This window comes from Balearica regulorum, chromosome 2 (assembly GCF_011004875.1).
Source record: "Balearica regulorum gibbericeps isolate bBalReg1 chromosome 2, bBalReg1.pri, whole genome shotgun sequence".
Taxonomy (NCBI): Eukaryota; Metazoa; Chordata; class Aves; order Gruiformes; family Gruidae; genus Balearica; species Balearica regulorum.
This window is the reverse complement of record NC_046185.1, coordinates 83,689,709-83,833,887: the sequence shown is the minus strand read 5'-3', so window position 1 is coordinate 83,833,887 and position 144,179 is coordinate 83,689,709.

The window sequence follows — 144,179 nt, the reverse complement described above, 5'->3', positions numbered from 1 at the left end:
CACCAAGTTTGTCAGGCACAATTTGCCCTTAGTGAAGCTGTGTTGGCTGTCACCAGTCACCTCCTTATTTTCCATGTGCCTGAGCATAGTCTCCAGGAGGGTCTGCTCCATAATCTTGCCAGGCACGGAGGTGAGACTGACCAGCCTGTAGTTCCCTGGGTCTTCCTTTTTACCCTTCTTAAAAATGGGGGTTATGTTTCCCCTCTTCCAGTTGGTGGGAACTTTGCCGGATTGCCAGAACTTCTGAAATATGATGGAGAGTGGCCTGGCCGCTTTATCCGCCAGTTCCCTCAAGACCCACAGATGCATCTCATCAGGTCACATGGACTTGTGCACTGTCAGGTTCCTTAGATATTCTCGAACCTGATCTTCTCCTACAGTGGGCGGTTCTGCATTCTCCCAGTCCCTGCCTTCTGCGACCTGGGCAGTGCGGCTCAAGTGCTTGCCGGGGAAGACTGAGGGAATGACTAATCAGAATGCATTAATACAGCAATGCAGTATGTTTCCATAAGGAGAATATGCTTGAAATGACCAGACACCTGTATTTGGGCTCACATTGAGAATTTTTCCAAACACTGCTTTACCAGTTCCACTTGCACAGTCTGTTTTTAACTGCAAAGTCACAGGCGGCAGGTTAGGTGGCACAAAGAAAAAAATGAAGCTGACAAAATAAATCACACAACACTTTCTAATATAATTTTCTATCTGTACTTTGCTTCTATGCGAAAGCCAGTAGGACTGACTGTCATGAGTCCGTGAGACTAGCAACTTAGACTAGCTAATGGGATGGTCAATGTAATCATGCAAGCTGCTGTAATAGCAGCTACTGCATGTCTTGTTTATCCAACCGGTACTCTGAAGCCCTCTGCAGTCATTGATAAGAATAAGGCATAAATTTATCTTGCGTCAGAAAGATACTGTGAGTACACATTACTGTTGGAAAGCACTGCACACCTGCACACGTACATGCACACAAAAAACTGTCCTAGTTTGCCTTTTAATGGGAATAACAAACAATTAAAACACATTCCTGTAATAGCACAGAGGTTATTTTAGGGAGGTAATTCTACTTTTTTAGCTAAATGTAGAATTTACAGAGAAAAAAATTATAAATTATTTACAAAGCTGTGCTAATGAGACTGCAATATCTAATCTCTGTTTAAGAGGGTCAGACATTTACTGACATTTATTTTGGCATCTGAATAAATACAAGAGATTAGTCTCTCAGTGAGCTGAGAACCAGAGCAGACAGGTTTCTGTTCACTGATATTATTTTAAGAAAGCCTGATGTTAGACTTGAGGTTTCATAGGGTATTCATTTGTATTATGTTGTTAAAATTTAACACACTAAAAATAGTTTCTGGCCTTTAGTAGAACACAATATAATTTTTACCTCTGCTTCATCTCTATTTCCTCAATAACTGAACTCAGACTTCAGTTATAAGTTATGCAAATACCTGAAAGAATTACGTGATTTACATTGCAAGCTTCCTTGTAAAATTCCTGAACTGTGGCCTCTGAGGTGATCAGGTTGGCTAGGAAAAGACATGTTCACCTTCTGGATTATATTAACATAATCTCAAACTTTTAAAAAATCTAACCCTATGTAGCTGCATAAGCATTTCCCCTATTCAGATGGAGATTTTCTGCTTAAAACTGACTTAACCCAAGCCACTGAGAGATAAACATACAGAGCGTTAACTGAACAGCTCCAGGCTGCAATGGGGAGGAATCACAAGGGGCTGTTTGTCTTGGATGACATTTAATTATAATGAGTGGAATCCAGGTTACTAGCAGAATATTACTACTAGAATATTTCTGCACATGTGTTATTGAATGAAATGCATTGAACAGGGAAAAATTATTACAGAACGTTCAGAATTTTGTATTATATCATAGAAACAAAAGTCTTGAACTGACACTTTAATTTCTCCTCTTACAACTAGTTACTCATGTAACATCTTCAGACAGCAAATTAGGATATAATTCATAAACCCTGTTCCTCTTCCTCCACCGGTACAATTCTGGAGGTTTCAAAGGAATTGATATTGATTGCCAACAACAGAATCAGAAATTCTGAAGTGAAGCACAGACTCTAAAGCATTTAGATCTTCTGCTTCTTTGTGTTCATCCATTATGTATAACACGAAGTGACACTGTGAGCCAGAAAAGAAGCTTCTTTTACCTTCTGCCCCACCACGATTATATCCCCAGGCACCCTGCTGAGTCACTGTGCTTCAAAATCTCTGTAGGCAGCAAAGCCTCTGACGGTGCCCCAGGGCAGGCAGCATCCTCCTCCTTTGATTCCAGTCCTCTCTGTTTCCCTCTCCTTTGCATTTGAAGTTTCTTTCTACAGCCCCATCCTGAAACTCAGGCCCAATACTTTGATATCACAGTTTATAAATCTTTTGAGAGACTTTCCTCAATCCCTCTCAGAAATGTGTTAGATTGCTCACATTTCTCAAGTGCCAGCAAGAACCATGCTTTTTGTTTCAACAGCGGCTGTAAAACTAGAAAAGAGCATGTTCCTTAACATGATAACTCACATGACATATAACATGACAGTCAATGGCTATTGAAGCAAAAGCATAGGAAAGTAATCAACTTCCTATGTTCAGAGATAGATATTATAAAACAAATATAAACTCTTCCATGAAGGGAGGGGGAGGAGCCACCCATTTTGAAGTAAATGCAGACTATACAATATTAATTACCTCTAATAATTGTCAAGGATTAGTAACATTAGTGAAAAGTAATTTTACAGAATTGTATTACTGAGTACAGTTGTTGATTTCTTTTTAATAATTGATGTCTGAAAACACAATCTTGCAGTTGAGAGCTATGATTTTCTCACATTGCCTAGCAACCTGTGCAAATATAGAACTGCAGATGCAAAACTACTGACCTTTCTTTCATGCCTGCTTTCCAGTGCTTATTATTTCGATCCTACACAGCAAAAAATAAAAAAAGAAAAGAGATTTCAAACATTGAAATCTTCAGTATATACTTAGCATTTCAGATAACAAGATCATGACAATGCATTTGCTTAACAGAAAAGGAGAAACTGTTTTATTTCCCTAAGCTTAAAACATTGCATACTGAGTACTGTCTCACTGATCTTTCAACACATACAGAATAGTTACTCACCCTACAATACCTGCAGCCCTTAGGAGTCGTCGTCCATGCAGATTCTGTTCCTAGTACACACGAGCAGCATGTGGGGGGATTTTTTTTTAGACCAACAATATCGACTGAATCTATTCCTGCACTTAAGCATACCTGTATTCAGCCTAAGGGGGTGGGCTGAGCTACTAATTTCTTGGTAAAGAAGGATTATTCAGCAAATGGGAAGAAGAGCACATTCAAAACATAAGAGCATGTTGAAGGAAGCCAAGGTAATAGCCTACACAGTTTCTCCCCATAGTGCCAAAATATGAGTTCCTTGACTACATGACAGTAAGTATAAGGCAGGCACATACAGAGACGCTGTTGAGAGAGAGACCTTTGACCTCTTTAGTTGTGATTGGAAGGCTGAATTATAACAATTGTCATAGAAGACTAAACAAATAGCAATTAACAGCACTGCAGTAGGCCTCAGAGAACTGGGAGAAGAAAGACGAAAAGAGAGAAAGAGTGGATGGTAGCCACAAAATACTGAAGCCCTAGGTTCCAAATCTGGAATTGGTAGCGAGGTTACACCCAATCTCCTTACTTTCAAGGCATACCACCTTGTTTGTTCAGGTTGAAAGGGCTGTCCAGCAGGCCTTACAGACAACTCTAACCACTACTGGCCACAGAGTACAGTATTCTCAGCCAGGACTGAGAACACCATATTTCTCAGGTTTCTCTCTCTAGGAAGGTAAGGCCATTCAAACAAACCCCAAAGGCCTTGGACAATTTGTACTCAAACATTTGGTGCCTTCCCAACTTGGGGTTCTCTAGTCCTTTTTCATTGTGTTTAGAAGTTTATCTTACCTATCTTGTGGGAATACGGGCCCATGAATTCGTCTGGTCCCATGAGAGATTCCCAATGTCAGACAGCTAGCATTTGCTTTGCACAGATCCCTGCTGTTTCCCCAGGCCGGTCCTTTTTCTGGCTCTTTGTTTCCTGTCTCTGAAGAAGATCTTCTGATTTGATTTCCCACATGGTGTCCAGATTGCACACATTAATATATAAGATTCCCAATGGGCAACGGGGTTTCTCGCTTTGCAGAAATATGTTACCCATGAGGTATATTGAGAAGTTAACACCTCAGGAATGGAAGGGAAGAGTAAAGTGGGAAATGAGAGAATGAATACATAGGCCCCAACTATGGCTATACATAAAACATACATACATATAACTGCTAAACATAAATTCCCCTTAATGTCAGCAAATAGTCAATATGCATATTCTTCTAAAGCATAGACATATCTAGAAATACCACTACATCACTTCTGCCAGGTGTTGATTTATTCTGTGGATGAAGATCTAAACCTCAGAGAAGTATTGTGAAGATTAGTTGGTTTTTATAGTAGCTTTTGAGCAATATCCTTACTTTGCTGGTATTTGTTTAGTACTTTGTAGCTTTCAGTTACCATGGCTATTAATGCTATTTTTAATATGAACTAATGAAAATTTTTAATAAGGAAGACAGGGGATAAATTTCTTTTGCCTTGATAGTGGGGGCCTGGTACATGCATGCAGAAGGAGCTAGACTGCAATCAATCTAGGAGGTGGAAATACCTCTTTAAGCTAAAACATAAGAACACATATACAATGAGATACTTCACTTCTTCTTGTCACAGATAGAAGCAGATAGCCATAGAAAAATAGATCAAATCTCAAAACATTTAAAAAAATCAATGCAGTGCTTGTAAATATCTCAGAATGTAAACACACACACAAAGCTTAGGTCAACACATTCCCTCTGAAATTATCCCAATCCAATTTTCTTAGCCATGTCCCTCCAAAAAGTCATGTACGTAGCAGTCTAACACCATATTGAAACTACATGATGGTTTGGGTTAGGAGCCAGTCCTATAAAAATTCTCAAAATCCTTATAATAATTTAGCTCAAGTTTTAGACGTTCTTTTAACCCTAAAATGGATTTAACAATTCATAGCAGGAGATAGTACACATTACTACTATTTGGTGCAGGCTCAGACTCGTATTTCTCACAACTCGTTCGGTTGCCCTTGCCAGCAACCCCTATATTTGTGATATTGGTTTCATGCCAATTTCCAGTGTGTAGAGTTTTAGGAGCAGAGGTTTTCAGAATCACATAGAGATTAAACCTGTCATTCCGCTATCCTACTGATTAGGGGAACTATTTTTAACTTTTGTTTTATTTCCCTCCTAGAAAACATTTATATATTTTGCATAAGTACAGTGTAAATTAAGTGAAACTAACAAAACATTTCATACTTATAATTAGTTTGCAAAGAACACATTTTACTTTGTAAATATGGAAGGTCACTATAAGTTTCTGCTGTCCTTGCTGTCATAAAACTTATAATTAGTTTGCAAAGAACACATTTTACTTTGTAAATATGGAAGGTCACTATAAGTTTCTGCTGTCCTTGCTGTCATAAACCAAGAAAGCTCTTCAAGAGACTAGAGAGAGCAATTGATTTTTTTGTCATAATTGGCACTATTTGTGTAAAAATATCAATTCTTAGAAGTCCTAAACTGCAGGATGCTCATTTTTTGTCTCATGTATTTTGTCTCCTGATAAGCTGACATGTCTTTTCAAGGCACACTTTTTTGAAGAGGACAGTACAAGAGGTAAATTGTCTTAAGGATAGAGGTCAGAATTTAGGTAGACAGCATGTTGTACTTATCCTCTGTGAAGTATACCTGTTCTGTTACATTTTCCTACTCAATTTGATTTGTTCTTGAAAGTTTTAGGCAAAAATCTGCCAAGGCTTCAGAATGATCAGGAGTGAAATAACTAAGCACTAGAGTGTAATCTGAAGAGTGTAAAAGAACAAGAAAAAAATAAAATTATTTATGTTTATTTATTTTATTATCTTATGCTTGTAAATTCATAGATCAGTCCATAAAATACAAAGGGGATGTCTTACATAAAATGTATTAATATTTTAATGAATACTTGCACTGTCTAGAAAGCAGTAAGATTTTCTTCAGGAAGCATGATGACAGAAAACTGAGGAAAAACAGAACATACTGTATTATAAAAGTAAGATTTGTCAAGATACAGAAATCAATAAATTAGTTTGCTCTCTGTTTTGCTCAATTTAAAGATCCATCTTTCAAAATTCCATGTTATGAAGGTTTTTTGATTGTTTGTTTTCTTAAAAACGCAACACATGATTTAAGTCAAGTAAAAGATGTTTTACATAATTTTGGGCGTTATATGAGTCACTGCTTCCTTTAGACAAATTGTGACCCTATCTCAGCTCATTCGTTCCCATTAGTTTCATATTTTAGATGTTCTTTCAAGTCACAGTAATGACTGTCTTCATCACCACAGTATGAAACAGAATGGAGTTTAGTCTTCTCTACTTATTTTCTTTTTAGGCAACTGGAGATGTTCAGCATCTCAGAAAGTCAAGGCATTTGTATCTAAAAACATCACTAAAAGAAGTAATAGAGAATAAAAATGAGTAGGAGGAGAGAGAAAAAGAATTCCAATTTTGTCGATGTTTCTTTCTTTTAAATTAAGTACTTTAAAACATTTTGACAGCTAGGTATTAATAGTTCTATTATTTTGTAGAACAAATTTTATTAATATTCTTCTGTTTTATTTTATGCATACAATTTCAAGCTTATTAGCTAAGTACAGTTCATTATAATTAGCTAAACACAGTTAATACTTGAATTCTTAAATTAAAGGTGTCTGAGTTTCTGAAGATTGGACCGTAGTTTTGAAAATAACTTCTTTAAAGTGTAAATGCATCCAGACTCTCTGAGCAAGGTAGCTTCAACCTTCACATCCTCATTCATACTCCAACACTGCAATATAGCAGCATATGATACGAGCATTACCATGCAAGTTAAAAGCAAGTATGTTGAATTTTTTTGCACAGAAGTGCAGCTGCCACATTATTTCATGCAAAATGTCAGTTCCTTGCTGTTTGAATAATTATTTAACTCATAATTTCTAAAAGCACTTACTTACAAGAAGTTTGAATCGATACATAGAAAGCAAGGCAAAGATGCCTCTTATAGATCAACAATAATATCATCACATTTTAAAAATATATTTTTCCTATGCTGTTTCATAAACAAACTTCATAAATCATACTGGGTAATTTTCACACCTTAGCTTTGTTTTAAACATGCTTATTGAAAATAAGCAAGTAAAAATTCTACAAAGTTTTGTATGCAACCAATGCAATCATTAAGTTTTTCATGCTGAAGTCTATGTGATTTTCCAAAGATCAGAAATTTAGAAAAGTTCCTATTTCTGGACTATGTGTTGGGGTTTTTCCATAACTACTGATCTATACTTCTTACATACATATGTAATGCCAAACATTACAGGTCACCTTTTTGTAGTGCCTGTGGTCCCTAGTCAATAAAAGATTGTTATAGATATGCATGTATGCAGGATTACTGCTACCACCGTTTCAGCTATTTTGAGTATATGATAACTCTTTAACAATATCTAGCCTACAGTTACATAAAATAGGAACCACTTCAATCATGTCTCCTGGAAAAATACACATTCAGCTAAAACCCAAAGAGAAAGGATACAGAGAACAGCAAACTTGCTTTGCTGAAATGTAAAGAGTAAGGTGTACAGCCTAATACTTCACCACAAGGGCAAAACATATGTACTGAGTGCTACTTCTAGATTATGTTTTATGGATCTTCTGAACAGCAGAATACCTACCCTTGATCCGTCACAGAGTGCTAATGAACAAATGACTGATACTACTTCCTCAGGAAGCAAACACTTCCCTTGTACATCTCTGCATTGCCTATGGGCATTTGACAGATTCAAAAGGCCAGGAAAGAGGTGATAACATGGGCAGTGATAGCATGTCTTTTAAATGTTGTTTCTTTCCTACTTCTGCTAACTTTATGGGCATCCAAAGCAGTGTAGGGGGTTAATATTAATTTTCTATAAGGAAGGTCCAAGTACCTCCTTTTTGCCATTAACATTTCATGAAAGCTACCAGGAATATTTCAAACAAACAAACAAACAAACAAAAAACCCAAGTGATTGCATTTAGGAAAAATCCTTTATTAACAGAAAATGTTCAGGAGCTAGCCACCAAATAGTCTGGAAAAGGAGATGAAAAAACCTTATGTTTTATCTGCCAGTAGAGCTCTTGGTAATTAACTATATTATGGAAGCATTTGCCAATACATGTCAAACAACCTCATTCCAATCTTGCCTTGTTAGTCACAGACATAACAGATTACCATGTCTGTTAGACATCTCTCAAGAATCCATTTTCTTGATAAACAGAATAGTAACAATGCTGCCAGTCACCTGTCTTTCAGCAAACATATGCTTGCTTTTCATGGTTAGTGATACAACATAACACTATGGAAAGAAAAGTTGGTTTATATTTGTTTGTTTTATATCAAGAACAAAATTCAATGTCCTGTACGTCAAGACAGCTAGCTTTAGTCTCTCCCCACAGTTTGCTGCTGCTCTGAGATATTGCATACATCAATTTATGCACAGCAAGCAATTAAATATGGAAAACCACAAAATATTGGCCAAATCTTAAAGGAATTTAATAGCAATCCTAGTTTTAATTTAATCTGGAGTTTCTTTTACTCTGGAAAAATATGTAAGCATCTACAAATCTTAAAAGCAATTTTTTTCTTCCTGAATAGCCACTTTATACATATCACTAAAATTTTTCAGGAGCAACCAATGAAACTGGTTAGAAAGTGATAAAATTTTTGAAGATCTGCTCTTTTAAAAGTACAGAAGCACTGATTTTCCAAAAGTTAGATTTCTTTAAGAATTCCAAACTTTTTGAAATGCTAAAGAAGTCCATTACAGATTATCAAATCCAAGAATTAGGCCAGTTCATATTTTACCACACTTTTTTTTTTTAAATAACAAAACATAATTCTTATTTCTTATTCCTTATTTATTTCTTATTTCTTGCTTAACTTACATTATAAGACTTATTCATTGGCTCTAAAAAACTTTTTTTTTAAATCAAAACATTTAAAATAGTATTTTATTATCATTGATATCTCATAATATGATAATAAATGTTAGCAATCAAAATCTGGACATCCACATTGTTTTGCTATTTTCAGTGATATTCTGCATCGTAAACATACTATAGACAAAATAGTTAGATGATCTCTCATCTAGAATTTTTCAGCTGAATAAGGAATCCCATTTTTATGAAAGCTTTCCTGAAAATTTCATCTCTTCTGTCAGTATTTTCACTCTAGATATAGATTCATTTGGCTTTTGGAGAAAATTGAGTTAGATCTACCTCTCAAGTCAAAACACTACTGCACACATACTGCCTCATTTCCTCTCCTGGGAAACACATACATTAAAGATATTAGTCATACTTTTAATGCATTATTGGAAAAATCTCAAGTATTTTAGCGATAAAGATACTAGAATTTATGCAAAACTTCTATATTACTGAGATACCACAAACTATTAAGCAACCTTTTAGTCTGGCTGTTGAAGTGTGTCAGAGTCCAAGTCCAATATGGAAATCTCAAACATTAAAAATGGTTTCAGATCTGCATCTCCAGATGTGTCCACATGAAATTACTCCAATGACATATTATGTACAAATTTTGCCCAGTCTTTCCAAGTTTCTAGGCATGTTTGTGCTTTGAAATTCCTGAATAACATATTTCTTAACATACTCCCAAGGAACAACAGTAGAGGCTCTGCTGCAGACCCCACCAAGAAAATTTTTGTGCAGCAGGTGGTTAGAACTGCTTCCTGGTAAGCTAAATTAAGTAAAAAAAAGCCCACAACCTAACCCCACCCAAAAAAAAACCCACACAAAAAACCAAACAGTAATCTGTTTCTAATCTTCACACAATTGTATAGTTATGCAAGCTCACTCTCTCCATTATCTGAGATGGAAGTAAGAAAATCTTGTCTACAGCTTGCATAGCTGGAACGTTAAAAAAAAGTCATATAGACTTCAACTCACCCCATCCTGTAATACAGGGCACCATGACTGCAGTGTGGAACAAAAAACCAGAAAACAGAAAAGCACATTTGCAGGATTATTCATGTTCAGCCATTTTGTGGGAAGATTCCACCTCTTTACTAAGGTCTGAGAGCCCAGAGAAAGCTCAGAGAGCTCTCCCTTTCTTTCTTCACTTTGGTGACCATGAGTGCTTTGCCACAAATGTCTGGGTACCAGTCGCTGGTGCCCGCCAGCTTAAGGTAATCCTCATCTTTCGCTGATACAGGTCTTCAAGTCTCTAGCAGAGGTGACTTAGAAATGTGAGGTTTATAACATGTTTCACATAACATCTCCCTTGAGCCAGAACAGAGTGACAAAAAAAAAAAGAGAAGTCTTTGTCTTAGGAGATTTTTTTTTAAGACCTGCTGTTCATTGCAATAAACCACATTTTAGTTAAAAAATTGCAAAAAATATGAAAATATTTTTGGGACAAAGATGTCTCTTTTTTTGTAGCCCTATTCTGGATAAGGTGGCAAGGGTGTTGAAAAATGAATAATAAAAATAATGCTAATATTGAACTTAACTTTCAAAGAAAGAAGAATGAAGAAGAGTGAAAAAATAAATATCTAGTTCAGAGCATCTATCTGTTAAAATGTATTATTCTAACAAAGAATACTGGACTCAAAACACCAATTATATGGTTAAAATATGCACAGCATGAGTGTGTACGCATGCATGTATATGTGTATACACTCCATTTTATGAAGACATCATTTTTAAAAGTACGGGTGATATGGATATACAAGAAAGTTAGCAACATTTCATACTTAATAAATCATAAATATACTACTGTTTTTTTAATGTGTAAAAGTTTTATTGCTTATGATGGCTATAGTTTTGAATATTGTGCTTATATAAGTCCTCTGTGATAAAATGTCTCATATTTCACCTACTTTATTAAATTCTTTTCTTAGCTACAGTACTGAAAAGAATGACATTTTATTAAGTTTCAGGTTCTTAACACTAAATTTGTAAAGCTTGAGTGGATAAAATCCTAATGGAATAGTTAATGTCATCTGCATATTCATGCATGCAACGTATTTAGGTAATTTCCAGTTTTTCCTATCTTATATATTTAATCTCTACTCCCTTTATGATAGTATTTCACTTTCTTACTCCTACTGGCTTTTCACCCACAATTACCCACAAAGACTTCAATGCTGTTTTAAAGTCCACAGCAAATAAACAGCATTTTATAATGCTTCACAGTATAATGAAAGAGCTTTGTTTATTGTATTCACTTTCAGTTTAAGGATGCTTACAAATCACTTCTTGAAACTTTAGTACTTCCCTATTGTGGCAAATTTTGCTACAAGACACCTGAACTCTACATTTATAAATGTTAAGATTTACAATTAAAATCCAAAACATGGGCTAAATGTAAAAACAAAAATACAAGATCACAGCTTCTATCCTACACCAATATGCTGGATAGTGAAATATACTACCTGCTTTTTCTAGATCTATTTAAGTAAATAAAAGTTGTAGAAGTAACGAAAAGGGATTCTGGGGGCTCTAGCACCATGTTAGCTTAAGGGGGCTACAAAGAACCAGGCAGTCTCTTATCCTTTGCTATTAAAGGGGTGGTGGCTTTTTGGGAGAGGTAAAATACTTGAGTTTCAGATGAAGAGTGCCAGAGAGTCCAGCCCCAAGTCACACCTACAGGGAGAACAAACAGGAGCTTGTACAATTTTTAAAGTTTTATAAGAAGGAAAAAAAGATTTCTTGAGATCTTTGTGTCCATATCACAGAAGTAGAAATGAGGGTAAAAAACTCTCTGCATAAATGAAAGTTAACTTTACTGATACAAAAAATGTATAGCTAACTACTTTTGCTTAAATTATTAAAAAAAAAAAAAGAATAGCTGAAGCAAGCTAAAAATACTGTTTAAGCTATTTCTTCGGTACAAGTGAACGTGCTAAACAGCACAAACATATAGGCTTGTGGTCCACCGAGGAAGAAAGGGTAAAGTGCTCTCCTTAACTTTTAATTTGTACTTCTGTGAAAACGTTGAGACTATTTCTTTGAGTCTGGGTGCCTTAGGCATGAGTCTAGATAGATGTACATTGTGATCGGAAGGACAGAAGAAAAGTACAAAAAGCGATGTTTACTTTTGGTTAAAAAATAAAAACATTTCATTAAGACAATGAAATCAAAACAAAGACATATTCACAGTTGTGAATATTTTCCCCCTTTCCATGCCAAGCTTCTATCCTGGCAATGCTACTCTGGAAGGAGTCGGCAACAGTTACATATGGTGTTAGTGACATGAATAGGGCACAAGGCAATATTATATAGTTAATCCAGCCAAAGAGAAAGGCAGAATTTGAGTGATATGTCAGATATTACCACAGTTGATAGCGCAAAGAAATTCACCTAAAAGGTGAACATGTTTTTTATGTATTTAGGGTTTTCTGTGCTTACATGTTGCAGTCTAAAAGAAAAATATTATTTTGACTACACTATCAAGTTTCACAAAGCAAGTAATTGCACTTTAGGTATTTAGATTTGAAGAGTTCATCTTAATGTTTCACTTCAGCCACCTCATGCATCACAAGATGCCCTGGTGGTACTGCTTCCCAATAATCTGTAAACTAGCTAAAGACATGAAAAGAAAGCCAAAAAGCTGGTGAGAAAAAAAGAAATGTGGCAGTATAAGAGGGGGGAATAATCAAGAATAGCAATAAACTGAGAGCTTTCAGCATTTGGGGAATGATATAGAAAAACTTCAGAAGGAAGAAAAAAAAAAAGAAATAGACATGAAACATTTAACATTGACTGAAATTCTTCCCTCACAAGCAATGGAATAAAAAATTCTGTTCAAGCAGCAGAGAATACAAACTCATTGATTCTAACTCAGTAAGAAATATGTCAAGACTTTCCATATTTCTTCAAAGAAATTCAGATGAGGTCTTAAAAATTACCGATGGAGCCCTGCAAAACCATAACTGTATTAGCATAGCATGAAGACAATGAGGCAGGAGCTGTCTCCTGTAAACTCCTTCCAGCTGCTTTGGGCTTGTTCCACCTAAGCAGCGTACAGACTTCATTAAAGACTAAGTTGAGAGCATTGAGATAAAAATTAGAAAAAATAGTTTAGAAAAAAAGATGTAGTACTAATTTCCAATCAGCTATGCACACATTCTTAATTTTCTGGGTATTTATCCTCATCTCTGAAAATCACGAAAACAGATTCCTATATCGTGTTTTGTGTCCTTGTTCTGACTCCTGTGACCTTTTCAACATCCCATCCTCATTTCTCAAGGTAGGAAGGTTGTAAAAGGGAAACAACAAAAATGTCCAGACAGTCCAGTGTGGGTTTTTTTCAGCACACTGAAAAAGTCAAAACAGTAACAGCAGTATACAATATATTAATTTCATGAAGTTACTGATAATTGTATTTTGTGAGTTTATACCCACTTAATGCTGTCATCAGAAGAAAGCTGATATATAGTTAAGTTACTGTAATTTAATTTCTGTTGTTATTCTACTATTAAGGAATGTATTTTTGGAACAAAATATAGCTGGTTTTGAGATCAAAGCAATTGTTTATTTCTCACTTCACTATAACTTATCATATTGCAGTATACGTTTTCCTTCCGGTTACTGTACATGTATTGTCACACATACTAAATACAATACAATGTTTTTCCAAAAGCAACCCCAGCTGTGACAATTGTTTTCAACTTACTCACTGGAAACTATCAACTACTAACTTTAAAGGATACTTTGTATGCTCACCTCCAGGATGAAACCCTGTATTTTTTTGTGGTTTATATTTTCTTTTTAACTCTATGACTTCTATATATAAGCCACAAGCCATTATATCTTGTAAAACTTTTGATGTGTATTTGCAAATCTCACCAGACATGTGGTCCAAAGCTTGAGCACACACAAAGCTAGCAGCACAATGATGACTGCACATCAAAATCAGAAGATTAACTTCCAGCTCCCACAGAATTAGAGAATATTGATATTTTAATTTAACATTAGATTATTTATAAAGCTCTATGAATAGTATTTTTCCTGTTTAAAAAAAAAAAAAAGTTTTAAATCTTGTTTTTACAACGAAAAATCAAAATGTTCTTCCTTTTTTTCTTGGAAATGCATGAGAGATTTGTAATCATTCCTTTCAGCTAAAAATACCATTTAACTTGCTCGTATATCATTTCTGCCCTTAGCTCAAAAGTTGATGACATTTACAAGCAGTCTCTATTATGTTTATACATTTGAGGCACACGTATTCTGTGCTTTTGCTTTCTGCACACAAAGCTTCTCTGGGGTTCCAATGATAAATGGTTTGCACAGGATTTCCATTTTAGAATTCATTTCAAAACCTTCAGGAATCTTCAATAAAGAGTTTATGACCAAGAAGAGATGTAATGTAAAGCCAGACTTCTGTGTGTTTGGTACAAATGAACACTAATCAAGAACATTAAAAATCATTAAAGTATATATAGTTCAATAAATTAATCTGCTGTTAAAAACAAAATACTTAAAGACTAGCTAATGTGTGTTTGTTCATATTATCACCTTCTGGTTAAACTGTACATTAACTTTTTAGAGCTTATAAGTTCTTCTCTAGGTTTACTTGGCATATATGTGACTTTATGGTACAAGATTATGATTTCATAGTAAAGTGATCAGACACCCAATTTGGGAAACCTGAGACCTAGTTTCTAAATCATAGAATCACGGAATCATAAAATGGTTTGGGTGGGAAGGGACCTCAAAGATCATCTAGTGCCAACCCCCCCTGCCATGGACAGGGACACCCTGCACTAGACCACGTTGCCCAAAGCCCCATCCGAACTGGTCTTAAACACTTCCAGGGAGGGGGCATCCACAACCTCTCTGAGCAACCTGTTCCAGTACCTCACCACCCTCACAGTAAAGAATTTCTTTCTAACATCTAATCTAAATCGACCCTCCTTCAGCTTAAACCCATTACCCCTTGTCCTATCACTACACTCCCTCATAAACAGTCCCTCACCAGCTTTCCTGTAGGCCTCTTCAGGTACTGGAAGGCTGCAATTAGATCTCCCTGGAGCCTTCTCTTCTCCAGGCTGAACAATCCCAATTGTCTCAGCCTGTCCTCATGGGAGAGGTGCTCCAGCCCTCCAGTCAGCTTCGTGGCCCTCCTCTGGACTCGCTCCAACACCTCCATGTCTCTCCTGTACTGGGGCCCCCAGAGCTGGACGCAGTACTCCAGGTGGGGTCTCACAAGAGCGGAGTAGAGGGGCAGGATCACCTCCCTGGCCCTGCTGGTCACGCTTCTTTTGATGCAGCCCAGGACACGGTTGGCTTTCTGGGCTGCAAGTGCACACTGCTGGCTCATGTTGAGCTTCTCATCAATCAACACCCCCAAGTCCTTCTCCTCAGGGCTGCTGTCAATCCATTCCCCGCCCAGCCTATAGTCGTGCTTGGGATTGCCCTGACCCATGTGCAGGACCTTGCGCTTGGCCTTGTTGAAATTCATGCAGTTCGCACGGGCCCACCTCTCCAGCCTGTCAAGGTCCCTCTGGATGGCATCCCTTCCCTCCAGTGTGTCGACCACACCACACAGCTTGGTGTCATCAGCAAACTTGCTGACGGTTCACTCGGTCCCACTGTCCATGTCGCCGACAAAGATGTTGAACAGTGCCAGTCCCAGTACCGACCCCTGAGGAACGCCGCTCGTCACCGTTCTCCACTTGGACATTGAGCCGTTGACCACAACTCTTTCAGTGCGACCATCCAGCCAATTCCTTATCCACCGAGTGGTCCATCCATCGAATCCATGTCTCTCCAATTTAGAGACAAGGATGTTATGCGGGACAGCGTCAAATGCCTTGCACAAGTCCAGGGTAGATGATGTCAGTTGCCCTTCCCTTACCCACCAACACTGTAACCCCACCATAGAAGGCCACCAAGTTTGTCAGGCACGATTTGCCCTTAGTGAAGCTGTGTTGGCTGTCACCAGTCACCTCCTTATTTTCCATGTGCCTGAGCATAGTCTCCAGGAGGGTCTGCTCCATAATCTTGTCAGGCACAGAGGTGAGACTGACCAGCCTGTAGTTCCCTGGGTCTTCCTTTTTACCCTTCTTAAAAATGGGGGTTATGTTTCCCATTTTCCAGTTGGTGGAAACTTCGCCAGACTGCCAGGACTTGTCAAATATGATGGCGAGTGGCCTGGCCGCTTTATCCGCCAGTTCCCTCAAGACCCAGAGATGCAACTCATCAGGTCCCATGGACTTGTGCACCTTCAGGTTCCTTAGATATTCTCGAACCTGATCTTCTCCTACAGTGGGCGGTTCAGCAATCTCCCAGTCCCTGCCTTCTGCGACCTGGGCAGTGTGGCTCAAGCATTTTGCCAGTGAAGACTGAGGCAAAGAAGTTGTTGAGAACCTCAGCCTTCTCCATATCCTGGGTAACCAGGTCACCCATTTCATTCTGGAGGGGACCCACATTTTCCCTTGTCCTCCTCTTATCACTGACATACCTATAGAAGCTTTTCTTGTTGTCCTTAACATCCCTGGCCAGACTAATTTCTATCATCAGGACTTTGGCTTTCCTAACCTGGCTCCCTGGCTGCTCGGACAGTTTCTCTGTATTCCTCCCAGGCTACCTGCCCTTGCTTCCACCCTCTGTAGGCTTCCTTTTTGTGTTTGACTTTGCCCAGGAGCTCCTTGTTCATCCATGGGGGCCTCTTGGTGTTTTTGCTTGACTTCCTCTTTGTTGGGATGGATCGCCACTGAGATTGGAGGAGGTGACCCTTGAATATTAGCCAGCTGTCTTGGGCCCTTCTTCCTTCCAGGGCTTTGTCCCATGGTATTCTACCAAGCAGATCCCTAAAGAGGTCAAAGTGTGCTCTCAGGCTCCATAAATCCTGGTAAGTAATTTCAACTCCCCTTTACTTCTTTTGTTCCTTTTTTCCTTACAGAATGATCTCCAAAAGACAGTAACTGAGTTGTTATAGCCCCTATTACAACGGACACCTTCAGTTTCTCCTGTATTCTCAAGTTACCAGTGAAATTTTCAGGAAACGATCAAGTTTTGGATAGTATTTTGATTGACAGCAGTTCCACAGATGTGAATTGGGGCTTACAAAAATATTCAACTCTCTGTGTAGGTTCCTGTGAAACCCCACCTAGCCATGACAAATCTTCATGTTTTATAAACCATAACTCCTTTTCTCTCCATCTGTACCTTCCTTCAACATGCAAAATTCTTCCTTACTGTTACACCACAGGACCTGTTCTCCCCATAATGATGTATGAGTAAGATACAAACCCAAAGGCCAAATTTCTCTTTCTATATGAGCTTTCAGAATAGCAGCTGACCTGGCAGGCATACTTTGCATATATACCATGAAGATTGCGGAGAACAAAGAGAAGAAGAAAGAGACAGAAAGGGAAGTGAAACCATCTATTGATGTCTATAGATTCACTTCTGATTAAAATCAGTGCAAACACTTTCTAAAATAAGTTATTAAGGAATAATTCCTGTAATTTCATTGTTGTTTCCTCATCTTTTTCAGTTTCCTCAAGGGCTATAAGTGGTCCCAGAATTCATAAAAAATACAGAAGTCTTGCTGCAGAATTACAACTTTAGTTCTCTTTCCTATATTTCCTACAGTGAAACAAGTCAAACCATGGTACGTTATATAGTTTTACAAGTTTCAGCTTGGTATTTTAACTATATAAAGCTGAAAGCAGTAAGCTCCTTGAGCAGGGTGGCTTGAAGGACAGCAAGTGAGAAATATATGCATTTGAAAGACCCAGGGCACACGCATTTTGGAATGGGGTTACAACCTTCACACCAAACCACACATTGAATTACTTTGCTTGTAGTTTAGCTGGATGCAACTCTGTTAATAGCACAACAATGACAACATGAATCAGCTGAAAGAAGCTTAAGAATTTAACACCTTTCTCCACCTCAGAAGGGTTACGTACTCAAGTCCTAGGGATCTAATATCTTCCTTCTGCCTGAGAAAATAAAAAGTCTTTTGTTGTCCTTATCGTGCATCATCCGTAGAGATGAAAGACAAAGTTGGCACGTAGTCATACCTAAGTCAAACTTTAGAACCCACAGTCCTTCAAGAAACATGGAAGGAACTTCAGTATGTTACAATATTTTAATAAAGCTATTATCTTACACTAGATTTTAAAACTGAAGTTCAGAGAATAATATACAGGATTAAAATTCAATTCAAATGAGTTAAAAGACTATATAGAACCATTAAAGTTTTGTATTGTACAGTAGAAATCTTCAACTTAAATAGCCTTTTGCTGTGGCCTGCGTTGGCCCTGATGTCTGCAGAATGGAATGCATATTAGAGAAAATGAGAGCAAACAATTGTGTTCTCTATAACATAGGCGCTACACAAGCTAAAAGGACTAAGCAGAATAGTAACAACATGAAGTAAAGAAATCTCACGTTAAGGATTTCTTTTTACATTAGAATCCCAGTTGCACCTTTGTGTGACACACAGTGATATTAAAGTTTAATAAAAGCTAAAAAGGAGATTGACTACAGCCTATATATTTTGTTTTAACACCAGTAAGCTTTCTGTCAGCACTTGCCATCTCTAATACATTGAGATTCATATTACATAATAGCATATTCTGCTTTGTTCCTATTGTTGAAACAGAATGAAATCACTAAGTTGATGTTATTTTGCATTCAGCAGTGTTTTAGAACAGAATTAATAAGCTAACTTCCTAATTCATCAAAAAAGGGGAAGGAAGGGAGAGAGGAGGAAGGGAGCAGGGACAAGGAAAACAAAACAGTTCTGTGGTTTGAGCCTGAAGGCTTACATGCCTCGTCACTCAAGGGAGCTATCTTGAGTGAGCAGCCAAAAATTGCTGCCCTCTACATTATGCAGTTCTGACGCAGGGATCTGAAGACACCATGCCTGAGTAGCACAGATATCAGCCATTTCTGCCATCTGCCCCACAGTGGGAATACCAGATGAAATCAAAACAGTTTGCTAAGTGAGCATAGTGAAAGGCAGCTCCCTGCAGCTGATGAACTGTGGAAAGATTTCTGAAGCTGAGTATTAGCCATAAACTGAAAGGCAAATACATTGCACTCTAAAGCAAGGCAGACTTAAAAATTAAGAAATACAGTGACAGTAGTGCCACAAAGAAGTAAACTTCTTCCCTCCCATCATTCAATGGAAATAAGGAAAAAATAAGAGTGATTACAGGAGACTTAGAAATAATCCTGGGAGTCATTAGTAGTTGTTAACGAAAAATTATATACAATTTGTGATGACACTTCATTTCTTTGATGGAAAATAACTTATCACTGCCATCTCTAGCTACTTGGGTACTCCTGAGGCTCAGGCCAGCTGCTGATTCAAGCTTTGGCTGATGAACATCAGTAGAGGTAATCTAGTTAGAAGAGTAAAGTTTTTCAAACATGGGTGAGGAAGCTAGAAGATCAGTATCACACATAATTCTGGAGATTCTTCCAACCCCAGGAGAACTGATGGGCAGGGAGCAGTGTAGTTTGTGGCCATTATCTACCAAATACCAAAACCAGTCAGCACATCCAATTTTAGTAGTTAAGATCTTGGCATCTCTGGCCTCTAGCACATTATACAAGACCTATATGGATAGTGAAAGGGAATATTTAGGATCATTAATGACTCAAAAGTCAGTTAAGATTTTCAATTTCTAGTATGAAATGTCTAAGTTCTAATCTAAAGCTGAAAGCCTGAATACTAAAAATGACATTTTTAGCAGCAGCTTCTGAGTTTAAGAGGAAGGATGGGACAAACTCTTCATAGGACTCCAAATTGACACCTCTACTGAATAAATTTATGAGGTGCCTTTGCCTGGACCTAAGACTTCATCAGCACTACAAGACCCAAAGTCTGCAAATTGCAAACTTGCAAAGCTGCAAGTTATATTCACAGAAATTAACATGACTAAATGTTGTTCTAAGCGTCTTTGGGATGCCCTCATATCTCTTACAGAAGTTACTTGTGATCCATATTAGCTTTTCCAGCAGAGGCTATAAATTCCTTATCTATAAGGAGCACAACTACAGAGACAAAACCCATTAGTTTTTTGAAAAAGTAATAATATTTCATTATGAGACTTAACTGATTCAGCATAAAAGCATGCTGTTGATAACATACAGTTTCCATTTCAGGTTTAAAAAACTACCCACAAAAATTTTCATTAATGCTTAACATTTTGTATTTAATAATCTCAAAATTCAGCATTTAGGCCTAATGAAAACAATCCTGCTGTTTTCACAAACACAGATCAAGTTTTTCTAAAGCTTTGACCAAATAAAGCTTTAAGCCAGCCCTAGGGTTTATTCCAACTATGAGAAATCAAATGACAGAAACTTCCCAAAAAGCAATATAATCCCCATGAATTCTAAACTTGACATTGAGAAGACCACCGCTGATTAACAAGAAATTAAAAAAATAAATAAATAAAATAACATCTAGAACTCATTCTTCAGCCAGGGGATGTATTTTCCCTTATGCAGATGGGGCAGCTTGCATAACCACACAGGTCCCATTGACTCATATGATAGACCCTTAGAATCACAGAATGATTTGGGTTGGAAGGGACCTTTAAAGACCATAGAGTCCACACACACCCCCTTGCCATGGGCAGGAATATCTTCCACTAGATCAGGCTGCTCAAAGCCCCATCCAACCTGACGTTGAACACTTCCAGGGATGGGGCCTCCACAACTTCTCTGAACAATCTATTCCAGTGCCTCACCACTCTCACAGTAAAGAACCTCTTACTTACATCCAACCTAAATCTATCCTCTTTCTGTTTAAAACAGTTACCCCTTGTCCTGTCGATACCGCTTCTGGTAAAGAGCCTCTCTCCATCTTTCTTATAAGCCCCCTTTAAGTATTGAAAGACCACAAGAAGGTCTCCATGAGCCTTACCTTCTCCAGGCTGAACAACCCCAACTCTCTCAGTCTGTCTTCATAGGAGAGGTTTTCCATCTCTCTGATCATTTTTGTGGCCCTCCTCTGGACATGCTCCAACAGGTCCATGTCTGTCTTGTGCTGGGCACCCCAGAGCTGCACGCAGTACTCCAGGTGGGATCTTGTGAGAATGGAGTAGAGGGGGAGAATCACCTCCCTCAACCTGCTGGTCATGTTTCTTTTGATGCAGCCCAGCTTTCTGGGCTGCAAGCACACACAGCTGGAACATACTCGGTTTTGCATCCATCAGTATTCCCAAGTCCTCTGCAGAGCTGCTCTTAATCCATTCATCACCCAGTCTGTTCTGATACTGGTGATTGCCCCAACCCAAGTGCAGGATCTTGCACTTGGTTTTGCTGAACTTCACGATGTTCACACGGGCCCACTTCTCAAACCAGTCAAGGTCCCTCTGGATGGCATCCCTTCCCGCAAATGTATTAACTTTACCACTCAGTTTGCGTCGTTTGTAAGCTTGCTGAGGGTGCACATACTCACTATGTCATTAATAAAGATATTGAACAGTACAAGTCCCAGGACAGACCCTTGAAGGACACCGTTTGTTACTGAGTATGGGAATTTATGAGAAAATACTGAATACTGTTACTTGTTACCGAAATGGGAGCCTGTGCTTCTCCTGCCAGTGCTTGCACACCGGGTCACATCTGCTACCTCACAGCAAATCTGCACTCAGTTTCAACCATAACCCAGATATTTCAACTCAAAAAAAAAATTAAAAAATGGAATGGGTTAAAGTTTTACTTATGCTGAAAATGCTGGTAGTCATAACATTCTTTTTTATTATTGTTCTCAGACACAAAAAATCCACAGACATACTTGCCTTCCTTGTAACTTCTGCAAGACTTCAAATGGAGCTTGTAATATTCACTGAGACATTGCAAGAGCTCCCTGAAGTTCAAGCTTTCACATCTAATAACTCCAAAACACATAAAACTATTCATAGTAAAGCTGTCTTGTTCTCCTGTTTTAATCAATTAGTGTCTCTTCTATCATATGCATTTGTGAGGAGCATTATGGGGAACTGGTCAGCTTCTACTTTGACCAGCTCACTTCCTACACAAAAGAATGTCATGGACCACTACTCAAGTGGCTCAGAAATTACTTTTGGGAGACATGAATGGTTCAAAATCCTGGGCAAGAAACATCCAATCTCCACAGATTTCTCCCTTTGGTGCATTTTAATACCTAGGCTAAAGAATTAATGAAGGACTAAGCAAAATGTATTCTTCTCCTAACAAGTACATACAAGCTTAAAAACCCTACTAGTTTCCACTTGATAATTTTAAACTATTTTCACTATAATTGACTTCTATCTAAAACCAAAATTATTTCAAAACCTGAAGCAGAAACAGAACTTTTCCCATTTCTGTGAGAAGACAGCTCATCCAGAGATTCTAATTATGTCTACAAATACATTTTCCTACACAGCATGATACTAGGAGTAGCTGCAAATGCTGACACAAAAACATCTTTTTTTCCTAGTAAAGAGTGGAGTGGGGAACAAAAACTGGATACTTAACACAGGATGACTATCACTGTTATGGCTTCATTCATCTGCAGGAAGACTTAGCAGAAACTATAACCTAGTGGTCCTTTTGGTTCTGAAGTTTAGAGTCAATACATTTGTTGGTTTATGAGAAGCTAGTTGCTTGTAGATGTTGAAAAATAGATGTCATAGTATTCAGGCTTTCTACAACTCTAGTAGGAAAACAAGAGGATAATGACAGCACAATCTTCTTTGTCAGACAAGAGAATAATATTTAGCCAGAAACTAACAGTAAAAGCTACTGCAGACAAATAAGAAAGAGAAAAATGACAGAGCAGTCAGCAAATGACATACTTTCTGTAAGGCTCAGGTTTTTAACCATGTCTTAGAAACCTCAGAAATCCGCAGCTGAACCAGAACAAGGTATCCGACTTCTAAAATCAAAACCTCCAAATGTTTCATTTGGGCCACTTTCATCTAAAGAACCTCCACTTCACCTTCTTTACTCTATAAAGGGAAAAAGTATATCTAGTTAGCAGAGATAAACTAGTCGTAACATTAGAACAGCTAGGTATTGCTGTAGCAGATCTGAAGATGTGCTGTCTCCAAAAGCTTACCTGTTTCTTCTCCCCATATCAGTTAGTTTAACCTGTATGGTTAAACCTACAAACCTTGACAAGGTATTTTGAGGCTTTTTATACAGTTTGTGTAAAAGTCCTACTTCCACCATCCAAATGAGATAATAATAATTTTAAGTGTAATGATCTCTGAAGTTTGGACTGAAATCCTCAGAACTAGCCATATGTCCACTCAGCCACGCTCAAATGGGATAGTTGCTATCTTACAGACAATTGCTTTGGTCATCTTACAATTTGGGATCTTTCTTGGTTTTGCTGTTCCTATTAGTCATTTCAAAATATTAGATTTTAATAAAAATAATCCCTTATGTTTAATTTCCACCACCTCCACACACAATTTTGGGATGACATTTTCACATGCATTGCCTCCTACATTGTTCATGTCTAGGCAATAATTTCAGAACTAGGGTAGGACTTTAGCTTTTTCCATTCATTTCCATTTAGTTGTGCAGGTGTTCATCCTGCAAAACTGTTTCACATCCTGTGACAGAAAAATAAGACACCAAAAAAAAATCTCTATGAGACCAATTTTCCTGATCATTGGAAGTTCATTTGAAGCACTCCGCAAGACATCGGAACCTTTCCTAGAAGAGGTTTAAAGAATATATAGTCTTAGTATGTATATCTTCTGGTCTTTAAAAATCAGAACCATTTTTCTGTAGATATAAAGCAATAAGTAAACAGCACCGAACTAAGCCATAATTTTGTTCTGTTTCAAGGACAGATTAAAAAAATGAAACTTGTTCTTCTTCTGCCAAGTCTTCTGCTTATCAAACACAGCAGATCATATGACAGTAGCTCTGATATGACATAACAGAATTGAGGATTACACTATTTGAAAAGTGCGTACGACGTCTCCCTTAACCAAACAAGCAAACATGAACCTGTTGTTGTTTATGGAGCACCTAACAATTTCACATGTCTGGTCATTTGAAAGATTTACCATTTCCTGAATACATTTCCTTTCAACAGCAGGACAACTGATAACCTCACCCGTGCTAACAGGAGAAGGCAAGGAAAAAGGTGGGTAGAGAACAACCCATCCAGAGAAGAATCATAATATAGGTGGCAGTGATAGCACTGCAATGTCTCCTTAATAACCCACAATAGTTGCACTGACACATGGAATGTGACTGCTCAATCCCACCAAGTTTCAGTAAAAAGAAAGAACACAAAAATCCCATAACAAGCCTTTGAGCACTGTCAGTAAGGAAGGAATTGAATCTGCATAGTAGAATAAGGTCTTTTAATTGACTGTACTTACACTTAACAGAATCTGAATTTTCATATCAAAATATCTGCTAGCTTTGACAAAATAAAAGTTGAATTTTTTTTTAAGAAAAGAAGAATCCTTTGGGATAAATTTGGGAATGGAAGATTAAAGAAACCTTCAGCAGTCCTGAAAACTCTTCGTAACTTGGTATGGCATAAAGACTTCACAGTCTGTCTCAAGCACAAAACACACAAGAAATACCGAAAAAGGAATAAAACATGGTTGCTTTCATGTATTACCAAGATCAATACTTTTCACCATTATTCCATGCAGTGGAGGTAGACACTAGAATGTTACAAGCTTGATTTTTTCCAATCTTAACAATTTAAAGAAAAGAAAATCCACAAGTCAGTTCCCAAAAAAATCATTTTGAATAACAAATACACATTAAGTTCTTTTGTATTTCTCATCTGGCTTTTGACAATTAGGTTGTATTAAAATTATTTGTAAAGCTTTTGTTTTACAGCCACGAGAAGTGTAAAAGTTACTTTAAAGCAAAAGCATGCATGATCCTGAGTCAAAGCTTTAGAAAAACAAATCACCAAGAAAATCTCAAAAGTTCAGTTAAGGTTATGGGAATTTGCAGTACTAAGAAATGCAGAATAAACTTCAGTACAGACTACAACTTGCTTTGCAAAACAGCCCTTCATTTCCTCGAAGTTGGCCTCAGGCAGTGGGATCCATTCCTCTACAAAACTGCTGTTGCAATCCAATTTCAGTTTCTATTCACCCCCAAAGACTCCATGGAATAACCCACAGCAGTTTTCCAGCAACAAGCATACATGCAGTATCATGTATGCATGTGTCCACAAATATATACACTAGCACTGAAATATGGCTCTGCTAAATAACGGTATGCAAGCACAGCAAAAAGGTAAAAAAAATCTATGTCCCTTACACTTGAATTCAGTCCATGCTGAAGTTAGTGAAGTGGCATCAATTATGGGGAAAGTTTTCAGTTTTTCTTGCCATGAATTAAAAGGATTTTGATTTGTTTGTCAGCTGGGGGGGGGAGGGGGGGAGAAAATGAGAGATCAGGCAATAAGAGGTCCTGGCACTGATAGTAATATTTCCATTTTTCCCTTAACTATCTTGTACATTCAGAAAGCACATAAAGCAATTTCATTTGAGAGGCCAAGGTAAAAGTTTTCTTCACTTCTCTGTCACAAAACCTTTGAGTTATAAACATATGCACAAACAAAGTGCTACCTAGGAAGGTCATATAATTCTGTAACAAGAATAATAATTAGTCTTGTAGTACTTTGAGAAGTCTGCAAACAAAGGAAAACAGATGTTTTATTATTATGAAGTGCCCATATATGATATGAATTCCTCAATATTTGTACAGTTTGCTGACATGACACTATGAATCTGATCATGATAGGGTAGGACTGTCATATTAATCAATGTAATAAGATATATTAGGACATGTTTACATGAACATTTTGGTTCAGATGAGGAGTAATTTTTTGAACAAATTTCATTATCCCTTTTTAGTGTACTTTGGTTCATGTTGCAAGAGTGGTCTGAAAGTGCTTTTGGATTAAGTTAAATGGAAAGATGCTATCCAGGGCTGTCCCATCCCAACTATTAATGATCGTTTAAGTCCACAGGAGTACAAGGGCTTTACACAGTAGCTCCGTATTGAAATGCTTATAGTATAGTCCTCAGAAACAAGTGTTTTTCTAGCCTATCTATCTAATCCGTTCGAGCTGCACCACTTACTTGTCTTAAATGTCTTGTCAATTACCGTAACAAAATATGATGTTTAATAGATAACGTAAGCATCAAATAGCTCAGAGAGAAAGAAAAAAAAGATAGAGGAGAGAGAGAAACTACCTTCCTGGGAAGAAATGCTTCTCTATGCCAACATAGAGAAAGTTCTGGCTTTGCTAAAAGGGCTTATTTTGATGTGTATACTTCTAAACGAGCCTTTGCGGAAAACGTCCGGTGCCTGATAATGTTCCTGTTCAGAGAGTTTTGGTAGTGCGTAACCAGTTACGGTTGCTACCTTCAACTACACCTAGCAAGTGCTATGACCAGCCGTACAGAGAGGTGCTGCTATTACATTTCAGGGCAGGAAAAGGTATATATGAATATTGCCTTCTCCCAAAAAGCCTAATTCTGATTAGAAGTATGTTTATGCTGCAGTCACTTCAGAAGTAATTGCAGTGTACTGCAATTGCCTAATTTGTACTCTTTTGCAGTAGACAGAAATACAAACTAGCATGAAGGAGCTTCAACATGGCAGCACAGCGTGTAGTATAGTCATACGTTCCCTACCAGGAAGCCAGAAATGCAATGTAAACTGTTACTACTGTAAAAAAATGAAAAAATTAGTTTCTTCACTATTTCCTTGTATTTTTCCATCCTCCATGAGGACTAAGGAATAGAAACCACAAAATACATAACCCAACCTAAAAGATGCCCAGAACTCTAACAACCTCTGTCTTACCCCTTCCTGGTTTTGCAGGTATTTGTTGTCACCGACACTGTACCTGTCTTTAAATATTATCATCAGAAGAAAAGAACGGTTTTGTATTCTGCTAAATAATCACAGTCCTCAATCTCTCCCTTTCTTTATTTTACACTCTTTAAGTTTATTTTCTTTCAAAGTCTTTACCATTCCAAGCACATCATTTATTCAAGCATGACTGAAGTGGTAAAAACAAGTTCCTGAAAAGACTTTAAAAAACAAAAGTAAACAAAACTTTTCCTTCTATGCTGTACTTTGCATAGTTTCAGTATAAGATTCTTTGCCCAAAAGTATTCATCCCTTCTAAAAAATGGTTAATAAAAATAGAAAATCTTTTGTGACATTGTACAGTGGTTGCTTCTTGATGTATGCATTTGCAGCACAAGATAAATCTGGCTAATTAAATAATTCCTTTAAATTACTTCTTCATGATTTGTGAAAAGACTCTTTATTAGTACTTGAACCAAGAATCTCAACCCCAAAGACAGATTCTTCTACACCGGCATATAGCAAGATGAATATTTTACCTTCCCAGCCCGTCAGCCCTAAACAGGCTAAGCTATAAAATCACTGACACAATTTCAGAACGCTACATCATAATGGGTTGTTTTTTTAAGCATGCCTTGGAATTAAGGCAGACACTACAACAGCACTATAGCAGTCCTGGGATTTGGGAAGTAGCATTTTAACAGCATGTTGCCCGTATTCTCATGCTGTGAACATATTCAAAGCAGTTCCATGAAAGTCCCAGGACTGCTGGTGTAGCATCTGTTCACTACCAACAAAGACTTGGATATTACACAAGAGTCTGTTTTCTATTCATCAGCTGCCTTTTTATAAACACAGGACTTCTTTTGCAACAGGAGAATTTTTTATCTGGGTTTTCTCATGTGAGCACACAAGCACACTCATGTTAAATATATATCTTTATGATATTATCGGAAATCTATCAGGCTAGAGCTACTCTCAGGATAAATAAGGACTGTTAGGCTTAGATGTTACCCATATCCAAAAACATATACACATTTCCAAAGATGTTAACAAGAAATCCTAATCTTAGAACAAAACGTCTTTCATTCAGTGTAAATCAGTTACTAATGCCCGCCTTCTCAAAGTGGTAATTACATGTCAGTTCACAATTCAAAATACTTGTCCTGACCTTGACATTTACCATCTCAGACCTTGCCCAATGCAGAAGAGTGTGTATGTATCGGTTCCATATACGCATTCAGATCTTGGTTTCCGCTATTATCAGACAGCCATGTAAACCCACCAGTTTCCGTGGGGTATTCCCAACAAACAACTTTAACAAGAATCGTCCCATGGTGCTACTTGACCTGAGTGCATCATTTGCTCCAAATCATTTAGTTTTATTTGTGTTTGGATGTGCTTACATTACCAATTAGGCTCACTTCATGGGCTGGTTCAGGCAGAATCACAGTCTGCTGATTGCATTCCAAACCCTCTAGTCTCTTCCAAGGTCTCTTCTGAGTGAGCAATCTGGAACAATACGATCAGTCTCCTCCAAACATGTGACTTGAGCACAGTTGACATGGCAGTGTATGCCAGGATCACCTCCAGACAGGATGCAGATGGGACAAGTATGGCTTCCTCTTCTTGAGGCAGCCTCACAACACTTTTTTTAATAGATCTCAAACTATTTTTAATGAAATGAAAAGAAAGTGGGTGACTGGTCATCTTTTTTTCCCCCACTATATACCTATAGAAGAAAAAAGCTTCAGAGGTAAAAAAAATTAAACATCTGCACACCCATACACACATGATGCACACAAGCGCACGCATACACATACTCTGCACTTCCAGAGTCAGATGTCTTCTCTCCAGTATTGTAAATACCAGGATAGTGGAGTAACAATGAATAGGTAGTGTGAATTGTTTAATTTTCTTTCTTATTCACATAAATTCTGGTCGACGCACACTTCAGTGGAAGAGAGCAAGGAAGCAAAGCTAGGTATATTTGTCATGGACAACCTGCCTGAATGTTCTCAGACTGGGAGGCAATCAGGGTAGAGGATCCTTTACATTCATACTGAGGATGTTGAGAATAATTCTTCATGGTTTTCAAGAAATCAGATTACCCCATAATCCAATAGTAACATTTAGCATGCTACACACTATTAAGAAGTCACTGTAAAATTGTTATGCAAATTAGATATTCACAAGCAAGAGTGCAAAGAATAGAATAACCAGAGAATTGCACGGTGGTATGAAGTAGCTGAGCAGTATCTTGATCATTGCCAATTACATACAGTCTGTTTTTTTAATGGGATTATATTTCTGAATAGAATACCTTTGCAGTAGCTCCGCTGGACTTTATTAAACCAGTGGCAGATTCCATGTACAATCCTTTGTAAAAAGTCCAAAAGCCCACTGCTTCACTCTTTTACATGAAAGACATCTACCAGCCATTTTGTGTAGTACTGCAGAGAATATTTACATGGAAGAGAAAAAAAAATAATGCATTCTAGGACATACACTGAGAATGTGGATAGTTTCAGAACAATAATATTGCTAGGTAATTGTCAGACAGCTAATCAGTTTAATGTCATCACTTAATTTTCACATGCTTCCCCTCATCTTGCTCACCCTCTGGTATTGCTCAAATAAAAAGATTTTCCAATATTAAATTGCTATCATACCATATTCTGCCCTTCCCTTCAAGTTCCATACTGACAGAAAATGTTTTGTGAAAAGATTAGAACACTACATTTTACGAAATGCGTGTAGAGATTGATTCTTCTTGTAAAAACCAAACCTGAAAAATCCTCAGTAAACCATTTGCTTGTATTATTGCTGTGACAATCTATTTTGGCTCAATCACATGTCGAGAAGCAGTCTAAAAATGTAATTTAATTTTTAAACTAAATGTATTCATTGATATTTAACTGCAGGCATCACCTTTTTTTTCAGTGCTGAAGCATAATGAGAAGGAAGCAATTTCGGGACGTGGGGCTGCTGGGAAGCAGAGCAGGTTGCTGTAGCAACGGCCACACCACCCTCCATCCTTTCCCAGCAAATGGCACATCCCGGTGCAGCTGCAGGATCGGCGGAGCCTGTTCCTGCTAACGCACAACACAGCTACACACCTCAGCTGCTATCGTTGACACGTGGACTGGAAATCGATGCATAAAAAGAAAAAAACCAACACACCTTCAAATATGCTTCATTCAAATATTAAAAACCAGAGTATATAAAGTCACAGTTTCATTTTCTGCAAGGCACATGTTGTCTGCCATGATGACCTTGACATTCAGTTTTGTAACTTACCCTTGGGTAAGAGAATTTGCAAGGGCATATTCTCTTTGGGTTCAACATCTTCCATTGCAAATGAGTTTTGTCTTACCAAAGCAGCAGCAAATCAAATTCTGTGTTTCATCAGAGAGGCTTGCATGCATTTACCGGATTATTGACTTGGAAATCTAACATCTGCAAAATTCAAAAGCAGTCAATTAAGCTTAGGAAAGGCTTTATACATCAGCTGATCTCCCCTGTTGTATGCAGGCTAATGGTACTTACCACATGACTGTGAACTAGTCTGGAAAAATGAGAAATCTCTGAGCTTTTATAAATGTCATTATCAAACATTAAAAACCCCCCAGTTTTTCTAACTTGACCAGGCTTCTACAGGTACCACTGGTCATCTTAGAATTTATTTCCATGGTACAAAGGTGGATATCATCTCTTCTCCTTTTTCAGTCCAACTATTCTTAAAATCAGTATGTAGAAACAGATACTACTTTTTATTAGAGCAAATGGTGCAGTCAGAAAAAAGGAAAGATCAAGCTTTAGGGCACACAAGCCCTTTCTCAAGCCTAACGGGAGCCAAGCATGCACTGGAAAGAATTACTCTGGCTGCAATCTAGCTAAGGGGAAAAAAAATAAATTCCAAAACTCAAAACTAAATTTTCAGGAGATTAGTTTGTTTACTAATATGTATAATACTACAGGATAATTGAAATTCTGGCCTAAAGCATGCCTTTTTTGATAGTCCACTGGAATTTCCTTCATATCTTATATGGCTCAAATTCCTCACCATTTTTGTACACTATATATAGCTCAAATGTGCCGGAAGTAGCACTCATCTTTCCACCTACTAACACATTTTTAGAATAAGCATGCACATAGGCACTCTTTCCCTCTCTGTCTCCCTAGTTTCTATTAGACCCAAAATTTCCTAGCTTATTAATATAATTCAATGATATCCAGAGCAATTACTACCCACTTAGTTTAATGTTTGCTCTGTCTTCATCAGGCATGAAAAAAGGCTTGAGAGCTTCAACCTTCTGCTCTTTTCAAACTACATCAGGTTGCCTGTCGTATAACCTTGGCTATCACAGCTACATAATGCTGCTATTAATTTTGGTATGTTCTTTACAATAAATAAACATATTCAGTGTGTAGCAGACAAGCCATTATTCAATCAAAATGGGAGAGTATCATCCCACTATTTACAACCTGCTAACAGTTAATAGAAGGAGAAAAGGAAAAGAAGAATCATTCAGAGCTAAACAAATACAAATTATTTTTATTGCTGTGCATCATTTCAGATCCTTCCTCTATGATTTTCAATATAATGTTAGAAAGTATTTTTGAAATTCAAACGTTTTCTATTCAGTTAGGATCATAAATACACTACAAATCAGCATAATGTGCAAAATAATGCCATTTATACACACACAAAATCAAGCTTATTTTGAAAAATCATTCTTAATTAGTATGTTTAATAAGACAATTCTTAGCAAATATGGTCAATTACTTATTACTAGTAGCTTTTTCCAAGGCAGAATCAACTAGAAAGGTGCCATACTGCCTATCTGTTCCATATTAGATACAAACTCAGTTACTTATTTCCAGCTTGCGTGGTTCTGAGGACATTTGAGAGCAAGAAAATCATCAGTGGGTCCAAATTTACGTGACAGTCTTTTATTGACATCAGGATCAGTAAAACTAGTAGCAAAGAAAGGTACAGCAGACTGATCATACAGAGGCTGTCATCCAATAAGTAGTATAGCTACAGATAGTTAATTATTGAAAATTCTATCCTTTTTGCAGTGCTTGAAATGTAAATGACTATGTCTTTAGAAAGATTTTACTCCTGTGCACTAAATTGAAACTGAAAAGAATAAATTAAAATATGGACATCCTACAGCTCTGTATAAGTTAAAGTTTAGAAACTTCCCCAAGCCAGACTGTTATTTCAAAATACTGGAACCCTGGGTGCAAAATAAAATTCATCAGATTAAACAGCATTCTGAATTTCATCTCTGGAACATCCATGGGATGTCAGCAAAACCCATGGAGTTTGGCAGAGAGCAGCATAAAACATCACGTCTTCCTCTGAAACCTCTTTATGTATTGTTGTGTATTGGCAACTAAAAACCACATAAAATAAAAGCTTATCATCCAGATGTGCTGCAAGATTTTCCCTTTAGTCTTAAGCTTCTCTGCCTTAAGCTGACTCATTCTCTAAAAGCTTTATCAAATCTTGTTAATGTCATTAGAATGTGGTTTCAGAAGGAAAGGAGATCACATTTCAACAATATTTGCAAAAAAACCCTGTTTTGGCAATTTCAGAACAGAACACTTCAGTCCTTTCTTCTGATAAGATTAAAAATCTATTACACAAAAATAAACGCCCCCACCTTTTTATTGGGAAAAAACAATCAAATAAAACCCTCGCATAAACCAGACAGAAAAGCAAAAATGCATTTTGACTGATGTGGAAGATTTTCTGGTTCTATTCTGATCTATGTTCCTATGCAGAGAGTCTACAGCATTTTCTATTTTTTGTGGTGTCATGTTGAGAAATAGTTAGAAATCCAGACCTTACTTGGCTGAATTACTGTATTAAGATTTATAAAGGCCTGTCTGAATTCAGCCATCTAAATAGAACGTGTTGGAGTTTTAGCTAAGGGGCAAGCTACCAGATCAAACTATTATTTCACAGAGTTCAATCCCAGAGAAATTCCATTTGTGGCATGGTAATATGGGACAACACAGCCATGAAAAGCTGGGTTGGGGCCATAATATTACCCATTAAAAAATTGTCCCTATTTTCTGTAAAACCCACGGCTTAAGAATACATAGTCAGCTTCTCTGTGTGGGTCACGTTTGTCCTTCTGCCTCACTATCATCATGATCTCAGCAGCTTCCAGTATAATTTTCTGCCTTGTCTACAACTGCCTACTTCTTTCCGGATTTTGGGGCTCCTTAGTCTCTTAGGTTTGTTTTGAAACCTACTTGCAATAAAAAAAAAAAAAAAAGAAAAAAAGAATCAGATGCATCTTGCTCTTTCCAAATAGCATAGTATAACTTCAAATTTCATTATGTGAGGAATGGGGTGGGGGGAAGCGCCAAAATGCACACATTTGCAGAGCTGCGCTCTTGACAGACTCACAACCTGCAACCTGTGGAAAAGCCAAAGAGAACTGCAGGACTTCTGCAACTTTATTATCAAAGCATGTGCCTTAAGACACTGCAAGCCCAAATTGCATATCTTGGAGTTGCACAAATCTGTCTTAGCTTCCCTCTCGTTTTTAGCCACATTTTGTTTGAGTTTTATTTTCACATGCTGTAGTTTCCTCTCCCCCTGTTGCTTCCAAATTCTTCTTGCTCTTAAGAACAGACACCACAGAGCTTGCAAAACGACAACTGGGCACATGAGCAACTTATTTTTTGCTTAAAAAATCAGTCATCTTGGATATTTTGCTATGAATGAAAAAAAAAATCATGCTTTGAAGGCTGTCATCATGTTCATACAAAGCAGAGCTCACCTCTAAGTATGGAGAGCTATTTGATACGCAGCAAAAAGTTTGAGAAAAAAATGAGAGACTAACTAATGAACTAATGTGGGGTTGTGTTAGATTACAAAAATGAGGCATTACCTTGAGCAAAAACTACAAAAATTTAGCTTACCTTTATAGAATCCTCTGTAAGGAGGGTTGTATTTAGCATTCTGAATCTCTCCCACATTTCTCCAAAAGGTATTACCACCAGGACTGTTTTCAGAGACATGCAATAGCGAGGAAGTGGTCACAGGGTTGACAAACTTGTGTATCAGGAAAGAGATAACTAAAATCAGATCCCACTGAGGATCAAGAGCTTTGGATGGAGACTGAAGACGACTGCAGAAACGGACAGGTATAGTAAATAGTCTGCATACATTTCCATTTGAAAAAATGGGCTCAGAGAACTTACTGAAAGGGCAGATTTGTGTCCAAGAATTAAGTAAGAAAAATGGGATTTGCTTGATTCTGGGGAGCATTACAAACCACCTCCATTTCTTTCAGTAAATCAGACCAGGTAGCATCTTCCCTGCTCTTACCAAAGGTATGTCTTCCTGGGGTATCACAGCTATACGGCAGTCCTGAGGGTCACCTGGCACACCCTAGCAGCGGACGCAGGTTATGCAAGTTTGAGTGAGGAATCTAGTCGCTCTGCATGGAGAACAGATGTGGTAAGACTGGTACTGTGCTGGGTCTGATCATAAAGATTCAGGAAAAATCCAGAAACAAAAGGTTCTTAAGCAGGAAACTTACCGAAATCTATCTTGTTTTGCCTTTACAAGTGAACTTCAATATGAGAGAAAGTGTGAGGTATATGACTGTGATTGTGAGAAATGAACAATAAAAAGGAATGATCGCTCAGGTCCCAGGATGCTGACATGTACTTTTATTTCTTCAAAGTCCAGAGGTCTCGGTCTGTGTCCTCCTTTGAACTTACACTCCTAATAAGAAAAGACGTGTCTGAAGCCACCTTTTGGAAGAGGACTGAAGGAATTTATAAATTTGTCCAGTAATGTTGGATTGACGGAAAGGATTCAAGGTACAGAAATGGAAAGAGAGGTCTACCAGTGTGTGCGGCTGTTCTGAGGAACGGGAATCTCAACGTGGCCACTGTTCATCGCAAGAGCTCCTCAATGACACTGAATCATCCTATGTTCAGACTGGGGTGTCACACAGGTCATGTTCTTAACAAACACATTTGGAGAAACAACTTGATTTATTTCAATATTTACTTCTAATTGATATATGGATTAGAACTTGTTTTTAGCACAAGCCTGTAATGACAGTCTTACTACTTTACGAAGAGATTAAAAGAAACTGCACCTGGAGAACTTGAAATTCATTAAGAAATATTTGAAACCTTAATATTTTCCTGTCCATTTTTCTTCAAAACAGGGCTATCAAAGAGTCCAGTTTAAAAACTCATGAATTGTTAACTGCCCCTATATGTGAAGTTCTTATGAACAAAGTAATACTGTTATCAGAAAAAAATGCTTAAATTATAAATGACGTTAAACACACATCTTCTGTAAATCTGGATATTCTTATCAGGATCATTATTTTTTATTAAAGAATAATTAAATAAACAAAAATTGATGCTATGTTAATTATCTGCACTAAAATTTTTCCGTTTGTTTTCACCCAAAGGTTTCCTAACTGTATGTGGGCCACCTAAAATAAACCCAAAGTATAATTCTGAAATGCTGTCAACAAATAGAATTTTCTTATTTATTGACATGTATAAAATCATGTTTATAACAGAAAAACATGCACCTTCTAAAACTATCCGTAAATACTGCTCAGAGACAACTTAGTATAAAAAATTAGCATTGCATTTGATAGGTGAGTTCATAATTCTGTTTTCTTTGAATCTTTCCACGCCACTCTTCATCCATTTTCTTATTTGGTGAAACATGTAGGCAAAATATATCAGGAAGGAGAAAGCAACATTCTTAGGAAATTAAAATGGAACATCAATAATTTACTAATAGTTAGGCTGAAAGTACTCACCTTCCCTGGCATAAGGCTGCTAATTTCAATTCAAGTCTTAAAACCAAGTTCTACAATCAATACGGTGGTGGAAGTCAAGGACGTTCTTTTTTCCATATTTTAGCAACTCAGTGGCCTCCTATTAGAAGTTTTGAAACTGTGGTGTGGATTCAATAATACCTTTCTTTGCAACCTGTTAGCATATGACAAGCCACACTCTCATCTCAGGAAAAAACACAAGCTAAAAGGTGCTGATAACAGTTAATGGCTCAGTGGCTTCAAATCAAGTATCTCAAATGAAAGCCTTTTGGCATGTTCAGGAATTAAAGGTATTTTCCAAGTTTGCCTTTTGAGAGGTGTGGAAAAGGGGCTGTTACAGAATGCCCATTAGCACGTAATATAATGGGTGTTTTGCTAGGCTTACTTTTAATGAAGTTCACAACTTTCATAGCCTTAAATATTTTTTTTTTTATTTCCCTGGTAAACATTAACACATTTGTTCAGAGGTTGGTGTCCAGTAATACATGCTTTTATCACAGAGCCATGTGGTTTTCTTCCATAATTAACACGTTACCAGTACAGGCCTACCCTGTGTTAGTCCTACCTAGCTTAAAGACTTGATTATTGGAAACCTTTAACATGTTTCCTCTTGGAGGACAGCAAGAGCAATAGACAACAATTTCTCGATGTCTAGATCATGCTAACCCACCCTCACCCTATGAGTAGAAACTGTCGAGAGACATCAATTTATTTCCAACATCAGTTCCCCACACTACCAAAATTTACCCAGTTATACCAAGATTTAACAGCTTTCCTAGGACCGTAGAAATTTTTTATGTTTGCAATGGCATAGTCCTAACAGATGGAGGATTTCCATCCTTCCAGATTGGACATTTTATTTGCAATATTTGTGTCTTGTTACAAGCCGTAGAACCAGCTATTCTTGAAAGTGCAAAGCACAAGAGAAAGGGATTTGCTTGATTCTGCGATTACGACCTCTCTAAAACTTTCTCGGATTCCACAAGGACACAGAATCTCCGACGTAAGGACAGCAAGCAGCACTACTATTATTTCTTTGAGCAGACCATAAAATACCCATCCCTGAAGATCCTTACAAATAGATTACACTGACATTTCATCAGGAATGACATAGGTATATTTGATATTTCCTTGAGGCAGCAAAATTGACTAGGTTATTTCCTCAGGTGCCTTTCAGCCCTATGATTCGACCCAATATGCTCCACAGAGATTTAAAAACATATTCTGTAATTATGGAAACTTGTAGAATATACTTGAAACTCATAGAATGCAAAATACATGGTCTTGTAAAAAATACTCAGTTGTTAAAAAATTCTTTTTATTGATATACATTTTTTAAGGAAAAAAAGACCTAAAAAAAGTTGAGCTTTTTAAAATGATGGAGTAACTACATGGGAACCTATTCATACCTATTGAAATTATTAGTATTAAAGGCAATTGTTTGATTTTCAGGAATTTGGTCAATGAGAATGAACAAATAACTTTTTTGTTAGCATTTTCTGTATGTTTCAGTAGGTGAAGTTAGTATTTCACATGTGCTTTGCATGGCTAAGCATGATTTGTGTATGATCTGAATTTATCAATTCTGCCCTGCAAGCACAGAAACACCAACAGTATCACCTCATTTGGACTAAGGTGCCTTCCAAGGACTGCTCCCGTTCCACTTCCATGTACTATTCAACCAACATCACTGAATACCGAAACATAAAATCGGATACAGGAAGAACAGCAAACATTTTGGACTGCGCAAGTTAATGTAAATCAGAAAATAAAGCCCTGCATAGCTCAACTTCAAAAAGAGAAAATGTTACGACAAACTTCAAAAGAGTAAGTTTGGTTTGCTTAGCATATAAATCCTGCTCCGTTTTATTCAGTAGCACTATGTGGTCATTCCCTGATTTTTTCTTCAGAATGCGGCACTTTGGGATTGCGCCTGTGTATTTTCTGTCCCTCTGCTTCTTGCGCACGATGCCTAAAAAAGATTCAGGTCAATTTAAAAAAAAAAGACGACGACAGACGAGCCCGGTGCATTTCCACCCGCCACTGCCGTGTCGGGGGGCCGGGCCGGGCACCCCGAGAGGCGGCCGCCCCCGCCTGCGGCAGCCTATGGCCGGGCCGGCAGATCACCCGACGCCGGCTCCCCGCCCCCGCGCCCCGCCGCCCCGGCACCCGCCCTGCGCCATCGGCCGCTCCTGCCTCCGCCCAGATGCTGCGGTGTCCGTCCGTCCCCCCCACAAACCCACCCCCCCACACCCCACCCCGGAGTTTTGTCAGCGCCTGCCGACAGGTTTCCTGCCGCGGCCCCTTTACGTCTTTCTGCAATGACGGGTATGTGCGCGTGGCTTTGGGCGGCCGCTGCGGTAACGTGTGAGGAGAGGTTGGCTATAAAAGGAAACAGGTATGCAGGGCAAAGGGCAGCCGCGGCAACACGTAGGGGAAAAAAAGAAGAAAAAGAAGAAAAGAAAAAAAAGCTGGAAGCTTAAAAGATGTTTCTAATAATTAGAGGAATTTCATTCTTTAGCAGCCTGCTGGTAGGAGTCATGTGGGAAAGCAACTGAAACGATTTCACAACGAAGGCTGTGGAGTTTCTTCAGCTTTTTCATGATGTGGCTGTACAAAATCAGTCGTGTAGAAGGTCCCTTCCAATCCTAAATTGCTAAAGCAATTGCTAAAGTCAAAAAACTGAATTGTTTTCCAAAATGAGGCATATTTGTGCAGCGTATACAGAAAGTGTCTCTCAGTCCTTTGCTTTTTGTACTTGATGAAGCAATTAGCCTTATATTATAGAATGGTCCTTTTTTTCTTGAAATAGCAGTAGTCATCTTCCCTAATATTTTCCATAAAGCCCAACAAAAGCATTTCGGTCAAATGTACTTCAGAAATCACTCCATCTTACAGTTTCATAAGGCTTCCACAAGATTTAAAACTGCTTTTAAGCTTTTTGATGCCATAAATGGCCAAGCATTTAACGTGAAAACTCTAATGCAATTTTCAACAGGAAACCAAGAATATTGTTTTGGCTTGACCAAGCAAGAATGTATGGACATACATATATATATGCCCCAAATGCATTAAAATTACAGTGACTACTTAAAAAGCGAGATGTGTAGAAAAAATTACATGTCCTATGCTGCATTCTTAACGTACATATAAAGACAACATCTTTATTTTAATAGAGTGCTTTAAGGAGAAAAAATACTAATATTTTTGTAAGGAAGTGATAAAAATGGGAAGTAGGGCTTCATAAAGAAATGGCAATTTAACTTGAAAAAGGAAGAAAAACGACTATGCATGGTAGCAAGCAAGCAGTAAAAGGGGAACAGGAAAGACAAATTCTGAAATTTTATTCACTAGAATTGTGTACAAGATATATTTTTCTAGTGTTTTTTATTCCATAACATTATATAATTTTGTTAAGAGTCAAAATACAGGACCTGCACTCTATTTGTGGAGAAGCTGTGGCAACACAGCTCAGTTGCTAAGCACTGCTCAAGAAAAACTGATTTACTGAAATGCCCAGTGGCCGTTTTAAAGTAGAAATGAAATGCTGGAGGCACACCAGCACACACACACACACACACACATATAAAGGGTGTTTATCTTAATATACACGTGGGAAATTAAGTTTCTGCAAACAGAAATAAAACCAAGCTCCCTGCCTCACTTAAAAAATGAGATATAATTTGGGGGGTGGGGGGGGTGGGGGGGAGGGTATGGGAAGCAGAGCCTGGAGGAGAAGGGACCACTACTGATGAGCTAGGCAGTTCTGGTTACATCAGTAGACTTACGTGCCTCACTCCAGCTAAGTGGAGTACCCCACACAGTCAGCTCCAGAGGAAAAATGGTTGTACATAGACCACAGTCAGAACAAAATAAAAATCTGATCTGCAAAACTTTCACTGAGAAGAATACCATGCAAGGACTCCTGCTGACTGTCACCACTCCGTCTGGTTTGCAGCAACAGGAAACAAGCAATACTTTTATTCCCTCCGGTGCAACTTGTTCCCCACCAAAGAGTTGTATTTCTTTTATTACAAAGAATGTTCATTAATATTGTGTAGCAAGCAAAACCATTGAAGGTTTGAGACACATTAAATATGGCAAGCTCAAAATACTTCATTACCCAGTACACTATGTTAATTTTTAAAATACCACACGCTAGAGAACTTCCAAGTATTGAGACCTTCCGTATTCAGGAACATTGAGACTTAGCACATTGTAGTCTCTGTATTTAATGTAGTGCAGTTACGAGAAACTTAATTAACACAGTTTTACCATTTAATTCATCTTGGTGTTAAAGAGAATGACTTAGAAGATTTTTTGGCCCAGCCATGAAAATCAAAGACATTCCTCCAATTAATTATTGCACCTAGGTCCTCTAACCACTAACTATTAGCTAAAAAAGGAAATTATTATTAGAATTAATAAGTTTAAATGCATTTTGTCTACATTGGCAATAAAAATGGACTTCTTTAAAGAGTAGCTGAAAAAAATCTGGCTTCAATCTTTCATTGTTCTTTTTGGCAGTACTAATCATGGCAGAAGGGTAAAAGGAATGCAGAATTAGCATTTCTTCGCTCTCACACAAATTTCAGGCTTTAGTCTCCTTTCTTCCACCACTTTCTCCTGCTCAGTCTAGATCAGGGCTCTGTCCATGTTTGGGTTTTGGTAGGGGAGGGGTTTTGCAGGGTGGTGGAGAAAGGAGACGACAGGACAGGACAAGAAAGCAGGAAGGAGGACGTTGTTACCAGAGCAAAAGTTGAACGTCCTCGCCTGACAACGTTTTTGATAAAAGGATATATAAGGAAATTCCAAAGTGGCAATATTTTACCACACAGATGATATTAAGTGTATTTTTCCTGTGGGTCTCCATGCACATTCATCTACATACAAGCCCTATATCATAGGTAGTAAGCATTGAGATTGACAGGAAACACACAAAGTTGAGATATAGGAGTATTTTGGCAGTGGAACTTGTTTAGTGATTAAGTAACAATTTTACTCAAGCGTATACCGAGGGCAAGAGGATTTCCATGGGCTAGATACTCTTTTTATAAAGTTTCTGACTTCTGAGCCACTTCTTAAACTATTAGGCCTCGCCTGCCCACACAGCAATTCCAACTTGGCCTCATTTACGCAGCAGAACTCCTTGCTAAGGGCATTTCAGCTATCCGCCAGAGGAAAACGTAGTCTGTTATTTCTCAGTGTTTTAGACAGTAAAGATTAAGAGGAAAGCATGAAATATAGATCTGGCGAGTTCAGTTATTAATTTAATGCAGAGAGCAACTGGGAGAAAATAAAGCCCAGAGTTATGAAGTAATTGTCTGATTTTTAACTCGTGTGCTTCCTGTGTGTTCCCCTCCTTAGCATGGAGTTAGAATGACAGCTTACATTTCCAAAAAGAGAGGTACGGAGAGATGCCAGGAACTCATTCCTGGAGAGCTTCCACACCAGTATCTGCTTACACTAGGGACATCTATCTCCTAACCTCTGCTGAATTAAACAAAAGCATTTTTATAAATTGTTAAGCAATTGATATATATGATTATTTCCACCGTGTACTTTTATAACCCGTTTAGAGATACTTGGTTCAATTTTCACTGTTTTTTGCTCTTACAACAAATCAAGCCTAATTCCTATTAAAAAAACCCAAAAAGCTTTCAGACGAAATAGTAAATCCAAGGCAAGCAAAACAAAACAAAATTCAGATAATTTTAATCGTGCAACATTGAATTACTAAAATAAAAACAGAACCAAATGTGGGCCCATGAGCCTGTACGAATGAATCTGTCCAAATTCTCAAATGGACCCAACCACTTTCCTTTCTGAAAATTATTAAAATAGTTCTCATTTCTTTTTACTGACCTGAAGAAGATTTTCCACATGATTCTTTTCAATAAAGTTCAATTTAATTAAATTAAAAATAAAGCAAAGGAGACACTGTGGCCCAGAGTAGCAGAATTTATTAACTTTTTTTCAGTAATTCATCCATTGTGCTTTGTGGAGTTCATCAGTTTTCAAGGGTAGGTGTTCATTTCAGGTGCCACTGTGAATATATTACCCATAAAGCAGTACGCCAAGAAAGGAAATATCACAGAAAGCCCCCTAACCCTCTGATGAAACATCAAAGAGACGTGTTAATCTGGGCTGGTAAACCACCTGGTTTCTTTCACATATCGAGATTTGTGCAAACCCTAACGTCAGTTTCCCTTCACCTGTGCAGATTACTCCTACATAATGATTTGTTTTCCTTTTTGTATACCAGAACCTGTGAAAGAACTGGAGCGTGAACCTCTTTTGCTCTGCTGATCATTAGAGCTATCGACTTTTCAGCTATTTTTTTTCCAACAGAAATTTGCGGAGTTTATTAGTTATTGGGGATGAGGTTTTCCCATTTATTTTCTAGAAGCAGCCTCACTATTGCAAGATGCTTCAGGACATGAGCAGCTCTACTTATAACACTGTTGCATAGCTCTAGGCCACAAGTGTATTAGCTTACAATAGCTAGTAAGTCTTGCAGGTATTTATTACCCTTTTGAAAAAACACCCTTCTCTTCCCTAAAGAGACTAAAGAAATGAGGAGAGGCTATTGCACAGTACTGATTACACTAAATGAGGACAGAGCCTTTGGATCTTCTTTTGAATCCTGTATTATTATTAGATACCTTTTCTACAATGAAGCCAATGTATTCTTAAGAGCACATCCAAGATTCCATGCCAGCCTCAGTTTAGATTTAAACATCTTGGCTTGAAATGCTATTCACATGCACAAGCTTGAATTTCAAGGATATGAGCAGATGGGTAGAAACAGGAAGATGGTATGAGCTCCGGGCCAGGTTTTCAGAAACAGAGGGCCTATAGCTACACCTGAAGACGCGTAGACTTTTCAAAAAGAGCAACAGCACCATCAGCATAACTGTTTCGTAAGTGTATTATGCACCTTTGTTACCTAGCATGTTTTGTAAAAGCCTGAAGTAAATACCGTAATTTCTCAATTTTTGTTGATAAGCAAAAAAATGAGGTTCCCAACTTCATCTCTTTAAAGAAAAAGGTAGAAGTGTGCAATAGACTGTGTTGGTTTTGCGTGGCAAGGTTTTGGTAGCGGGGGGGCTACAGGGGTGGCTTCTGTGAGAAGCTGCTAGAAGCTTCCCCTGTGTCTGACAGAGCCAATGCCAGCCGGCTCCAAGACGGACCCACCGCTGGCCAAGGCCAAGCCAATCAGCGCCTCTGTGATAACATATTTAAGAAAGACAAAAACAGTTAGAGCTTTTTGCAGCCAGAGAGAGGAGTGAGAAGATGTAAGAACATCTGCAGACACCAAGGTCAGTGAAGAAGGAGGGGGAGGAGGTGCTCCAGGCGCCGGAGCAAGATTCCCCTGCAGCCCGTGGTGAAGACCATGGTGAAGCAGGCTGTCCCCCTGCAGCCCATGGAGGGAGGATGAGGGGGTGTAGAGATTCCACCTGCAGCCCGTGGAGGACCCCACGCCGGAGCAGGTGGAGACACCTGAAGGAGGCTGTGGCCCCGTGGGAAGCCCGCGCTGGAGCAAGCTCCTGGCAGGACCTGTGGATCCGTGGAGAGAGGAGCCCACGCCAGAGCAGGTTTGCTGACAGGACTTGTGACCCCGTGGGGGACCCACGCTGGAGCAGTCTGTTCCTGAAGGTCTGCACCCCGTGGAGGAGACTCACGTTGGAGAAGGCCGTGAAGGACTGTCTCCCGTGAGAGGGACCCCACGCTGGAGCGGGGGAACAATGAGTCCTCCCCCTGAGGATGAAGAAGCGGCAGAAACACCGTGTGATGAACTGACCGTAACCCCCACTCCCCGTCCCCCTGTGCCGCTGGGGGGGGCGGAGGTTGAAGCCGGGAGTGAAGTTGAGCCCGGGAAGATGGGAGGGGTGGGGGGAGGTGTTTTTAAGATTTGGTTTTATTTCTCATTCCTCTACTCTGTTTTGCTTAGTAATAAATAAGATGAATTCCCTCTCTAAGTTCGGTCTGTTTTGCTCGTGATGATAATTAGAGAATGATCTCTCCCTGTCCTTATCTCGACCCGTAACTTTTTTTTTCATTGTACCTTTTCTCCCGTCTAATGAAAGAGGGGAGTGATAGAGCGGCTCTGGTGGGCACCTGGCCCTCAGCCAGGGTCAACCCACCACATAGACAAGGACAAATCACTACAAATTAACTGAGAAGTTGGCTAGTCCTTTCATCCAAGCTACTAATTTTGACCTGCAAGTTTCCCATTATGCACTAACTCATTAATGCCCACATTGACTTCTACTGTTTCTTGGCTTCTTCTCAAGGTAAAGGGATAAGCTGGAATTTCTTCAGTCAAAAACTGTTCTGTGTCTGGATTATGGGGCAGAATGTACCCTGAGGAAGTTTGCTGACAACACAAAACTGGGAGGAGTGGCTGACACACCAGAGGTTGTGCATTCAGCAAGACCTGGACAGGCTGGAGAAATGGGCTGATGGGAACCTCATGAAGTTCAACGAGAGGAAGTGCACAGTCCTGCACTGGGAGGAACAACCCCATGCACCAGTATATGTTGGGGGATGCCCACCTGAAAAGCAGCTTTGCAGGAAAAGGGTCCTGCTGGGCACCAACATGAGCAAGCAATGTGCCCTTGCCACAAAGAAAGCTAGTGGTACCCTGGGCTGTATCAGGCACAGTGTTGCCAGCAGGTTGAGGGAAGTCATCCTTCCCCTCTGCTCATCACTGGTGAGGCCACACCTGGAGTGCTGTGTCCAGTTCTGGGCTCCCCAGTACAAGAGAGACATGGACATACTGGATAAGGACCAGAGAAGTAGCCACAAAGTTGATGAAGGGACTGGAGCATCTCACATATGAGGAAAAGCTGAGATAGTTGGGACTGTTCAGCCTGGAGAAGAGAAGGCTCAGGGGGATCTCGTCTCTCTCTCTATATATATAAATAGCTGAAGGGAGGTTGCAAAGAGCGGGGGAGCCAGCCTCTTCTCAGTGATGCCCAGTGACAGGACCAGAGGCAATGGGCACAAACTGAGATACAGGAGTTTTCCTGCGAACATCAGGATACACTTTTTTACTGTGAGGGTGACCAAGTACAGGCACAGTTTGCCCAGAGAGGTTGTGGAGTCTCCATCCTTGGAGATACCCAAAAGCTGTCTGGACATGGTCCTGAGCAGGCAGGTCTAAGTGGCTCTGCTTGAGCAGGGGGTTTGGATCAGATGACCTCCAGAGCTCCCTTCCAACCTAAATCATTCTGTGACTCTGTGATCTACCACAGATGCATTTCAAGGATGTTTTACTCCATTCTGTTCACCTTGATTTTTATTTAATGGATTCACAACTCTTTATCAAAGCAAGTAATAATGCCCACGTAGGACAGATCAGCTGCAGGTTAGACATCCGAGGACTTAATTCCATATCCTCTTCATATTATTTAGTCAGAGAGGGTGAATTACTACATAACTGAAATCCTGGCATTTCACATTGCTGAAGCCAACTTCCCTATATGCAAATTCCATATAAGCAAGATAGTAATACTTATATTACCAGCGTTCTGGATATTGGGTACTCAGTAACATAGGAAAAAATTGTTTTTCTGTCAGCAAACTTTGGCTACTTGGCTGAGGCTCAGCTACTCCTACCATGAAAAGGGAAAGGAGGTGGGTAAACTTAATCCATCTGTTTCTAGGGGATGGTATTGAATGAATGGCAATTCCTAGGGCCATGGTCATTAGCACCATTTCTTTATATGTCAGACCATCTAAGAACACAAATTTGATCAATATTGAGTTATGAACAACCTATTGCATTTCTGATGAAATACAGCATGTTTTGCAGAGACTATGTTGATTCTAGAAGGATAGCCAATACCAAATCCAGTATAAATTTACTGACATAAACAGCCATTACCTCAGTCATTCAACTTGCCAGTGCAAATTTTAACTAGCAAGATGAATGTATACATACTAGGGTGGTGATTTGTTGTGCGGCCATCGCATTTTCCTTACAGGTGGCTGCTGTAGGCAACTGTTGACTTTACCTACAGCTAGAGCTCGCATTAAACACGAGTTTTAGAGGCAGTTTGCAAGGCAAACTTTAGAGGCACGTTCTTGCTCACACTTCTCTAAGTACTGTCACAACAAGAGGAAAGCCAAGCGCATTGCCAGCCTTTGTTCCATGTGCCCTTACCCTCCCCCCATCTTAAAACAAAAGCATTGAAAACCAATTGCAAGCACTGAAATAAGGTAAACAGTGCTTGTTCTAGCCTGCTAATTCTGACACCTCTATATTACATGGAAGCCACAAACCATACAAATATAATTTCTTCACAGCTTTGCCCCTGAAGGCCTCAAAATGTTTATCTTAAGGTTTATACAGGGAGTTTCTCACAAAGATGTATACAGGTGTATGCATGCCCAACATTTAAGGTCATTACTTTTTTTCCCCCCCCCCCAAAGGCTGAAACATTAAGGATAGTGTCTTTCGTAGTAAGAGACTCCATTTCTAGTTACAGGTCTGTTATAAAGAATTGGAAAGAAATGTCGTTATCTTCAGGATTAGACTGATCCAGACTAGTTTTTGTCAGAAATAGCAGTAGACTTTCAAAGGGAGTTCCCTTTCCATCCCTTACAAGTTCTTTCCCCTAAAGTTTGTTAATCTACGTGTAGTATGAAATATTCATCATAGTTTTAGTCTCAAACACTGGCTTTCTCTTCCCAGACCATCCAAGAACAGGGGCACGTGCTTATTGTGTTCATTTTGATATGGAGTACACCGAGCCTGCTTTCAAAACATTTGTTGCTCAGGGTACACGAGCATCTGTGGTCTCTGACTGTGTTTAAGCAGGTGATGGCAAAACTCTCTACCTTTCTACAGTTCCCTGTTCTTACAATCTTACCATTTTCACAACCAATATCAGTTCTTACCACCCATCAGAAGATCTATCTAGGACTCCAACATTAATCTCTAATTCAGATTTCTATCTAATTTGCCAAGGCACTGGGCTGCTCATGAAAGAAGAATGCATCCAACAAAAACAGTGAATTTTGTCCCTCCTCCCAGAACTTTTACTCAAGACTGTACATGAAATTCCCTCTTCAGGCATGAATATTTTTTACCTTTGAGTCTTCAGGAGATAATAGCAATAGAAACTTGGAAAAATTGGAAACTTGGAAAAGAATTAGGAGCCACGTTGAGAATTAACTTCCTCTTGTCAGTTGTTCAGACAATTAGGCAAATAAACTATTGAACGGAGGAAAGGTATCTGTGACTTCAGCTGGGTGTCTGAATGATGGGTGTCTACTTGCCTTTTGATGAGTACAAATCAAAGAGAGATAAGGACCTTCTTTTGACACAAAATGGTATTTACTTTGGGTGGTTATAGCATCAGAATAGGAATTGTTATTCATTCTATATAATTTTGCTTTTATAGATGTAAACTTTTTTCTAGACAAAATGTAACAAACTGCTTTTGATTAACCAGTATTCTTTGCTATTTTTAATATTTCAAATGTCATGGGAATTTTTATTTATTAAGATTTGTTTATTAACGTTTATTTTAAAAGGCTTGCTGTTGAAATCATTTTTATTGGAAAATATCAGAAAAGAACATTTTTGAACTGCTTTGAGAAGGGCAAGAGTAGGCATGTGCCTAGCCTTGGGCCACTCTTGTGTAATACCCACTGTGGCTGTACAAAATGAGCAAAGACAGGGAAGTTGCGTTCCGAAGTACAAAGAATACAAAGCCCCCAAATGCAGTTTGACCCCTCCTGGTGCACCAGGCACACATGGTAGGAGAAAAAAGACTGTGCACACATTCCCCCCTATGTCTCTCCACGCTGAAGGCAGAATTACACAGATAGGAGACAATGCAACAACTCGCTAATAATAAATCAGATGCGCTGTGTGGGGAAGGGAAGGGAATTGGTGGAGAAGGAAATAACCAAAACCAAATGGGAGTAGACAGTGATTTAGGAAGGAAACTTGAGTGCTCCAGAACTGTTTCTCACAATGTAAGTCTGCCATTTGACAAGCTCAGTGCCTTGGCATGTAAGGTCAACAACAAAAATTGAGGAGGAATTTGTATTATTAATGCTTAATCTACCCCTCAAGAGCACATCCAACGGTGTATTTCATAGCTCTAGTAAGGTAAAAGCAGGCTTCTGGGACCTCTGATCCTGACCAGTAGCTGGAACTGGATGCTGCTGTTCAGATACATTGCTTTAAAACCAGTCCCTGTTAATGTTTGAAGCCTCACCTGTATGTTTCAGAGATCAGAGAGGGCTCAGGTTTAGAGTAGCCGTAAGCATTGTGAAGAAACATAAGTTAATCTTACAAATATTACAGACTTAACCTGTAGACATTTTACAGTAAATTTGTCTCTATAGTTATACCTGCAATCGGAGTGTCATGGCAACTGAGTGATACTTCCTGCATGTGCCACAATGCTATCTGTTCAGATTAAAGCCTTTATTAGCTGCTTACTAAAGATTATCCTTAAGCAATATCAAATTTCTACTGACCTTTTGAAGGGCATCTATTACAAATAGCAGTTACAATATTTAAAGCACCTTCTGCATAAAAATTGAGAGAAAATCCAAATGGATTGGATTTGGTTCTGCCACCAAAACTGATGGTCTCACCATCCTCAGTGTACCACACTGAATAATACAAAATTCTGAGCTTTCAACTCTTCCATTAGAAAAAAAATCTTTTTGGAGCAGCACAGGACTGTTCACTGGAGGTCGGACGTTGCCTGTGGAAGACAGTTGCGCAGAAGCCAACAGGACTGCTCAGACCACCCGATGCTCTGCCAGGTAAACACAGAAGGGACGGAACAACAGAGCTGGCGTGCTCCTTGAGGCTTGCTACCACTTCATGGCCCTGCTCTGTGCCTGTGGGCCACGGGGAGGCGGAGAAACTACTGCAGTGTCTTCGTATCAGGGGCAGAAGGACTTCTGAGAAGCAGACAGGAAGGAGGAGAGTTTCACTGACAACCCCTGAACAGTCAAAGATTAGTTATGTGAAGCAGCAGCAACGGAAAAGTGCTAACACCCAGTAGAGCAGCAAGCTGATGTTTAGACACAGGTGTCTAACCTCTGACTTGGTACACCTTCCTCAGTTGTTGCCCCAGAATTACCTTTTAGGCCTCTTCTCTAGTTCAATATCTAAAATTCTAAAAAGAAAAACATAAAAATTTATACTCAACAACTGCCACATCCGTCTACTTCCAATTATAAAAGCACATAACAAAACATCTTCCCCAAAATTTTAAGCAGCAGTGACTAAGGCTTGGGAATGAGGGATGATGGAAAATCAAGGAACACATTATTAGAATTGATGGATAAACATTAAATTAGCAAAAATTACTGTGAACATTTGCAAATTTTAATACATGTATCCCAAGAGAAACAAATAGAACAGATGCTTAATTGAAAATAAAATTAATGAAAAATAATTCCCTTTTCCCCAAAAGCACAAGACCCTATCGTTAGCATTGTTAGTGTGTTATTATGAATCATTATTTTGATAAAAAGCAGAGCTGAAATGGATTTTTTTTGTTTATTATAAACCACTTGTACTTTATCACATCAGTGTAACACATTAGGTGTGTCATTATTTATCTTGTTCTACAATAAGCAAGCTCCATATATTTTCAGGCTTCGGTGAGTTTTGCTGGCATGCTGTATCAAGAAGATATTTCAAAAAAATCATTCTGGCTTTTCTCCATTCCTTAAATGCTCCTTGCAAATCATTTTTTGTGCTCACAGTTAAGTCGGGCTTCATGGATGCTTGGAACATTTTAAGGGCAAATGCTGCTAAGGGCAGACTAACTACATAGTAAGAGTAAAGGAACACAAATCAGATGCAAACAAATAAAGCTGGCTAACAAATTGCTGCCTGTCAGGTAGCCACAGTAGCAGTCAGCTTGTATTGCTTTTTGCCAGCTTTTTGCAAAGTAAGGCATGTTAATGCAAACTCTTTCACTGAAGCGTTCTCCCTCTCAACTGCAAGTAGGCTAAGTTCACACATGCAAACAGACAGTGTTAGTTTAGCCCTGGGGAGGCAAAATCTCAAAACTTTTCTCACTCCATCATGGTCAGCTGTGAGCTGAGAACCGAAGGCAATGCTTTCCAAACTGTTTCCAACTCCCTTCCCAAACACACACTACCATATAGCCCTCCTGTCTCCCCTTCCCCCAGCCACCACATGATTATTGTGTTCCAACTCTGCCTGCAGAAGTAACATACTCAATAATTTCTGCACTTCCTTTCCATTGTTTTCCTTTCTCAGGAGGTAGAGGCCCCCTGACATTTTGGGAGATACTTTGGGTTTGCCTACATCACGCAATGAACCATACTGCCAAGACCTTGTGCTAGTACCAAGCGAACTAACACTGAGAATAGTAGTAGTATTCCAAAACTGTCATACTGCACAAGGCATTTAACCTTGCTGGAAAGACAGGGCTTGAGTTAATCTATCACTTTGAAAATGAGCTCTTTGTGTCCTATGTTGCTTTGGCAACATGATGCTCAACTAAACCATATAGATCTTCTAGCTTTCTATAACCTAGAAAACCATAGCTGTCTATGGTTAGCACTGAGGAGATATGTCCTGTGTGTTGATGGTCTGAGAAGAGTGTCATGACATACTAAATGTATAGCTTCTGGACCCATTCTGTATTTGCAAAAATGAATAGAGATGCAACCTGTTTGTTAAGAGTAGAAACTTGGCTGGAAAGTCTCTCAGAGCAGCTAATAATTTCACCTTTACAGCCATTCATGAGACATCTAGACGAGTGCAGTGTATTATCTCTCTGAGGAAAGAGGCTAAACGGGAGATTGTTTCCTTTACAGTGATTAATTCCTATGAATGAGCTGTTAAGATTTTCTGTAGGATTAGTTTGTAGTGCTTAAACAAGAAGAATAAGAGAGGAACTGCTAGTAATCTCAAAAAGGGGAAAAGGAATGCGAACACTGCCTGTATGCATCATACTAGCTATATAGCTTATAAATTTCATGTTGTAGCGCTAATGCTCTTTCATGAAATTCCAGAAATAATCACAGGTGTAATCTGGATGGCTCTGAGCCCTCCTAGGTAGGACTGCAAAATTACAGGAGCTCACTTTGTATCCTTGCCCCTCTGTTTACTGGCCACAATCACCATCTGCCACAGGATGTATCAAAAGGAAGACTAGAGTCATGTCCCAGGGATTGGCTCACAGTCTATTCTGCTTTTGTCTTTTTAGGGCTCGTTTCCAGGTGGCCTTACTATACTGGAGACAGTGCCAAACGAGCCCTCTTTCTTACTGCAACATCTGTTTGTCAGGCAGCCAGTATCCGAATTCAATATTTCCTGAAGAACGATGCTTTGGGGCTTATCAACAAGTCTGCAGGTGCTGCTTTTTCTCAAGAAATGTATCTGGCCAGACGAGGCTCACAGCCAGTTCTCCTTGCTTCCCGTTGCTTATCAACCAAATTTAAGCATCAACCTCTGCAATCAATACAAATGTTTCCTTGTTAGATGAAATAGGGGGGCAGAGAGGACTGCGCATCTTACCCATCAGGCAAGTCCTGAGGCAGCAGCACGCAGCTCTGTGACCCTGTGCTGTCTGACCTCTCAATGCAATGGCCTGGGATGCAAGCCCAAATTCACACAGCCCAGGTTCCGCATCAGCTTCAGTGCCCGGTGTTTGCCCTTAGCCAGATGCTTCTGAGTATCTACAGCCAGACCATGGGGAACATGAGCCGCAGGAACACAGGGGTAGTATCAGCAATATTTGCAGCCTCTGACCCTACTGTAACCATCTTTTCTCAAAGCATTTTGATCTACCGATTCATCTTAGAAGCTGCTTCTTTACTACTTGCACATTTAATAATCTCTTTTTTGTCATCACCCTAAGTCCAGCAATGATGTACACAAGTTCATCTTTTGGGGCCTGTCTTCTGCACATAGTGTCTCATACTAAGCAATCTGGAGGCACCTTCAACCTCTGAGCCCAACAGGAAAAGATTGCCCCTACTCTGCTCTGACTAATTTTCAGTAAAATCATAAAATGGAAGATTGTTAAAACACCTACTTTCCTAGATAAATACTGCCAAAATACTATTAGTCTTTCAGTCAGCTTCCTGTCATGTCTCCTTTTGAAACCAAAGCGGAACATACATTGTCCAGATTGAAGAAAAAACATTTGCTGAAGTTGCTCTGGAGGGCTGGGCAGGGCATGGAACAGGGCACATTTCCTGAGGTGTGTGCATGCAGCCATCTTGTCACTTCCAAGGCTCAGGCCTAGGGTAAGCTGCTTGATGGCAACCTTTAGCAGTGAATTGTAGAAGAAATCTTTTCAGGCAAACACGACCAAGCAGGTTTACAGATTCCTCTTTGCCCACTAAGTGAAGTACTTTCTAGAAGAGATCCAAAGGAAAGCATTAAAAACCCTACCTGTTTGTTTGTTTGGATTGTTTTTAAGAGGGTAGGGCCCCGACTTGTCAGTGATGCAGCCTTGGCCATTTGGCTGTAAACGCATGATGTGGCAGAAGCATCTACCACTGTATGAGGGAGACAAGATCTTCTAGACACGCTAGTAAAACTTACCGTGTGCCACAGAAATTTTATTCTGAGTAGCTGTGGATCTGAGGACTTTGTTGGTGCAGCTAGTCAAATCCTTTTGTACAGATTCTGGTACCAAAGCGCTGTTAAAACTCTGGAATATCTCTTCAAAGATAAGCTAAGCTAATCAGATAAAAAAATGAGTGGGAAGCTTACTCAGCATGTGCTGAGAGGATTGGAAGTAGTATCATAGAATCACAGAATGGATGACTTTGAAAGACACCTCTGGAGATTAATCCTACCCCTTCCTCAAAGCAGTTTGTTCAGGATGATGTCTAGTCAGGCTTCGAATATTTCCAAGGATGGAGACTTCACAACCTCTCTGGACAATCTGTTCCAGTGTATGACCATGCTCACAGTAAAATATTTTTTCTTATGTTTAAATGCAACTTACTGGATTTCAGTTTCTGTCTCTTGCCTCTGGTCCTGTCACTGGGCACCACTGAAAAGAGACTGGTTTCAGGATATTGTTGGCGTGCTTTGCCACAAGGATGTGCTGCTAGCTTACGGTCAACTTCATGTCCACCAGGACCCCCAGGCCCTTGCCTGCAATGCTGCTTTCAAGCCAGGCAGTCCCCAGCAGGCAGGCACTGGAGCATGGGGTTATCCAGCACCAGCTGTGGGACTTGGCATTTCCCTTGGTTGAACTTCGTGAGGTTCCTGTCAGCCCGTTTCTCCAGCCTGTCAAGGTCTCTCTGAATGGCAGTATGACCCTCTGGTGTGTGAGTCGCTCCTCCTGGTTTTGTATCATATACGAACTTGAAGAAGGTACACTCTGTCCCTTCATCCAGGTCATTAATGAAGATATTAAACAGTATTGAATTCAGTATTGATCTGTGTGGTACGCTGCCAGTGACTGGCTTCCAGCTGGACTTTGTGCCACTGATCACAACTCTGTCAGCCCCAAAGTTCACCCACTTTCAGTCCGCTCACCATGTATCTAGCCCATACTTAATCGGTTTGTCAGTGAGGATATTGTGGGAGACAGTGTTGAAAGCCTTCCTGAAGTCACGATAAACAATATCCACTGCTTTCTCCTCATCCACTGAGCCAGTCATTTCATTGTAGAATGCCATCAATTTGTTCAGACATGATTTCTCTTTAGTAAATCCATGCTGACTACTCCAAATCACTTTCTTGTCCTTAGTATTTTGGAAATGGCTTCCAGAATTATTTTCTCCATCATTTTCCCAGGGACTGAGGTAAAATAAAGCTTCGAAACTCAATTTGCAAGCATCCTTGCTTCTTACAGACATCTCACTCAGCTTCTGTTGGAAGCTATTTTAATTAAACAAAGTTTGTATATCTTTTTTTTATAGAAATACCACAGATAATTGTTTCACCACACTATTTATCAAATAACTCCTTATAATTTACAGAAATATCACATCTATCTACCATTTAACAGGGGAGTCTGTGATTCTAAGTTTGTTTCCTACTATCTGTATGTGATGTACACATCTCCTCAAGCAGTTGAACTCTACTAGTGTTTTCATTAAACATAAAAATATTGTGTTCAAAGGCAATTTAACTTCTCATGGAAGTCTATGATTAACATTATATATTAGACTTTAAAAGAAAGGATTTGGCAGCAGAAAATGTTTTTTATGACAGTGTGGAAGTTTTCACTAAGTAGCAATTGTTTGTACTGAATTCTCAAATTTACTACACCTTCCATCCCATATATTACTAAACATAGAGAATGTCTTTTCTATCAGATTTTCCAATGAAAGAGACAATCAACTATCTTGTTCATAACTGTATTCTTACAGAGTAACTGTAAAAGACTGTAAAGCCATTTTTTCAGACAGCCTTGTAAATTGTGCCCACCTGCACTTGCAGGTTTCAGAAAAGTGCATTTATACATTTGAAATGGACAGTTAAATGCATGCATGCATATTTGATTCATATAATATATAATATGTGCATTTCAGTGAATCACTACATATATAATCATGTATATTGAATACCAATTGCAATATACAGATAGCTAAGAAATAAATGTAGAAACCAATGAAAGATTTCATGTGGGATTTCATAGACTTAAATAGTTGCAGATTACGGAACAGGTTGTTTGCTCCCTTATTCAGAATGCCAAGAGCATAGTTAGCAAAAGACATCAACATCATTCTGGAAGAACTTAATCTAAGAAAAGTATATTGAGGGGCATTCTTGTGTGGCTTCACATCAAACTAAGCAAACTACCATCTCAAATACAATTATGAGAACTAGATTTCTCTGTACTGGTAACTGACTCAGAAGATTAAGACACTGTTTCCTCACTGATAAGGAAATTAATTAAAATAATAAAAGCAATCCTGTTAGCTCAAGTGCTTGCAGTCTTTGAATCTGGACCAGAAAGGCATCAGCTCTTGTCTTGATTTTCTAGCTCTAAGATTGTACACAGTGTTTCTGAGCATCCCCAAATTAATTATAGCCAGGTTTCTAAACAAAGAGTACTGAGATTAATATACCCATAATATTTTTATTGCTATATACATTTAAAAGAAAAAAAAAAAGTGAAAAATGGATGTTGTGATCTCATGTTTGTGTAATTCACAAACTGTTTCAAAGGTCCATGATGATTTTATGTTGTTCTGGAGTAATGTATAATAAATTACAGTGTAAAAACTGAATACCAATTCCTGCAATAATCGGTGTAATACTTAGTCTCATGCTGATTGCTGATTTCATAATCTTATTTTTCTGGGCTTCTAGCTGCATTGGATTCATTTGAATATCACTGAGAATTAGTGCCCATGACAGATGAGGACCAGTTCCACTGGACATTGATCAGCTGCATCGTGAGCATGAATTTGGCTGCTTTCAGTTATTTTCTGACATGGCATGCAACTCCTTCCCCAGGAAAATTAAGCTGAAAACTACTGTGGGAAGTGGCGCACAGCCCAACAAATACCACTGAAACACTGTAGATGAATTGCATATTGCAGTTTATGAGACTTCAGCCCTTAAGTAAAGCTATTCCAAAATCCTGCAGAAATTATTCGAAGGCATCAGTGGTTACTGGTCCAGGGAGAGGCTGGAGAAAGAATTAAAAATGCTCAGGAATGCAAAGCTGAGAGTGGTTGAGGTCATGTCCTCTGCAATCATATAAACTCCAGCTTGGGGAAAAAGTTAAAAAAAACCCCAAATTGCTACACTTGAAATGGTTCTGGCCCTGTAGTTAGAGGCATGAAACACATAATCCTACACATGCAGCTCAACATGGTCAGCACACCTGTTCAGCACCTCTGAAAATCAGTTCCCTCCAGTGTTTCTGAAATTTAGTATGGTTTTTTAGTCCTTGTCTGGTCATTCTAAAGAAAATTTTGAAGAAGAGTTATCATATTTCTATCTGTTTCAAACATGTCTTCCCTGATTTCCTTAAATTGTCTGAATAAATACGATAAAAATGAACAAACTTTAAAGAAAAAAAAAATATTATAATAATATAAGAAATTAGTAAAACCTCTAGTCCTTAAGTCATTTGACTGAGCATTGTAGGAAATCCCACTTAAGAGACATTTCTGAATGCTTCTGAATGTATTTATTGCCAGACAGGTTATTTTTTTTCTGAGGCAAAACTGATTATTTATTTTGCTCCTATTCTTTAGAGTATTTGCTAGGTAAAAGTTGCACTTGAAGTATTATGCTCATCGTAGTGCTTTGGACTGGAGGATACACCAAACATTATCGAGATGATAGAAAAAAACAAGAAAGAGACTCGATAAGAAAATAGCAGAAGAAGGAGGAAGTTTTTACAGTACACACTACCCAATGTAGTACTAGAACTTTGATAACCAGGCTAAAATCAAATAACAACTACAGCTGCAAAATAAAACAGAATCTCCAGGGGCAGGGGGAAGATGAACACAGCTCAGAGCAGAGCCCATCTGAAAGTAAATGTCAAGCAACCCTACAGAGCAAACCCCTGGTTAAGCTAATAGCACAAGAACGTGGCTGCGATCAAATTTTAAATTAAACAGCTCAAGTTGTTAGGGAGGGTGGAAGACCGCTTAAGAGCTTTTCCCACTCCCTCAGAAAAATACAGTGAAGGAGCATCAGTGAAAGGGCTTGTTCAGGAGAATGAAATAATCTGCCATAACTTGCATTCAAGGTACGGAAATTTAGACAATTAACAGCCACATCATCTGCAAGGAGGAGAGAAACAGTACAGAGGCAGTGAGATCACTGCTGTGTCCATAATGACTGCATCACCTAAAGAAGAGTTTCTGAGGAATCTGAGATGTGACAGTGTATGCTGCTCCCAGCAGATTGTATATAAGGCACACAAATATCAACAGACTTAAAATGCTGTTTTCCTTACTGAGATGGTGTTGATCCCAGAATTATTGCCTGATAGTTCTACCTTACCGCAGCTAGCCAGGGTGTTGACTTTAACTAGAGCTCAGCTATGGGATTATCTGTTAGTGAAAAAAAATATTGGTGGAATGAGAATTCCCATTTTTGACTTCTAAAGGATACCTTTCAAAGTTTAAGCCAGACAAAAAAATGGTTGAAAACTGAACCAAGCAGTTAAACTACTCTCAATTTAATTAGAGAGACATTGAGATGTTTGGTATGCAGAAGCTTTTAAATTTATCATCTTGATTTACAACAGCACAGGAAATACAATTTTTAAAAAAAGTAATATTTTAATGGAGGACAAGAACTAGTTTTTCCTTGAGTGTTGTGAGAAAGTCCCAGAGACTGAAATAATGTTGGAACTATACCACCAAAGAGTGGACCAAGACTGTCTTGATAACAGGCAAGTATACCTTGTGTAGCTCTTAATTTTATCTATAGCTCATGCATTATATTTGTGCAGTATTTTAATTTTTTTTATTAAATTTGCAATAAGTACAAGTAATTCTTTTATATAAAGAAACATCTATACTTCAGGTATACAATTTTGTTTGTTACTTTCACGATTGTTGGCAGAATCCTGCCAAGCCCTCAACGCTGCCCACCATGCCTGCAGCATCAAAGCAGGTAGTACCAAGAAAGGAGCCGATGGGCTGCCCCATGGGCTGCTGTTCGACAGTATTCATAGCCAGACCAGTGACATGGCGTTGGCTGGTAGAAGTCCTTCTCAGGCTGATGTTCTGCTTGTGATGACAAGAGACCCACTGTCACGTGTGCTGCACATGTTGGATATTTTTATTTCTCTCAACCTCCCAGAGCTGGAGATCTCTCCTCTACTCCTGTTCTCGGCTGTGGAAAGGGGAACCTGCAGAGCCCCATGATGCCTAAGAAGGTAAGCACATGAGCTGTCAGGGTGTGCCTAAATAGGATTGGTTGCTCCAGGCATGCAAAATCCCAACAGGAGCTTGTACGGAGCACGATGGAGCACCACACGGGGCGCTGCCTGTATGGGCTTTTGCAGAACCGTTACGGATACGTTCATTGCCTGGGTACTGCAGCATCCCTGAGAGGATGTCAGGGACCGGGCAGTGCGCCCGGCCAAGGGCTTTGGTCAGTCTGGGCTGTTGAAGCACGGAAGGGATCCAAAAAACAAAAGGGAGCATTTTGATGATTCCTTCTCACACATTTCCTATTTTAACAAAGTAATAAGACTTTCTCTTTTAGTTTTGATCTCTTTTCCCACTGGTTCTCTCTTGTTCTCTAACTCCCTAGTTTTAGACAGCACATCTGTCCACCATGTTCTCAGGATAATGCAATTTACAGGTAATTACTGATGCCTGCAGGTTCTGCACATTCCTGCAAGTTCTACATGTGTGACCTAGCAAGTCGTTTATGATTACACCAGAGTAAATAACATGCATTCTTGTACTGCAGTATTACATACGAATAAATGAAAAATAGTAAAAAATGGCCCATACTGATTAAAAATGATAGGGGGAAGCATGGAGAGGGATGTATTAGCTCGCTTACGTCACAGTCAGCCTAGGCAGGTCTCGTCCTACTTGTGTGATAAATATTTTCCATTATAGTTACACAATCAAATAAAAAATTATAATTAATTATGAGTGCACTTCTGGATCTACTTGGAAAAAAGGAAGCAAAGGACTTCCGGTGCTAGGCAACACAGATAGGCTTCTTAAAGAAGCCATCCCTTTGATTTCACCGTCACAGTGGTTGCACCATATTCCAATGTGAAGGCCAGAAAAATCAGCTCCCTCTGGGGTACAGAAGGGACAGTGAGCACACAGCATCTACTGATATCAAAGCAGCAGCTCAGGTACTATTTACATTAACCATGGCCAGTGGCCCTGCACGGTTGCAGGACAGCCACATGCGAAGGTGCCGCCTGCCTTTCCTTCCTCAAGTGAAGGACTCCAGTAGGGTTCTGCAATGTTAAAGACAATAATTCTGACAAGATATTTCTAGCTTCAACATTCAAGCTGTCAAGGCTGTTGTCAGTTCAAAGCAGGCTCTCTTTCCTCTCAAGGCATTACATAAGCACCAGTTTTGTTTTCCACATTTACCAGAAGCTGCCAGCAAGAAAACAATTCACTGGAGGATATAGCAGTTAAAATACCAAGGTCTGGCTTTTCTCTCTCCTCTTTTTTACCTCTTCTCTTTATTTTCTTCCCTATGTATCAGTGAGCAGGAAGGACATTTATCATTAGATTTGTGATTACACATCTCACATTTAACTTCCAGTACGGTAATAAAATTGTCATTCATAACCAAGGAGAAGGAAGAGAACCATAATTGGGAAAAAGAGTGAAATCTGTTGATTAAAATATGCAAAAGCAGCAATTTGTTCAAAGGTCTGTATCACTTAACAGTACACCAGATTCACAAGAAACACACTGATGTTTATTTAACATTGTCACTTAATTTGTGATCATCTGGGAATATATTTGGTGCTTCACAAAACACATTGCAAAGTAAAACCCTGCTCAAAAATCGAAGGCTTTTTTATCATGCAGTTGAGATGGTGGTGTACATAGCACTCCTATGCAGAGCTCCACTGAACATTTTGAAAGATGAGAGTTTGTAATGAGGAAAAGGGAAGAGGAGGGAAGAGCTGCAGTTTTGCGTTATAATAGCTGATACCTGCCTTAGCCCTGCAAGCTCTCCATATATCAGGGTTCACACAAGCCCACACTAAAGGTTTGGAAGTGGAAGGGTTCAAAATGATTCAGATCAATACAAGCCAAAAGAGCTGTATGAGAAGTGTTTTCAGTTCAGAGTTGGTGTTACTGCCAATAAAAAAAAAAAGGATACTAGATGCCTTCAACCTTCAGCCAATTTTAAGCTTTTTTAGGTCCATGTGCAGGCCTCTTGTATATTACCTACAAGCAACTGCAGACCTTTCACAGTCGGGGAACCCCAGTCTCCTTAACAGAACAATAGAGATTTTATGTCAGGTTCTCTTGTGTTACAGTTTCCCAGGACAGAATGTATATACAGAATTGAATAATACGGGGCTCTGTAAGATACTACAGTAAGTACAACTCATCTTAAATGAGGGGCAAGAAAACTTCTCACTGGGCTCCACGGCAGAGTCTGATAATACCAAAGCACATGGATTATCTTCCTAGCTGGGAACTGCAGCACAGAGCACAGCACGTCTTACACCAGATGTCACTATATCATGCATGATGAATATCACGTCTTCATTACAGTCTTGCCCTGCTAAAATCTGTATATATGATGTTGCAGCAAAAAGCATCACCTAACATTCAGTAAATGCATTTCCCCATGTTTATGATTTGCAAAGTAAATTTTCTTAGACCTAAAGAAGCTGCTACCGTCCTTCTCTCCTCCCAGCTGTGCAAGAGAGTACTGCTTTTTAAAACAGAATGCAAATTAAAAATGAGATGATTGTGTCAGGGTTGTTTCTATTTCTACTTAGAGAAATAAAATGTTGCATCCTCTTTTCTCTTTTCCTCTCCCTTTCACACAGGGAAAGCCATACACTTACAGACATGAAAATGGACACGCATTCTCCATTTACAAAGGGCTTAATTTAGTCCTTGAGTATGCACAGAAATCCTCCCTGCAGCAAAGTGATGTCAGACTCTGTGTACCCCTGCAGTATATGGAAATCCTGGTTACCATGAGAACCAGACTGCTTCTTCACTGAGGCTTCCGCACTGCTATGAAGACGTGCCTCCATTTTGCCACGTTGAAGCAGCTCGGCTGCAGGATGCCCTGTGCCGGGCTGGGTGGCCCTGACACTCCTGCCCTTCGGCCAGTGGTCCTCAATTAACTCCAGCTCTGTCACTGAAAGGAGTGTGTAAAAGTGTCAGATAATCAGGATTGCATTTCTGAAGCAACATCCTTCCCAACTATATTTCTTCCCCTCTTCTGCCCTCCGTCCCTGAAAATAAAATAAACTAGGAAGCTGCCTGGACTTGGGACAATATTAGAACACACAATATTTTATTGTACTAAGGAAGAAACCAAAGCTATACCACCACAGTGAGCTCTCAGGGGACATTTATGTCTCCAAGCAGCCATTTTTCCAAATGCTGCTGCATACACGTACAGCCTTTCTGAACACAATTAGAGCAAATACTGCTGTGATAAACCAACTTTGTGCTCCTGTGCTAAAGGAAAAGGTCAGTTTCCCTTTTCACTTCTTTGCTAGGGATACAAACCCAGCTTCTTTGGATATAGAAGTGCTTAGAGCTGATCAATGAAAAAGGAAAATGCTGTATTTTTTCCTCTTGAACTATGATCTCAAAAAATCCTTGGGGTAAGACACTGAACTACATCATATGCTTAGGCTGCAATGAATGAAAAGCCTTCATCATATTCTATAATTAGGAGAAGTATAATATAGCAACAGGTAAGCTAACATTCATTAGAGGAAAGTGCTATGAGGGAAACAGCTAATACGGAACAAATGGACTGGACAATCAAAATTAAATCAAAGCATAATGCCCCAAAAGCACTGTATATCAATGTAAGCCATAAAAGAACAGGTTTAAATGGCCTAATTTCAGCATCTATTTTTTTCCTTAGTGCTCTGGAGAGCATTTGGGAGCCACAGAGACTCTTTCGCAGTTTCACAAAGAGGTGGGACCTCACATGTCTGCCTGTACAGCCCTGAAGGTATCAGCTCTCTCTTTTCTCTGAGGAAGCCAATCAATTAGCAACTAGGTTAAACGCAGGTCACCAGTTTTTAATATTTGCTTTCCTTGCATGTTTTGGCTTCCTTGTCAGATGCAATGTAGGCTTCTGTGCCTGAAATCTTGTCCGTTTTTTTCTAACTGTGTCAGCTAGCTCAGAAAAAAATATTAGCTCACTCTTACAAAGCTGACAACTGATTGGAAAAAAAAAAAAAAAAAGTCTTTCATTTTAACATAATGGGAGAATGAATGCAAAGCAGCCGTGAGCATGGTTGGCTCAGGACTAGTTTTCAAATCTGAATGAATGGCACAGCAATTTTTTTTCCTATTTGCCCAGTGCTACTCAACATAGAGCTGCACACTTCTAAATTCAACCAGTAGAGGACAGTGGTGAATGTACACACAATCAAACCTGTCACTCATATTTTATATATATGAAGCAACTCCTCTGTATGAAGTGCTGTGTTTCTTGCCATCTCAAAAGTCAGTTCACGCTTATGAAATCTGTACATGTCAAAGGAATACAGATTACAAAGAATCCACAGAACAAATGTAAATAATTATGCTCCATGTATGTGGAGTGTATTTCTTATTTATGCAGAACACCACTTGGGTCTCACTCAAAGATCTTGACTTGGTCCTTGTTCAACAGGCTTCAAAGCTTTTCCTAAACAAAAGACAGACCTACACTGCAAATCCAATAAGCATTTTGCTTATGTTAGGAATGCAGGACAGGCCCCTCAGTGTAATTATTTCTGTTCTTTAATATAATCCAGAGTCCAAGAAGGCAGTGAAGTTGCACAAAAGTTCACAGAGCTTTAGCCTGCATCAGGAGAAGTTGTACTACCCACCTTTAAAGGAACAAGTTATAGAAGAATACAGAATACAGTGCTCCTTTTCAGCTTTTCAGAAAAAAATCTATAGTTCCTTTATCTTTTTACTCGATCCAGACTCTGTATACTTCTGGTGAAAGTCATTGTGATTTCTTGTGCAAGTGCACTTGTATCCAAAGCCCCTGGACTGTGAGTTCACTAAGCTAAATACTATGGCTTATTTTGACATGTAGAAAACATTCCTACTTTAAAAAAAAACCAAAAACACAAAACAAACAAAAAAAACCCCCAAAAACCCCAAACCCCCAAAAAATCAAACTTAGCTGCATCTTCCATGAACAGTGACAGAGCTGTAACATTTTATTGGTACTTGCAATGTATCTATCTTGGCCTTGTGGCCTGCAGTTTTTTGTTGTGGGGTTTTTCTGGCCACTTCAATGCCGAGCTAAGTAATGTACAACTGAGATAACAACTTTATATGATTTCACAACACAGAGCACACAGGCAAAATATTTTGCGTTTTTCTTCCCTTATTTAAAGAATAGTAGCTTTAGGACAATGCTTATAGAAGCTACAGGCTATATCAACCAGAACAACATTTCAATGTTTATGCAAACTCTGTTGCATGAGAGCACAGCTCACCAATTTCCATCATGTTACATTTTCAAAGTGACATTCTACAAAGCCCTGAAGAGACTAGCACATAACAAAGAGTGTCTCCCAGGCTCCAGTCTCTTCAGATTCATCTGCAGCAATACAAAACACCTATTAATGGAATACGTAAAGATGCTTGTTTACAAGTGGAGATGATCAGGAAACAATTTCTAAAGGCCTTGAAATAAAGAGACAAGACTTCACTCGTGGGAGTATTTAATCAACAAATATGTTCGAGTGCTTCTCCATGCAAATATCTAACTCATATTCTCATCTTTTAGAGCATTGAAAAAATATCTCTATTCAATTAACACATGGCATATCAAGAGTTGTGATTCAGTTTCTTTTCAGGAAATAGAATATTTACCAGGAACAGAAATAAATGACCCTCTGGTTTGCTTCAGTATATATTTGGATTTTGAGTTTTGCATTAGGTTGCTATTTGAATCTTTCCTAAAGTGGGACAGTAAGAGGTATAGATCAACTATAATCACAGGAATAGGGGCCTGACAGCAAACATGGATCAAAGCCGATGCATTACAGCGTCTACAGAGTGTCTAAAGTCCCACAGGTCTAGGAATTATGTCAGAATCTGAAATTGCCTTTTAAAAAATGCATGCACCTCCAGACTTCACAACTGCAAAGGTAAAGAGAGTGCAGCCAACTCAGTGGCACTAAGTGAGCCTGCAGACAGTCTGAATGAATCAGTCGCGGCGTGGTGACCTACCACCAGCATCTCCCATCCCAGTCTAGTTGCTCCAGGCGCTCCTGTCAGCAGCGGACTCTGAATGGCTGGGTAGACTCCTCTTACAAAAGAGCAGAGCACCTAGCCATGTTAATTTGGTCCCAGTGGAGTTTGCCATAACAGTGAGTTTAAAAGTGTCCATATGACCTCCAAATTAATTTGTATTCTTGGCAGGTGTGAATCATTGCATGATTTTCAATAACTTGATTTGTGCATCTAAATTGCAGGGAAACCATGTAATAGGTGAAATCTGTTTCTTATTCATGTTTTTTCCTCATTTAGCAATACTTAACAGACAACAGGCACTAAATATATGCTGTGCAGAGGTTTTGCTTGTATCTGTATAAATGATCCATATTTATATCTATAAGCATTTATGTTTTCAGATTATTGATACAAAAGGAAAAACCTCTGGCATTGATGTAGAAGTCGAGGAATGGCTACACTAGTTCTTCCCTCGTTTGAATTCTACTATCCTATTGCTTCTCTGTACAGCAAAGCAACTATCAGATGCTGTTAAGATTGTCTAGATATGAACCCACAGGAACAGAAAACAAATCTTAAAAGCTCGTGTCTTTTTTCAGTTAACTGACCCCACCCAGGAGGGAGTGGGGGAAAGAAAAATTAGCACTTTAGATTTTACCCTTTTTCTTCTTTTTACTCCTCAAAGAGCAAGGGTCATCGTTTCCTGGAGTGAAAAGAAAAGGTTTAGTATTTTTATACCATGAAGAAAATTCACTGAGGCTGTTTGTGAGAAGCAGGAGGAGGAGAGAAGGGGAAAGAAAGAGACACTTGCTCTGCCATCTGTTCCTGTGCACTGTCACCAGGCTGCTCTGCAGTGTAAGAGGCAGCTGCTCCCTTTTCCAAGAGTTAACATGAGATATTGGAAAGACAACACCCACCCTCCAATTCTGACCATGCCCACAAAGGATCACAGCGAGTAAGTTTATGGTACCCATTTATTTGTGATGCAGCCCCTGGTGCAACTCCTCTGACTGTGCTCTGCTGCCTTTCATGATGGTGGCAGGCTGCGTGATCCTCACAGGAACAAATGCGAGTGGATTAGCACTATCGTAGTCTACTCAGTAGTCTTTGCTTTGCATACATTACCCTCGCTGTGTTTTATGTCAAAGATGATTCAGCAACTTGGTCCTAAGTTCAGGAACAAAGAAAGATTACTGAAGGGACTGTTTGAAGGAAGGAAATGAACAAAAGCCCCATTTGTTAAAAGGGAAAATAAATAACAGTCTGGCTGTTAAATGAAAGGAAGCGAGACCAATGAGGGATACAAAACTTAGGATACCAGCTGCTCGAGTATGAACTGGGACTAAGGTTTGCCTTTGCCATCTGCACTGTGCATTTCCTCAGCCTATGAACTGGATCTTTGCTTTGCCAACATCACGGCATCGAAGTGTAAACACACCTTTTTGTTTCTTTGGGGTTTTTAAAGCATGTAAAGAAAGTCCATTTAATGCTATTCATTTAGAAGTCTTTGTCCCTGTCACTTTCTACCAGCTTTCTTGTCTCTTTGTTTCTAATAGCTCAGACTAAGTTTCTTCCAGGAGTAACCAAGATTAAGAAGAATCACAAGCCAAGACTTTAGTGTCCTGTAACTGGGATATTTCTGTCTTGCATTATTTTATTTCTGCTCATAATTATGTTCAGTTTCTCTGAGAAGACTGGATGAGATGACACTTCTTAAAGAAAAGGGGCAATTCCTTCTTCTGGAGATCAGCTGAGCTTGCCCAGAAAAAAGACAGCTTCCGAAACAATGTGCTGCAGGAGGCAAGAAAATATTGCTAGTAGTCAGGAACCTTGTATTTGCTTTACGTGGCAATGTTTTGGTAGCCAGTCCGGGGGGTGGCTTCTGTGAGAAGACACCAGAAGCTGCCCTCATGTCAGACAGAGCCAGTTCTAGCTGTTTCCAAGATGGACCCGCTGCTGATCAAAGCTGAGTCCATCAGCAATTTCATGCCGGAGAAGGTGGATGTGCCCTGAAGGTAGATGCAGCCAGTGGAGAGGCTACACTGGAGCAGGCTCCTGGCAGGCACTGTGCCCCATGGAGACGAGCCCATACAGGAGCCCATGACAGATCCATCTCAACACTTGGAGCACCTAGACCCGTGACATCCCTCCAGCTCTGCCACACCAGTCAGTTGTGGGCATCATATGATGTTGTTGTGTGGCTCTGCTCATGAACTGGAGCTGTGCTCCCCCACCCCATCTCTTAACACTTTAAATATTGCCTGAGACACCTGAATATTTGTGTTTTGACAGTTTACTCTTCTAATCATTTGACAGAAACGGAAGGTTCATAGAAATTTACAGCTAATTTAAAACCTTCTTCCCTAACACCTAGCAACACATCAACTTCACTAATTTCACCGACAATAAAACTACCTGTAAGGCACTTCTCAAATAATCATACCTGGGACGTACATCCTCCTGCTTTACACCATTCCATGCCTTCACCAAGACTCCTCGTAGGAGTCTTCTCTGCAGTGGAAGTCCTAGCCCATGTGCTTCTATAAAAATATTCACGGCTGAAAACGAGTTCTTTTAAATGGATCCCAGAAACCCCTTCTCCCTTCATGTGGAAATCCCTGTGTCTTAGAGACATCAAATAGCAGTGCCTTCCTTTCTCACCCAGCAAAGCACATAAGCATATGATTAAATATGCACACGATCTCATATGAATGACTGGAGAGGCTTTCTCTCACAAAAGACGAGAAAAGGATTAATTTATTACATTCACTTAGATCAGGATGCTGTCCATGTAGCCAAGATGGGAACCATGAAGGCTTTTTCCTTTTTCTAACAAGAAGGAAATGTTCATGGTTCATTTGCACAACACTGATTGCAAAAGGCAATAATATCTATACTTATGTTTACCTATGCATTGTGCTACAGATTGCAGCGGGAAAGGCACGTATAGAAAAATAATCTTTCCGTGTAGATATTAAATTCTGGATGGTGATGTCTGGGGCTAGGAGTTCTATGGAAATGCAGAAAGGAACCATTTATACTAACACAGACCTATGACAATAATTAATGGTAACTCTGTTCCCATTTTCAGTCCATAAGAAGACACGTTTTAGTGAATTCAGGGATGACAAGGCTTGGCTTCTAATGCAAACCTTACAAATATATGTAGATGCAGATAGCTTGTCACCATGTGGAATTTGCCAACCAACATTCAGAATAGCCCAGTCTATTTCTGATATATCTGAAATCTGAATTTGTTTTGCTTCCATGTTATTTCAAGTGAATAGGAATTTATTTTGCAATTGTTTCTGGAACGTTGTGTATCCAAAAGCCTTGTCTAATTTATATAATTACATATAAAGATGTGTGTGCATGTGTACACATATGCATTATTTCTCCATGCAAATCTTATCTCTCTTCTAATGTCAAATCACTAGCCTACAATACTGAGCGACATGTCCTTATCTGGTTTGGGCTGGGTTTTTTTTGTTTCTTTGTTGTTGTTGGGATTTTTGGTTTTGTTTATTTGGGGGGGGGTGGAGGGGTGTTGGTCAGGTTTTTTTCATGTTAAAACCTAATTTGAATGGTTATTTGTTTCCAGAAGCGTATTGCCTTCCTTTGGCAGTTGTCCTGTACTGCTGCAGTTTCTGGTAGTCTGTTTGAGACACACATTGGCAGTAACATTTGAACTGATCTCTTAGAGTGCTTGTCTCAGCAACAGCCATTAACTTGCACCTATAAATAAGGTTTCTTTTTAGAAATCTGGCCTGGTTTACATCCCCATTTCTGTCAAAGTGAAAGCATAAGGGAAACGGAGCACTTTGGTGCGGAATCACTGATACCCTGTAATTTATTGACATATTATAGGACTGAAAACGATGTAGAAATGTAATGAGATGTTTGGTTGGTTATTAAAATTGTTTCATTAAGCAACAAACCTCGGGTTTTTTCCCTGCATCTGAGACATACTGTAGATATCCAAGTAATTCAAAACCTCATTTTGTGACTGTCATTATGTGAAGATGCTTAAATGTATTTCATGAAAATATTAATATTACTCTGTGAACTGTAGCCAACCCTACCCTGAAATTTTGGTCTTTTGTACAAATGTCATTACTTTATCCAGGCTATTACAACAACAACATTTTTTCTGTGTGGTCCATACCTGAAAAATTGTATCATCTCATGTTTTTTCTCTCTAGCTGTGTTAATGTCCCACAGCACACAATCAGGAGTGCGCTTTTTCATTTTTAGTTATGTCCTGGTTTCGGCTGGGATAGAGTTAATTTTCTTCCTAGTATCTGGTATGCTGCTATGTTTTGGATTTAGGATGAGAATAATGTTGATAACACAGGGATGTTTCAGTTGCTGCTGAGCAGTGCTGACACGAAGTCAAGGACTTTTCAGCTTCTCATACTGCCAGGCCAGCGAGGAGGGTGGGGGTGCACAAGAAGCTGGGAAGGGACACAGCCATGGACAGCTGACCCAAAGGGATATTCCATACCACATGACATCATGCTGAACAAAAAAAACAACCAAAAAAGTGGAGGGAGTTGGCCGGCAAGGACGGCAGCTACTGCTTGGGAGCTGGCCTGGCATCGGTCAGTGTCAGGGGAGCAATTGCATTGTGCATCACCTGTTTTGTATATTCTATTATTATTATTATTATTATTATTATTATTATCCATTCCTTTCTGTCTTATTAACCTGTCTTTATCTCAGCCCATGAGTTTTACCTTTTTTTCCTCCCAGTTCTCTCACCCATCCCACTGGTGTGGGGGCTGAGTGAACAGCTGTGCGGTGTTTAGCTGCCTGCTGTGTTAAGCCACAACTGACTCCATGGATGCTTTACCCTTACTGACTAACATTAATACCATTATATACTTCTGCTTTACATATGACTTTTGGCTCCCATCTGTACTGTTCCTATTGTATTTGGGTACGTCTTACGTCCACTTTATCTTAATTTTTTTCTGCTGCTTCTTCCCCCTTCCTCTTCCCCCACTCCTGTCTCCCATTCACCTGTTTTAGAAACCTTCATATTATCTTTTCTCTGAGCATCTTTTGCTATCTGGCTATCTAATCATAGACTATCTGCCTACCCTAGTCCACCCAGAAAGTTTCCCTTTTCACTCCTTATTCTTTTATGAAAGATGTTTTACGTTGCTTTTACCAAGGGCAGGATCGAGCTTTTCAAAACAGGCGTTCAGGCTCTTCTGATGAAACTTAAGGTAAAATTCAACTGCAATAGATAATATCTCATCTCAAAGGGAAGAATTTGTTCACAAATACTTTTAAGAAAGAAAAAAAAAAAAAGCATGTGAAGAAAAGCATCTCTAGGTCAGCAACTTCCCTTTATCATTTTTTTATTAAAAAGAATACGGGTCTGAAAGACTACGAAACAAACTAAAGACTACGACATGGTGCAGTAGGCAGTGATGATGTTACTTTTAAAAGATCATGCTTATGGGCTTTTTTTAAGGATGCATCGGAATGAAATTTAGATAAGAAAAGAAAATATTGTATTAATAAATAAAGTGCTTACCTTTTCCAGGTATGTACAGGTACAATTAAAGGAGAGTATTTCCTTCCCCAGGGATAACAGATGACTGAGAGACCAAAAGATACTGCTTCAGCTACATGGTATCTCCATTGCTGCTTTACAATCTGTGAGGGTCATTCGAAAAAGACAGCCAGATTTTGAATTATTTTAAACATTTTCCAGGGAATAGCACCTAGAAAACTACCAGAAGCATGTGGAAGAGGAAAAAAAAAAAAACCAAAAAAAAGTGAAATCCCTTCTTCTTGCATAAGTCCTTGCAGTTTAGCTCTACTTGAGAATTATAGTTCTGCTTTTTTTTTTTTTTTTTTTCCAGTGCAAGCTGGTAGAGCATTTATTTGATTTTTCACTGTTTCATCTGAGAAAGCTTGTATTGTCTCATAAAACTATTGAAGGAAAGTAATTAAGGCAGGATGATAGAAAGTAACTTCCTCCATCCAGTTTCCCCACATTTCTGAAAAATGGGACATTGAGGACTGGACACAATCCAACCTTTGTAGATCAATGCCCTCTTTAATTTAAAACACCATATTCCCATCAGCTGCTATTGATAAATTAAGACATAACTCTACTGTATATTCCTGGGCCATTAGAAGACTGAGGAAAGAAAAAACAAACCCTCAAACAGCAATGGCATTCATTCAAATTATTAAACTATCCTTTCTCAACTGCGTAAAGTCTGAAGTAGGATAATGCACAATGGTGTTGATTAAGCTATTGTACAACTCTTTTCTATACTACTATACAACTGTAGATTGATGATGTACCACTCAGAGAGAATGTCTGATCTTTAAACTATTTCACTTTATCAAATATGAATAGAGAAAGTGTTTAATTTTATTCCTTTCAAAGCCTGCAGCATAATTAAGGGCACTAAATCTTGAAATCCAGTTTTCACTTCAAATTTAACTTAGCAATATATATGCTGTGCCTGTAATATCTGCCAGCTGAGGTTCTAAGATGTCCCACATAGCATCTAGAACATTAAATAAGTGTTTCTACAATATCAGGAACACGTTTTCATAATAATCTTGATCAGGAGTCCAGTGAAGTCTAATGTCAACTGCAGTGATCTTTTAGCCAGTTCTATATAGAGCAAGTCCTGAGAGAATACATATTAAATAAATTAATTACACTTTAGATATATTAATTACATATTAATCTCACTATCTTTACCCTCCACCATCTGTCACATGATATGGCACAGTTAGTCAAGTCACAACCAGTAAACAGGATTATAAAAATGGGATTTGTAAGGATTATAAAATAACCGGATAATTTCATCACCAGTGGCATTTACTGTACAAAACCATTTTTTTCCTCACACAAATTTGTATCACATCAACTGCTTATCATAAAGGTGAGGTAGGAATTTCCCCTGTATATCCAAATAAAGAAATGACAGATTTGACATCCAAGAAAACTGTTCTCCTAGCAGAATATAAAACAGCCTAAGGCAAGGGAGTACAAATTAAACATATAATGCCATTCATTTCTTGGGACTGCTGTGTATTGATGAAAAATAGTTGGTTTTCTTGTTCATGACACTCTTCCTGTAAATTTTATGCCTATAAACAGTCTCTTTGAGCTTCATATTTGGAATAACACAAAAATTGTAGAGATAGGTAAGTCAAAATCTTGTTCAGACAGGTTCCACTTACAAGTCATGATTCCAGATGGTTTTGGAGCCTGTACAGCCTCTAAGCCTGTGCACATCTGAAGCTGCAACTGGCTTTCTGGTTGTTGTTTATGACTATAAATGGTGAAGACTAAGAAGTAGAAGTCTCCAAATAGCCATCTTGTTAAAAAAAAAACTAGGCAACTATAAAACATCTCCATCCTTATAAAGTCTGATTCTCTTCTAAATAAATAAATAAATAGATGCCCATCACAGCCTGCATAATGCCTGAATTTTGCAGCATAAAGTCAGTAGATAATTCAATGGGATAATTCACTTTTAAAATCAGAAACTCCATCCCTCTTGACTCTGCTATAATTATATACCTAGTAGTGCTGCACAGAGTAGAGCAAACAAAATCAAAGAATGAGTCAGCATAGACCTCAAGGACTAGTGACAAGGGCAGCAACAGACAGATGCTGCAGAGGAGTGCCCAGTGCACCTTGCAACTATATAGTAATGTCAAGGAGGTGTACTGGTGGGCTGCACACGAAGCATGACAGTAAACCATGGTGATTTCATCTTGTACGTGTTACTGGCCTTTATGTCCAAACCTCTTCTGGTAATCTAAGCAATGCCAGGGTAGGGGTTCAGGCAGAACAATTGCTTATACGTACATATAAATGTAATATGACTGCGTAATGTTCATTTTTTAGCACTGTCCCTGGCATGATTTAGGACCGTGACAACTAGCATTATCTCAAACTTCTAGAATCATAGAATCATAGAATGGTTTGGGTTGGAAGGGACCTCAAAGATCATCTAGTTCCAACCCCCTGCCACGGCCAGGGACACCCTCCACTAGACCAGGTTGCCCAAAGCCCCATCCAACCTGGCCTTGAACACTTCCAGGGATGGGGCATCCACAACCTCTCTGGGCAACCTGTTCCAGTGCCTCACCACCCTCACAGTAAAGAATTTCTTTCTCACATCTAATCTAAATCGACCCTCCTTCAGCTTAAACCAAACTTCCAAGTATGGTTTTGAGGACGATACAGGCTAGAGACTTTTACACCATTTCTAGTCAGTATTACGTAAGGGAAGAATTGTTCTATTTATTTAGCACAGAAATAAAAGGTTTTGTTATAAGCAGACCCCTTGACATGGCTTTTCCCCATATCAATTAGTATTTTCTCAGGCTATGCTCAGACAGATGATCTTCGACCTTTATTTCTACTCACTTATATGTAATATACGTGTGACAAACTATGATGAGTTTAAAAAAACCCAAGGTCACCTGCATGAACTTTAATCTTTACCAAATGTATATGGTCTTTATAAACAGAATTTCACAGGTTGGAATGACGATTTAACACCCTTAAAAAACCTGACCTATTAAAAGCATATACGGCAGCGTTTGATTACTGCAATATGCTGCATTTGAAATTCATGCATTTTCTGTTAATAGAAGGACCAATTCTTCACCTGTTACTTATTTGTATGGACACTAGTGCATGCTAAATGGAGCAATGTGAATCAGCTTTGCTTTTTTGCATAAAGAAGTACTATTGATGTGACTGGAGGACAATGGTTTGTATCCACAGATCTCGTTTTTGTGCCTTTGATTCCTTAAAATCACCCGCAGTTATGGAAATGCTACAGATTCGCCTCTGTCTTGATGTAAAGGTTAAAATTGCAAGTGGTTTATTCAATCAAGTAAAATTTTACATTTGTTTGCATTATCAGTTCAGTTTTGAAGGATTAAATGCTCTCTTCTAGGTATTCTAATAAAGAGTTTAAAAATCCAAATCAACTTAAAATAGCTTTGCCATAAATATTTCTTCAGTTTGAAACTACAAACAGAATCAAGTGTAATCATGGCTACAGTATGGCTATTTAGTTGAAGGCCTGTTTGAGAAAGAACAGCACAATCTAACTAAAATAAATTGGATTTCCTGTTTTTACTAAATTCTTACATTTCTACCATCTATGCAGCACAGTTTTTTGTGTGTTACCCACATGTGTACACACACATTTGGACAACATTTTTAAACTGTTGATAGATGAGCAAAGTTAAGAAGAATGACTGCTTCCCTAACACACTTGGAAACATACTGAATTAAAAAATTTCAATTGGAAAAATACTTTTGTTGGAAGAGACAGCTCTGTCTACTACTAAAGTATCTGGTGGGAAAGTGCTCTGAATTTTTCTGTGAGAAGAATTTTTTTTTCTGTTAAAGACAGACATTGAGCTGTAATAATTTTAAGATAAATCTTGACTATTATGACATTCAATTAAACATGATGAAAATGGATGAGGTTTAATAATAAAATGTTACTGTGTAATTAAAATGTTTAGTAGTGCTAATTCAAGATTTTTTTAATGAGAAATTTTTAATTTGTAATTTACTTCACATTTCAACATTTTCAAATAATCAGTAAAGCAGAAAATAGATGTATAAAAAGGAAACATGTATTTACAGCTTAATAAAACAAACAACTTGTATCAGCAAAACCCAGACTATTAATAGTTTATGTATGTGGTGGGTTGACCCTGGCTGAGGGCCAGGTGCCCACCAGAGCCGCTCTATCACTCCCCTCTTTCATTAGACAGGGGAGAAAAGGTACAATGAAAGAAAACTTACGGGTCGAGATAAGGACAGGGAGAGATCATTCTCTAATTATCATCACGAGCAAAACAGACCGAACTTAGAGAGGGAATTCATCTTATTTATTACCAGGCAAAACAGAATAGAGGAATGAGAAATAAAACCAAATCTTAAAAACACCTCCCCCCACCCCTCCCATCTTCCCGGGCTCAACTTCACTCCCGGCTTCAACCTCCGCCCCCCTCAGCAGCACAGGGGGACGGGGAGTGGGGGTTACGGTCAGTTCATCACACGGTGTTTCTGCCGCTTCTTCATCCTCAGGGGGAGGACTCATTGTTCCCCCGCTCCAGCGTGGGGTCCCTCTCACAGGAGACAGTCCTTCACGAACTGCTCCAGCGTGGGTCTCTCCCATGGGGTGCAGACCTTCAGGAGCAAACTGCTCCAGCGTGGGTCCCCCATGGCATCACAAGTCCTGTCAGCAAACCTGCTCTGGCGTGGGCTCCTCTCTCCACGGATCCACAGGTCCTGCCAGGAGCTTGCTCCAGTGCGGGCTTCCCACGGGGCCACAGCCTCCTTCAGGTGCCTCCACCTGCTCCGGCGTGGGGTCCTCCACGGGCTGCAGGTGGAATCTCTACACCCCCTCATCCTCCCTCCATGGGCTGCAGGGGGACAGCCTGCTTCACCATGGTCTTCACCACGGGCTGCAGGGGAATCTTGCTCCGGCGCCTGGAGCACCTCCTTCCCCTCCTTCTTCACTGACCTTGGTGTCTGCAGATGTTCTTACATCTTCTCACTCCTCTCTCTGGCTGCAAAAGCGCTCTCTAACTGTTTTTCTTTTTCTTAAATATGTTATCACAGAGGGGCTGATTGGCTTGGCCTTGGCCAGCGGTGGGTCTGACTTGGAGCCGGCTGGCACTGGCTCTGTCAGACACAGGGGAAGCTTCTGGCAGCTTCTCACAGAAGCCACCCCTGTAGCCCCCCCACTACCAAAACCTTGCCACGCAAAACCAACACAGTTTATTACTACCTGAAACTTTCTGCATAAAATGTATTTCTTGGTCTTCCGTACAACTGAGACCACGTGAACTTCAGTCTTAATATTTTAAAAATCCAGATGCATGCCCTGCTTGCAAATCCCTAGTGACTTAATCATTATCAGAAACTGATAAAGTATATTTGTAAAACAGAAACATAGAAAAGATATTGCATGCAAAATTATGTATTTCGAATGTACAGACATCCTCTATTACTCACAACTTTGCATCTTTATCAGAAAGGCTCCACAGAGTATAAGAACATAATCAAGCAATCTCTGCTGGCTTTCCCTAAGTATGTATTCAACTTGTGTGTCACTGGGAACAGTGTTCAAAGACATACTGTATGTGTTCATCCAAGATCATATATTTTTTCTAATACATGCTTATTTTATCTTAAAATATTTGCCTTTATTTAAAAGGTTATTTGTTCTCTTGTACTTAAACATTTACATTTCTCATTGTGGTTTGGCTGGCAGAGAAACTGGGATTATGTACACGTTGCCATTTGTCAAAATACTGATGTATTATGAAAAATCTGCATTTACTGCTTCTGCCTGTCAGACTTCTTTCAAGAGCCTTGTAACCTATGTCTTTTTGAAGACAAAGCTAAAAGAGCAGAAAATTTTAAAATCAATTTTGAAGAAAACTTAGTTTTGTTTAGAACTGTGATTATAGCTGCGACTTGAAACATATGCAACAGCTTAACAAACACAACAGAAACCGGATACTCATATGCTTACATATATACACATAGCTGTGCCTGTGCGTGTGTTTGTGTGTATATCTATACAACATATACACATAGAATGCTGAGAACAAGAAGACATTAGGTCTATTGATCTATCTTTTTGCTAGTACTCTATTGAAGTCTTATGGCTTGCTTATTGTGCATCAGGCATTCCTCAGCAATTATTCATAGGATGTCACAAGATCAACTCTAAAGTCCAGACGATGAAAGACAGTACATATAAGTCTACTCTTAAAAAAAAAAAATAAAAAAAATAAAAAATAGTCATTCTCTTTGCAGGTAAGTCAGTCCACAGATAGTTTATTTATAAAATAATTGTAGATGGCCAGTAGCTACTGACAGGCAGTGGAGGTGTTCTTTCAAAATATTTGGCATAGCTCAAGTTTTGCTGGACATGAATATGTTTTACCGGATTTTAAAGAAACTGATGAAACTCGTATTAACAGGTGTCCAAATTGTTATAACTGTGGTGCCATCACTTGTAAATTGGTGTATTTTCTTGTCAAGTGGTGGTAGCAACATGATAGGAAGTACCAGAATTTCTTAGCTCTGGATTCTGAATTGTCATTTATAATCAAAACTAACTCAGCAAGAACCACTAAAACCTTCTTTCTAGCTAACCTGCAGTAATTTCTACTACATTTTCTCATCAGGATGTATTACCTTCCACTCCTCCTTTAGAAGAAAGGAAGCAGCAGCAGTTTGGATAAAGTAAAATGATTGTTCAGAAATCCTTAAGATGAAAAATATCTCCAGTTGGTTTCCTTCAAAAACAACAAAATTTTTTGATGAATACCTATATAGATCTAGATTTGATACCATTTGTTTTCACAGGAAGCTCAAGGAAGAGGCTTATATTCTTATAATGCTAAGGAAATAAATTTGCAGATATGCTGGAAGATCCTTCATAATGAGTAGAATTGCCATCGAAAAACATGAGAATTTTAATTCTCTAGATGTTCACACAGGGGCAAGGATTATGTTTTAGTTTAAACCTGGTGAATTCTGCAGGAACCATTAATCATGACCATAACCACCCCAAGTATTAGCTCTCTCACGTGGAAATTCCAGAAGCTACAACGTGACACTTGTTCATCTGCTGTTTTCTGTGCATTCATTCAGTTGCAAAGAGAACACAATGTTCATCACCATTTGAAAAGCAGAAAACATGAAACAATTTCTGCCTTACGGAGGCAAAATTTTGTTAAAATAACTTGTGTGATTTCTACGGGGGGTTATTTTTAGATCTGACTGAAAGATGATAACTAACACATTTTTCCCAGTTCTACCACTTCAATAAAAATGACACAGTAGTTTCCTGACAAAGAGTTGTAATTATGCAGTAGTGCAGAATTTATTGGTGAAGTTCTTTCCTCCTTGTTTATCTTCAGCAGAATTTGTGCCTCCTGTGTAAGGTCTCACTATGCGTGGTCAGTTGAGTAACAAGATGATTATCACAGCTTATAACATTAAACTGCTACTTCTTTAAGTCCCATGACAGCTGAAAAAGGAGCAAAATAAATAGTTTCCACGCCCTACAGACATTTAAAAAATATATTCACTCCATTTGATCTTACATAAAAATTATTAAGTTTCAAACATTTATGATTATTTTTATAGAAGTTAAAATTTGAAGAGAAGAAATTTTAAAGATAATTGCTTATTTCAGAACACCTAAATAATTGTTGTGGGGGTTTTTGTTTTGTTTTGTTTTGTTTTTAAATTAACAATGTGTTGCATTGCACCCAGTTCCAAGATATTTGGACAAAAAAGATGATCTAGTGGTTTTGGATAGAAAACATTATTGCCTTTTTTTTTTTTTTTTTGGGGGGGGGGGTGGTGGTGTTTGTTTTTTTAAGATCAGTTTCACAGAAGTTTCTAAACAAAATATGCTAAAAATACTGCTTATTGAATTTTTCCAAATGTTTATTCTTTCTATAGCCTGGGGGACAGTAAGAAAGTAAGGCCAGGGCCCATTCTTAGCCTAATAAAAATTGCATAGATTCAAAGTAACTCAATATGAGCAAATGGTTTCTGTTGCTTTCAGTGAAATTAGTCTGCACAGACATTTTTGTAACAATATCTACAAGTCTATTGTCTCTTCAAGGGATTGATCCTTTCAGCTGACTCTGGTTCTTCTAAACAATGGGTTAAGACACTCGGGACTCCACAGGGGGATAGGATAACATACCCGTAACAGAAAAGTTAAATAGTAAAAGAATTAAATCTATCTATCATATGTTTGAACAGAAATTAAAGTGTACATAATTTTTAGCATGATGATTCTCTGCTATTCATTAAAATGGAACACAAATACATAATAATCCTTTCTAGAGCTGTGGTAAATTTCAAACTTTGTGCGGTGAACTTCTGCTCTGGAAAAATTCATCATAAGAAAAATAAACATTCTCACCTGTCCACAGCGCTCACAGAAAGCTCTGCAGCATCTACGTAAGTCATCCGTGTGGCTTTTGGAGCAGAATTTACCTTCCTGCCTTACAGGAGTTTAGGCTCTGGAGTACTCTCCTAGATTTTACTTTGTGGCTTGCAATGACAAACCTTAACTTTCTGCTTAACTGTAACTTCATTTACACACACACACAAAATAAAATTAAATACTCACAACAATATCAATAAGAAATAAAATAAAAGAAAAGAAAACAAAAAGGCTTGTTTGGAGGTTGTGGTTTTTTAAGAGTCCTTGGTTGGCACCAGCCCCTGAGTAATGAGGAAATGTCCAACTCAATAACTATAAAATGGATTGAATCAGCTCACAGAGATGCAACATTGGAAGAAGTGCTGACTTTGGTTATTTCACAACTGCTAGACATGTCAGTATAAACTGGAAGTTAATCAATTCTGAAAGTAATTGTGGAGCACAGTTGGGAAAGAAAAGCTGACCTGAGGGGTAAAAAAGCATGTTCGCAAGTGTTGAAAGAGGGATTCAACACATTATATATTTTTTTATTTATTTTAATAAAGCAGATGTTCATATAATATTTGATACAAAATAATAATTCCTGGTGTACTGATAAACTAATTAGAAATACACATCCTGAAGTTGGTGAAGGTAGTGGCAAACCATAATCCAGATACGAAAAAAAAAAATAAAAAATTCTGTAACTTTTAAAAGGTGCACTGAGCAGATTAAAAAAAAAAAGATAAATTTTTAATATCCTAGAAGTATTTCCTTGGAACTGAAAGTACAAAAGCAGCTGCTCATTTACTGTATAGCATTTCTCTCACTTCAGACCAAGGGTGAGTTCTTCTTTAAAAAGGTACATGTCACAAAAAAAGCCCAGGAACTATTTAGCCACAACATCCAAGTACTCCTAAGGCCAATTCCCATTCTTGCAAGTGTCTTAAAATATTCCATCTATCTACTTGCATAGGACATCTGCAACTCATTTTCCCACTTGGAAAACAGAGGCATGTTGCAAAAAGCACGATATGCAAAGTTACACAACTATAACTATAGGCAGTAATGAAAAGTCAAAGAGCCAAAACTCTGCTTCTATGTGTAAACACACAGTAGCAGTGTCCACTACTTCTTTCAGTGATGCTACTCACAAATGCAAGTTAGGATTCCCAAACCTGGTGGGCAATGCCTCTCATCAAAAGCCAGAGAGAGGTACCATTTCTAACTCTTCTCTTGCCAGGCCCTGTCACAAATGTTGCATTGATTTTAACGGAAGTGCGGAGGTGTAAAGTGCCACACGGTGTGACTGAGCCCATCAGAAGGCGTTAGTGTACTCTGCGCGCAAGCAGCGTCTCATCAGAGGGATGCAGTAGGCAGGATGCACTTGTTTGTCCCTACGCAGAGTGTAGTCCTACTTTTTAGGCTGAATTCTTTGACTTGCTCTTCTTCATGACAGAACTGGCTAGCACCTCATAAGCTGCTGGCTGAAAAATTACCTCTCTCATTAGAGGAAAAAAAGCACATTTTAGCACTAATACAGAGACTTTTGTGGTTTCGGATAAAGGCTTGACTTTTCCTTTGTCTTCCCTCCCAAATCTGCCATCCATGTGTTATTTATTATCCTGGGAAGAACTTGTGTGTCACATGTCATTTATCACTTCTGTTCAAATGAAAGAAAAAATTGTGAAAGGATAAGCAAAAGAAAAAAGTCTTCCTTACTTTCTACACAAGGTAGATTCATGTTTGTCAGTTTGGCACTATTATTTCAGTTAAAAAGGACAGATGAATTTCCCAGGCTTGTTCTACATTTGAAGGTTTTATGCGATATAATGCATTAGTTAAGGACTTGAAAAAAATCATACCCTAGCTAAAACAGATATACTTGCAAAGGAGCTTTTGGCAGTGCAGCTTACTCTATGTGGCAACTTGTTTAACTTATTCAACAGAGTTAATTTACTAGTATAAGCTATATATTTACCTAGACCTGGGAAAGGTAGGAATACCTCAAGGCGCAAACTTTTTTTTTTAAATGTAGAAAACCTTACTCATGGTCTGAACTTTCCCCTAAAAGCTCAAAATCTCTTCTATGAAAGAGAGGAATTTCTTTTACTTGACCGAGGTGTTGGAACATAGTGAGGAAAATTACAAAATGTTGTAAGCAAAATAACTGTAACAGTTCAGTCATTCATGTGTAATCTCTAACAACTGAGTCGAGAGTTTGTTAATTACAATGCAGAGGATCTTCTCATTAAAGGCTAAACTATAAATAGAGCTGTTCATAATTTTCTGAATTGATTCTCTCTTTTAACATCTGACAAAAAAGTATACTTGTGGGAATCGTCATTTTTTGACATCTCTCATTCTAACAAACTCCCAAAAGCAGAGTAATGAACTAAAGGGAAGGATCCTCGTCCATGAGAACCTTTTCACCGTCTGTTCACACTTTTCATAAATAGTAACATCTTTTTGATCCAATGATAGAAATGGGCATCAACTCAACCAGGAGAGGAAAGTTTCTCAAAAACTGTCTCAGACACTTATTTGAAAGGGTCCCATGGCGATGCTAGCAGCTGATTCACAAATGAAACATCAAAAGGTCCACCATGAATTTTAGTGGTTTTCAACTGCGTATCAACTGGATTTCATTTAGTTGAATGTTATAGACAAATTACTTGCCACTTTTTAAAGAACTGTTTTCCACTTACAGTCCTGTAAAGAGTATTAAGATCATTTTCTTTAATAGTCTTAGAAGTTAAAACAATCATCTTGTTTGCTTGGGTAACCTTAAAAAAACCCCAAAATGTTATGTGCCACTTTTCCACTTACATTTTTTACTAACTGCGTCACACCTTCAAGCAGGTTTATAATGGAAACCATAACAATGGTGCCCGCTCTGCATCAATGGATGCTCATAAAACATGAAAGTGTGTCAGAAATACTAAGAAAAGCAAAGTCAGGATACTAGTGTTTGGGGTACTTTCCAGGGAAACAGGATTTGAGAGCTTAAATTTCTTCAGGCAAAGAAATTTGATTCCCCACACTCTAGGTAAGTTGTCTACCCATTGGCAAAACAGTAAGTCTTCTCATGCCACTTTACTAAAAGCATCTACAAACCTCCTGAATTTTGTAAATTCAGCCAGTGAAGGTCTGAAGGTCAGTACTGAATAACAATAGTTGGCCACCTGAAGTTTCCTGTTGTCTACTATCTCTTACCTTGAGTACCCAATTAAAAAAAAAAAAATTCTATCTCTCACTTTGTGTTTTACTTACTGAATTTTCTGCCTCAGTATGGTAAACAAGTAGCCAAACAATCATTGTCCCAATTTTGAAGCTGACATTTTTTTGGACTTGTAAAACAATAGTCAAAATAGAGCTTTCAAATGAAAATTCCATAGTAAAATCCATAATTGTGTTACGTAGAATAGATGCCAGGGCTCACAGTAGAACAGACACTGCTAAAGTTTTCTTCACAAAAATTATGCAGTTTTACTGAATCAGTGGAACTAAAAAGGATGATATATGCAATAGGCAGTGTGTAGGACTTCTTATGGTAGCAATAATAGAAAGCAGTACTAGAAAATAATGAAAAAGTTTTATGAAATATAAAACTTTATTTTCTGTTTAATTCTTTTCATATGCTGTCTTCCTGATCTCCCTTTATCAAACTGTTTGGGGTTTTCTTATATTTTTCACTTTATTCTTCTGCGTCACCTGACTTTCATTCCCATGGTTCTGTCCAAACTTTCCTTTTTTTTCTTTTACAGTAAAGAGAGAAAATAAGTTTCTGATTCAAAATAAATAAGTCAAAACTAGACCTTCAAAATATGGGATCTGCAAGTTTGCACCTTCTTTGCAAGTATTCATTTAGTTTTCCTCATTCCTGTAATGATCTTTTACTTAGTCCACACAGCACAAGTGCATATGTCAGTTCAAACAGAACACCAGAGAGAGAGAAAATTAAACTAATCTAAAATTTGGATTTGCCAAATGCTTTCTTCTAGGGTGTGAATACAAACAGCATTTTTTGGTATTGAACTTTTTGAGGAGATCAACATCTGTTGGCAAGTATTCTATGTTCTGACGAACTCATCTGCTTAAAATTTAAGTCACATGCATCTGTTTCCTTCTAACGTGTTACAAGAATAACCAAATGAAATTTGACCTTGCCCAAGTAGCCCTTATTTTGAGTGATGATACTCTTTTAGTTTTAACTGGACTATGCTCTTAAATTAATATCTTCATTTATTGTTGTCTGTATCGGTCCTAGAGAAATGTTCACAGTAAATTAAATAGTTTACATTAAAACAGCTCTGCAGTTTCAAGCTTACTGCAGAGATGGATTATGTATGCCACTGGTTTGGGGCATTTGTCTGAATCGCCTTTTAGTTTAACTAAAAGCACAAATACTCTTTCAGTTTCTGCATTGACTTAAAAAGTACCGGAGATTTTTAGTACTGTTACCAAATTTCAGCATAAAATTCCGGAGAAGCGCTGGGAGAAGAGTGAAGTGAGGCGTTTGCCATTTTACCAACGCTTCCCTCTTTTTTTGGAAATGTCAGACGTTACAGGTAGTGAGTGCTCTGCTGCTTTTCCTTGCAAAGTACCTCCCAAACTTTTCGTTACATGCTCTGGTTAAACAGGCTGGCTGGTGCTGAGCACCGTCTCTGCTCCCTTGGACAAAAGCAAAATCCATGGGGTAGGACAGGTAGTTTCTGTTATAGGAAATATGTTATTCGTGCCATTCTGTCATAAAGCATACAAATGGTAAGATTAATGACTTGAGAATATTAGCTATGGTAGTGCTATTAGTCATAGGACACCCATGGAAAAACTACTGTCTGCCAGTGCCTTTTTGAAGCAGTTAGGTAAGCCACATTTATGACTGTTTTCTCATAGTTAACTTCATTCATTTCTTGCAATTGTTCTCCTTTTTTTAATTTGCATTTTAACAAAATGCTGAGAATCCAAACAGGTATTTCCTCATTGCACTCATCCAGTTATTCTGCATATGGTTCTTACACTATTAATATTTACATGCATTTTTCTTTAAATACATGTTAATGTACCTAGTGACAACATTTGACAGCAAGCTCAGACCATTATAGCAATACTCCTCCAAAGCTGAACAAACCTGGAAGGAGAGGTCTATTCTTAAAGGAATTAGAAGGTAGGAAATCAACTCCAATCCTGCACACACTTAAGCATATGGAGAACTTAATGATGTGAATACTCAGTTGGAGATCAATAACAAGCATTTAGCATACAGTTAATGCATTCTTCAGTGATTGCAAGGTCAAACTCATGTCTCCTTATTTGGATAGCAGCAACACCTTAAAGATATGAGATTTAATGCACTTTAAGACATAATTTTAGCATGCACGGTCATTTGTGAGTACTACCAATACTACAACTGAGGAGAAGATTTGACACTTTTTCAGCCTGGAGAAGAGAAGGCTCCGGGGAAACCTTATAGCAGCCTTCCAGTCCCTGAAGGGGCCTACAGGAAAGATGGTGAGGGACTGGTTACAAGGGCATGGAGTGATAGGACAAGGGGTAATGGCCTTAAGCTGAAGGCTTAGATTAGATATTAGGAAAAAATTATTCTCTATGAGGGCGGTGAGGCACTGGAACAGGTTGCCCAGAGAGGTTGTGGCTGCCCCCTCCCTGGAAGTGTTCAAGGCCAGGTTGGATGGGGCTTTGGGCAACCTGGTCTAGTGGAGGGTGTCCCTGCCCTGCCCCCCTGCAGGGGTTTGGAACAAGATGATCTTTAAGGTCCCTTCCAACCCAAACCATTCCATGATTATATGATTCTATGATAGGCCAAATATCACAATAATAATCAAATCTGCAAAGTAGTTAACATCAGCAGAAGGCATTTTGAAATCCTATTCTGGGATGTACATGTATTTCACTGTGTGACTGTAAATCAATCTCTGACTAGTGTAAACTAGCTGTATTCCTAAAGAAAAAACAAAACAAAACAAAACAAACAACAAACAGCCAACAAATAAACAAACCCCCAATTTTTGCTGCTTTTCTTTTCACCTGCAAAATACTTTTGTAACACTCCCTATAATACATATGTAATAATCACTTTCTGACATTTCACAGTTTTCTTGTCCCAGGGCATAAGCCACTCACACAGCCAGCAGCCACACTGGAAGACAATTCATAGAGCATGGAGCATTCTATCTGCTTCTATTATAAGCTTGTACAGTTGCATAAAATCTGAGTATTGGAGGGAATATTTAGAGAAAAATGTTAATACCTCATTTACTGTTGCTCATACCCCTACAGGCACCATGACAGTTCAGAACACAGACCACACTTTCTCATTCTGTGCAAAAGATAAGAAAGGAAGTAACTAAAGTTTGTCTCTGGATGATGCGAGGAATCAGATGAAACAGAAAACATCCAAGAACCAAGCAGGAAGTTGAGCTGACAATGACATCTTGGTAGAGAAGAAAAATGGCAACATGCTGATTTTTGTTCTAGGGAGGTTGAGAGTTGGCTAACTTTTCTTGCACTCAGCAGGATATAATTGCAACATAGCAGAGCAAAATGAACAGCCCACCCACAAGTGACTTCAAGAACATATCGTATTATTTGGTTTAGTGTAAGCATTCTTTTACTTGGCAGTTCTATACTTGGATTAAATATATTCAGCTCTTTCACTCTTGTTTCCTTTTTCTGTTGTAGAACTTGAATTAAGACATCAGCTCCTCCTTCATTGTTTGCCAATATTCAAAGCAGAAATATTGCACTAGAGGCATGATGGAAAAGTGGATTCATTAGCAAGAAACAGCAATATACTTTTGTGACCTTAAAAATCCAATCATAAAGCCAAAAGTGGGCTGTATTAATGGCATAAACAAATAAATACTTAGCAGAGGAACACATCTAATTGTGTATAGTTTTAGATATATATATACACTATATTTCTTAATTTAAAAATCTTCAAAAGATTCATTATGAAATCACAAAAAATGAAGGCAGAGTAAAATACAATACAGAGTTTAACAGTGTACACAAGACTTAAGACTGGACTGATTTAAAAAACTAGGGCTGCAAGAATAGCTGGAAGACATACTCACATAACCATGGTATGATAAAAATCCACATAACATTATCAGAATTGGAAACAGTTGTGTGCTGATAGGACCTAATACTGTCCTTGATATATTATCAAATAAAAATACTACTATAAGGTTGTATCATTCAAATGACAGAAATAATCAGAATTCAGAGAAGTGTTGCACAGGGCAGCAGCAGAACTGAATCTTTACTTACCTACTGATCTAAGAAGTACAGTTTTAAAGACTGTGTAGAGGGTTGACCTCGGCTGGCTGCCAGACCCAGCCGCTCTCTCACTCCTCTTCAACAGCACATGGGGAGAGAGTAAGATGGAAAAGCTTGTGTTGAGATAGAGGCAATTTAATAAGAAAAGCAAAAGCTGCACACAGAAGCAAAGTAAAAAGGAGAATTTACTCACTACTTCCCATCTGCAGGCAGATGTCCAGCCATTTCCAGGAAAGCAGGGCCTCGCTACATGTAGTGTACACGTGCTTGGGAAGACAAATGCCATAACCAAGAATAGCCTCCCATCCTCTTCCTCTCCCTCAGCTTTAATTGCTGAGCACAACATCACATGGTATGGAATATCCTTTTGGTCAGTTTGTGTCGGCTGTGTGGGCTGTGTCCCCTCCCAGCCTCTTGCCCACCCCCAGACTACTGGCCTTTGGGTGGAAAGGGGTTGGGAAGAAAGCCTTGACGCTGTGCAATCACTGCTCGGCAGTAGCCAAAGCACTGGTGTGTTACCAGCACCGTTGTAGCTGCAAATGCAAAGCACAGCACTATATGGGGTGCTGTGAGGAAAAGTAACTCCATTGCAGCCAGCTGGATAATGTTAATTCTAAGAGAAAATATGTTGACAGAGAAACAACATGATCCAAGGGTTTAAACAAGACAGATGTAATTGGTATTGCATAGCATTGTGCTAATAGTTGCTTCAGATGCATATACATAAACGGATAATGTAGTTGTCAGGAAGCAGCCGGCAAAGGTACCTCTCCATCCTCCCCCTTTCTGCCTCTTCACCAAGAACTTGCTTGGACTGGAGAGACAGTAGGAGATTAAGAGCCATCTCACTGCTTCTCCTCTTTTCCACAGAAGTCATGGCTGTGACAGCCTAGCTCAAGGTAATCAAAATGAAAATGATCCTTTTTCAGCAAATCATGTCCCATGCAAAGCCATAGAAAAACATTCAGCACAAAATCTTTTTTTTCTAGATGTACCTGCAGCCTGAAGAAATATAGTGAAGATCAAAAGATACAAGCAACAAAGATGTCCAAACTGAACATGCTCCAAAAGATAATGTTGTAGCTTGAGTATTTTGATTTTTTTCCCCTCTTGCTTTCAAAGAAAGCTGCCTTCAGGCTTAATCCTTATGTATCAAAGGGAACAAACATAATATAAAATGTTTTAAAGAGAATTTTCACACTAGGAGATGTTATAAGGTGCTTGTTTCAAGCTCTGATTGGAAGTTTGTTTCAAGCCAAGCTTATTTCAGGCTTGAAGCAAACATGGAAATGTTCACCACACTGGTCTATCTCCTTGAGGAAATGGAGATAGCTGTCTTGTCCCCCATCTTCAGAGCTTTGTGGTCTGAGGACTGTGTATAAGTCTGGGCTATTCTTGCACCTCTGCATCTCAAGAGCTCTTTTGGTCTTTGATAATCACTTTTTTTGGGAGATAAATAGGAGAAACCCAACTCATTCACTACTTTCATAATTAGCAGAGGGACACCTGTGAAGCCAATTACTCAACTTTTTCTTATTAATTCCCAGGACCATTCCTACATCTTCTCTGTTCTTGTAGAAGACTTTTTCTCTGCTTTTCAGAGTTTCTTTCCCACATCTGTACAAGCCATTGCTTTAAAATCAATTATTTATGAGATGCTTTTCAATAGTTCCCCAGCCTTTGATCTCAAGTCCTCCTCTGGAAGTCGACACCTACAATTCAGCTGGTTCATTGCCAGATCCTGGGTTCCAGCCTCTTCCAGAGGGTACCCTCTGTCAGGACTGGCTATGAAGATGCCAAATTTCCCTGCTCCCCTAAGGAACTGCATAAATGAGCCTCCCCTGTCTCCAACTACTCTGTCCCTCTTATATTTGTCAGAGATCAGATAGGGTAGCTAAACAGGGCTGTCTCTTCTTCTGGATCACAACAGGTAATTCTACCCCATTATGAGTTGTTTCCAGGCCTATGTCCTCCCAGAGGAATGGGGGAAGTTATCCCCCGCTCCCTGTTTTTTCAGGAGTCCAGCTGTCATTGCGAGCTAGATCCAAATGAACAACGTAGTACATTCTTCCAGCCGCACCTCAAACTTGAGATGACTTCCCATTAATATCTGCATAGTTAACTTATTATTTCCCTTCAGAAATCCACCTATTCTCTTATCCAGGAGATTAAAAAAAATAGAAAAAGGCAATAACAAGGTAACTTAAGCATTTTTTAGGCATCACGGTCTGGCTTATCTCACCACTGTAACCTTAATGTCTTCTTTTCTTTTCCATCAGTTCTTCGTTCTTTTACTTTACAAACCAGTAGAGAAGAATCTGCATCTTTGTTCTTGTGTTCATACAGTACACAGTATAATGGCATCTTGGCCTACACAAAGGATTTGCAGGGGACACAGAAATAGAAAAGTCTTATGGAATAATTTGCTAGAAAGGCTGCAGAGGCATCATTGCTCAGTTGTGGGAACAAAGCAGTAGTGGAGGAAGAGTTACAGTGGAAGATCTTGTATTTCACCCTGGCTGCCAAAAGTGTTCCTAGAGAGTTAATGACAAATGGTACTAAGGATATACTCTAGTTTAAAAAAAAAAACAAAAAACCAATATTTTTCAAGCAGACTGCAAGTCAAATTATACTCTAAAACCTCTGACTCTACTGTTCATTACAATGTGTACTCCCCTCAGAAATTATAAAGCAACAGTGTCAATAAAGAGAAATCAAGTAAGGCTACAACCTCCCCCATTTCTCAGTTAATTCTGTTGTGTGCTTCAGCTTTCAAAGGTGTATTAATTTCTAATTCTAGTAACAGTTTGGCATTTATCACTTTTTTTTACAAACACTCTGCTCTGTTACTTTTGATCTTGTCTAACTTAAGCACGTGTAATTCTGAGTCTATTTTCCCACCTTCAGTTCCCCTAAGTTGTGTCTTTTCTAATGTTTCCAGCCTTCCAAGCATGGCAAATCATGGTGTTTTCTGTGTTTGCATAGCAGGGGGAAAGAAAGATGACCAGTATGGCATAAACTAGAAGAATTCAAAGCATCGTATTAGCTAGGGTGCAAACACATAGGGGTTGCTGGTGACTATACTGACAGAATGGACTGGAAAATGAAGAAGCCTGGACTGACAAAATCTGTCTCTTCTTTTTACATTTTACTTTGTGTAAAAGGAAAAGTGAACAGGGAATTATTGAATAGATAAGTGGAGTGAACGAAGCAATTGTAGCATTTCATAAAAATGAACTGTGTTTTTCCTTGCTGTGCGTTGGAGTCTGAGAATTATTTCCCACTAAGCTGCTACCTTACATTAAGGTCATAACCTTTAACCAACACCAATGTGCGCAGGGTTTTGTGCCACGGGTGCATACACTATTGCAACTCTCAGTTTTTCTCTGTTTCCTGGCATGTCAGAGCTCTTGTTTTGCATTTTGGGGGGAAGGGAGGTGCACACAGGATTACTTCACAGAACACCATTGCCGGCAAAGGTCTCTTCCAATAGCAGGCTATCTCTGTTTAACACATCTCTGTCTCCCACATTGACGTAGCAAATAGGTAATAGACCTTCTAAATCTACCACACCTGCTTGCAGACTACCAGCTATCCCAGTGCCTTGGGCTCCTTTACCCCCTTTTCCCTGAAGATCAGCTCCTTTGAGCTCCAGTCTCTCTGATCTCAGTTTGGATGAAGTGATCTGTTTTCTTCTTCAGTATTTTTGCACGCCACAGCTGAGCCTGTTTCCATTTGCTTTCTTAATGCTGCCTGGTTTAACACTATATTTTCCAAATCTGTTATAAATCCTAACATAGGTATAGGAAGAAACAGAAGTTGTTAAAAATTCCAGCTCTCTTTACAATTCTCCCCCTTCACCCTGTCAAATCCCTCTTTTTTTTTTTTTTTATAACTAAAGTTATGTTACTGCTTCCAGCTGAGTTTCCAAGCTGTCCTCTCTGACATTGCGCTGATATCTATGGCCCTAGATCCCTGAAATCAGTCTCTCTGCTCTCCTGTTCTGTTAGTTTTTTCAAATACCATCTCCTTCACATCTCTACTTGTCTGTGGGTGCTCGAGATTACTCATTAGTCAGCTGCTTTAATTAGACATCCTGAATTTGTTTCTCTCATTAACACTGTAATGTTAGGATAGCTACAAGACTAGTCACATTTCTTTCTCTATAATTTTGATGAAATAATTTAGAAAAAATGAAAGCAATATTTATTTTTATTCATTTGAGCAAGTCAAAAAATCTCAGATGGTTTTACTAAGCTGAGAACAATTGGGTAGTCCATAACAAAAGCAGCAAAAATCAGTTTAAACAATAATTTCTTCTCTGTTCCCAGTTTATAGGTAAACAATTTTTCATTAGCATGGCTCGGTCACTTCCAACACTTTTATAATCCACCTTCTAGCCCAGATACTGGCTTCTATACTCCTGAGAAAAGCACAGCCCCCTAATCCAGCATGCCCCACTGTTTTTCTTTTTAGGTGTTTCATAAATCTCCACACCATACCAGCACATAGACTCATGCTTAAATAATTGTCTTTCTGCAAACACCACAGAAATGATCAGATGCATCCAATTGGATCTGGGTTTACCAGAGGCGTAGGGCAGCTCACACCCTCTTCATGATGCTGGGTGCAGAAAACACAGGTCGCGTGTCCCACCCGCTCCTTTATCATAAGGCTGGCTGTGTCCACTTCATCTGATATGCATTACAGTTGGACATGTTCAGTGAAGTTAAAACTTTGGTTTTCCTTTGGAAATATGTACAAGTTGGATAATGAGAAAAAAAGTTGTTAAAGCTGCATTCTTTCTCGGTTTTTTGCTCCCTCTCATATTGGGGCAGCTTATGTCTGTTCTCTGTAGCCTCATTTTTCCACTGGGGTGCCTGGCTTCAGCTGTCATTTAGCAAAGTATTTAGATTGCTACGTCCATTTAATTATGATATTGTTTTGGTCAATAGAAATGAACTTCACCATGTACTCAAAGATAAGCCTCATACTTAGGAGATAATACTACAGTAGGAAAGTTAACTTTGTGGTTGAGCAGCTCATCCACGTTTTAAAAGATCTCGATTCGGTTTCTAGCTCTGCCACAGCCTTAATTTATAATGGTGTATTCTGTGACTCTATGCCAGATATCTATGCTTCAGTTGTACACACATTTAACTTGTAGTTTGGATAATTTCCCTAAGTTTTTGGAAGTGTATACATCTGTAACACTACACAAATGCAAGTTGGAGAGATTTGGGTAAGATTTTGCTTGGTGTATAGCCGATGTGGATGAAGATCCCATTGCCGTTTGTATGTACTAACAACTTTTTAAATATGTGTACTACTTTGATCTCAATGCTGTGTTAATCAATGTTAGTTCTTTGCTTAATATCAATGCTAAAAGCACACATTTAATATTTTGTTTTAAACATGATACCATATTAAAAAGAAAAAAATCTGAAGACTCCGCATCTCTCCAGTGCCTCGCTATCCTTATGGTGAAAATGCTTTTCTTCGTGATTGTCTTAATGCCATTTCAGTACCCTACGTTTTGTCCTGACAGTCCTGTGTACAGAGAACTTTTTATTCTTTTCTTCTCTACCACACACTTTCAGATTCCTCTTCCTTCAAACCTTAAGCATGCTTAAGTTTTATCCACCTTGTAAACAACTAGCTAGCTGGGCATACATTTAATTCTTTACAATATTTGGATTTTTAAACCAAAAAACCCAAGAACCCCCCTCAAAAAAAACCCAAAACAAAACAAAACAAAAAAAAAAACAACCAAAAAAAGAAAGAGCTCTGCAGACCTATTCATCTGTTTCTGCTCATTATCAAAATAAATTTATATGTAATGAAGTATTGCTACTGTCAAAAGCAGTTACATTTTGGAGAGATTTGTAATCTTGAAAAAGCTCCACACAATGCTGATCTAAAGTGTATCATCTCCATTCTCATTTTGGACTTACTATCATCAACTTTCTTAGTTGGTTTCTTAGTTTTCTATCTTGACACTTATCTTCAAAAATCAGTTATTTTAGAGAATTCCTCTCAGTTACACTGTGTTCACACAAACACAATACACAATCTTAAATACAACTCAGTGACCCTTCAAAAATAAACATGTGAGGTTCCTCATTCAGTTAACACAATTACCCAAATAATTTTTTATTCTATCAAGTTCCACTTCTGTTTGATAAAAAACATGATGAATGCATTTATCAGTTTAACTTTCTGTAAATTAAAAGTTTCACAATATACATGTTTAAAGTTATAGGTATATAGATGGATCTGTATGATCAAGCCTTACAAGCTTAAAAGCTTTATTTTGTTCATAAAGAGATTTTAATATCTTTATTATATTAATAATATAGTCTTTATTATGGCAGTAATATACTTACTGTATGTGTATTCTATATATTATTATATGAGCGGGGGAGATGATACTGCAACACAAGCATATCATTAAACAAAATGTAACTAATGAAAGTAGTACGTGTAAATCCCTCAGCCAACATACCTCTGCAATGTTTATGTCACAGGAAACGTTCTGATTTGGAAAGTTAAGTGCTCAAAAAGAATCTAAATTCATCTTCTGTCTGACACAGAAAAGAAACACAAGGGCAATTGAAGGACTAAATATGGTATTGAGCTATCGTTGCTGGAGTTGGAACAAAAGTCTCTATGGGCCTTCCCTAAAGTATTGCAAAATGGTGTAATTATGAAAATGGAGCAAGTGATCAATAGTGAGGACTGAAGTCAATTTATGCAAGAAGTTATTCAGTTTTGATTCAACGTACAATTATGAAGTGCCAAACCTCAAATATTTATCCACAAATTGTGATCAATCGAATAATTATTCCTACTGAATTGTATGCAACTCTGTCTAATACAGGCCAATTTTGCCCATCATCTGCCAGTTTTTCCCACTAGCTTATTTATGTGATTAAATTGCAGTGTTTAAGGGGACATCATTCCACTTCTGCTGTAGCTGTTCCAGCATCAAGTGATCCAGTTAGGGGGTGAGAGACAGATATCATACAGCCAGTCACTTCCTCAGCAAAACAAATTAGTGTTAAAACTTGGTTGTCTACAGTTAGACTCATAGAGCTGTGTGATACACAACAAGGTACAGCCTGAATTTCAAGTGTAATGGAAAGTAGCTGTTTCTGCAGATTTCAACAGGATGTACAGAGAAAGTCGTGCTGAACCTGTAGCAATCTGTGAGTTTTAAAAGGCAGAAAAGAAAAAGCCTAACAGAAAGGCTGGTAGCCTGATTTGAAATACATAAACATAGATTCAGAAGCTTACCTTGGACACAAAACTGGTTTAACTTGGACGCTGAGGACAAAGGCAGGCCAGGATATGTTTTGAAAAATATCTGTGCGCCAACAACAACAAGAGGAATATATGCAGAAAAAATACATGCAGGAGGAAAAAGAACAAAACCTTTTTGTTGTTGTTCTTTTGCTTTAATTTTCTTTCCTACTGAAAGAAGAACAAGATCCACAATCAACATACTGTGCCTGCTGTTTTAATTGCGGGACAACACAAAACACTGTTAACAAAATGGAGCCAAATTTAGGTGTTAATAAGGCACAGTATGTTACATATGCCTTATATTTTTTGCTGTCCTGAACTTTATTTGCTTACACTTAAGATTTGTAGAGATACAGAGATGTTCACTGAGGGAAGTCACCACAGTCTGGCAATTTTGCTTGCATAGATTTATTTGTGTATCAGTGTGTGTTATCCTGGTCTCAGTTTTCCAAGCATTTCTCTTTATTCCAATGAATTCCTTCAAGAATTGGCCAGGATGGCCAAATCGTATCTGAGCTTGACACAGCGACATGCCTGAGATCACATTGTAACTGTGTGTCACCAGAACAAAGGAAAAAGAGCCATAAAAAAGAAGTAAAATATTAACATGCTCAGGATTTAAAAGAAAGGAAAACAAAAGCAGAAAAAGATGACATTCTGCACAATGGTCAAGCTTCCTTAGAAGAGTCTCAGGACAGGCAAGATTTGCTCCTTGCAAATCCAAGAAAATAGAGGAAAGACACTAGCAACAGTTTTTGCCATGTTTTGAGGACAGGTAGAGGGAGAGGAGGAGAAGACAATGTCATTTTACCTACTGCTTCCAAAGCACACACCGGTGGCCGTGTAGAAGCCATGCTGCCACGCCGCTTCCCCCCCCCCCGCCTCATCCACAGCATGGCTGTATCTGCCCTGTCCATTCCCTCCTATTCTTAGCGAAACAGATCACTTTATGGGTTTGGGTTTTTTTCTTTTTTGTTATCAACTTGACATACCTCTCTCACAATTGATACCAAAGACGTGATTTTTAGAGGAACTGTTGAGTCCAACTTCTAGAGTTTCAGTGATTGTAGGTCTTGTTATAGCTTTGTCAAGTCTATCTGAATTCAAGGATTCATCTTTTAACTGATCTAACAAAATTCTGGTACACTATCTTCATGATGTTCTGACTTTTTATCAGTAAATAGATAAATTCCTTATAAGGAATATCAAATGTCATAATAAAAAAAGACAGCAGGAGTCAAGCTGCTGTCTGCTTTTAGAAACAGCATCAGTCTGATGGTTGTACCAGTTTTGCTCCTTAAGTATGGAGACTACTAGCTTGTGCTCCTAGCCTCTATGAATAAGCTATTTCTGATGCCCTTAAGTCTTGTCAAACTTCAGGAGATAAAAATACCTCTACAACTAAGAGTTAGAGAGTAAGTCCTATTGTTATTTGGCTGATAAATAAGGGCAAATATTCTTTCTGTATGCTGTCTTTAACAGGAACATACACTTACTCAGGTTTCCAGGTTCTAATGTCTATAAACAAAGCTCTCTATGCTTATAAAAGAAAAAAAATGCAGAAACCAGGTCCAGTAATTCCAGTCAATAGACAGGATATTGTTAATTTGCTAAATATTTAGTATTAGCTCACATTTGGCAGAAAAAACATTAACTAAATTTAAAAAAAAGCGGTTCAGTTTTCACAGTGTTTTGTGTTGCACCTCATTTCGCACATTTATTTGTGACATGCCTGGTGTTCTGTCTCAGTAAAAAGAGCGTCCTGAAAGTAATATTTTGACTTATGCTTGGATCAGAAAAGCAGAATCATGGTGCATATATTACTAATGTAATGTGTCCTACTGATGTAACATGTTGAGTTTGGCTCTGTTTGATACAACTTTTGTCAAAATGTCATTTTCACAAAACTTCTCCTGCTGATAAAGAATATTCCACTGTCTTGGTTTCAGATAAAGACATCTTAGTGTCAAATGTTTATTATAAACAATAGAGCCAAGATGAAAATATAAATAACCTGCCAGCTTCTGATACCTCACTCTTAATACTAACGTCACGTATCTGCAGGTAATGCCAACTTATGCTATGCATTAACTGAAGTCCTATTTGAATATTATGAGGGAATTATCTCTTCTTAGACACTTTATATATATTAATCTATGTAGATATAAAAATAATGAGTTATATGATGAAACGAGGGATCCAGTGCTGAGCATCAGCACTGTAGACAGCCACAAGCTCAGGTAATCAGACTTGCTGGGCAACTGAGGGAGAGAAAAAACAGCTGTAGTCATTTAGTCACAACATGCGGTCTAAAAAGTTCACGTCTATATTTCTGTGTTCAACACCACTCTTTAAGGTTTTTCTCACAAAATCACAGAATAGTTGAGGTTGGAAGGGATCTCATGAGATCATGTAGTCCAACCCCTGCCCTGCTCAAAGCAGGGTCAACTAGAGCAGGTTGCCCAGGACTGTGGCCAGTCAGCTTTTGAATATCTCTAAGGATGGAGACTTCACAGCCTCCCTGAGAAACCTGTTCCAGCATTTGACTACCCTCACAGTAATTTTTTGGTTTTGTTTAAGTCAAATTTTCTGTATTTCAGTTTGTGCCCATTGCCTCTTGTCCTGTCAGTGGATACCACTGACAAGCACCTGGCTCTGTCTTCTTTATTTCCCCCATCAGGTATTTATACATATTGTTAAGGTCCCCGTCCCCTCCGGAGCCTTCTCTTCCCCAGGCTGAACAGTCCCTGCTCTATCAGCCTTTCCTTATAGGAGAGATACTCCAGTCCCTTCATCGTCTTCATTGCTCTTCACCATTTCTGAAAAATTCCTCCTCAACTCAGCTCAAGAAAGCAAGCTAGCTCATGAAACAGATTGATCAGAAGTTGTGAGACAGAGGATCCCCCTTGACTGCGCTGTATCATCTCAGACTGCAGTAAAGTGGCTGCTAGTGACACTGCCGAGCCATTGGCAGATAATCCAGCTTTATTCAGGGTTCAGAAAGTATTTGGAAAATGTAGACACACCTCAGCTTTAAAAGAAGTTTGCCTTTTTTCAGAGACACACTTGAGGTTTTGTCAATAATTTGCACATCTTTTTTGTAGCATTTTTCCTGGGAGGAGAGCGTGGGAGAGGAAGGAGAACTTGTCTCCAGCATGGGCAGAAGTTTCAGAAAGCACGAAAACATCTATTGTGGTTTTTAATAAATTTCAGCTAGCACAGAAGTTTAAAAAGTGCAATGAAGTCAAACAAATTCTGCTGAAAGAGAAGAATCCTGGCATCACTGGACTCTATGGGAACTTATTTGCTCACTACCCAATGTAGTCATGGAACAGACTTTTTGAATGTGACAAGCAAAACCATGACATCTGGGTATTTAGGGCCAAGGAGAGCCAAAAATACACTTTTTGAACAAATTCATGTCCCCACTGTCATGGTTCAGCCCCAGCCCCAGCCGAGCCCCAGGCGGCCGCTGGCTCAGCCCTCCCCGGCAGGATGGGGGGCAGAACGGGGAGACAAAGGCGAAGCCCCGGGGCTGGGGTAAGGGCAGCGCACTGGGACGGCAACGGAGAGGGAAACAGCAACAACAACGGTACTGAGAACGGAATATACACAATGGGTGACACACAGTGCAGTTTCTCACCCGATGACTGAACGCTCAGACCCGTCCCGAAGCTGGACTGTCCCCGAGCCACGTGTCCTGGAGCCGCGCTCCCCCTCCCCGACGAGCCCCCCTTTTATGCTGAGCATGGCATCACATGGTATGGAATACCCCCTTTGGCTAGTTTGGGTCACCTGTCCTGGCTGTGTCCCATCCCAGCTTCTGGTAAAAATTAACTCTATCCTAGCTGAACCCAGGACACCCACTTAAACCCATCCCCTATTTTTAAACAAATGGACCACTCAGAGCTTTGTTTTTCCTTTTTACTAAGCCAGGTGGCTTTGCTCCGGTCACTGGTTATAAATCTGACATTTCACAGTTGCCCTCACCTTCAGCTCCTCCTACGTGGAGATGGAGGCTATAGGAAAGCTCGTTTTCTCTAATGTACCAGAGGAATCCATACTATTTTAATTCCCTTGAAGGTAGCTTGGTTGCCTGGTTCTGTTACTAGAACTTTTTGATCTTGCATATTAACACATGAATATTGAATTACTACACCTTTATATGGGGAGGAAAAATTTTCTGTAATTCAAATGAATATTTTTAATCCATAACAGTAAATTTAAATTCACCCATGGCAAAAAGCTTCCATATTTTATATTAAACTAAGGGATTTGGTACTTCTGTTTGTGATTCGTGTAGAGAATTTTGCTCTTTCAGCAATCAGAGGAACCTTTATTTCAATAACATTTCCCTCAATTCAATAGATGATGCATCAATAAATGATGCTTTGGTGTCAATTTGATTACAATGACTCAAAAAGAAGTAGCTAAGAGTAATTGTGGCTCTAGATCTTTTGAAATGGCTAGAGTAAAAAATTATTCCCCATGTTAAATTAAATAATATTAAATTACTGTGTCATTATTGCCTATAATTTATGCAGTAAAACAATGAATAATTTCACCATAATCACACAATTTTTCATACTATGCCTATGCAAATAGTTGCAAACAAAGCTTATTAGTTTGAACTCCTCGTTCCATTACTGTCGTGAAGTTTGCAGACTAAAGTTGGCCCTAGTGAGCTCAGTCTGGAAGGACTGGACATGGTATTATCTATACCCACACACCTATCGAGGCTGAGCTACCCAGCAGTTAATTTACTCATACACATTCCAGTTAATATCTTCTTCAGGGCAGTTTGTCAGAAGCATTCAGTATTTGACACCTGCACTGCTTCCTTCACTGGCACAAGGCACATTTCAGTTCCTTCAGTACAAACTTTGGCTGGGGTCTTTACACACCCAGAATCTCAGAGTAACCATAAGCCTCAGCTGTATTTTATATCCACATCAGAAATTTTCATGGCCACAAGAATTAGTCCTAAATAGGCAATTACGGTTGGGTATATAAGGGTAAATATTTCAGCCAGCATAGCTTACTGTGCTGATGAAAATACTGTATTATGATAGATTGAAATATATTTTAATTCTAAAATTACCATTTCAGATTCCTAATTTTTAAACAATTATTTCATTCTTGCTTAATGGTCACTATATGAGGATCAACAAATACTGCCATTAATAATAATTTAGTGTAAGTATCATGGCAGACAAACATAAGATGATGAGGTGAAATAACCTAAAAGGGAAGTTAAATAGCCAAAGCAGATTTGTTCCAGTATAATTTTACTTAGCCACTTCTGTACTATAGCTTTCACCCCTGGTGACTACTGAAAGCTGGATTTGCTTGAGTTTATGCATTTGGGAACAGCGCTGTAACTTCCCTGGCAGGCATTCTTTATCCTTTCTTCACGTGGCATAAACCTGTAGATTATTTGCATGGATTCCCTTTTTTTTTAGCAATTTTTTTGGCCTCATCTGCAAATTTTATTCACATTCTCTCTCATGCTAGCATGGTTTCTTCAAGGCCAGTCAGATGGAAGCTGCGCTTCAGAATATAGTGATTCTTAAATCATCATGATCTCGTCCTATGTACCTAGCACTGGACATACATCACACCTCTTCCTGCTAGCCTTCACAAAGGAGTATAAAACTCACATCAGGCTTAACAAACAACAAAAAGCAACATATCTTGAATCCACTTAAAAGAACCATACAAAAATTTGAAGACGAAGTGGGATTAGAACCAAGAATTTTTTTGAAACCTTTTTTGACTGCTGACTGCCTCATTTTCCCATTGCTGCAACGAATCAAGAATACTCAGTTTCTTCCAGGTCTGGATCTTCATATGTCAAAATATCTTGAATCTTTCTCGGAATTTATTCCTGTGGGTTTTACTGGGTTTGTCAAGTTCGCATTACACAATTGTTTGTTGCATTTTTATTGGCAATATATGTGGGACTCTGTCCTCATTATTCCAGTTTCAGAGAGTCAGACATAAAACAGATAATGCTCAGCACTCATCTTAATTCTGTACTTCAAAATTCCCTGTAAAGCTTGTTCAAGACTGAAAGCATTAAATAAATCTGCATTTTAGTCAGTTAGATTTTTGCCACATAAAGTACATCCTTTAAAATTATTGACCAATTTAAAGTGTTGCTCCCTCGGTGGGAGGAGGGTGGCATGAGAAATATCGGCAGCAACTAGCCGTTAGATATTTCATTCTTATGTCCAAGGGCTAACAATCCGTATGTTAGCTACAGGAAATTTAAAAGTAGATGACTACGCCTGTCAAAACCTTGCTTGATTACTATTTGTGTATATATATGGTTGCAAAAAGCTCAGTAAGAATGAATTTTGTATTCAACAGATTTTAACATATCATACATTATGATTTAAATCTTTTCATGTAATTATATTTGTATATCTGAAATATGTATCAGATTGGATTTTAATAATTAACATTATTGTCGCGATAGGTCACCACAAACATTTAAGTGGGAAAAATATGTAGTTTTTCATTTCCACAACATGAGTATTTTGAAACATAAAAAAGAAAGCTACATCACCTGATTTTCAGTGCCTGAACATTTTCACCTTTGAGAAGTTTCTTTAAATTTGTATGCCTACGTTTATAGTTAGAAGCCTAACTTCACAATACCATATGTGAAAACATTAGTAAAAAAATCTGTTTCTGTGTTTTACCAGAGAAGTGAAGTCTAATTCTTATTCAAGAAAATAACCATTGGATGATTCTCAGAAAATTATATTACATCCAATATTTTAAAAAGTACTTTTCTCTTAATTAAAAGCAACTGTAGGAACTAGAAAGCATTGATACTTCTGAATAGATCTTGTTGCCAAAACATCCTTTAAGTTGTTAATCAGTTTGAATCCAGCCAAAGTCGGTACAAATCCGAAGTTGGTTGATGGCATTTCAGCATCCTTCCCACAATCGGTAACAGCAGTCACATTCCTCAGGGTGAGAGCCGATTGTCCGTGAACACGCTGCTCCGCACGCTTGGTCTCTGGCCTCTTTCTGCAGGCTTCAAATGATGTAGCTCACTAGTGCCGTTAAATAGACCATCTAAAGCAACAGTGACTGATGAGCCCTGTCGTAGATACAGAAATTAACTCTAGTGTCTATCTTGGAGATTAGAATACTATGAACATGTGTATCTGCAAATGGCAATTTATTAATTAATCTTGATTCTCTTACTATTGGCACGTATAGACCAGGATTACTTCTATTTCTCAGTGCTTAACATGAGTTTACCTTTGAGCATTAAACTGGTACTGATACAAATGTTAAGCACTAGATAACTAACAAAGATTTTATATGTGCAAGTGCCAACACTCAATTAAAAGTCTGGCAGGTTTTTTTTTAATCAGTTCTTAAATCATGTTAAAAGTAAAATGACTTACGCAAATGTGACTGCTTTGCAATGTATCATACGCTACTTAAGACAGCAACAAAACCCAGCAGATCATGCACATCATTTTATTATTTACATAGATGTAGTAGAATTGATGTTCCTTATCTCCACCAATGCCTTGTCTCAAGACAAATGTCTAAATTACAAACACTATAATTGCTCAAGAACAAAGAGCAAAGAAGGAACTTGAAAATGGCAACTGCTGAACAATATACATTTCAAATGCTTGGCTGGCTCCAAAACAGTGGAATAGATCTATTTCAAGCTTTCCAAGATATTGGACAATATCTTGGGACAATGAGGCAATTAGAGAAATTTTCACACAAAAAGAAATTTTAGGGAAATCATTTATAACGGACGCTGTAAGGGAGAACTGAACCATCATCTCAGCTGTGAACTACAGTATTGCTGAAACCAGTATACTTGAAAAGTCTCCTAATCAATGATAAAACCAGCACAGCATGGGGGCACAGATACCTTGTATAGCTTAACTTGCCATACTGTTGATTTTCTGCAGTCTGTAGTCCCTTCTGTTTGAGACTCAGCAAAGGAGGTAATGGATCTTCCGTCAGCTCCTGGATTTGTGTTTGTGGCCAGAAGCAGTTGATATGCCGTTGTGCTGCTGTCAGTGCTTAAAAGTCTGAAAACTTTGATAGTAAAATTCACAAGGAACATAAATACTGTACAAATGTGGTCAGACAATGAAACCAGAAATGAGAGAGATCTAGGATTCTGAACAAGTATTTTTGGTTGTTACTACTCTGAAGTGGAAAAATAGGGGTCATGTATGCTAATTAAGCTGGACACAGTTTAAATTTTAAGGTTCCTAGGTATATTATTTGTGGCCTGAGTCAATGTACAGCATTTTTCTGTAAACCCTAAGCTAACACCCTTAACAATCCTTCAGCTTTCCAGTTCATGGCACGGATATTTTTGACTGTGTGGCTCCTGTAGGTGGTGCTTCCAGGGTGACTGCAAGAAAGCACATGTTTGAAATAATAGTTGGTAACAAATTACAAATAGAATTTCAAATGCCAACAAAATCTTACTGTATAGATGGAGTTACTGAGCTGACCAGGCAGTTTTCTGACATGTACAGATTGAAGCAGGTTACTACTAAATGTGATACGTGGGCTTCCTCAAAACATACTGACACTTACCTTGACACAGTGAACAGATATATCTTGCTAACCTTAGGTATATGTAACCTTCCAAACTGTCTTATGCACTTGTACAGAAATGGAACCGATATAATCCATTTTTTAATCCGTGTCATTGGCCATCATACTTTCCTGGAAACTAAATTCTCAGTAGCATAGTATCCATATTCCATATCCAGTGATTTAAGAACACGTATGCTAACAGCAAATGCACTTTTATGCACCATGTAGCCAATAGTTCTGAATTTTATTGGTAAAAGCAATATTAACTGAAGTTTTATAATTCCACACTTTTTAGTATGAACACGAGAGGCAGGAAGTTGGAATGAGAAAAGGAGAATTTTCAAAAGTAGTAGATAATTATTAAACAGAACAATCTCTTCCCTGCGTGTAAGCATGTAAACAATAATGTAGAATTTCTGAAATAAAAAGGGAAATTATGCAAGCTTTAGTGTAAAATATGTAGCAAAGTTACTGGTTGTAGCCGGTAATGCCTCCCAGTCAGGTTATCACCTAAGTGTCGTGAAAACAGCTTGACAAGGAAAACCAAGTGGCCAGATCACCTCGTCTGCTTTCCCATGCAGAACCTAAAAAGATCTTTCTAATTAATTCCCAAGGAAACTCCATTTAAGTGCCAAAAGCCTTCTCTGCATGGACAGCAAAATGTGTAGACTTCTCCTTCTCTTTTTCTTTTTTTTTTTTTTTTTTTTTATTATTACCCTTTTGGGTTGCTTATGCGCAAAGAATCAACCTGTCTCCTCCCCATTAATTTCATCTCAGTAACTTCCATCCCAAACTGCTGCGTAAAGCTGCTGTGTGCTGTTAGACAGCTGGTTTTCACCTGACGGAAGCAAAATGACTCCTAGGTGTTTTCCCTTCATATATGGGCTTTGCTTTCACAAAGCCTGCATAAGCCAACTTACCTGGATCTCTAAGATTAAAGTAGGGCACCTCCCTGTCAGAACTAAACATAACAGCTAAAAAGATGTCGTGATGTCTGTAAAAATGAATATCTTAATTTAATGGAAACAGAAAGTAAGGATGTCTGTAGAAGCCAAAGATTAGGCTTCACTGGCGAGAACAGAAGGTGATCATGTAGTGTCAGAGCTGCTGAGTGAAATGATGCCATCAAAACCCAGCTAACGCAGAAATGTCCACTGCTTGCCTCTCAATATGAACAGGTAAAATTGTATTTGTTCCAAAAGTCTGTGCTCTAGATCATATACTTAGGACAGAGCTGGCCATGGACTTTGGATTTTAAAAGAATAGGATGATTATTTAACCATATACATGTTAATGCTACAACTGACATTTTGTTCACGAATACTGGGATAGAACTGAATGCTCTTTCTGTGAGGTTACACAAATGTTTGGGGTGGGGTTTTTTGGTTTGTTTTCTGATTTAAGTGCTGCCCTGGCACCCTTGGACATTAATATAGAGGCAGTAATATCTGATAGCAGTTTCTCACAAAGATGCTCTACACATGTGGGCAGTTTGGGTTTGGGGGTTTTTGTGAACTAGGAGATATGGAAAGCATTACTCTCAGTCAGCCATATTTTAATGCCCTGTTTTCTAGTTTCCCTTTTAAGCAGTCTCCTCAGGGCATCAATATTGTGGTGTCAGTTATTGCTCCACAATCAAATGACATTTTAAAGTAAAATTAAAAATTAATATTAATAAGATAAAATCCCAAAATGGTATTCTGTAAATCTTCTTGACTGGGAAAGCAAGAGCCACTGAAAGTCATTGCCCTTTGTTTAAATTATACCTAGCCAAATCCTATAGCCTTTTTATTTTAAATGTAATTGCTTGTATAAGCAAAGGGTTGGAAACCTGGCTATCATTTAATATTCCTCTGGGTAGATCTGTAGTACCTTTTCCTCAGCAGGGCAAATAAGCCAGCACAGATATGTGTGCTAGTCTGCTTTTATTTCCCAAGCTAGCAAGACTACCCAAAGCAGCCACCCCAGGTTCCTCACAAAGAAGCTAAAGTAAATTTATTCTGTAAAATAGTACCAAAGAACTTTGGTACCTTTGATATTGTTACCACAAGAAGTAAAAAGTGAGCCATCCAATATTAAAACGTTACTTAATGTTGACTGCTTGGTATACCTTCATAAGGATGTGAAGAGAAGAGGTCAGGGGGTAACTCCAGCAGGCAATACCCTTCCACAGCCTCCGGCCCTCCTGAAATCCCTTCCATTGCTTAGAAGTCTCTTGTTTGACCTTGCTGGAGAGAGGGGAGGTGAAGGAGAGGCTGGAAGGGGACAGCTCTGCTTATCAACATGAAAATGGGACTAAAATACAGACCCAAATATGATACTGGTAACCTGTGACAGTAACGAGCACCAATGATCCCTTTCAAACAGGGGGCTGTGGAAGGTGAAAAGCAGCAAATATATAGCATGCCTGTACCTGTATGTAGTTTAGAAAGGATTATCTAGCATAACTCTGCCAAATACTTCTAGCACAGATGATACATTTTATACTATAAAAAAAAATATTTTTGTGCCACTGCTTATATCAGTTCACCAAATTAAATTTAAACTACATTAGCAAGGTGGCAAATGTTTTGTGCTATTATTGCAGCCAGCAAAATACCTGCTTCTCTACTGTAGCTATGCCAGAAAATTTGAATGGTAGATCAGAACTAGTGTAATTGTCACGGTGGTTTGTCTCAGCTGTTTTACAGCCCACGCCATGCACAGATCAAAGTGCTTGAGAGGAATACTGAGTTCCACTTCATCCACTTTGCAGATGGTAAAATAGAGCCAATGTGATTATCCTAAAGCTGTGAGGCAGTCCACCAGCAAAGCAGTGATTAGAGGCCTGATATTCAGTGCATCAGCTCAGCAGCAAAGTCCTGGAGTCACAAGAGTTCAAGCTGTTGCGTAGCTGCTGAGGTAAAAAACTGACATTCGAGTCAGGCCTCGAAACTGTCAACTTTGGACAATCTCTTTGTGTTCAGCTCCCCAAAGCCTGCAACACGCACGCTAGCACACGGATGTGCAGCCAGTGAGGGGCCGTGGAGCTGGACAGGGAAGGCACACGGTTTGTGCGATGGCTGAGCACGCACATCTACGGCAGGAGCCATAGAAGAAGCAAGGCAACAGCTCTCCAGATGAACTGGGATAGTCAGCACAACACGAGGCTGGCCGAGTGGTTATCAGAGCAACTGATAAGTATGACACAAATGTAGTGAGTACATAGGAAGTGGCCAGGGAATAAGGACCAGAACTAATAAAGTGTCAGATGTTAATACATCAGTATGCGTATATGTGTATAGTCCAGACACCCTTTCTGCTTCATCTCCAAATGCAAAGAAAATGCACTTAAAGCAATGTCTCCCAAACTACCTTAGGTCAACATCATGTATCATACACAGCAATATTTCTGAGGGCAGTTGCTGAAAATACTGTGATAGTACATTGATCCTCATGCAGATAAATTAAACTAAATACATCTAAGTTTAGACGCTTGTCTGCTTTTCCACTTATTGAGTACCATAGATGATTCAAAGGTCATTTATCACCCTCAGAGTAGCTGATTATTCCTGCTCTATGATTTTCCTGAAGATGTTTTGGCTAGTCACTTTGACTGTGTATTACTAGTCAACATAGATGCTAGTACTGATTTTACTGCGGGCACAACAATAAATACAAACTCTTTTCAACAGCTCCTGTTGCACATGTGCATCAAGTGAAATAACATCTTGACGTATCTCACAAGTGACATTTACATATTCATTTCATCAAAGTACAGTGGATGCATACCACTTCCCTGAAAATGATAGGCATCCCAGTGAGAGGGTTTGATGTGTTGCTTATCAGCATCCTGAATCGTAGCATAGTTAACCGTGTCTTTACTGAAGTGTTATGTGTTATACTTCTGTGGCATGAATTGTCACAGGTTGTAGTCTATAGAGACATTTCAAAGACACATTTGCTGTATTAAGTCTACATTCATCTCTACTTCAAAAATTAGGCTACAGCACACAGTCATACCACCTAAACATCCAACCCATGCGTATACCTGCAGACATACTCACTTTCTTGTCTAAAATCTTTAGAGCTTATTGACTAAATTTCAAACTTGACAGAGGGCTACTGATCTTAGAGATAATCAGCTCATTGATCCAGCTGGAATAACCCCCCCACACACACAAATGAATTAGGTTTCAAATTCACCTTGAGGCCATATAATTGCTAGGTCTGATGGGGTGGTAACACGCAGTTGAAAGTGAGTAAAGAAACCAGGACTGCCTCTTTTAGCGTGCTCCGCAGTTAGAACATTTTAGGCATGATGTCAAACTGTGTCTCAGTTAAAAAGTCAATCAAGAGAGAGAAATCTGTAGGAAATCTGGCTTCATTAGTTCATTAGCTGCTCAAAGAACTGCTTGTTTACACTGAACACATATTGCAGGCATCAGAAGTATTTGCAGCGACTCATCTGTTTCTAAAAGCTGAGGATCTGCTTAGACGGCACCACCCTTCCCTTCCTCCATCGCGTGCCCATAAATGCATCTGCACTCTCGTGCATTTAGCTCCAAGTGATCCATGTAGAATATATCCACGCAACAAGGAAGAGAGCGAACACAAAAGGGAAAGGCTAGAAGGGATTATAATCACTTGTATCTACTATAAAGGGAATATATTAAGTTCTGGATGCAAGTCCTATGAATAGCAAAATTCAAATGAAATTGATTTCATTATTTATGTTTGTAAATCTCCTAGCCATGGGGAATGAAGGAAAGATCTAAGTAAACAGTGACCATCTGGCTGTACAGCTCTCTCAGCTATCTTCTTTCTTGAATCAGACGAGACTATTACAGCTGGATTTTACATTTGAAAGTGGTAGGGAAATTCAGACCCCAAAGAGGAATTTCAGTCCAGCAGTCTACCGGCATGCTCTGTCTGCTGCTCCGTAAACGTAAGCTCTATAATATGTTTTAGAAATAACTGGCATATTAAATACTGCAGGTTTTAAATGCAGAGGGGAGGAGAATGTAAACATATAATCTGCTTACAGTCATTAAAATTCTTTTCCATTTATGCTGAAAGGTCAGTCTGAAATGCTCATTTTCATGAAGACTACCATTGCGCTGTGGCAAAGAGACAGGCCACGGCTGAGATCAGTGATCTATTATGCTGGTCACTGTATGAGCACACAAAATAGTCAATCCCTTCCCTTGAGAGTTACCATCTGATTAGGGAGAAGGTAGGAGAAAGGGATTTAATGTATATTTATTTTTACTCATACATATAAACAGATGTTGCGGGTTCCTCAAGGGGACCGCACGCATGCTAACCATTAAAAGCTTTGACTTACTGAGGACTAAGTCCCATTTTGACTATTGCTTAAGTACTGCTGAGAGCATTTACAAGGCTCAGGTTAGCTTAAGAGCTAAGTATGCTATTGTTCCTTCCCATTTCATAACTGCTGTAAATTCCAGTACTGTCTATACCTACCTATTTTGATCATTGATCCCAAAAGACTTTTCCTAACTTTCCACATTTATTTAAGAATATAGCAAGCACCATGTGTCTCTGTCTTGTGCCTTTCAGAAATCAGAAGCAAAATAAAGCTAGAATAATTTGTATTTTAGCCTACCGGATATTGAAAAGATCAGGAGTTTCTTGGATTCTAACAAAACATCATTACCAAAACAGGCATTAACTATCCATTAATTAGAAGTGATAAATCCTTCTTTGGCCTCCCTGTAAGGTGAGGAAAAAAGCAGAAAGGATTAAGTGCCAGGTCCACAAAGCTACTGAGCATTGAACTTCCACTAAATGTGTGAGAAACTCCATAACTGTATGAGAGTTGGAGTCCAAAAACATTTGTGGACTTTGTCTCCAAAGTCACGTGGTAAGGCCAGCTACACTGGCACTCCAGAGAAGGGTCTCAGATTAGTACACCCTATCTCTAAGCCCAACCTTCACCAATAATATTTGTAGCCTACAGCCTGCGTTGTTCACCCCCATGGAGCTCATTGAGACAAAGTCCGAGTTCTGCTACGTGGTCCTCAGAAATACCCATTAATACTGTTGTTAGCTCAGTACCTTTTAGACAGCGATGTCAGTGTTTCAGGTATTCACAGATGCAAATTTTCTAATTTTTAATATTTAACATGTTTTAATTAAGAGTGTACTAGGCTACACATCAGTACATATTTCTGTAGTGCTTAAAGGATTCATCTCACTGGAATCATGAGTGTCTTTTCTGCTCATGTGAGGACAGAGGGATTTTAAATCAATAGCTATGTACAGCAGCAACACTGATCTCTTAAGTCACCCCATTTTGAATCACTGGAGCTTGTAGGTCTGCGACATGATTCGAATGAAGCAACCAGAGATAGTTCAAGCTCATATATAATCATATTCCTGAACTTGTCAGCTTATCTCATGTCACATATACAACTTCAACAAGTATGAGGATTTTTGTTACAATTACTGCCCTGATACCTTTTATGATTAACATTTTATGCTTTTTGCACTACTTTATAGCTGCAGTATCAGAGATTTTCCAAGTGGACTTAAATCAGTCTCTCCCCAGTGTCCCATAAGTTGTGGCTTGCATTGCTAACCACTCTTTCAGAGCTGGGAAGGAGGGTGCTTTTCTTGGCACTCCCTCACTGGAGAACTCATCCTTCAGCAGCTTCCCTTGTGCAGAAACTAATCACATTACGTAATATAACTCTGGTCACATCAAGGGTTAGGTAAGCTGCAGTACAGTCTTCGATCTGAAAGTTGTGCCTGGCTGCAGTCCCAGATTCAGGCCCCCAAAAGAGGCACCTATGATGCCCTCACACAGAAGAACTGGTTTCCTTAGTAACTGTGGCCAATGAAAGAAAATGTGCCTGGCAGGTAAGCTTATGCTGGGCTTCTGAGAAAGATAACCACCTCCCGCAGCTGAAATATTCTCCCTCTGTGGTCAAGGGAGTGCTGGATAGGGATACGCTTATAAATCTGTCTTTCTGTTTCTCCTCTCTTGATATGGATACGGGTATTTAGACATCGAACCAATAAGCTCAATTTACTTGCAATATATGAATCTCCTGCACGCTGCAATTACAAATGTGGGTCCTTGGGAAGGAGCAGAAACAAAGGTTTCTTAGGAACAATTATTGTAGAGCAAGGGGATTGCAGGAGCCTCATTTATGCTCAGCTAGTCGTTCCTGTTCTGGAGCCACTTGACAATTAAATGCAAACCACTTGAATTAAGACATTTTCAGCACTGCTTCCTCTTAAGCAAATGCAATCAATCTCTCCACGGCCCTTTAGTTAAAAGAAGTCAGTGTTTGGTGCAAACTGCCTTTGTCTTTGCATTTTGTGCATAAATTTCTGGTTAATAAAAAAGGTTAAGTACCTTTCCACTAGAATTTAATTAAATCACTCTGCGTAACTCTTACAGAGTATCAATATTAAATTATGGTCTGTGTCCGTTGTTTTGTCTCTCAGTGTTTATATTGAACAGTAGCATCCAAACACCACTCCAATCCAAAAAAACCCTGAAGTAATGTTTAAATACATCTTAAAAATAGGCCAAAAAGATGACATAAATTTAGAGAAAGCCCAGTCAAAGACAGTCTTTGCATTTATTTCTCATCGAAGGTCTAAGTCCACTCATACCTTCTATGGACAAGAGTTCTGTAGCCAAGGACAAGCTCTAGGGAGTAAATGGGACCATTTCCCCTCCTGATGAACAGGTCACTGTCTGACTTTGGCCCTGTGCTTCTGAAGAGTAGGAGACAGATGTTTCCTAGTTTGTTAGAAAAGATATTATTGGCTATATCTGAGACATCAAACTGGACTCTGTTATAGATACAGTACAGATATATTATATAGTAGCGAGAATTTTTCCCCATCTTTTTTTGATAACAAGATGAAAAAATGAATTTGATGTAACTCCAAGTAATGGCTTTGGCAAAGCAATACCACTTTCCCGTAATACATTTATGTTTCTTTGAAAAGCATTTTAAAGTGTCTATAGTCAGTTATATAGACAATGAAATACTGTGCTTAATCCACTTAAAAATTTGGATGATGTCAAAGCCAAATTATGATGTTGATATACCAGAGCAGGAAAATTAAGCCGTAAAAGGGAATGACTGGAAATATGTACATGCCCCATAATTATGCAGCACTGCAGGGCTGAATGAGATGTGTCAGAATAGTATATGAGACTAGACTCAAACTGATGAAATCTACATGGAATTCAGGAAGAAAATATATAAAAAAAGTGATGGCAATGAAAAGAACGTTGTGATAATGATATTGTAAACTAAGTAGGAACACCATGGGTCCATTCTTCTGGAGCAGTAGATGATGTCTGGTCTAGAATCTGTGGCCAAATGGAGATAAGGGGAGAGCTGACAATGAACTATATGTATCAAGAACTACATGAGGTTAAGAAACTGGTTTTGCAAAACTAGAGAAGACAAGTAGCATCAGTGTGGTTACAGTATCAAACAACAAACAATAAAGCTATTTAAAAAAAAAAATAAATTAAGGAACCGGTATGTTTTAAAACAGCCAGGCATAGAAAAATAATTATGGATCCAGTGATCATGAACTGAACTTCCTTCCCCTTAAATGAAATCATGAAAAAAATTAATAGTGCCTATAACTCAATTTAAGTTATTGGGACTAAAGCACACTGAGAAATTAAGGAGACTGGAGCGTTCAAGGATTTAAACTTCAGGCTTTACATTCCTCAAATAATAGAAAGTATAAACATTTTTCTGGAAGCCACCTACAAAAAAAGAAAAACTATTCAAGGAGGAGCTGAGTACAGGATGAATAACTACCATGCAAAAAGTAGACAAAAATACAGAGAAATGGCAAATAATAATAATACTTCTACCCTGGTGGTCAAATAATATAGTTTTATTATAATAGAATAAATATAATATTATTAATAACATATAAAATTAATAATACTAAAATAATATTTAAATAAATTTATATTTATAATAAAATATAAATTGTGATAATTGTAAAATAAAATTATTAATAATATTAAACACAATTACCAAATTGGCCATAATTATCGTGAATTAAGGAAGCAGAAGGGAAGAATTAAGAAGTAGAAGGGAAGACAGGCCATTAGGCACTGAGAATGAAGTTAAGGACAATATATGAATAACTGTAAGCGAACATTTTACCTCAGCTTTTAAACAAGAGCACTTCCGAACCTGAGGCACAAATAAAATGGTTTGTGGGAACATATGCCTCAACATGGGAATTGTAAAAGCTGATGTGGAAACAAAGCTGAGAAGTTTTGTGTGCTAAAATTGAGACAGATGGATACGAAAATCGTTTTTCTAGAATTCTTGGAAGAACTGGTACATATTCCTGAAAACTGGGAAACCAGAATTTTTAATAATCCATTAAATGGGGAAGGGGAAGCAGCACTATAGGATTCAAGTTAAGCAAACCTTCCTACATTTTGGTAAAGCCCCTCCAAAGTATTAAGCATAATAAACTTGCAACTACAAGACAACTAGAGTAGCTTCCTTAGCACGTAAGGTTGAAAGCAATTACTGAAGAAAACCAGAGTTTTATGGCGTGGAGAATATGACGAAGCATGCTAATGCCTGCAAGCATGTCTGATAAAATAACCAATCTGTAGATAAATAAAGGAGGTTAAGGTTTCATTTGAACTTCATTAAGGGTTTTAACACTTCAGTGTAGGGGAAAGAATCAGCTATTAACCATGAATTATGTAGACAAGGACCTGAGTGAAGGGAGAAACCACAGCAGCTGCTCCTGAAGGAAAATTACTAGGACTGACTTTACCACAAAGACATTCAGTTTTACCAGGAAGAAGGTGCTGCAAGGTGAATGCAAGTAGCAAAGGTGGTGAGAATGCCTCTCTGGATGGCTTCAGCACACAGTTCAGTCCTGCTCACAGAGATCTTCACGTTTTTTACAGTGCCACAACCCAAGCTCCATTAATAATTTTACTCTTCACACAGATTTTTAAAGATTTTGCTACTGAAATTTGTAGATGACAAAATGAAAGGAGCTTACTTTAGCAAGAGTGGGATAGGAAATAGGATGCACTTAATTATACGAAATGCCACATCACGCAGTGGTTATGGGAACTTGTCGGCTGGAGGTCATCAGCTAATAAGACCTGAAGAACATAAATTCAAAGATAACTGTAATGTGGCCAGTAGAGAGCAAAATGTGATCTCAGCACCTTAGCACAAATTAGATGAGGTATATCCCAGCAGACTTAGAGGAATATTTATGTAAGTGTACTAGACATTACTAAGACCCAGCTGTGCACTTCTGATTGCCCATGCACCTGAAGATGTATTCAGGTTATTCAGGAAAAGGGTATGTTTATGAGAGTGGATAAACCATTTTATACGCCAGGCTTAAAGGCTGAGAGGCCTTTGATTGGTCTCTATAGATGCATCAAGTGATTAAGCACAAGGAAGAGAGAAGTTAAAAGACTGTGTTGACACAAAAAGAAATGGTTGCAAGCTGACTGGGAGTTAGATGGTTTCTAGATAACAGAACAACAAAGCTCTACAACAGTTTCCCCATAGGACTGGAGCGGGATGTAGGGGCAAGAAAGATGACAGACACCTTTTCAAGGTAGTGTTTGATCACATTATGGGAGCATTATAACAGCAAGTAACTGGACCCTGAGCCGGAGGCTCTGCCCCTGTCTCTTTACACTTCTGTGTTGCTAAACAGTAAATGCCTCTGATAAAAAAAATAGATATTTTACATAAGACAGGACTACATGAAACTGCTATATAAAACCAGCGTGCAGGAGGAAAAGGGCTTCTGATATTTGAGGCATCTTTTTATTCCTCAGGGCACACAGTACTCTCTGAAAAAGAGTGATTTCTGCAAAGTGACTCATTAATTCTCTGATTAAAATCACAGACTTGCTAATGCTAAACTGGATTCCATTTAAGATCACTGGAAATGGAACTTGCATAATTTGTATCTTCATTACCACAGAAAATTAAGATTTTCAGTTTACCTTTATGAAAGGGAATTTATATTCATTGAACAGAAAGTCTGAAAAGAACAGTATATCTAACTTGGTGTTTTCTGTATAGCAGGCCAGCACATATCACTTTGTACTACACTGAGCCTGATAATGTATAAATTACTACAACACAGACTACTCTTCAGAACCATGCCTTGATGAAATTGAGAGATAGAATAGTTGTTCTGAGTGGAAATTAATCATGCTGTTACCTATTTGTGCTCATTTTAATAACTGTTTTCAGTTTCCAGATACGTATTTCCTTTCTGACTTTCCGAGCTGAGTCTTCAAGCTTAGTCCAAGCTTTTTAACTTAACTCTAAACCTTCACATTTTCTTGTGACTAAGTTAAGATGACTGAGTTCTTTGGAACACTAGATGTAACCTTTAAGTTGTTTCTACAGTTCTAAGATCTGTCAGTCATCTGATACCTCCAATAAAATGTGGACAGTAAAACTGGAGTTTGTGGTTTAGTATCTCTCCAAGCAACACTGTCTACAGAGGTTAAAGTCTTCTCCTGCCTTTTATTTCCCTGTATATACCTCCTAGGATCACACAGTTCGTCAGTGTGCCTGCTTCCCGCTACCATCCTCAAACCACAACCTCCTGGGAGACTTCTCCACTGATTTAAGTTGCTTGTCTTACTTCTCCCCACCTTTGTGGAGCCACAGATACCACAGTGAGGTCTTCCACACTGCTCTGCTGAATCACCTTCATAAGCACTGCACACCCATCGCTCAACTGTTCCAGCTCTCCTTCAGAATTGGACTAGAAATCTGTGCTTTGCAAAGAAGTCGGAATATTTCATCAAGAGTTAAATGTATTTTCCAAGGAATCAGGAAGACAGCAGATTTACAGCCTCTTCTGGCATGGACAGGTTAACAGATAGTGCAACACACGTACATTTGTATAACAACCAACCCTTTTACAAACTGCATTAGTGTTGTGGATAAATCCTCCTCTACTGAATATACAGAGGAAATGCCTGACAGTCATCATTTACTGCTTTAATCTCCCAAAATATCTGGCAGTAGTCCACTTTCAACACTTGCCTGAAAGTAGCTGTCAGCTTTTTCTTCTAATGAAGATTTCAGGCTAGAAATTACATATAGATGGTGTGTCTGTTAGGAAAATAACATCAATCATTACAGTTACCACCACATGAATCTCATTTCTAATCCATAGTGAACTTCAGTCACGTGTAACTTTCTAAAGCTTTTTTTGCTCTACTTTCAAAGCAGAAGTAGAGTTTAAATTCAGCCTTAAAATAAAAATTCTCTGTAGTAAGGGCATTTCTGTATTCTTCTGAAGTTGATAGGGCAAGTTTCTGAGGTTCAGTTAATTAGAAGCTCAGCAAACACAGACTTGACATATACTATCTCATTAGGCAAAAATTATAGCTGTAGTCACCTACACTTTTCATTAAAGCATATGCAGCTAAGTGGGGAAAAAAAGTAAGATGACCTATGCACTGTACATTATTTCATAGGAAAAAAGATCAAATCAAATCAAATTCTACTGACAGCAGAATACTGAAAGGCAAGCTATGTTAGCTACAGGAATGCGAACATGCTAGATATCATAAAAAAGTATCTAGCACCTAAATACCCTAAATCTATATTTTAACATGGTATGAGCACTTAATCCTGTAAACAAATACAACATATCCCTGCTGGAAAGCAAATAACTTCTTATTTCTAACCATCCAAAGCTGCTTACTGGAAATTTCAAAGGGAATTCATTTTCCTCAGACCTGTGTTTTTGCTGATCTTGAAAGTGCCAACTTCATTCCAAACCAAACAAACTCAGATAGTATATCTGACACTGATGCCAGTACTATGCTCTTTCTACTGCCCCACAGAAGCAGAGGATAACGCGATGCAACTCTGTGAGATTGCAATTTTTATTGTTGTTTGTGTGTTTGTTTAATGGGGGTTGGCAAAGGTTATGCAAGGAGTTTGACTGCTGGAATAATTTTTGAGCAGAGTGCAAGCACAGCTACCTATAGTGCCCGAGAAATGACACTGAAACAATAAACCTGCCACCAAGACATCAGCCTTATATGAGGTGGTTGGATTGGAGAGCAAACATCCGAAAAGCTGATTGATGGATTTGATGAAAGGTGTAGGGAAGGTAGGAGAGGAAGGGAGAAGAAGGAGGCAGCAGCAGCTCCAGTCAGTGAGAGGAAGCAGGAGGACAAAGAGAAAAGGAAGTGAAGGCTGTTACAGCGTGCCAAGGATCTCTGTGAATCCCTAGGTAGCAGATCAGCACGCACATTTGTGCTTCGTGGAGTCATTCAACTATGTAGTGAGCAAGGTGTAAGGAGTTGGGCAGAAAGGGGGATGGACAGCAACAGCTCACAGTCCACCACCAGAACAGTAACACAGACAGCAGAAGCCAGCAAGACCAGAAAAGATGGGGAAAGTAATATCCCATCTGCTTCTAATAAAGGACTTAGGATTTAAGTGTATAGTACAGAAAATCCTATATTTTATAGAACACATGCAACATTGAATGCACATACGCCAACACTGTGAAATATGAGGCTATCAAAAGTAATGTCTTCCCAGAAATTTGAAAGTGCATATGAATCTATGTATGATAACAGCATTAAAATATTCATGCTGAATAACATTTACAAATGAAATGTCATAACCCCTAGAAGATGGCCTTAAACTGTTAATTAAAGTAGATAACAACTGGATCTCCTAGAATGACTTCTGGTCAGGTGCTAGTGAAGCATACTTCACAAGGCAGCTATATGATAAAGTTTGTTCTGCCCTGATGTAACCCACCAGTTTAACTATTAAAACCATCTATGAGATGCAGCTTTAAGCAACAAAGTGTAAGTGTTCTGGAATGACAAAACATTAAATTTCAAGCTATTCTTGTGTAATATCAAGGAGTATAGGATTGTAATCCTTCATGGAAACCAGTACCATTTTAAAATTCAGTTTCAAATTTGTTTTCCCTCACCTGTTGGCACTAACAATAGTTAGTTGCCTGAAAATACTCCTCCTGTATACAAAAGAACTTTTTAAAAATAGAATGAGCAAACTAATTTGAGACAATAAAAAATTCCACTAATGCCAGAAGACAGCAAGCTTTCAATTACTGTGTTCAAGGTTTCAGTCTGTCAAATTTGTCAGAGCTAGAGCCAAGGATAAAGAAATTCACAAAACCTAACACTGTACTAAATTCAGGAAAAACTGGGCAAGTTACAGAATATCATGATCAAACTATTTTCTTCTTAGTGCTTAAAAAACCCCACTTTAAACTGGAAGAAGTAAAAGCAGAAGTGAGCAGTAGAAGTCAAATTTACATGGGTGGAAAATTGGGAGAGGAGTATTAGAGTAGTTTGAATCCACTAACATTTTATTTACTTTGGCTTGCATTGGAAATGAAAGGTCCTATTAAAACTAGCACTTTGTTTGTCTTCCAAACAAATAAAAAGACATTTCTCTGTGCAGCCTAGCATGGAAAGGATACTGCATCAAATTCTGTGACTAGGTTTTAACAAGACTTGAGTTTCTTATGGTCAGTACGGCTTGCATTACTGCAAATGAAAGAATAAGATAATCATGTGTTTCAGGGAATTATTAGGAGGTACATATCATTTTTCCTCTACACTGGTTTCTAGTGAACACATGGTAAGGGAGGGGTGACCACTCTGAAGCTCTCTGATGTGGGCACTATTAGTGGCAACCTCCACTTAGTAGGGTCCGAGTATCGACTCATGTGAGAAAGATGTTCCTCCTCACCAAATCAAATGGAGTGGGGTATTTCAGGGCTTCTCCTTTGAGATGGATGTTGCCTGTGATACTAGCACATCTGGCAACAGAGGATGGATTTGGCTATTTTGATAGCCCTTTCCTCCAAAATCCAACCTGTTCTATTTCCTTGAGCACTTTTTTCTTTTTTTTTTTTTTTTTTTTTTGTGAACAGCTACAGTGTATGAGTCTTTCCCTGAGATGTAAGCACCTAAATCCATCTATGAACAAATCTACCCACTTGGAAAAGCTTCACTGCAATCCTGTCTACACATAGACTTTTGAATCTGTCAACAACACTCCATCCCTTCAGCATAAAATTACAGAGGCCGTTATCTGCAATTAATAAGCTGGCCACAAGATGAAGAGATAAACATGTAAATCGTAGACTATATCTAAGTGCAGTTTGCCTGTGCCAGTATAAACACAAATGCACACGCTAGAACATGACTCCTCAAAGGAGAGGTTGGGACATAATGCTTAAAGGTCCATCCCTGCTTCCCATTTGCATATATGACTGTCTTAATCAGTTACCCATCCTTGAGTATAACCACCTTTATTTTGCTTAGCATGTTGCTGGATTTGTTGTCGAGGAACTAATGAGATCAAGAAGCCCTTCTTCAAAGACAAAATCATGCCTTGTTTCAGCATAAAAAGTACGCCACATCTGTGGTGTATTCAATCAATACAAATCACCTGAAAGCAGGAAGCAGGAACAACCTAATAATTTTGATCTGAAAGTGAACATGAAATATCATTTGGGCTGCAGCCAATCTGACATAAGGACTCCTCCCTACATTTGCGGCTTTTTTGGCATGAAGAGTTTTTGTTGTTGTTCCTTATCAGGGATGACCTTCAAAGGGACAACTGCCGATATATCCAGTCATGATACCTTTACATCAGCTACACACAGCATAGCTCGTTTAAGATTCATACGGTGTTTGCACAAGCCTTTAATTCGGTCTTTATCATCCCCTTCATACAGTACTGTTATATTTGACTTTGCTTGCTTCAACGCTCTTCCACATTTAGAAACTGTATTCTTGTCTGAATAAATAAGTCTGCTAAGAGCATCTATTAAGTACTGGTATCCCCAGGGGCTGAAGCAATTTTTCTCTTTTTTCCCTTCCATTTTTTGCCTGGTGAATCTGAGTTATAAAGCATATAACAGAGAGGAGAAGGGTTGCCTTAGTAACGAGGCAGACCCAATCAGCTGCATAGGCTCCCTTGAGACAATCTAATTTGTGCAGCAGAAAGAGGCTAGAACAGGTGGCTAAATTAATGTGCCAGACAGCTTAAAATATTACACACACACTCGCACACGAACGCATACACAAAATCTATCTGTGTACTTGTAGATGAATGCAATTATCTTCAACGTTTTGCAAAATAAATAGCATCTGGGTAACTCAGCCCTGCGAAACCCCCAAAGCAGCGGAGGTACCGCAACAGCCGAGGAAGCGAAGCGGGGTGGGAGCGAGCGGGGCTCCTTCCCCGCAGTCCTGCCAGATCTGCAGCCGCTCCGGGGAGGAGGGGAAGGGCTCCTCCGAGCAGGCACAGGCTGAGACAGGGGTGTGATGTGTGCTCTCCCATCTTTACTGGGGCTTATGAGCTGCCTCCTGCTGATAGCGTGATCTGTTGTGCTGCTCTCCTGATTCCACGGCGTGCTGGAGCTCTCTTGCCTGACCCTTTCTGTGCCACTTCATAAGGCTTTCTCCCCATGCCCTCGCCTCTGATTTAAAGTGAACTTCCACCTTTTCCCCATAATTTCTTCATAAATACAACAACTCTGAACATGTTTCATATTCTCCTCAGTCCCTGCTGTGAGGATTCAGCCCCAGCACAAGAATTTAGAGCAGTTTGGATGCAGATCACATACCAGCTCCTAGCTCCTACAAACACAATCCCAAATCAGTTCATTTTGCAGCATCTCCAGGTTGGCTTTAGCCAAACCCAGAGAACAACAGGAATTCAGAGCCCGCTGTGTGTTTAACATCTGCAGGGGACATGAAAGTGTCATATGCACAGAAAAGTCCTGCAACAGAATGTGCTTTAGAAAGACTATATTGTTATAGCACAGAGTCACTCTTAATTTCTTTATAATGTAGTGATCTATTCCCATACAACTAATTAAATTAGACATTTGACAAAAAATTGTATCAGAGATGCAGTTAATTTCTCAGCCAGAAATGCTGTGGGAACTGCCCTCTCACACCAGGTGTACATGTATCCCCATATGTTATTATAACCTCCACACAGGCATGGTTTCTCTCCTTTTTCCTTACCTCTTGAGCAGATGAAATTCATTGCTGGCACGCAACAGAGCATTTCGATCCCAGGCTATACAGCTCCTTTACACAGTGAAGCACTTCTCATCCACCTACATCAGGCTAAACATGAAGAACTCTGAATACTAAGATCAAAAGGGCTGTAAGGAAAACTGAGGCATGAGAACAAATGGTAAGTTTGAGCCCTGTGGAAAAAAAAAATCACAGTGAAAATAATGACATACAAACCATAACGGATAAGCCACAAAAGGCTTGAAAGTTTTTTGGGTTTTGTTTTTCTGAATATGTTTGGTGTGAAGAGGATGTGCCTTACAAGCTTATTGATATACCTTTTGCAAGAATAATACCAATAGCTGCTTATGGTGTACTAACAAGCTGTCTCATGAGGTGTGGAATATCACCTAAGGTTTGGCTAGAAATCAGAAACCAGAACTGTGTAACAGTCTTGTAATGAAACGAAAACCCCAAGTGGAACTAGGACCAATATTTTGCTGTTTTTTACAGATTTATCAAAGTAAATGTATTGAGTGAATCTGTGTCAAAAGGACGCATCCAGAAACATAGAGGGAATACATATTGGAGAAAGGAACTTAAACAAGGTCTCCTGAGGCTCAGATTAATGCCCTTGTTGCTACCTCTCACATCTTGCTGATCCACATTGTTTATACTTTTCATTCCTTTTCACTCTTAACAAGACAAAAACATGAAGAACATTCCTGGCAGGAGCTTTAGTTACCTTTCTCAGGAAAATACACATCACAGTGGATTGGTAGGGAGGGGAAGTTCTTCCTAAGTATAGATTGTAGGAGTTACTCTCACCACTGTTTTTGGAAAAAGTGTTAATGGGATGCTTTAATTAAATGTAGAAGACCAGCTAGTTAAGTATTTTGCTATCTATATTATGCAAAGTCTGAGTCCCTAGTGACACAGTAAGTGCTTTCCAAGGATGGTATGATATATATCTGATTAGGCAAAGTCGTTTTAAAATAAATGGCAGGTATCCACCAAAAATCCCATCTGCAGAGCACATCGCGATATAGAACTATCTGTGTAATAAAGTAACCAATATAAGTTGAAGATAAAAAACAAAACAAAACAAAACAAAGGAACAAAAAAACCAAACCAAAACAAAACCACCAAAAAAACCCCAACCTGGTAGATAATGCTTATGTGTATTTGGAAATGATGCATCCTAGAAAGAAAGCTTCAATATCAATTTGTTTCAAAATATGTATAGTTAAAAGATACATACCCACACCTCCTCAAAACCTGTGACCACGTAAAGCGGATCCTCACCACTAAACTCAGTGTGATCAGCCTACACTTAAAGGCATTGAAGCAAAGCTAGAACATCCTTCCTAACCATTTAAATGACCTGAAATATTTTTTCTGTAGTCTTGGTAGGCAAATTGGGGATTTATTCAGTAGTGCTTCATCCTTCACTAACTTTTAGAGCACCAGCATCTGCAAGTGGCATTATGGAGAGCAGCTGCTTTATTTCCAAAGGAGTATCTATCAGTCAACCACCTGCACCACGCCTTATTCATACAAAGAGCAGAAATGCCACTGTTTAGACTATAAAGATGTCTCCGGCAAGGAGGAATACCCAAGTTAACAGAGCCTCAGGAGAGATTTGTGTCACCTAACCTAGACATTTAGATCTGAGCTCACCACTAACTCTCCTTTTATTGTAGTCAGTGTCAGAAAAGGTGAACTTATTAGACATAACTCATTTCAGCTGAAGGTATATTTCTGAAGTTCAGATGAAAGATTAATATCTACTAGAAATACTCTTTTCATTGACTGTAAAAAATATAGGTACCTGCTTCAGAGGGATACAGCTACTGTGTAAATGCTTAATATTTGTTGAGACCAAATTCTTTTTCCCATGCCCCTGTTTGATCTCTCAGGGAAGCAGATGTTAGCAAAGGGATCTTGAGTGGCAAGAGATCTACCCTGCCCAAACAGTTTCTAGCTCATTAACATGAGTTTCAAAGGTGCTTCTGTCTCCTGCCCTGCATCTGGCATCTGAGCAGAATTTGACCAAGCATATTTTAATTGTGCACTGTGCAAGAAGGGAGGGAAGGAGGAAACACATCTGAGTAAAACCAAAACATACCAGTTTTGTGATGAGTCTCTCTGTGCTTTTATTGTGTTCTGTAAAGCTATTCAAAGATCAGACCCCTAACACGGTCAAGACACATTCAGTTGACTGAATTTATACAGTAATAGGGAAAAACAAGAACTGCTCATTTGGAAAACAGAACTCTGGAGTACTGTCTGAACAGTGCCTTTCTACCATTGTGAAGAAAATCGCCGTCGTGAGCAAATACATTATGGTCATCTCTGTCTGTTCTCGCAGTGCTGGTTTAGAGCCCCCAGCTGAGAAGGCAGCTGTGCAGAGCAAGTAACTGGTGAGCACGGCAGGAGTCCTCTGCTCTAATGCTGCTCGAAGAAATTAATGTTTTCTTTCTGTTGTCATTATCACTGCCAACTATGAAAGTGTTTTCCTTGGTAGGTGCACAAAGACTGGGCTGGTTTGGCCTTGAAGACATGAAGGCCGAGATCTCCTTTTTTCACATGTTTGCAGCTAGGACTCAGGATGAGACAGAGATTTTAGCCACCAAATCTTCTGAAGAGGCTTTTCGAAGTCTTGTACTGGCAAGGGTGGACAATGGAATCAAAAAGCACCATTTGTTGCATTCCTGGAGGTACTATATTAAGGTTGCAAAATACTTTCCATGCTAGATCTATGTTTCCAAATGGCTGGCTTCTGGGAACATGACCATTATGAAAATGCAAATTTCAGTACACTAATTGGTTTCTGACTTATGTAAAATATTTTGTGTACTTAAAATTCTGGCATAAAGAGTCCTAAAGAACATATGATTAATTAGCAGAGAAGTATGAAAAAGAACTGTGTTTTTTAAACCAGGTCCTTACCTAATCCTGTGATAAAATCAATCACTGTGGGAAGCACTCAAATGACATTTAGAAATCAGAATTATTTGATCAAATTAAATTTACACTACACATGATTTCAAGATAGGTAGAAACAAATGTGGTATCACACTTGTACCAGAGTACTAGTGCTGATATGCAAATAATTCTCCCTGAGAATATACTCTTTATTAAGCTTGGAAAATAATCCTAAGTGGACAGAGGGAATTAAACTGCTCTCTTAATATAACAACAGACCCAAACCAGTATTTTTCCCTTCAGCCAAGTAAACTGACCAAAATCTGCAAAAGATGTGGAGAAGAATAAGGTCCCAATAATTCTATCCCATGCTGGGGTAGGTGAGACGAAAAGGGACATGACAAATGGGAACAAAACAAAACAAACAAAAAAACCCACAAACAAACAAACAAAAACAAAACCACAGCAAAACCCCAAGGAATTAGGAGTATCATAAATCCTTACAGTACAATCTACCATTGCATTATTAAACCTCACTTTATTAAAGCTAAAGTTCATTCAAGCTAAAAACCACCCTAACCTGAGAGATCGTCACTGTTTAATCATCCACACCAAGCCAACCCAGCACTTTTAATTCCTCCTCTGACACACCCAAATAATATCACACTTAAGTCAAGAGTCAGAAGTCTGCTGCAGCTAACTTCATTTTATTTCCTTTTTTCTCCAAAAGCTAATTTGTCAGGCAGTCATCATCAAAGTTCAGTCTGTGAGCCCCTACTCTGTACCTTAAATTCAACTATGTCAGGTCTTACTGTGCATCGCTGTACTGAGTACTCAGATAAACTACTCACTCAAAACTGTCAGTACTACCTCTAATGGCAGACCAGTAATCTTAATGGAAAGCTGCATAGTTTTGTGGGAACAGACCCCAATAGGAATAGGAATGCCAGCCACAGGGCAGGATGTGTAATTCAGCAATATTGTCCCCCTTTCCTCCTGAAAAGCTAAAGGTAGATACCTTCTCATTTCCTTTGTTCATATTGATAGAGTAAGAGGTAGGAACATAACCCAATTCCACTTCATTTTACTTTTAAACCTACTTCACAGATCACAAACCAGACTCCCCCCATCTGTAAGCACACTGTTCTTGGTTTGATCTCCATCTAATCCTGAGCCTAATCAGAGCCTAACCTGGCTCCATGAAATACACCTTCCAACATTCCTCTCTTTTCTTCTCTTTCCCTGACATTGAAGGTCTGGGAGGACCAGGATTCTCCTAATCAGTACAGTACCGTCAGCTTCTGCACTCTGAAAACTTTACTACTTTCTGGCAAATGAATAGAGTCTAAACCCAAAATGCTGAAATATGATTTCTATTTCCTTCCTGCTTAAGGCTTCTCTTCCACATGGTAGAAAATTCCAGCAGTTCCACTAACATGATGTTCCAGCTCCAACAATCATTCCACTTTTCTTTTTTTCTTCATCCACAGCTTAGCCAAACTCTGTTTCTGCTCTGATGTTTACTAAATGGAAACTAACTGAAGACACTCACTATTTTTGCTTGCTGTGTGGGACAGACTGACTTTATACCTTTTGAAAGGTGCTAGAAGCTTTTGTGCAAGAAGACATTGTGATCCTATTTGCCATCAAACACTTTTACTATAGTCTTGCTCAAATACAAAATATTAAACCCAAATATCAGAGTATGGAGATCACCAAAGGATGGCAGAATGAGTAGAGCAGGCAATATACAAAGCAGAAGACTTCTTCCTGGGACCTTAAAGTCTGTGTTCACATAATACATAGAGCTGGCAGAAAAAGGAAGAACAAGTAGAGGGAAAGAGAGGAAGATTTCTGACCAAAGTAGTAATGAGAGAGAAAACTATTAGTAATCAGTGACTCTGTAGCAGAACAGGTGGTGTAATTCAATCTGTTATGAACAAAAAGCACAAAATCTTAAAGACATTGTACTGGTGAAAGCATTTGTTTCCATATAATTGTGATTTAAAACATTTTATATCTTTTGTGCCCTGAAAATGTCTCTTAAAATAATTAGATAGGACAGCACTGGACGAGATAATTACTCCAGTCACTGGCTGCAATATTTGATTGATGCTATGAGCCTTGACAAATGACAAATGTGTCACAAGTCATAATTTTGAAAGTCGGTGGGTATATTTTTGTCTAACCTTAATGTTCTCAACCCAGGCATGATCACTGCTCAACACACAGAGCTCTTCTGCTTAAATATACTTGTTGTTCAATCGTATTACACCTTTGGAGGGTAACCAATTTTGAGAAATGTGCTCATAGTTTGGCACACTGAGAATTACCAGACCTCACAGTGCCCAAACCATCTAACCTTACGCAAAGTACAAGTAGGAGGGAGTTTTGGAGTTTGAACTTCAGTCTTACCAGTTTTGGGTTTGAGCACACAGAGGAGTGACATTTAGCTATTGATCTTTCCCAAAATGCTGAGCTGGAAACGTATAATCCCTCAGTCAAGAGAAGGTGCAACTGTATCTTCAAGTGTGATGTTCACCTGAACTGATTATTCTCCAGAAGACAGATCATGTTATTACGTCTAATCCATAGATTTCCTTTACATTTAATAAAACCTGTCAGATTAAAAAAGACTATTGCACCACAACTACGTTAGTGTTTCTGATGTGGGCAGTATATCTAATCTTCAAATAAATTCAATTAGATTCAATTAAAAAAAAAAAAGAGTATAAAGATGAGAACTTTTAAAGCATGCATGAATTTTGGGAGCAAACTAGAACCGTTTCTCGCAAAACATGGCAAGGATGTATCATTTCAAACTATACTGTACAATAAGGACACACTAAAATGTGAGAAATTACAGTGTCTAGGAGACCTCTGTGTACTAGTATATAATACAAACCACCATTACCACTTGCACAAACACAAAAATGTACCTTTGTGTTATTAATACTGCAGTGACACCATGGATGTAGTTTTACACTAGAATCCACATGGTTAAAAAACAGGGCAAACAAAGAAAGCAACAAGTGGTTTAGGTTGAACTGCAATTATTTACATCTCTGAACTTACATGCACAGAATTTGAACTTAAGACCAACAAAGCTAACATTATGCAGTGTTTTTATCTGGGAGACAAAATTACCACCAGTTCAACAGCATATTAATAAGAGGATTTAAAAAAAATAGTAATCTATTATTAAAGCAAAAAAGGCTCCAATAAAATACTAGCTTAAATAAATTGGCTGGAATTATCTATGCCTTTTTTTTTTTAAATAGTGATGGCATAGAAATAGCAAATTATGCTTCATATGTAATACCCCAAAATACACATTTGATTTTCTTTTAATGTTAACCTCTGTTTCTTGTGTTTTATTGACACTGTGAAGATGCTTTAATAAAAAACCTGAAACACATGTAAATACAATCCATTGGAAAATCTCCCATATGAGGAAAGGCTGAGAGAGATGGGACTGTTCAGCCTGGAGAAAAGAAGACTCAGGAGGATCTTCTTAATGTATGTAAATACCTGAAGGGAGGGTGCACAGAGGACTGAGCCAGGCTCTTCTCAGTGATGCCCAGTGGCAGGACCAGAGGCAGTGGGCACAAACTGAAACACAGGAGGTTCCCTCTGAACACCAGGAAACACTTTGTTACTGTGAGGGTGACTGAGCACTGGCACGGGTTGCCCAGAGGGGTTGAGGAGTCTACATCCTTGGAGACATTCAACAGCTGTCTGGACATGGTCCTGGGCAACCAGCTCTAGGTGACCCTGCTTGAGTATGATGGGTTGGACCAGTTGACCTTCAGAGGTCCCTTCCAACCTCAACCATTCTGTGATTCTATGATTCTATGGGCGTAACAGAAACAAAAGAAAACTGATTTTTTTTCAGATTAGTACAAGGAAAGTAAACAAGATTCCCTTTTATTATTGTGGTTATTTTTCACAAAAGAGTAGTGCTAGATCTCCTACATTACTTTAAAAATATGTATTAAGGTATACTGCAAGAAGAAAGACAGATGTATTCTAATGCTAAAAGACACAGGAAAGCTTGTGACAAGCATAGGATCTGCAGAGATTTTATCTTTTTTCCAGGCCACATAGCAGTGAGATTTACTGGAGGCAGGTGTTAAACACACACATAAAAAAACCCAAAACCACACACAAAAAAACCACCAAAAACCAGCCAATGAATACTGGTGATGCTTAGAGAAGAAGGGGAGAACAACCTTTTTTAAAAGACAGAATTTTAAAGGAACAGCCATCAGAACCATTTAAGGATTAAAGAGAATTGCCAGTCTCAGCTGTACATTTAGTGTCTATATGGGAGGAAATATCCTGGATTTTCTAGGACTGATACTTTTGACATTTGATTATACGCAATTAGAGGATGATGAAAGAGTGTCCTGAATATCAAGATGAGCTAAACTTGAAGCTTATGCCTAAAGAAAAGAACGATCTCACTATTTAGGGGCTGGGTTTACAGAGGAACTTCAATGTCTAATAGGACTTTCAGGAAAACAATTGTTCAATGAGGTCAACTGGACTGAAGCTCTGCTTCTTCTGTTTAAATTCCTATAACGTGAAGAACTGTCTTTTGGAATATACTGCGAGTTTTAATTTAACTTACAGGTATATTTTTGGAGGAAAAACAAAGCCTTTGCAGTTGGACTAGCAGACATCTAATGAGCTATACCAGTTTCCATTAAATTTTAAAATTGTTAAAAGAGGTGCTATGGAAAATGCACAAACAATCATCTAAGTGAGCCCTGCAGGCAGCTTCTGTAACTTCTTATTTTACATTTCCATCCTGTTTCTTTACATTCGCATGGCTCATGAATCATACAGGAGCTGACTATATGGCCAATATTTACCTACACAAGTCCTGGTGATGCCTTTTCCCAAGAATCTCCAAAAATTCCAGACCTTTAACATGAAACTGATGTTAGGGGAGTAGGCATACTGTGGACCTCTGATTTGCACTGCCACCAGTACTTCTGGTCAGAGCTAAGACTGTGGAATCCTACCCAGAACCATTAGGTGTGATGTAAGGTTGCAGTCCTACTTCCTCCTGAAAGAATTTCAGGCCTTGTCCTGTCCAATTATTTTCTGCTCCTCTCCTGCCTATGCTTGTTTCATCTCCAAAAGTGTGTACCCATCTAATGCATCTCTTTGGTGTTGTCCAGCACCCTTCTTTTCTTTTCTGGGGTAACCCAGACACTTGGGTTCACCAACAGGAACACTTGGTTGTAACTGTGTCTTTCATTTGTGAACTCTGCCTCTCTAAAACTACAGAAGCAGAGCTAGTAAGACAAGACAGCACAATTTAGTAAGGTCATTACCTTTAGAAAATAAATGCCCTAGAAAATAAATGCTAATAAAAAAATAAAATAAAAGCCTATTCATAGCATAGGGTTGGAAGGGGTGAACTACTGAAATGAGCCGCATTTGATAAAAAGGATCACTTGTTTCCTCTCAGCTCCCAGTCCCCCAAAGCACCTCACTAAAGGACAAAGAAAGAATGAAGACAGAAACTGAATACTAGCGATTTTGATAGCAAGAGCTTAGCCAATTTGTATACACAGAAGTAGCAAATTATTTTAACCAAAAAAAGGGGAGCCATTTTGTGGAAATCTTCTGCAACATCAGCACTGCAAGTAGCTGCTCATTAAGGCAGTCACAAAGTCCACAAATAGTATTTGAACATCAAATCGATGATTCTCATAAAATCATAAAATGCAAATCATGTTTTCTCAGTAGAAACATATCAGTAATAACTGCATCACAGCAGTTATACATAGAAATATATCTTGCAACTCCACACATTAACTTCTGAAAAGATATGAAAAATCATTGTAGCTATCAAAGTAATACTGTCATACAACAAGAAGTGCTTGTTGTATGACAAAGCAGTTTTGTCCCCCAGTTTGGCAGCCATCTTTGGGTTCACCTGGTACAGGTAAAAGCTGTGTCAATAGCTACAACAAAAAATTTGGGTTGTATGTCCTTACTGTGGCTTATAGTCTTAACTAGCGGATCCTACTTGAAGAAAAACAAATTCATTTTCAGTGACACAAAGCAGAAAACTTCCTTTCTTTCCTTTCTAGCAAAATTTCTGTTACATGAAGCCCCGTTCACTGACAGGAGATCTTGATTCTTCTTTCACGTTTGCATGAGCAGATGTTCAAGCACAGCCAGGTCAAAGTACATGGGAAAAGTAGGTAGATATCAATATTGGCCGAGGAAAGAAAGAACAGATCTAACAGAACATTAGCCCATTTTCACCTCTTCCCTGAGGTTGCTGGTGAATGTGAATGGATTGAGAGGGGAGGAAGCAATAGCCACTGGAGAAGAGGAAGGAAAGGTATTTTTTAGCAGAAGCAAATGACTCCTTCCAATTGCAAGAGGAGTAAAAAATACCCCTGTGCATCTTAACTCTACCCTTTTTCATCCTGCACAGCAGAGCCTGGCTTTGGCCTTGTCCCCTGTACTCTTAATAGCTTTTATCAACTACTCTTAGCAGTACTCAGTCGTAGAGTATCAGTACTGTTAGTAGCTCATAATAGGGAACAGCAAGCAGCAGCTGCTGTGGGGCAGGTGGGAAGGATGATTCCAGTGTTTGTTGTGGCTGAGGGATGAGGAGGGCTGAGTCCTGGGGGGGAAGGGTGAGGGTGCTGAGTGTAGACGGTCTGTACACCAAGAATAAGCAGAAAAGTGAAGGAGATCCTAGGGGAAAGAAAAGGCAGGTGTCCTAACGTTTTAAGAGAGATGTTGCCAGTTTACCTAGAGCTTCCTAATGCTTCCCACAGCCACCAGAACAGTGATTTTCTCCCCAGCCCTGCTCCCCTCTGTGACCCACCCCAGCCTCCTTAGATACAAGCACCTTCTAAACGTTGCAAAGCAGAAACCAGGAGTCAGCTGGGTGCCACTGCAGTTTTTGCTTACCGCAATTTATAATGATAAGGAACAGAGGGGCCCAAAAGTGCATAAAGCACCCCTCAGGTTCCAGTGAGCAGAGGCAGAAGTTGGCCAGCAAAGGGAACCTTGGGCAGGCCCCGGAAGAGGGCTTGCCTTCAAGCCATGTACGCAAACCACAACCACACTGCCAAGTGGGCAGCCGGAGGTGAGCAGCAGCTCAGGCAGCTGGAGTCTGGTACCCGAGTGGAGCTAACAAGCTTTACTCACTCTTGGACTTTACTCACTCTTGGAAATAATCATGTCAGTGCAGAGCTAAAACATGTGGACAACTTGCACTGTAGCTGTACGAGGTCTGTGCTGTGTGAGTCCGCAGTGCACTGCGGGTGTTCCGTTCCTGTCATAGGGGGAAGAAGGAGATTCCCACCTTCAGTTATCCCCAGGAACCCCAGCATGGCAAGAGCAGAACATCTCTGGAGAACAGAGTGAATGTCAAGGAAAGATGTTGCCAGATTTTCAATTGACAACCAGAAGCTAATCTCTGTGACTGGACAGGGTAATGTAAATGGCTGTAGATGGGCAGTATAAAGGCAGGAGGAAAATACTGTCGCCCTAAGAAACTGGAGTGAAGAAGAAGTTATAATTAGTACTCACAGAGGTTTCCAGCAAACACTCTGAGTCCTCACATTCAAAGATTCAAAGATGGGTGATGGCTGATCTGAACAAAGGGAAAATTGTGCTGGGAAATCTCAAAAGGATATAAAACAGCTTCTCAGTTCATCGTGTAATTTCTCCCATCCAACTGATGGCAATATTATGACAATAATTGCATGTCTGTTTGACAACCATACACTGCCAGTCTTTTTAATGGACCTCTGTGTTTTCAAAATATCCCTAAATGACACAGTTTTTAATGAGCTACACAGCTGCAGGCTGGTTACTAATTTACGATAGAAACAGTGCTATCACACTCTTCATGCCTCTTGGTACTATTGTAACACGAGTTTGAGGTAACTACTTCAAAATAATGATCATTCAAAAATATTTTCAACTGAGGTCTATTGGGTTTTGTCCCATCAAATCCTGACTTCTACTTATTTTCAGTTTTGCTGGTAAACAAACAGAACTGCAGCTATGAATAAAGATTTTATTTTTCATTTCAGGTCTGATGTGTACCTTTACAGATAGCATAAAAATTGTGCATGAGTCCAATGTTATTGAAAGAGACAATCTGTTGTTATTAAAGACATTACTTTCAAAGATACAGCTGTCTAATTCTTCCTTATTTTGATACTTCTGGGAAAAAATGAATTTAATAAAAAACATGAAAACCCTAAATGCTGCTTGTATTCAGATTACTCATAAGATCGAAATGGTTCTAATTATCCCAGTCATGTTAAGACCTTTCGCAAAAGCGAGAGGGGGTGTAAAATATTACTGCCCTTTCAGAACTTCAGTTGTCTGATCCATTTCTTTCACTGCTGGCAAACTATGAAAGCAATTTTAAGAAACCAGGGGATAGTAAATGTTCGTAAGCCTTCTCCAGCCATTTTGAAGAGGAATGATGACATACTCTATAGGAGCACACACCCTGGGAACTCTGACTCTAGGATTATTGCATCTTTTTAATTTTTAAGATTGAAAAACAAAACAAAAATTCCTGCTAGACACAGCATTCTTGCAATGCACTGCTAAAAATTAACCATTAATATGTAGAGCTTATGGCAGCACTACAACAAAAATTAAAATCTAGTTCTTGATGCACAACAGTAATGCTTTTAATTCTCATTGAAACATGTAGAACTCCAGAAGAAGTCTTGGCACCATTTTTCATGAAGCTGTATTTTAAGACATAGACAAAAATAAACCTAATTATCCTAACGCTCCAGCTATTAAACACTTCACCAGGCATAGGAGACTGAATACCATATAACCAATTCTCACAAATCTCACAGTTTCAGCTATAATATATTCCAGTCTATTAAGCATTCTTATGCTGAAGGTGGTTTGTATCTGTCAGCAGGACTATCCTTGATCTATGGGCAATTGCAAACTTCTCAAAAACTAAATGGCATGTTGGCTAACTGGGAGAAGTAATTAAGCCTTCTTTGTAAAAGAGGAGAGCTGGAACAAAAGGATCCATTGTTCAGTCACTGGACCACAGGGAAGGCCTGAACAAATGCTAATTAACCCAGAGAAAATAGAGGCTTCATTGGTTCAGCGTTGATAGAGATGAATTTTAGAGGCTGACAAAACCAGAAAGCTTATGTCCTCCTCAGCTATGACCTGATCTACATTAACTGTTTACCTCTCCTCCTCACAGGTCTGGGCCATCTCCAAGCACTCTGAGGTTATTACCCTCCATTCTCCTGTATAAATATTTTTCTGAATGCTCTTTGGCCCAAATTCATTCCATTGATCTGGGTTAAGGAGGAATCAAACCAATTGTTTGGAGAACGCTTGGATGAACACTGGAGGGTAATAATTAGTTTACCCAGGTTAGCAGCAGACAAGTAAGTCTGACTTCATGCAAGTATTGATGGAAAACCAGACATTTATCAGCAGCTGGGGGAAGTATAGTCAGAGATCCTGTGATACTGGATGGACTGAATAACAAGTGTGGACTTCTTACCAAGGAAACTGTTTAAGACATCCAAAGCTGTGAGCGTTCCCTATGAAAACAGAAATGAAAGAAATTTATCATCTGGCTACCATCCTCAACTTCTCCTCTTAAGAAAGCAACCTAGCAAGGTCCTCCCCAGTTCCCTTCAATTGCCTAGTTACTCTTCCTAACAGGCAACAACAAGGTTAAACATCAGCTAGACAAGCTCTCATTTTGTTCCTGTGTATTACATTTTGGCTTCTTGAAGGGCATAATTCACATTCTTCATGTGGACTCACCTTTAAAAAGGCTTAAAAATACCTGTACTTAAATATTTGGTAGGACATTTGCCTAATGGTTTCCAAAAAAAGTGTGCTTAAAAGTATTTTACAAGCTTTTACTGATAACACAGAGATTAAACGTCTTGTCCTACTTTGAATTATAGCCATCTCTAAAGTAAACATAGCAAACGTTAACAGCCCACAATGGCTTGGAGCAGGAAGTGAAAAAATATCTACTAAGAATTGCAAAAGGGAGCATACTGGCAGAAATGTTACTAAAACATGTAGCCTAGTTTTCTGGGGTTTTTTTTTCTGAGGATATTTAACACTGCCAGCTTGTAAATCAATAGAAGGGGGAAGGAAGCTAAGTAGCTCAGAAAATGCACTTCATTGGTATGGATTTCAAAGTTCACCTTATAGAAGTAGGTCTATACAGTTTCTGTCTTTGAAGGGACTACAAAACCAACAAGAATATCAAAAAGGCTGCTTAAAAATCTTATTAATGAAAAAAGAGAAAGCACTATAATTTGGAGAAAAGAATGACTGCTTATTACACTTAATTGGTCCACTTTTGCAAAATTTAAGCATTAAAAAAATTCTTAATATGTGTAACCCTTTAAAAAGTACCTGAGGATTCTGAAACTTGCTTATCACTAAAGTTGGCTGTCAAAGGACTCAGCCTGTAAATACTTACTATTTCATTGCTGATAGTTATGCCGAGCTTTGTTTCAAAGTTGATAAAACAAGAACTACTTCAACAGAAGAGGAATTTTATTTGTAAGTGATACACATTTGGAATATGTTTTTCAGAGTTTCATTTGCCTCTCATTTTCTTCAACGGATGTTAAATTCCAACACGAAGGATCTCCAAAAGAATGGTGCTGATTTATTCTTGTCAATATTTTAAGCATATATTTTGTCAAAGAAATGTTGCTTCCTAGTCATTTTAACTGAAAATTTTTAGTTTAGCAGCAGCCTTTTCTGAATGGCCTTGTAATACAGCACAGGCATTCAGATAAATATAAATGGAAATTCCTTTTAGTTAAATTGATACCACAATTTTAGCAGTCATGCCTTCTCATTTGCCTCTGGGGCTTGTCCGTTCCAGTCTAAAGATCTCTGTATTCCTATTTTAGTTTGAACTTCTCTACTCCAAATTAGCATGTGTCTTTTGAGTGTGAGAATATGGTAGCTTTTTATCCCAAATGTGACTATCATCTCAGCAGAGGCTGGAGTGATTTATGAAAGGCCAGATCTCTTTCTTTCACTGAGGTCAATGTCAGAAATCTGATTGACCTCAATAGAAGGTCAGTAGAAAAATGTCATAGGATTTGAGATCTGAAGGGATTGTTCTCATGCAGCCAGTCTTGCCTAGCTAAACTTTGTTTCACCAACAACTCCTGTAGAAAGTGCACAGGCATATGGAGATAGATAGCAAATACTTTAAAATAATGGTAATATAACAGCCAGTTAAAAGATAGCTATATCTTTTAACTGACACATCTGTTAAAAGGGGGGTGGGGGGGTGGGTTTATTATCGCTAAATTAGCAAGCAAAGGCATTCAAGGATCTGCTGTCCAAAACTGTTGAATACATTGCTCTTGTATACCCCTTTTATTTACTGTTTCAACAGTGAGCAGGTACATGTAGGCAACCCCATGTAACTCAGCAATAAAAACCAAAAGCTGCAAGCAGAATAAAATAAGTAAAAGTCCAAAAGATACTTCAGGCATGCCTAAGAACATGACCAGTAATCATAAATCCTTTGTAAACAAAAGGTTACCTACAGGCAGCTAAATGGCAGGCGTACGTATGGGTGTGGATGCCTGTGGCTATTTTCTCTTCCTTTTATTTAAAATCAATGTGACTTCCAAAATTGTTTTGAATAGAAAAAACCCATCAGTAACCCTAAGTTTCAATAAGCTGTGAAGCCAGTTGAACAGTCTAGATCAATGACCCTCCTTCTCATGATTATTTACTAAACATAAATTCCAAATCAAATTAAATTTGGAGATAGTGTTAAGCACTTCATACCTGGTGAAGTAAGTATTGGAAGAAAATGCAGCATGATTTCCCTCCATTTTAGTGAGCTGTATTGTTCAACAGTAGTGGTATATGCAGGTACAGAGGAGGTACAGGCAAGAGACGGAAAACCCGCAAAACCTAGGTGACTGATAATGATGCAAAAATACTGACAAAACAAGCCAAAGCAACACTACTATATTAACCAGGGAAGAGAAAGGAAAAAATATTAGTAAGAAGGAGTTGCTACTGGCTGCCTTTACAGCATGCATTTTTAAAAACAATCACTACTTTGGAAAAAAACCCACATATGGCCAGTGGTGACATTGATTTTAGTGCTCATCTTGAGCATTTCTCTTTGTTTTAGTCAATTTGGAACCTCCAAAGACTTTAAAAGATAGACAAATAATATCACTTCCTTCCATATTTGTTTGTTTTTTTTTTTTTCACAAGAGGGAGATCAAAAGGGTCCCAGGGTCCTAACACAACTCAGCCTTTTCAGTCACACTATATTAAAACCCTTAATGAACTGCCCTGATAGACATGGTGCTGTCCTGGATCCACATGTTCTCTGCTGAGTAGGGCCAAGAAAGGCATAGCTATGACGAGTACCACGTCTGTTGCGTTCGAGGACCCTACAATCCACTTGCCTTGCCCTTGAAACGGCTGCTCAGTAACCTGCGCTAGCACCCTGACCATTCCGCATTACCCTCTGTCCCCTGCTGAACTACAGCATAATTTACATACGGATTCATCCCGGGACTCGTTTACACTTATGAACACTCACAGCAGTCTTAAATATCCTTGACAGTCCCTTTCTTATAAGTTTGTATATGTCTAATTTATCTAATTTATTCCAACACCCTTTTGGATTTAATTTGTATTTTTTTCAGAGCTCCTCCTCTCCGTGGTTGAATGATGTTACATGAGGAAAGGGGAAGGAAAGGCTAATATATGCATAATTCCAGGCTAATTGTAGTTCAATAAAGATGGGTCAAATTTTAACAAGTTTTTATCCTCAAAAAAGTCAGAAAAGTAAATATTTTTTTCAGTGTTTTCAAAACAACTTGATTTTGTCTGTTTAGTTCCCCCACCTGAAGAGTCAAAATTAGGTGGTGGAAGGATGTGAAAAATGTTATCCTTTCATAAGATGTGGAATTAGGAAGGGAAGTAGTAGTTGTAACATTCATTAGAGTGTGTCAAGAATTATGATTTATTCAATATTCTCATGTTGCTTTTGAACATTTAGTGCCAGCTTCTTTCTACTCCAGAATTTCCAGACAAGCACCAACTGTATCTGTGGCAGAAATAGCAAGACACTTCAAGAAAAACTTTACAAAAATTCATTGGGAAAAAAAACCCCAAACAATAACCCGAAAAACAATTATAGATAAAAGAGGTTAAAGGCAGTCATTGCTTAATTCAATACCACTCCTTAAGTAACTGCACAAAAAGGTAATTTTCTGAGAACTGAAATCAGTTACCAACAAGTTTTCAGCAACAAGCCCATACATATCTGCACAGTTTGTCTACAACAAACTTTACAGCCATAAAGACAACCACAGGAACATATTTCTACTGATATGTCAGTTTGCTCAGAAATACCCCAGTAACTTGTAATGAAAACTTTTGTATCTGGATACCTTACAGCATATTACCTCAACTACTACTTATTCATGATCTGGGATGAATTATATGCTCTCTCTTTGCATGAATGTGTCAACTAAGAGAATAATGAAATGTGCCTAGCTGAGAACATATTTTCAGCATTAATTGTAGAATAATATTCACATTCTATTGTTTATGATTGTTGGAAGATTGCCAGTTCCTTTTTTTCTTGGGTGAAGTCCTGAAAGATTTTTTTCATTGCAGAAATATGAATATTATAGACTCAATAGATACAAACAACAGATATGAGCAACAGCAATCCTACCATGTTTATTTGTAATCAGTTTGTATAAAACTCAGTGAGGTCCACCTAAGCATTAAGTTATTAAAATAAACAGCAAAATGATCCTTGAAGATTTATTATACAAGAAAAAAAGAGTACAACATTGTACTTTTAATAACATTGGCAGGTCATCTTGGAGGACAGATTTCTTTTCCAGAATGCAAATTTAAGCATTTCAGATACTCGCAACAGTCTATGGACAAACTGCAGTCTTTCTAATTATGGAAGAGATGTTAAAAGTTACAGCATGAGGAATGTTTCAGCTATCTCCTCTATCACTGTCACCCTAATTAAAGATTCTTCCTTTTTTTTACTTTGTGAAGTAAAAAACCATTTCTTTTATTGAAATAAAAAAGTGTGGGGTTTTTTTAAAGAGTTCAGAGGAGAGCTCTCTAGTGGAAGATCAGCATGGTTTCCACTCTCTCCACAGGGAAAATTACCTGTGTCACCTAATCCTTGGCTTACCTCTTCCTTGCTTCCTTCTTTCTTTAGGGTTCAGATCAAGTAGCTTTTGGAAAGAGAATAGAAACAGAGAGCAAGCCAATTCATTGCTACAAAGCCAGTACTCTCATCAATTCTAGCAACTAGAGTTTTAATTTTGTTTTGTTCTTTAGTAGTTTTGTTTGATTTTGCCCAACACTTTACAGGATTGAGGGGAGGTTTGGTGCATCTTTTTAAATTTAGTTAGGAAATGTTGTAAATGGTGTTGGTTTTGAAAGCCTTATCCACTGCTTGCTGGGAAACAGTTCTGTTTGCTGTTTCTGGAAAAACAAACAAACAAACAAACAAACAAACAAACAAAAAGATAGAGACAAAAATAACCTTTGATAACAACTGCCAAGAGAAAATAAAAACCTGATTTCAATCCAATTTTTTAAAAAAACCTATTTTTTGCATTTTCCAAAATGAAATTCAAAATTTTCATTTTAAAAGTCAAATAAAATGCTTTCAACAAAATCACAAATTTATTTAGACTTAATTTATTACATAGTAGTATGTTTTGGAGGACTTCTATGGCACCTTTTTCTGTTGTGGGAACTCCTTCCTGAAGTTGTGGGTTTTTTTAAATACTGTGAACATGATCTCATTGAAATTGTATTTTCTATCATAGGTTCTTTCCCATTAGCCATTTCTAGGATAAGCAAAAGACATCAGTTAAGGGTATATACTACTGCCTTCATACCTACAAAGAGGTGATTCTAGTTATCTTCCTGTTGTTTGTCCGTCAGCCCTTTCTCTGCTGTGAGCTGCCTTGCCAGGCCAAGGGACCAGTGAGCAGTCTTCCTTCAATTCTGCCACAGGAAAGCAAAGCAAGGGAAGAACTCTTTCCTTTGCCACATCCAACATCAACTTGAAGTGAAAGGATGCTTTTCATGTTTATTACTAAAATACACCCAAAAAAGTTATGCTGAACCTTTTACATATGATCCCTGATAAGAAGGATTACGAACACACCAAAGATCACATCAGCAAGATGCAGTAGCCTCCCTGCAGCTACCAACGCAAATGGTAGAAATATTCACCTTACAGATGGCATTTCGGTGACAGCTTTCAGAAGACGACTCTGCTATTTCTTTGCTTTCTTTGACACTTGGCTCATTAGGGTAGTCACCATTCCATGCTGGCTCCAACCAGCAGGAGAGGAGGTGATTTTCTTATTTCCTACAAATGGACATGTGTCCTCAGCTAACTTAGCCTGACTAGCTTTGAAAGCCCCTTGAACATTTTTGCCTAATACCTAGTAACAAGAGAAAAAGTACATGACAAATGCTACTCAGAATCCTAAGGACTTGTAGTTGTTTTATTTTCAGAAAAAAACACTCGGTAGGAAAAACACATTAGTCTAGGTAAAATAAGCACCAACTTCCACTTAAGTGAAAAGCAGATATTTGCGATGTATAAACCAGTTAATCTGTTTTCATTCTTCTACTTTCCATCTCTATCAAAAACAATGATGTTAAACTATATAAACAGATTTCCCTCATGAACCTGTTATACACAAGGTTACTGCTGAGTTATTTTACCAGTATGGCCTATAGAGGTTTTTACTGAACTGGTTGAACTTGCAAATTTATCTCAGATTCTGGGATAGCTGCTGCTTCCTCTGAATTCAGATTCTCTGGAGAAAATACTGCCTTCCAGTAGCCAAACAAAAAGAGTATGCCAAGCATGGTGCAGAGCTGACCCATGAAGGATGATGTTTTCATTAAAAACTGTAGCTGAAATGTCCTGCCCAACTTCTGGATTATGGCGTGAGGGCCTACAGCATTTGGACCATATCTCTTCAAGAGTATGCAGCAGACATGCAGACACACAAACACAGTCTCAGATTCCTTGGTTAAGTCCCAAGGAGCAATAGCAGCCAACAGACTTCACTTCCAGGTCTTGGGTAAGTTTCAGTATCATCTCCTTACAAAAAAACAAAACAAAACAAAACAAAACAAAACACTGATAGAACTAGGAGTGTTCTCAGTTTTAGCTCCTCTTTCTTTCCCTTGAGAAATAAAAGTAAAGAAGCCATGCATTACTTTAAGACAGCGCATTGCAAACTCTAGGGAACACTTTAGCTCAAGAATTTGGAACTAAAAAATAGAGGAAAAGGCAATTTTGGAAAGCAGCTAGGATGATGAGGAAAATAACAGCTGACACTCTTAGCCTAACTTGAATCTCTCTCACATATGGTACTTTGGCATCAGTGATGCCATGGTCAATTGCCAGGTGAAGGGCATTGAGCATTAAATGGTCATGGCAGTCTCTCTCAAGCAACAATCAAAATGAGGTAGGAAAGCAAAAGTTAGCTGAGAGAAAAGGTAGACCAGACAGGGAGACTGAAAAATAAGCAAAGAAAAATGAGAGAGACAATACACTGCATAAAGTTGGGAAAAAGGAAGGAAGGAAAATAATATGAAAGGACAGAAACAGAACAAAGAACTTAAGACACTGAAAAATAAAAAAAAAAAATTAAGAAATAAACCTAAAGGACAGGGAAGATGAAACAATAAAACAAAAAAAGAAGAAGAAATAATTTAAAATTCAAAAATTGTGTAATATTGAAATATCAAAATGTTGTGTTAAACTATGCTGGTTTTGGCTGGGGTAGACTTAATTTTCTTCATAGTATGGGGCTGTGTTTTAGATTTGTGCTGAAAACAGTGCTGATAACACAGGGATGTTTTTGTTACTGCTGAGCAGTGCTCACACAGAGCCAAGGCCTTTGCTGCTCCTCACACCACCCCACCAGCGAGGAGGCTGGGGGTGCACAAGGAGTTGTGAGGGGACACAGCCGGGACAGCTGACCCCAACTGACCAAAGGGATATTCCATTCCATATGGACATTGTGCTGAGCATATAAAGCTGGGGGAAGAAGAAGGAGGAAAAGGGGACTTCAGGATTGATGGTGTTTGTCTTCCCAAGTCACCATTACACGTGGTGGAGCCCTGCCTTCCTGGAGATGGCTGAACACCTGCCTGCCCATGGGAAGTGGTGAATGAATTCCTTGTTTTGCTTTGCTTGCCCGTGTGGCTTTTGCTTTACCTGTTAAACTGTCTTTATGTCAACCTACAAGTTTTCTCACTTTTCCTCTTCCAATTCTCTCCCCGATCCCACCAGGGGTGGAGTGAGCAAGCGGCTGCGTGGGGCTTAGTTGTCAGCTGGGGTTAAACCACAACATAGACATAAACCAGTAATGAACAATTCCACATTTATGATGATCACCACCTATTTGAATATATGTATCTTCCTGGCATATGACCAAATCCAAACCAACTAAATCACTCTTCTGCTTTGCGTTTAGGCGTCAGAAATATAAAAATAACCTTAGAAATTAAGCCTTTAAAAGCTCTTTCTTCATACAGTCTGATAGGCAACTGAAGTACAGTGGATAAATATGTTAATAAGAAGAAAACAAAGGCAACCTAGAAGCTTTTGAATCTGAAAAATCAAAAGCAGGATTAATTTAAATCAGAAGTTAGTTGTATATAGTTGCACATTTTCATGGTCATTAATTATTAAAAGAATACCAATGAGAAAAACATCTTCAATTTAACCCTACATGTCTTTCTAAGAAAAAAACCCAGACCTCTGATCAGCCACAGATCAATGAAGGAGCAAATCCGTACAAATAAATGGTCTGCCTATGCAGAGATCCGTCCCTTTTGGCCATGAACAACAGCATGTCATCTATTCATAAATTTTAATACTTAATTTTTTCTTTATATAGATTAGGACATAGGCCTTAAGGCCATACATGAAGACAATGGCCAACTATGTATAGGAACTGTTTTATTCACTCGTTGAATTATGGAAACCCATTGGTCCAATATTCAGAATAAACATTTCTCTAGCCTTGAAACTTCCACAGGAAGTGCAAGTTTACACATATATATTGTAAGTATACTTGTATCAATACAGAATTTCTCAGTCACATTGGTTTCAATGTACCAATTCAAACTATGAAGAAATATTTTATAAAAAAATAATCATGTGAGTTAGAGGTTAGATCTATCAGTTAAGCAAGATTATTCTTCATATTTTCAATAATGGGACAAGTTGCCAAGAGTTTATTCCTTAGGACCTACAACCTTAAGTCCACAACCTTAGCCTCCTTTTGCGCAGGCACATTTCTGCCAAGGCCTCAATGACCTCTACAGGAAATCCCTAAAATAAGAAATACAATTGCATGGAACAAAGAGTCAGATCAGGTCTAGCACTCTGTTTCTACAATGCTTTCTAATCGGCGCTCTTGGGGTCCAAGGATGATTGAAGAAGACCGTGAGATGTGATTAACAAAATGAAAGTTACAGACATTATACAGCAATCTATGTTTCTGATGTTTTAAAGAGTTGTCTTAGAAAAGATATTAAAAAAAAAATATCTTGGAAAATATCCAGTGGTCTACAAATCACAAGACATAGAAAGCCACTGACTTGCCAGAGATACTTGTAACTTTGTTATCAGAAACATGAATGTGCTTCTGTGACATGGCCAAATGTTTTACATGCATCTGTCTTCATATTTTTTTCTTTTTTTTCTTTTTTCTTTTTTCTTTTTTCTTTTTTTCTTTTTTTCTTTTCTCTTTTTTTTTTTTTTTTTTTTTTCTGCAGGGTAAATTCCTTGCTCAATTCTCTCTCCTTCCTCCCTGCCATCTGAAAAGCTCTTCCTAAGAGTACACCCAAGTCCCTCCCACAGATGGAGTAATCACTATTCCCTCTAAATGTCACCCCTCCCTTCTCTCTGCAGCCAAACCTTGGTAAAAGAAATACTATTTGTATGGAAACTGCAAGGAATTGCAGACAAAGCCAGATTAGCTACATACATATCAATAGTAGAAAATGTAGGAAATTGTGTTTCTCTAACCCCCAGATACAAATATTTCTCTTGTCAAGAGGTACATATAGGTGTCTTTATTTATTTTCATTCACCATGGGTCAGGTTCATAACAAAAGACATATAACTAGAGGTAAGAATTTATTTGACAGAGAAGAGGAAGAAGATCCCAATATACTGATTTATCAGACCTGAGGAAAAAAGTTTTGAGCTTTATTTGAAGAGGATCAATGGCATTTTCCTGTGAAAAACAAAATAACTTGTCACTGCAAGTCTAAAAATATGCCAGAATTCTATGTGCCAGTCTATAGTTTTGACAACATACACTAGAAACGTAGTATTTTTTTTTTTTTGCAAGAGGAGAAGGAATGTGAATAGCATACCCCAAATGATTTCAAACTCTGAAGGTGTTTATATATTCACACATTACTAGAGTGACTGTACATGAAAGGTAGAAAGAGTTTTTAGATTTCGCCTCTGGACTTACACCCTTTTCTAACCATTAGAAAGGGCCTGCCAAATTTTAACAGGGAAGGGAGGGGCAGACAACCTATACTCTGCCTATACGCTGAGGGATTCCTGTCTTCCGAAGCATCTAATGCTGGTAGCTATCTAAACCGGGCCATTCACACATATCTGGTCCAGTACGGCAATTCCTAAACACAGAAATAGAAATAGGTATTTATAGATCTATGCAGTTTTAACGGGACAAGAAGCAAGCAGTTTAGCAGCCTACAGAACTGAGATTATTCACAGGCTGATAGGCTATATTTGAATGGTGAACAAGGAAGGACTAGGAAAAGAAAGAAGAGAAAAAATGAACTGACTGTAGAGTGATACAGAGAGTTGATTATGCGTATAAATAGTCTCCAGAACAGACAACTCTTTCAAATTTTCATAAGACCGAATTCACATTCTTCCAAAGTAAAATGAGAGTTACTGCTGAGTTCATAGTTTTGATGTGTAGAAACATCCGAAACATGCTCCAGAACACAAAGTACTCTAATGAAAATAATATTATCACAATAATTTTCTTCAGTATAATGTTCTTAAATATTTTACTGTATGATTTAAATGCTGGAGAAGGTAAAAACTGGAACAGACACAATTCTTTCAATGAAATGACTAACAGTATCAGCTCTCAGAGTTGCCTAAAAATTCCATTATGGGACTAGCAAACTGGATTCACAGGGATCTAGAGATGCAATGACACGTTTTAATTTTCTTCAAGTAAAAGCCTATGACATATTTCAGAAGGTTTCTATATAAAAGGAATTAATGACTCCTCTTTAATGAAAAGTATTGATTCCTTGAAGAGTACAGATTACAGGTGCAGAAATGGATTATTCAGGAGTTTTGTCATGGCTGAAAAGTAGAACATATTTCAGGCAATGTTCCCACTGTTGTTATATGGGATGTCCTTGAAAAGGTATGGTAATTGCTTCAGATTACACAGATATACTTCTTGTTTTTAGAGGGCTGATCTTGTAAAGACCCATCTCACTGGTAAGCAGGGAGAATGAAAAGACCTAAAGTACAGGGAAAACTAGTCGTTGGAATCTTTTAGGGTCTTGAACTTTATGGAAATATGAAGTGTGAATAAACCAGCAAGGAATATGTGTTTTAACAAACTGTGATGCACTCGAGGTGTCTCAGATGTCACTGCCAATACATCATGTCTACCTCTGGGTTCACTGCACTAGCAGAGATGGAGCCTAGAGCTTCTCAGTCAGAAAGCACAGCTAGCTAACATCCATTAACTGTTGGATTTATTTAACGGCCTAGGACATGTCATTATGTCATGCTAACCCCCTCCACTGGTCAGCTTATACGCCAGCTCATTAATTGCTGTGGAAAGAATGATCTCATAAGGGTTGTTGGCATTATTTGGAGGGTTTGTTTGGGTTGGGGAGGGGGGGAGTTTGCACGGATATTTGGGTAAATCGGCTGGCAAACATGTATTGTGCCTCTTTGAAATTACTGCAAATTCATCTCTGTAATTGATAGGACTCTACTTCCATCTGATGAAATGTAACAGAACCACCAGCTACTTTTACTCCTACCTGTATTCACCTCATTAATCTTCTTAATAGACCTATCTCTTTACACTCTTCTCGAAACTGAAAATTATGTGTACACTGCATTTAATCACCCGTGTGCCTCAGGGAGCAAATAACTGAAATGAACTTAGGAAAACTGCAGAAAAATCATGCACTGAAAATTGTAAAGAAAGAATTCCCAAAAGCTATTCTGTGACCAAACAGGCAGGAAAATACAAGACATCACACAAGTTTCTATTGTAGCTGATAATAAAGAAAAAGTTGTGGAATCAGTGTTTAACATTAAAAGTGCCTTACTGGAAAAAATTCAGAAGGCGCTTGCAACATAAACTAACTCTTGGCAACTCAATATCTAATGTCAGAGCCAGTATTTTATTCATGAATAAAAAAAATTGTAAAATTACCATATACTGCCTTCCATTGTTGAATTTGCAGAATAATAAACTTCTATGTCCTAAATGAAAGAACAGTGGCGTCAATAGACCTTGGCCCAGATATTTATAGAAAGTAAAAACAGGCCTAGACTCAAATCATCCCCAGAAGGCAACTACTTAAAATCCAAACCTGAACCTCTATTTTAGATAGGTATAGCTATCATATATCTCATGATAGGAGATTGAGAAAGTTATGCAGAAGAAACATGGGGAGGAGACACATGAAGAAGAAGAAAAATCTATCAAATCTAAGTACTCATATGCCTGAATTAGTAACAATCGGTAAGCCCAGTAACATACACATAGAACCTTAATAAAATTAATGTTTTGTTTCCTCATCTGATCTTCTGTTCGTTCTGAAGCAGGAGCTGGCCTGCCTGAATGTCACTAAGAATTGCATAGCTGTGAAGGGACCCCAAGTTTGCCAGTACCCTGAGGTGGGTCTGTCAGCACCTATTTCTCAGAGCAAGTGCCCCCAGAGCCGTGCTGTGCTTTGCAAGCTCTAGAGCCAGGCTGCATCACAACAAGAACAAGAATAAACTTTTTAAAACAGAGAAAGCTCAGAATGAGACAGATTATAAATAAAAATGTTTTACAAACGAGCCCCCTCCCGTCCACTGTGTCCTTGTAGTGAGATCCTTTGGCTCTAGGCCTGGTCTTAGTTCAATAACTCAGTTGTTTTTTGGATGAGACTGAGATTTGCACGGTCCTGAAGTTTGCACAGTCCCCTCTGGGTCTCTTGGGGGAAAAAAAATCTCATGACCCCTGGGGCTTGGCTTTTTCTGCTCCCTATTTTTCCCAGCTGTCTTCTACTGTCTGCTCTGCTGTAGGCTCCTGGCTCTTTGTTGTCTTTCACATGCTCTGCCTGCCCAGCTTCGCTCTCAGCAAAGGTGCCCCTCAGCTATGCACAGTTGCTCCCTTTGGAGGGTTGGTAGCCCCTTTCCTCCAGAAGGCTCCATATGACCCAGCATGCAGCCGCCGGGGCGAGAAACCCTCAGCCTCCCTCCCCAACAATTAATCACAGCCTCTGGTTAGAAACAAGCATTCTTTAACAAAATAAAAAGCAAAAGTATAAAATTATCAGCATCCACCATGAACCTAATCATGATCTTCCATCACTTGAGTGTCCCCTTTGAGTCTGTGCTACCTGTGCTGAAGTTTTGAGCACATAATCTTGACCAGCTGCACTTTGTCCTCTCCATCTCCATCCTCTCCACCAGTGCATTTGACAAATGCCACAGCTTTCTTCATGCCCTCCCTATAGCATATATTTAACCTGCTTCCAGAAAGCTCAAGTGGCCTCTTTGGACAACAGCAATTCAGCACATGAAATGCAGAGAGATGTCCCTACTGCAACTGCAAAATGTGCCCCAAGATTATCACCATAGCTGTTCGCTTTGGCAGCCACTTCTCAATCTGATTTTTGCTACACATTTTCATTATGCGTTTGAACTTTGATCTTCTTTAATTCAGCAAGAAGCACCAACTTTTTCTTGACTTTTAATCAACATCACAGAATAGGCACACCTAAGTGCCCCTACTGTGATGATGCTCCCCCTTTACATCTCCAGAACTGCTTTTCATTCGCTGAGTAATTCACTTGCGGATCTTAACTGTCAATACCTGCAGAAGCACATCCGGCTTCTGAAGAGCAGGTATTTTATTCACATTGACACTCAAGGGCACTTTTCTGTTTCATGAAATTGTTACCAA